General features: G+C 39.2%; 1 protein-coding gene across 1 annotated transcript; it reads right to left on the reverse strand.

Moving 5' to 3' along the window:
• Positions 1 to 44093: 44093 nt before the first annotated feature.
• ADAMTS5 (ADAM metallopeptidase with thrombospondin type 1 motif 5) lies at positions 44094 to 87860 on the reverse strand (the record flags this gene model as incomplete). The annotated part of the gene is made up of 8 exons (XM_084231833.1): positions 44094 to 44661; positions 50229 to 50404; positions 51959 to 52134; positions 52487 to 52670; positions 55066 to 55349; positions 63558 to 63725; positions 75504 to 75636; positions 86751 to 87860. 8 exons carry the CDS (start codon positions 87858 to 87860, stop codon positions 44094 to 44096), a joined length of 2799 nt encoding a protein of 932 aa, XP_084087959.1.
• Between the last annotated feature and the right edge of the window lie 56319 nt (positions 87861 to 144179).

Genomic DNA, 144179 nt, shown 5'->3' on the forward strand with positions numbered 1-144179 from the left:
TGACTGAAATACACTGCTGAGGGGAGCAGCGGGTGAGTCAGGAGAGGTCTGCTGTGCCATGCGGGTAGCTCCCTGGCTGCCTGGGGATTGAATTTTTGTGCTGCAGAGGCTGCGAATAGCTTCACAGTGCTGTGCTTAACCCCTTGCGCCACCAGGGAGGCCTGCTTGCATGAATTTATATATAAACACATGTCTTTCTATGTGTCCTGAGCAGGTTTAGGAGCAATGATAGTTCAGTAGCAGTGACCACACAGGGGACACAGATCTTGATTTCTAAACACTCTTCGCAATCAGAGCTACTGGGGCTCCTTGGTAAAGAGGTTGCTGAGCAGGGAAAATATAAGATGTGCCTGGAAAAGCTTGTGCTAGCAGAAAATATGGTAGTTATCCCCATGAATTAACATGGGTTAATTATATAAATATAATTTTGAGCAAACAAAAGTGCATCACAGGATTTGTGCAGTATCATTCTATATAATTAGATGAAGTTAAGAAAATTTCAGAAGTTGACATATTGTTAAAAGATGGAAATGCATGGGGTAATAATCTAAGGAAAATTAAGGATGCACTAAACATACAAGTCCACATGCTGTTTTTCTTATTTGCTAAAAACAAAAACACTGTTGAACTTTCAACAGCTTAATAGCCTCCACCATCAGGAAGACTTTTTCCTTTCTTTATCTCAGTACATCTTTCTATTGCTACAATTCATTCCATCTGTTTGGGTTCAGTTGTTCTAGTGATTGCATTCTTTGGGAAGTAGCCAAGATTAAAATTGAAGAATGATTTTGGCCTTCTTTGATAGAGTAAATAACTCCATGTCCTAAATATCATGTCTCTAATTATTTAACCATATTTGCATTATTACTCTGGTTTTCTCTCAGTTTTCCTTATCTTGTGACTTGCAAGCCTTGTTCACTATAATGCTGAGGAATTAACTACTCCTGAATTTGAGTTGATGACCTTTTAATTCTTGCATGCTCTGCCCTCTGTGGTATCAGTTAGCAAACCCAAATACATTTGTTCCAAATTCAGTTGCAAAAAAATCTCTAAAATAGCTGGCACTGTCACACACTCTCCCTTTCCACCACATGCAGTTTTTTAAAAAAACTCTAAGTTAACTCCACATTGTTCAGAAATAACATAACCTTACATAGTTAAAGTTTCTCTTGCCTTCATTTCTCTGTCTCTGTCTCCTTTTAGGTTTTCAGATATTTCAAAGTCTCATCTCTATCATTGTAGATAGCCCTTATTTCTAGCCCAGATAGTTTACAGTCAGTGAAACATATCGTTTTATAAGCTATGCAAATAATAATAAAAATTCCACTTATTTAGAGCATTTGTAAATTCATTATTTCAGTATTTTTCATCTAATTTATGCTTGCATAATAAGTTAAATGTAAATAAATACTGAGAGCAAAATAAAAATTAATATGCTAGTTGCTAAAATTATTGAAATGAAAGATATTTTAGATTTTAAGTTTTATAGAAACTCTTGGCAAGTAAGTATATTACATTTCTATTTATATTACATTTTTTTCACAACAATTCATATACTTATTGTATAACTGATATTTACTTATTAATATAAATGTAGAAATGTTCTTATTAAAATGATATAACAAGTATTTTATGCATTCATTTCTTATATTCAAACATTTAATTCATTCTGAGTGAATTGTGTGTGGAATTAAATATGGACCTAGTTTCACTCTTTTACATGTGCCATTTACTAAAGATAAGTTCCTTTCTTCATTGTATGGTTGTGGCTTCTTTGTCATAGTCTACTATTCATATTTGTATGGGTTTCTTTCTGGGCTTTCTATTCTATCAGTCTGTGTTTCTATTTTCCTTCCAGTACCATACTGTTTTGATTTCTGTTGCTGTGTAGTATAGTTGGAAGTCTTGAGGTGTGATACCTCCACCTCTTTTCTATAAAAATTGTTTTGGCTATTTGTGACCTTTTGGGCATCCATGAATATTTTATAATTATTGGTTCTATTTCCTTGGGAAAAATCATTTTAATAGGTATTGGGTTGAATCTGTAAATCGTTTTAGGTAATGTGCCATTTTAACATCTATTCTTCCAATTTATGAACATGGGATAGCTTTCCATTTCCTTATTTCTTCATTTCCTTTAACAAAATCTTGTGGTTTTCAAGGTCATTTGTGTTAGTTAGAAAAGTCATATAATATAAGGGGAACAATTTGGTATGAAAACAAAATAGAACAGAGACCAACAGCAAAGTCCAGAAAGAGTAAATGTAATCAGGGACCTGAAATGATCTAATTACCATAATTGGATACTGAATGTGATTTGTCTGGAAGGAAAGATTTGTAGGCTAAACTTGTTTTTATAGTCATAATAAGTTAAGTGATACAAATTCACTGTGTGACACTTTTTTTTTTTTCAGACATTTGGTGTCAAAGTACTTGTATAAGGAATATTGAATTTTAGTGGTAAACTATTATATTTTTACCAAAAAAACTTTGAATTGTGTTTAAAGAGATGATATTTTTACATAATGTTTTTACTGATCAATGGGCTGAAAATTACACATATGTGAAATATTTTTTATGTGAACAAAGTGTATGTTTTTTTCTTGTTTTTCAATGTTCTAAGTAGTTCTAGCAATAGGACTTTGTAAATCTGAATTGATGGATGGGTTATATGCCACCTAAACTCTTTAATCAATGGCTTATATAAGTTGATGTTAGATGCTGTGTCATAGTCAACAATGCTTTTCATGTCTAACCTAAAGCAAAGATATCCTTGTTTGGGGCCCAACGCAGAACTGTAATTTAAAGAAGGCCAGATGTGAGTTTGCTTTGGGGGACAAGGATATAACAGGTGGAATGGACAGGGGTTAAATCCTGTTTCAAAAAACTCTATGAAGTATACTTCACAGTTCTAGTTTTATTATCGAACATGTGAACATTTAGTAAGTCATGTATCTGTTTAGCCAGTAAACTAAATATAAAAGTTAATCTAAGAGTTAAAAATATGAAATTAATATTGCAGTGTTCAATTAAAATAAACACACACACGTGCACACACCGGCTTTCCAGTTTTTCCATTTTGATGTTATGTAATAATAAGACCACCCAAAAGGTGGCACTAAAAAACAGTCATTTTGGGACTTTAAATTAAATGTACTCTAATAATAAAAAAAGACATGGTAGGCCAGTTTCAGTCTTATTTTATGTTTAAATGTGTAAGTTGTTTTCTTAGCAATGTGTTGATATTCAGCATATAAGTGCTGAGTGAAAAACACCTTATATTTCCAGTCCAGCTTCAATCATTTGAAAGTGATTTGTATGTATCTGTGTATGTCTGTTTAATAACATCTTGCATCAGCTAGTAAAATCAGTTGCTTTTTTTGTCATCAAAAGACACTGGCATTTGTACACTAATTTGGTTTTCTCTGCAGTCATGCTTCTACCATAAACTTTGAATAAGCAAATGCTCTTATCTGAATCAATTTTGTATGTTATTGCTTGTCTATGGGTTATAGAAAATGCTAGTAGGAAATATGTTAAAGTTGATTTTTATTTTTTGCCTTTTGAGTTGTTTTGTCTCTGTAAATAACCAAGTCATGGTATAAGTAAATTAAGAATATAATGCATATTAACACATTCATCTCAAACAACTAATAGAAGTGTCTATGAAATAATTAGTGGGAGCTGCACATTCTTATAACTGACAAAATGTATTAGCACCTGAATATTAAAGTAGCAGGTGTCATAAAGGAACAGAAGAAAAAAGATCTATCATACATAATGATAACAAATAAGTAAATAATATATAATATGTTGCTTCAAGGTTTAGAGGAGACAATAAATTCTATTCCACTTACCCACTCAGATTCCTTATTAAATAAAAAATACAATAAATGTTCAACATATGGAGAACAAAAAATTATCACCCTATTACAGTTAAAACTGAAATCACAGAATATGTCATGTTGCTTTGCATCCAGGGTTATATGAGCTCCTGTACATTCAACCTGAGATTTTGACAGCCTAACTTACTTTGTCACTGAAGTGGGTGATGGGGCAGGTTCTGCCTACAAAAACTGAAGTAAAGCAGAACATGTGGGCAGCTGTTTCTCAAGAGAAAAAGTGAAGGATGTTGCTGCCTCCACATCTCAGGTCCTCTGTCCAACTCTCCAATTAGATAAGGTGCTCCCAAGAGAAACTGTGTGGGAGGACAAGAGGGTGAGGGAAGCCAGGAGTATTACAGTAGTGAGTGCTCCCCGCATAGAAGGAAATGCCAGAGGAAAGAAGTCTTCTTATACATGATACACAAATGGTCTTTCTAATGAAGAGTTTCTCTGCTATGAAACAGCCTTGAGTATTTCCTGCTACTAGGATGCTGGAGCACAGGGGATATTTGTCTTGTACAATGCACATTATCATAGAATTCTAATTATGGAGAACAAAGATACTTAAGGCAGTGAAATCACAAAACAAGACAAGCAGCAGCTCCTATCTTTCAGTAGTTTTCTGGAGGCTCAAGGTTACTTCGTTCTATCACATTAGTTTCATTCTAGGCTGTCTTTATTGTTAGTCTAGCTGGGTATCAAAGGGCAGCCTTTCATTCATGCCCCTAATATGTCTGGGTTCTTGGCCTTAAGAGTCTAAGATCATTCTCCCATCCCTGCGGCTTTGCATCTGGTCTCTGTTGTCACGAGACCTAAAAGTGGGTCCACAGGGAAAGACAGTCATAGTTCTCAGTATTTTTTCTGCAGGTAGTAATATTCCAACTCTGAAACAATGCAGTACATGGGCTTGAGAAATTCTTCATCTATATAATCTAAGCTGAAATAATTAATGGAAATATTTTGTGATGGAAATAGTGAAGTTCACTAATTGTTCTATTGTTCTCTGTATTTTATGCAGTTAGGTGAGACCACATGAGCGGAACAGAATTGTGTCACTTCTGATCAGAGGCAATGCAAATTCCCTGCACAATTCTCTAATTTCTGTCTTCCCCTGCCATTGCAAATGAGGGTATGCAGTACCATATATTAGAACATCTGTTTGGTGGGCTACCTGAGTGACTGTTCACTGCCTGATGACCCACTTGAGGCATATAGTATAAGTGAAAAATAAAATTTTGTTAAGTCACTGGAATTCAGGGATTATTTGTTAGTACAACATAAATTAGCCATCTTGACTAATACAGATACCCACAGCTTTTTTATGTTAAAAAAAAAATCCAAGTTAGCTTGCCTGTTCCAATGGAGGTACTACTAGTAGAAGGAATTTCATGGTGTAGTTGTACAAATGTCCAAAAATGTAAGACAGAACAAAGTTTTTGAAGGTGGTTCAAGTTTAAAGTAAGTTGAGCCATGAAGGCTTATTGAACAGGGGTCCCTGGGCAAGGGTGTGGGAAGGTAAAGGCATTGGTGTGGTGCAACTGGCTTGACTAGAACAGAGAGTTTACGTTTCAGAGTTATACAGAGTGAGAATGAGAAAATGGTCTGTGAATCCTGATGATGTCATAGAGGAAGATGGGGAGAGGTGGTGTCAAGATAGAAGCAACTGGCAGTAAGTAGGTCAGGGAGCACTGATGCTCATAGCAGGAGATAAGATGGTACCCACCTAATTAGCTAGTCTCAGAAAAATGTGGCATGTGATTGGTATTTTATAACTGCTGATTTCCTGGAGCATTCAATGATGGCAGAGAGACAGAGAGGGAGTGAGCACAGGAGGGAGAGGATATAGGAAGAGAATGAGAGAAAGACTAAACACAAAGCTAGGAGCTAAGGATGATATGATAATAGAAGATTAGCAGTATCTTTGCAAAAAGAAATGATGAAAGGTTAACTAATATTAAGATGAAGATAATTGTTCACTGTTGAATAAATTTTGGTTGAGATAAGGGCAAGCTCACTTGACAGGTGTATGTTGGGAGCCTACTGTCCTAAGGGGAGCTGGATATTTGGAGAGCACCTGTTTACTCTCCATGCGGATTTCCAGGTCATTAGAAGTTCTGCAAACAGAACTTCTTCCCAGAATTGATTCTTGTTTTCTGAAGATGTGCTAACTTGTGCGCATGTTCCCTACTAACTAGAAGAACTTGTTTTCAGCAGTAACTAATTAATCTGCATAAGCATAAACACAATAGCATGCTATTTTCTTGTTCCTTTGTTCGTATCTTTAATAAAAGCTTGGGCTGGGAGAGTGAAAGGTAAGGCTGCTCTCGATGGCACTCTCCCCAGCCTCTCCCCACTGCAAATTCATTGGAACTCTGAGTTTTCATTAATAGCAGAGAACTTCATCGGCCATACTGACTGCAGCAGTTGTCTATAAGAACTTAACTAGAAGTGAGGCAATATAGGTTTGAGATTAATGCTCAAGGTAACTTGGTTCGATCACATTAGAATCATTCTAGGCTGTCTTTATTGTTAGTCTAGCTAGGTATCAAAGGGCAGCCTTTCATTCATGCCCCTAATATGTCTGGGTTCTTGGTCTTAAGAGTCTGAGATCATGCTCCCAATCCCTGTGGCTTTGCAAGTAGTGGTGATTAATGTCCTATTATTATAAGAAGAAAGAATCATCCTGTAGTGGTACAATGTATATGGAGGGATGGGGAAAGTGATGATGACTGAGATCTGATGTTTTAGGAGCAGGAAGCCAAGTTGCTTAAGTATTGTTTCAAGTGTCTACCAGACTTTTCACTCATGTTGTCTTTCTGTTGTTACAAATGATAATGAAACTATGTTTGTATGTTGGCAACTTATATTCCACTTGAGTCTATCCAATCACATTGAGTTGGCCTGTGCTTCAAAGTATGCTGTATACATCAACCTGTGAAATGTGGTCCCACAAAATCCAGATCTCCATGGACATCTGTAGTTTTCTTGATGTTTCTATGACAGAGTGTACCTCAATTGAATCCCTACAAATTTTTCATAAATCTGTTGTAACATATTTGTTAGAATTCTGGTTTGGCATTTTTTAAGCATTCTGAAGCCCTGCCATGTCTAGGTATTAAGATGTTTCCCGTGTTTGCAAACAGAATTAAAATGTATTCTATCCAGATCTTTGTTACTTAGGTGTGTAGAAAAGATTGTAGGCATTATTTCTGAGAACATTTTCTGTGTATCTAGCTAGTCAGTAAATATTTATTGAATGATTTTCTGCACTGGCTGTTACTTCACATTGGAAATACAAAGATGAATCAGACAGTTTTCAGACTTAAAGAACAGAAGCTGCCTTCTAGCAAGGAAGCATACAAAGGGATAGAAAATTATGTTATGGGATGGTAAACTTTGTGTAGGAGGTCAGCACAATTTCACTACTGTGTGATGCCAGGGAGGAAGACCTCTCTTCGGCCTCAGGGCGAGACAGGAGGAGGTAGTCAGGTGAAATGAGGGCAGGGAACAGGAAGGGCATTCCAGACAGGAGCAGCTGGTGCTCTGGACAGGCAGTGAAAAGATGGTGCAGGGAGAATCTCTAAGTAGCTCTATATTCTTGTAGCACAGAGTGGTGAGTGATGGCATTGGAGAGATAAGCAAGAGCCAGATGGAAACAGACCTTCCCTTCACAATTGTTTGTTTAGTTACTTTGTTCCAGAAGCATTTTCAAGTGCCTTGAAGGGCTGTGAGTACCTCACTAAGACATTTGGAGCTCCCCCTAAGATGTTGGCAAGCCTCAAGAGAAAAGCAAGACAATCGGACTTTTAGGAAGCAAATTCTGTCTTTATAGAGGAGAACAGAGAAGTCAGTAATTTGCTGTAATTAGGCAAGAAATGCATCATGAGGAACTTTGTTAAGGAAGAGGCTTTGGTGATGGAGCGAAGTAAGAGGTATAAATGAGGACAATCAACACATTATGCTAATAAATATTTTCTCAATGAATAAATTGTGACTAATTAGATGTGTGGGGTGAGAAAGAGGGAAAAGTCAAAGATGAGTTACAGGTTCAGGCTTGGGGAAATAGGTGGGTGACAAGAAGTCATTGCTTGGACAGTGAATGCCTTCCTTGTGAGATCTTTGTGTGCCTGGGAATGGTAATTGTGTGTGGTTAATCTAAACTATGTGATAAACCATGACTTCCTTTCTTCTTACAAGTTCTTCAGCACCAACAATATAGTGATTATACAGAATGTGACCCATTACCTTGATTGAATTGGTTATAATTCAATGAATACAGATTATGGTGTTATCCATGTAAGTATGGCTGACAGATCTTAAAGATTTATTTATTTATACATACAAGAACCGGGGTACAGGCCAGAATTTTTTATGGGGTGTGAGAGGATTCGCCAGAGACAGAGTGGGGAACAGAACAGGCAGACTGACTGAGATACACTGCTGAGGGGAGCAGTGGGCGAGTCAGGAGAGGTCTGCTGTGCCATGTGGGCCACCTCCCTGGCCAGACACCGAACTTGTCTTGTAGTGGCTGTGGTGAGCTTCATAGGTTGAGTCTTAACCCCTTGTGCCACCAGGAAGGCCCTGAGGCTGACAGATCTTTCTGGAATATTGGTTGGTATATGTGCTGCCGAAGCGAGCACTCTGGAATATTGGTTGGGATGCTTCAGTTGAGTGCAACATAATGTGACTGTCATATGAACCAAAGAAAATTATAGAGAGTTGTTGGAAGTTTTCAGACTTGACTTTCTCCACATGTCTGGAGAAAGACATGTGGAAATAGGTAAGAAAGCAAGAAGGAAGGATCTAGTCAATAAGCTCCCTGTGAAAATAGCTACATCACAACTTTCAGTCCCTTTGTCCCGCTGCTGAAGATTCAAGTTCTGATTGCAACTGTTACTGTTTTCTGTTTAGAACAAATAAAATTCTTGCAAACAAAATAAAGCTCTACAAGGTCGGGCATGAGAAATTCATTTTCTGGCTAAAAGGATCTTGGATCACCTTCAATTTAGCTACTCTCTTGGACAATGAATTCCATCTATTATTTAGCTTCTAGAAAGTAAAATGGATGTTTTAAAAATAGTAGGACATAAGCATTAAACTAATGAGACACAAAAGGAAATTCTAGAGTTGGAAGAAAATATACCAATGTTGCAGGAGAAACTTGAATAGTTGGGGGTGGGTGGGAAAAAAAAAAACATGTGAAAAAAGGGAGGAACACACAGAAGAAAAATGCAGCCTTATTTGGATAAGCTTCAGCACAACATTCAAGCCAGATCCCTAACTCTTGAGTGCCTGGAAGGAACAACCGCCACTAATTACAGGACTAAGATACAGAGGAAGCCACTTCAGGGCTGTGAGTCCAAATCAGTCATCCTGATGGTGGCTTTTAAAATGTGGCTGTGGTTGTTTGTTTGATGGTAGAAGAGAGTTTAAATTTACTTCCACTGGCCTTGGTTGATGTTGATATTTCTTCCATGTCTAATCTCACTCCAGAGCTGGGGAGATACCTGTGCCAACCATAGCTTTGTTTGGTATGCCAGAAAGTTCTGGTGCTGCAAAGTCAAATCCCCATGAAGGATGTTTACATAAATGTGGGAAGCAGGACATAGAGAGCACTGTGAAGATGTCACTTTCTCTCTTTTGAGAAAATAAGTTAAAAGAGCTCCTTGTAGGATTGATGCTGAAAGCTGTGGAAGAGCTTTAAGTGTCTCTTGAAACCACAATTTTGATGGTGTTCCTATTTTCTTTCATTTCTAATAATTTTTTTTAAAGATAACAGTTTTAGGCCTCCCTGGTGGCACAAGGGGTTAAGATGCAACCTATGAAGCAATCCGCAGCCACCTCAGCACAAGTTCGATCCCCTGCCAGCCAGGGAGCAATCCACATGGCACAGCAGACCTCTCCTGACTCACCCGCTGCTCCCCTCAGCAGTGTACTTCGGTCCGTCTGCCTGTTCTGCTCCCCACTCTGTCTCTGGTGAATCCTCTCACCCCCCGCACCTCTGGCCTGTACCCCAGCTTTTGTATGCATAAATAAAGAAATCTTAAAAAAATAAAGATAACAGTTTCTCTTTTTCTGCAAATAAGGATGAACTCAACCTTAAGAAAGCCTGCACTATTCTGTAGGGTAAAGCAGAGATGGATTATTAGACGTGATTAAAAAAACAACTTTTGAAAAACAAACTAGCACTATGACAAATGTATTTCTGTAACTTGGGATATTAGACACATTTATAGACTGGCTGAGTAAATCTGAACAGTGGATGCTATACCTTGCTCTTTCTTTTTGGTTTTTCTTTTCCCAAACTAGAGAAATATTCTAGAAAGTAAACAGTGAATTATAGATCATTCATTCACATTATTATACTTCTTCAAGGTGTGATTTTTTTTTCACTATGTAGAACGATGATTATGGAAGAGCAGATGAGAAGGGGTAATTCTTCAAAATTTGGAAATCAGATGACAGAGCTGCCTTTAAGCTATTTTTTAACTTGCCACACAGAATTAAATGTATTCCTTCTGTTTCAGAAATGTTTTGTGCTACTACTAGGAGACTTGGTACACTGTCAGGAATATTGAACCCATTAAACATCTATTTGTGTGTTGAACTAGATAACATAATAAATTCTTCCAAAAATATCTATGTTGCTGTTTTTGGTCAAGAATGTGCACCAGACTGCATGAATTTGAGTGCTACCTCTTAACTATATAATAAGCTACCATCCAGAAATTGCAAACAGGTGGCCTTTTGCAGAACTACAACTTTATATACTAGTTGATACAGCAAAGCCTTGAAATTTCACTTTATTAGTTGTTCTTTATGTGGTTTTGCATGTGTGTGTGCATATATGTTTACATGCATAAATATATAATGGTAATTTGATGCATATACATAGGTATATATGGAAATATGGGTGTACTTGATGTATTGTATGTATGTATGTATGCATCACTACCAAAGTGATGATAAATCTAATGAAGATTGATTTATGGTTTTGATACTACCAAGCTATCCTAAGAGGAAACATTTGCTTGATTATCATAATGCAACTATTTCAACCCATTTCACATGGAGTGCAGATATATCAGGGTTAAACCACATCTTGCTGGCTTCTTTATCAACTACAGTCTATATTTTTTGTAGTACAGATGACATGAGTAAGGTGGATGTTGAATGGAATCCAAGATAGATTCTTATGTGTTTTATAAGCCCTATTTCAATCTGAGAGGAAGGGCATGATTTGAGATTTTGCCTCAAAGATGATAATCATGATAACTTCTCATATGGGATATACGGTAGTGGAGAAAACAGTAGTTTGGTGCAATTTTTACAATGATCTATTATAGAATTTTTGTTTTACTCATCTCTACCTTCATGTCATACTGTCATTAGTTGAGGCTGATGAAATATATGTGACTGATTAGAGAAATTCCTTAAATTAATTCAGATTACTAATAGCAAAAAAAAATTGCATGGTCTTCTGTGTGTTGGGGGCATTATTTCTAGAGAGGTTTAAAATGGAGGTACTGGACATGAAACCATTTTGAATTACCTACAAAACTACAACAACAACAACAACAAAAACCAAAAACACCTTACTTCCTTAGAAGGTATGTACAAAATTCCATTGCCCTGGTGACTATATTTCCTGATTTTCATGGAGAGTGTATGCATTTGATCTTATAGTAGAAGAATATATTCCCAATTCCAAAAAAAAAGTCATCAATCCATCTTTACTCCTGTATAAGTTGACTTTACATAATGATATTCAGGGATGGATGGAGTGAGGCAGAAGGAATTGTTAAATTATGCCATAAAAGAGTTTAAAATAATGGCTCATTTTAGAATTTATGGTTCTTATGTTGCTGTGTCATCATTTGGGATAATACCAATGACATTTACTTGCTGTCTGACAAGTTCACTTGAATTTTCACTTTGGTACATGTATCAAAACTGCTGACTGTGCTCTAAATTCTTCTTATGGGTTTATCTTGCCTTCATGCCGCATGAGAACACCATCATTTTTAACAGTTTTATTTGCAAATTCAAGACTCAGGACTCTCAGCGATGAATTGGGGATGATCAGTCCCCCTGATGAATTGTTAGTTGTTTCTCTTAGGACTGAGACGAGGAATGTCCTCTATGATGATCTTTGTGATATCACCTCAAATTTTTAAATAAAAGCAGCTTACCTCAGAATACTCTTCATTAAGCGATCATTGCTTTGAGCTTTATCTTCTCTAATATCCTAATTGAGGAGCTGCCATTACAAATATACAAAAGGTAAATTTTTCTAAAATTTCTCTTTCCGAAAGAGAACAATATCGTTGACTAAATGTTAGATATAGAGGGGGGTGGAGCAACATGGCGGCGAGGAGACGCTGCAAGTAAGATCTCCCATTAAAAAAAGTTAATAGGGAGGAAAAGCGGCAGGTCCCAGTGAGAACTGGGACACGGAAGATAAATGGACGACTCCAGCAAACCGCCCGAAGAAGAAAGTTGCCATAAAAGAGGACCAGAAGGGAGGAAAGCGCAGAACCCTGCTCCCCTCCCCAGGCCACAAAGTTGGCACTCTCCGACCGGCAGAGAGGAGGGAAACAACAAACCAAAACGGCCAACAAGAACAAAGGACGCAGCAAGCGGGACTGTGAGTGGAAAGGAACTAGTGCAGCCACCACACCCCGTGAACGGGAGCTGTGGAGAACCCTGCAGGATCCGCCCCAGAGGTGAGCTCCAGGCGCCATTAAAGAGAGCCCCGCCCCCCAGGAGGAGACCAGCACCAGCACACAGCCCCGGCCGCCCGGTAAGCTTGCGCGGAAAGTGGCGCGCTGGAAAAGCAGACGCAGATCGGGATTGCGCGGAAAAGCGGCGCGGATTGCGCTGAAAAGCAGTGCGGTTGAAAAGCAAACGCGGATCCGGATCAGATCGCAGCTGCCCAGGTCCCTGCGCCTGCGACCTAGGCTTGCGGGGAGACACGCGGAGGCCCTCCCTGAGTGAGCAGGAACAAGGCGCCCAGGCAGGGGAGCGGGATTCAAAAGGTGCCATTCCCGCGCCACTGATCTGGGCTACAGCCAGCGTCCTGGAACTGAGGGCTTTGGAACTGAGACCCGGGGCACGAAATTAGGGGCGTGGGTTCCCCACGACGGTGGGGCACAAGGCAGACACAGCACCCCAAAGCCGTTGAGGTGTACCCTACCATCCCCGCTCTGCTCCCTGTCCCACGGGGTGGAAAATCAGCTCCCCAAGGGCTCTAGGAGAGATCTCTGGCGCCACCTAGCAACTTGAAGCCAGCAGAGGCTCCTAAAGGAGCTAGTGGCCAGCTAGGGAGTTAGCCCACACCGGGCCCCTTCCGAACAAGTAGTCTGAGCCCACAGGGAGAGCGAGCACCCACAGCCGGGGCAGACCAGGCACGCAGAAGAGTGTGCCTGAGACCGGACGCGCAGGGAGTGTGTCCCACATCACCATTATAGAATAGGGACATTTATTCAGTAAAGACTACCTGCAGAAGGCTTCCTCAGGAGCCAGAGGGGAGCGGGGGAAGTTCACCCACGCCAGACCCCCTCTGGCCTGCAGTCCAAGCCCAGAGGGGGAGCAGGAACCCACCGCCAGGGCAGACCAGGCACACAGGGGAGTGTGTCCCCACATTGGCATTTTAGAACAGGGACCTTTCTCCAGTAAAGACTGCTTGAAACTGACAGATGACTCCTGGAGGAACCAGAGGGGAGCAGAGATGCCCACCCAAGATGCTGGCCAGTCCCAACAACACAGTGTCCCAACGCATACGGCAAATTAGAAAACAGACAGTAGGGAGGAGAAGAACCACATGCAACCTAGCAACTCTCCAGAGAAAAAGCACACCACAAAAAGAAAACCAGCCCCCAGATTGCAACGACAGTAACTTGGAAGAACTTCTGAGCCTTCCAGAAAGAGAATTTAAAATTGCCATGATTAAAAAACTGACAGAAGTCATAAAGGAAAACAATGATAAGGGAAAAATAATCAACGATCAGAAGAATGAAATTGAGTCCCTAAAGAAGGAAGTAAAAGAAATGCAGGAGATCAAAGAATTAATGGAAGAACTAAAGAATTCTGGGAAAAGCAATGAAAGCAGAATTGATGAAATGGAAGAACGAATAAGTACTCTTGAAGACACAGAAATAAAAAGAACCAAAACAGAAAAGGAAAGAGAAGTACAAAGGAAAAAGAATGAAGAAAGACTTCGGGAACTATCTGACTCCATGAGGAAAGGAAATATAAGAGTTATAGGAATACCAGAAGGAGAGGAGAGAGAAGTAGGAACAGAGAAAATATTCAAAGAGATAATTGAAGAGAACTTCCCAAATGTGAAGAAGGAGCTGAAAATTGATATACAAGAAGCAAGAAGAACACCAAACTTCCACGATGAAAGGAAAATTACAGCAAGACACATAATAGTAAAGCTCCCAAGAATCCAGGACAAGGAAAAAATAATGAAGCTGGCAAGAGAGAAGAAACAGATAACATTCAAAGGAAAGCCAATCAGGCTGACATCAGACTTCTCCGAAGGAACACTACGGGCAAGGAGAGAGTGGAGGGACATAGTCAACAGACTCCAAGAAAACAGATGCCAACCAAGAATACTCTATCCCGCAAAGCTCTCCTTCCTCTTTGAAGAAAGAATATGGACCTTCCCAGACAAACAGAAACTCCGGAATTTCATTGCAACTAAACCCCCACTCCAAAAAATACTACAAGGAGTCCTAAAGCCAGAACCTCAGAGGGACGAATAACAATGAAAGAAGGCCAAAAAAAAAAAAAAAGTTATTAAAAGAATAAATAAATAAAATCAAAGGAAAGACAAACACAATGGCAAATACAGATGTTAACATATCAATATTAACTCTAAATGTAAATGGACTAAACTCTTCAATAAAAAGACACAGAGTTGCAGCCTGGATTAAGAAACAAAACCCAACCTTTTGTTGTCTCCAGGAAACACATTTAGCTACAAAAGATAAAAATAGGCTCAAAGTTAAAGGATGGAAAACAATCCTACAAGCAAATGGACCAAAAAAGAAAGCAGGAACAGCTATACTTATATCAGATAAAACAGATTTCAAACTCAAAAAGATAAAAAGAGACCCCAATGGTCACTACATTATGATCAAGGGGACAATACTTCAAGAAGAAATAACACTCATTAACATATACTCACCAAACGAAGGAGCACCAAAATATATCAGACAACTGTTGTCCTCTCTGAAAACAGACATCAGAGAAAACACATACGTAGTGGGAGACTTCAACACACCACTATCAACAATGGATAGATCAACAAGACAAAAAATAAGTAAAGAAACCAAAGCTCTAAATAAGGACCTAGAGCAATTGGGCTTAACAGACATCTATAGAACACTAAACCCCAGAAAAACGGAGTACACATTTTTCTCAAGTGCACACGGATCATTCTCCAGGATCGATCACATACTGGGGCACAAGACAAACATCAACAGATACACCAAGATTGAAATCATATCAACCATCTTTTCTGACCATGAAGGCATCAAACTAGAAATAAACCATAAAAAGAAGGCAAGGAACTTTCCTACCTCATGGAGATTAAAAACCACACTACTGGAAGACCACTGGACTAATGAGGAGATCAAAGAAGAAATTAAAAAAAATTTTTGAATTGAATGACAAGGAGGACACCAATATCCTAAATGTATGGTATGCAGCAAAAGCAGTAATAAGAGGAAAATATATAGCAATAGAAGCTCACATCAAGAAACAAGAAAGAACTCAAAGAAACAACCTAATCTCAAAGCTCAAAGATCTAGAAAAAGAACAACAAAAAAAACCCAAAACCAGTAGAAGAAAAGAAATAATAAAAACCAAAGCAGAAATAAATGAAATTGAAACTAAAAAAACAATCCAAAAGATCAATGAAACCAAGAGCTGGTTCTTTGAAAAAATCAATAAAATAGACAAACCCCTAGCCAGGCTCACAAAGGAAAAAAGGGAGAAAGCACAAATAAACAGGATCATCAATGAAAGAGGAGAAATCACAACGGATACAGCAGAAATCAAAAGAATAATCAGTAACTACTATGAACAGTTATATGGAAACAAGTTTAACAATCTAGAGGAGATGGACAAATTCCTACAACTCTACAATCACCCAAAGCTAGATAAAGAAGAAATAGAACACCTAAACAGACCAATTACAATTAGCGAAATTGAAATGGTAATCAAAAACCTCCCCAAAAACAAAAGCCCAGGACCTGATGGATTTACAAATGAATTCTACCAAACATTCAGAGACGAATTAGTGCCTATCCTTCACAAACTCTTCCAAAAAATTGAGAAGGAAGGGACAATACCAAACACGTTCTATGAAGCCAACATTACACTAATACCAAAACCGAACAAGGACAACACAAAAAAGGAAAACTACAGGCCAATCTCCCTAATGAACACTGATGCAAAAATCCTCAATAAAATTTTAGCCATCAGAATCCAACAATGTATCCATAAGATAATACACCACGACCAAGTAGGATTCATTCCAGGGACACAAGGATGGTTTAACATCCGAAAATCAATCAACGTTATCCAACACATCAACAAAAAGAAATATAAAAACCATATGATAATATCAATAGATGCTGAGAAAGCTTTCGACAAAGTGCAACACCCATTCATGATAAAAGCCCTTGAAATTCTTGGGATACAAGGAACATACCTCAACATCATAAAGGCCATCTATGACAAGCCAACAGCCAGTATCATTCTCAATGGTGAAAAGCTGAAAGCAATTCCATTAAGATCTGGAACAAGACAAGGATGTCCACTCTCACCACTGCTTTTCAATATAATACTGGAAGTCCTAGCCAGGGCAATAAGACAAGAGGAAGACATCCAAGGAATCCAAATAGGAAAAGAAGAAGTCAAACTATCACTATTTGCAGACGATATGATATTATACATAGAGAACCCCAAAAACTCCACAGAAAAGCTAATTCAACTCATCAATCAGTTCAGTAAAGTGGCAGGATACAAAATCAACACGCAAAAGTCAGTAGCCTTCCTATACACAAACAATAAATCTGAAGAAGAAGAAATAAAAAAAAACATCCCTTTCGTTATTGAAACAAAAAAAATCAAATATTTGGGAATAAATCTAACAAAAGAGGTAAAGGACCTATACAAAGAAAACTATAAAACACTGTTAAAAGAAATAGAAGAAGACACAAAGAAATGGAGAGACATCCCCTGCTCATGGATTGGAAGAATAAACATTATTAAAATGGCCATCCTTCCAAAAGCAATATACAGATTCAATGCAATTCCAATAAAAATTTCAATGTCATTCTTCAAAGAAATAGAACAATTATTGATGAAATTCATATGGAATCACAAAAAACCCCGAATAGCCAAAGCTCTCCTGAAAAAAAAAGAAGGGAATGGAGGCATCAGACTCCCAGACTTCAAACTATACTACAAAGCCATAATCATCAAAACTGCATGGTACTGGAACAAGAACAGACATACAGACCAATGGAATCGAATAGAAAATCCAGAAATAAACCCACAGATTTATGGTCAACTAATCTTTGACAAAGGAGCAAAGACTATGCATTGGAGCAAAGAAAGTTTGTTCAATAAATGGTGCTGGGAAAACTGGGTCGCTACATGTAAAAGAATGAAGCTTGACCACTACCTCACACCATACACAAAAATCAACTCAAAATGGATTAAAGAACTAGACATAAGACCTGAAACCATAAAATATATAGAAGGAAATATAGGCGAAACACTACGTGATTTGCACATCAAAGACATCTTTACAGACACATCACCCAAAGCAGTGATAGTGAAGGCGAAGATAAACAGCTGGGACTACATCAAATTAAAGAGCTTCTGCACAGCAAAAGAGACAATAACAAAAACAAAGAGAAACCCCACCAACTGGGAGAACATTTTTGCACCCAACACTAATGATAAAGGACTGATCACAAAAATCTGCAAAGAGCTGATGAGACTCAACAACAACAAAGAAAATAATCCAGTCAAAAAATGGGCAGAAGAGCTAAAAAGAAACTTCTCTGAAGAGGAAATGCAAATGGCCAACAGGCATATGAAAAAATGTTCAACATCACTTGTCATCAGGGAAATGCAAATCAAAACTACCATGAGATACCATCTTACACCAGTGAGAATGGCACATATTAAAAAAACTAGCAACAACAAATGTTGGTGAGGGTGTGGAGAAAAAGGAACTCTTCTGCACTGTTGGTGGGAGTGCAAACTGTTCCAACCACTGTGGAAAGCTGTGTGGAGATTTCTGGACCTACTAAACATAGAGCTTCCATATGATCCAGCAATTCCACTCCTAGGTATTTACCCAAAGGACACAGAAACATCAATTCCAAAGAACACCTGCACCCCTATGTTTATAGCAGCACTGTTTACAATAGCTAAGCTTTGGAAACAACCCAAATGCCCCAAAATAGATGACTGGATCAAGAAGATGTGGTACATATATACCATGGAATATTACTCAGCATTCAAAAAAGATAAACACATGCAATTTGCAGCAACATGGATGGCGCTGGAAGGGATCATGCTCAGCGAAATAAGCCAAAAAGAAAAAGAAAAATACCGGATGGTCTCACTCATAGCAGGAATCTAGAAAACTTAAATAAGAGACCAGGAAAATGAATAACTATAAGAAAGTGAAAATCAAAATCAACAAAAAACTATGAACCAGAGACACTTTTGGGGGGGTGGGGGCGGGAGGGGAGGGATTGGGGTCAGAATGGGGGGGCTGCAATTGTATGGGGACTATAACAATAAAATTTATTATCTAATAAACCCACCCCCAAAAAATAAACAACTTTATTGAGAAAAAAAAATGTTAGATATAGTTATTCACTGAATTTAGAGTGTTTTGAGAAAATCTCCCATTGTCATTATTCTCTGGTTCTAATATTATGCTATTCCAAATGCAGCTATTGGCCTCAATGGCAAAAGAGGACTTTTAATTCAATTTAATACATTTAATTCAATTTAACTCATTTGAATTTAATACTGAATATAACCTGTTTACAGTTTTGTAGTGAATATATACTCAAGTGAAAAAATTTGGATATACTAGCCTAAATAAAGTATCTTAATAATAATTTATTTTTATACAAGAGCTGGTGTACAGGCCAGAGGTGTGGGGGCTGAGAGGAGTCACCAGAGACAGAGCGGGGAATAGAACAGGCAGACTGACTGAAATACTGCTGAGGGAAGGAGCGGGCACGACAGGATAGGTCTGCTGTGCCATGTAGGTATCTCCCTGGCGGACTGGGAATCGAACCCATGCTGCAGAGGCTGCGGACAGCTTCACAGTGCTGCGCTCAACCCACTGTGCCACCAGGCGGAGCTTAAGCCACCAGGCCCTGGCTTAAGTTTTTATTTCAATATGTGTCTGAGATTTGCTAATTCTATCTGCTTCAGTCCACCTAATATACATATTTCCCCAGATTTCTAATCTTGGCCTTAAGCCTCTGCTACCTCTTTTCTTGTCACATCCCAGGTGCATTTGTTGATCCTGATTTAATAGCTTCTGTAGTTTTCCTCGGAATACTACTTCCTCATTGAAGCTTCCCTATTCCACATTCTCAATCCTGGGAGACCCATCATGGGACAGAATGTGTGCAGAGACACTGCTGCTGTTTTCCACCATTCTGGGTACTAAAGTATGACATGTTTTCTGACCTTATGTGGCCCATAGTTGAATGGGAAAGACACAAAACAAACATCCATGTTTTTGCCAGGCTGCTGGAAACTGCCTTGCTTACAACTAGAGAGAAGGAAAGTGCCTCAGAATTTTGATCTCCCTTGAAACAGCACTCAGCCAACGCCTGTTGCAGGGGTAATACAAGCGTGCCCCAGAAATGGCGTGGGTTTTGTTCCAGACCACCACAATAAAACAAACATGTCAATAAAGCGAGTCACGCTTTTTTGTTGTTGTTGCTGTCTAGTGCATATAAAAATTATGTTTGTCTGATTCTTGCCTATTAAGTGTGCAATAACATTTTTTCTATCAAAACAACATACATGCCATCATTAAAACACTTTATTGCCAAAAAGTGCTAACCATTGTCTGAACCTGCAGGGAGTCTTAATCTTTTTGCTGATAGAGGGTTTTCTGGAAAACAGTATGTGCAAAGAACAATAAATCAAAATCAAATGAGGTATACCTTTTTAATACCCATCCCCAATCTAGACAACTTTGAAGTGAGGTTAAGTGTCAGCATGATGGCCTGAGTTATTCCCCTCCGAGGGAGCTAACCCACACTGTTCCCCTCAGCAGTGTATTTCAGTAGATCTGCCTGTTCTGCTCCCCACTCTGTCTCTGGTGATTCCTCTCACCCTCTGCACCTCTGGCCTACACCTCAGATCTCCTATGCAAAAAAAACCCAAAAAAAACAAAAAAAACAGAGTTGTGAGCTTAGGGGCTGTTTTGAGTCTACATCCTTCCATCACCATCCTTCCATCACTCTGTGGGGCTGTTTTGAGTCTACATCCTTCCATCACCTCCTTTTTCTGGTCCCAACTCCTCACTCCTCTACTTATATTCAAGAAATACATCAAATACGTCACTTTCTCAAACATCCTCATCTAAGGATTTCAACCATATGTCAGTAATCTTAAGTACTGAAATTGGTTTTAGGAAGTGGACCCTTAGCCTGAAATTCTGGAATTTGATCACTCAATGGCCAGATGGCAACAGAGATCCTGTTGTGTGTGTTAAATTAAGGGGTGATCCTTTAGTTTGCTATAGCATTCCAGTTATTCTTTTACCTATGGTGAATTGAGCTGAAATACAAGTGAAAATGGATGGACTAAATTCACAACATCTATAGAATGGGATATTATGGTTATTATAAGAAAGATGGAGTTATTTGATTGATGCTAACTGATGAACCACAGAAAGACAATACTGCGCTTTGGTTGGCCAGTCACCACTTCATAGTGAAGGAGATCAAGAGTCCTATCTCATAGATGTTTAGTTTGTATCCAAGAGAGGATTTAATGTGTCTACAGATGAGGTTCAAACTATGGGTATGAAATTCTACCCTTATATACATAGTATTTTACACAATTTATGTTAATCAGAGTTCTCAGTTACAAATAACAAAACATAACAGGGAACATTTCAAGAAGAAAAAACTATTGAGTGGATGTTGAGTAATTATTACCTAGTCTCAGAATGAGGCTCTGGAAATTCTTATAGACAAAGGAGGCTGATTGACAGCCAGTACTGCACAATTTTAACACCACGGATCCTATCCCAAGCGGACTCTGCTACTTAAGTATGACACAACGTGGTGTCTCAGCTTATACAACTTCCACACCCAGCTCTGATTGCTGGAGGCCACTGTAGTCATTCCTGCTACTGATGTCTGGGAAATGGATGTGGCTACAGTCAGCATTAGGAAGGATTCTCCCTGCTGTTTCCGCATCTCACAAGCTCCGAGTCTGAATATTGGTGCATTATTGTGACTGCACAAGACCACACTAGGTGACCATGTACCAGCTGCTAGTGAGACTATACCTTCTGAATCTTAGGACAATTAGACATTCAAACTTGTTGCTGTGGGTATCATGAAAGTTCATTCCTTTTTGTTGCTGAATAGTATTCCATTATGTGGCTATGCAACAAGTTATGTCTTAAAATACTCTTGCCATCATCAAGTTCTCAAAGGATTTTTCCTATTTTTCTTAATTTTTTGAGGAAGGTTTATAGCTTTGTCTGTTACAGTTAGGTTTATGATCCATTTGAGAAACATTTCTGTATGTATGAAGCAAGTGTTGAGTTTCCTTATTTTCCCCACAAAGATATCCAATTCTTCCTTCATCATTTTTGAACAAACTTCCTTCCCATTTATATTTTGTTAGCACATTTACTAAACATAAAATGACCATATATGTGATTTCTGTTATAAGTTTTATAGGTTTGAAAATATTAAACTGTCTTGATTACTCCAGCTTTTTGGTAAGTCTTGAACTCCAAATTATAAGAAACTCCAAGCTGATTTCCAAATTCAATCTATTTAAAATTTAATTTTAGTTATTCTGATAATTGAAATTTCAGTTTGTTGATTTTTATTAAAAAAAAGAACCCTATTGAAATTTTGTATGTGATTATCCATACATCAATTTGAGTAAACTGATATTTCATTATTGCCTCTAATCCACGACCACAGCTTGTCAGTCCATTTATCTTTTCTAATTATTCAGTAATGTTTTACAGTTCTTCCTATAGAAGCCTTACATGCCTATATATTTGTATCTATATCTAAGTATTTTTGCTTTTATGCTAGTGAAGATAGGATTTAAAGATTTATTATTTCACTGCTGCTAGTAAACAGAATTAAAGGTTTCTAAATATTGATTTTCAATTTTGTACCCTTTTACATCACATTATTATAAATTTATAAATGTTAATAGGTAATAATTTTGTAGATTTCTCAAGATTTTTTTTATATGTGGTATCATAATATCTTCAAGTAATATTGCTATATATTCATTGTTTAAGACCATTTATCTTGAATAGATGTTGAATTTTGTCAAATGCTTTTCCACGTTTATTAAGGCAATACACTATTTCTCTTTTTATTCTATTAATAGGATGAATCACATAGATTATTACTGAGTTATTAGCTAAACTTGCATTGCTGTGTTATATGCCCACCTAGTTATGGTGTGTTAGTTTTTTAATCATTGTACTTGATTTATGAAACTTTTGCATGGATTTGTTTATGTTTATAGATAAATTGGTAACTTTCTTTTCTTATAATATCTCTGTCTACATTTTGGTATGTGATCAAAACTGAGCTCACACGAAGAATTGGAAATTGTCCTCTCCTCTAATTTCTGAGTTTGTGTAAGATTATTTTTCCTTCTTTCAATGCTTAATGGAATTCAACAAGTGATAACATTTGAACAAATTACATTCTTTTTTCTTGGATGATCCTTTTTTTCACTGGCTTTCAAGAATGTGATTAAGATATGCTTTCTTGTGGTTTTCTTTGATTTTTTCCTGTTTTTTGAGTTTCTTGGTTCTATGGATACACAGAGGTGTTAGCCAACGAGTATAAAGTTTCAATTATGTAAGAGGAGTAAGTTTTTTATTGTACATCATCATGCCTTTAGTTAATAATACTGTAGTAGAGTCTTGAAAACTTGCTATTAAGGCAGATCTTAGGTGTTCCTATCACAAAAATAATAATAAATAACTAAGGTGGGAGAAATCTTTCCCAGGTAATGGATATGTTTATGGTATATTTTGTGGGATGGTTTCACGGTGCATACTTACTTTCAAAATCATCAGGTTGTATACATTAAATATGTACAAATCTTTGTTGGCCAATCATATCTCAAAGTAGTTTAAAATACTTTTTGAGAAATTTGGACTTTTTTTTTTAATCTGCCTTCTGTTTCTTTTTTTCTGTCCATCCACTTATTCCATAGGCAATAGTATACACTATTGGTTACTATCAACCTTTTTCCCCTTAATAACTTAATTTACATTTCCATTCCATAATGAAAAAAAAATCATTTATCTTTTATGGTGCAATTTCTGATCTGTTATTAAGTCCATTTAGTTCATTTTTCCTCCCAGATATTATATTTGTTGACTATATAAGTCACATTGAAAAGACTTCTATTTCCTTGTCATGTTCTTGTTTTCAGTTAAATCAGTGAGAATATTTATAATCTTGTTTTAATGAACTTGTCTGTTAATTCATGATCTCACTTTATTTCTCAGTTTATTTTCTCCCATTTTCCTGCTTACTACATTTTCCTGCTTCTTTTTATGTTCATTTACTTATATATGATTATAAATATTGTGAATGTTTTGGTGATGTGTATGGATTTTGTTGTTTTTATTTAAAGAATATATTTTGGCAGGAAATTTACCTGTGGATTAGTTTGAACTTGTCCTTCAACTTTTCTAGGGGGCATAGATTAGTTCTATGAGGAAGACCCTTCCAAGTTCTCTAGTGAGTGCCTCCAGCATTCAACAAGGTTTTTCAGCTTGACTGATAAATACAAAATAGTTTCTCAACTGTGGAGTCTTGGATTATTACACTTATAACTCCCTAGTTGTTTTTATTTTTTTTTATGCATTGCTGATTTTTTTCTCAGTTAAGGTCATATAAAGTCAGATGATCTTAAGAAGAATTAGTAATAGAAGTTTTATTTTGGAAATCCTTTGGTATACTGATTAAATCATAATGTGCCTTCAATTTTGATGACCTTAAGGAATAAAGTATCTTAAAAAACAAATACCCCAAAACAGCCTCAAAGCAACCAAACATGTTTTGTCTTAGTTGTTCATTTATAGTTTTCAGAGTAAAATTCATATTCCTTGGAATGAATTAGAACTGCTGAAAGTTCTTTATTCCTTAATTTTATTTTACATATTGGAATCATATTTTTTCATCAAAATCCAAACCAAAAAAACAGAAACGAGAAAATGTTAGAATATCAGCATGCAAACACCCACACACAATCTTGTATTGAATGTAAACATTTTTGCTATTTTTTTCTTGAATCATTTTGCTGGTTAAGTAACCACAAATAAAAGGGTGAACTAAACATTAGTGTCCCTGGCATATACTATATAAAGAGAGTATCAATATTGGATACTACAAGTAGTACTGCATCCCCAAATACAACTTTGAAGAGGTCCCTATCTGTTCATAGTCATAACCAATAATCAACAGAGATATATATATAACCAATGTGTCTAACATCATCTTCCTTTATTCATTTATCTGCTCTCACATCTTTTGTCCCATCTACTCTTCCCCTACACCAGACTGGCACATTCCAAAGGCAGCACAGAACTTTCTTGTAGATGAGACAATTCTAGTGAGAACTAGGAGTCTTTATGTCCTTGCAGATTTTCTGATGCTCAAAGAGGTGTTGATTTTGGACAGTGTTTGCAGTGGGAAAGAAGGCAGCAACAGAAGCTGGGCATGGCACCACACTTGCCACCGAAGACTATGCTGAAGCCACGTGGAAATGTGAAGTGTTGTGAGGGCACGGACATGGACTGGGTGCCTTTGAATCAACAGATGAAAGGCTGCTGTTTACAGCACTGGCAGGTAATTTGACTTCTAGTCATGAATTATTGATCCCTTCTCATAAAAATGGAACAGGGCAGGTGACCACACATTTCTAATTAGCTTTGGCATCATTGGCCTTTGGTCATCTCTGTGTGTATGTGTTTTCTTTCACAGGTAAATAAACTGACTCTAGTTCTTCTGTTGTGCCCAACTCTTCCAATAAGTTTGGCACTTAGCTCTGACTTGGCTTACTAAAAACCAAGCACTGTCTCTAACCTAGCATTTAGTGGCCCCAAGTCCATAATACTCATGGGAGTATCTCACATGCTTTCAATAAGTTTTTATCTAATTGAATAAGCATCAAGTCAGCAGCTAGAATGAATCAGTCAGACAAAATACCATGCAGTATTTGAAAACATTTGTTTAAAAAATACATGGTATGTGTTTATATGGAAGAAATGATTATCATTTATCTGCTAATGAGGCTTTAGGAGTATCTTAAGGTATTAGTTGATATCATTGTCCAAGCTCAGGGCATACACCTGAATCATCTTCTTAAGCCTTCCCAGACTCAATGAAATTCAGAAGAATTTAACGAAAGTCAATGAAATTAATGTAAGTGTTGGCAGGTTGAGCCAAGATGTGAAATTGGAGTTTAGAGGATGGAGAGGTGACCATTTTCCAGTTGTTCTACTTTGAAGACAGTATTTCTGTTTGGCTGTTTATTTTCCAATTGCTATGAAGTTATTCATCTTAGTTCAAAAATCTAACAGGTTGGTACATTTTGAAAAGTTCATAAGAAAGACACAGAGAAATTCAATTAAAAAAGGTTAAATGAAAGGACAGAGTGCAAGACCAGAGCTAAAGGAGTGAGTGTAGCTGAAGCTCAGGAATGTTTTAGAAGTAAGAAAGTCTCCACTCCATTTTGATTGATGTTTCGGGTAAGGTGGTGTCACAGTGTTGACACACCTGGATGTGTCTACTTAGAATTGAATTCAATTAATTGTAGTCGCATATTCATTTGTGACTTTTAGCACTTATATTAGCAAAACATCAATTTGAAGCCATCAGAGGGGTCAATAGTTATGGAATAGACATACATGGAAATAAAATAAGAGCTTAACTTCTTAAATTAATTACCATGGATTTTTTTACACATTCATATTAAATTCATGGAAAACAATATTTTTGATTTTTTTTCTCCCACAGTCATCACAGAAGTCAACAGTCACTCTTGCTCCCAGTTTCTCCTTCTCACATTCTTTCTGTTTTACTCCCTGTCTCTCTGGCTCTCTGCATTCTTACTTACAGCTTGATTTTGTTGGTATATTCAGTTTGTCATTCATTCATTAAATGTGACTGGAAATGAAGTTCCATTAGACGTTTAATACAAACATGACTGGTTTATTTCAGTGTAAGCCCATCAACCAGAAGTGGAAAAAATTCCAAAAACTTTCTATTTGCTGGAAAATTTGCTAATAAGTTTTTGGTTACTCAAAGGCTTGCTCACAATGTGGGGTTTAAGAGTGGGGGCCTGGGTGGGGAGAAGACAAAATAGAATAAACACAACAGAAACTCACTGGCATCAAACTGATTGGAGAGCATTAGGAAAACAAGTTATGAGAGAACTATGAAAACAGGCTTTGTAGTTTGGAGAGTAAAACATTTCAGACATGCTGATTATAAGATTGGAACTTATGGCAGTGCTCCCGAGGGGGCTGCTCTTTCAGGCCTGCGTGTATGCACATTTTGTTCTTCATTCATAAAGAAACTTTAGCTTGCAAACAGGTTATATACCAGACCTCTCAAGGATCTAAGAAATTCACCAACACAGAAAATTACTATAAATACATGGCCATCTTTTGAGTGAGAAAAGGTTAAACTAAAATGAAACCAGTGGTGTTCTGCTTATCTGAGTTTTTAAAATTAGAAAGACAAATGTATGAACGAGGATTTATATTTCTTATTACAAACATGTTTTAGAAGGTTTTCTTTTTTCAGGCATATTTATTTTCTTCCATTTGTTGACTCCACTGAATTTAAGTAAGTTCTTCGTGTGTTCTTGGTTTATTTGGCTTTTGATTTTAAAAAGCAAGAGATGCATTGTAATGTCTCAATTTGAAAGAATTGCTGTGAAGTGAGACCCTCCTAGCCCCCAGGAGGAAAGGACAATTAAATTGGACCTTAACAAAAGGACATAATTTCAATATCAAAAGCATGGAGCAGACACACTGCCCTCACAGAGGGTGTGGGCTCTTGAATCCTAGGATATGGGGAGAAAGCACTGTCATTCTCCACGTCTATGAGTGGCCTCCTGGTGTAAGGCACAGGCAAAGGGGCAGATAAATCAGGAAATGTCTTGAAATGTCAGAACAAGGAATAATATTTGAGGAATTGGCTCTTGGTAGACGTAGACAATTTAAAGCAGAGCTCCATGAAAAGAGAGTGGGTAAGTTAAAAAGGATAAATGAAGACCAAACATTTGCAGAGCTAGTCATTCTCCTGTGCTCTAGATTGTTGAATCTCAGTTCCCTCCATAAGCATCTCAAATTCCCTATTGTGCAAGTGGGGAGACAAGGACCCAGATGTTGAAAACTTGCTGAGGTCTACTGATAAATGTCTGTTCAGATTCAGGTTTGTTGAATGAAGAAAACCTCAGCTTCAAAAGTCACTAAGAGCTAGAGATGCTTCAAGAACAGTATCTGGTATATGGAATAAAACCTGGAGGCTAGGAGACTGGATGGAAACATCTACCTGAATCCAGGTTTAGCCTATAAAATTATCTACTTTTACAGAATGCAGGGAAACACCAGGATTGTAGTTTCAGGATCTTTTTCTGATGATAAAAGTTGATAGAATTCTGGACTAGCCTACTAGACATACTTAATAGTATACCTCATCTTAAGTTCCCACAATGATACTCAGGCACAGCAGAAACACCACTACAAAATTGACACAAGAAGGGATAAAGGTAGAGTTTCTCTAACTGCATCTCTGTTGTGGCAGATTTTTAAAGTATATTCTTGGACAACATGTTTTAGGCTCTAAGCTCTGTACTTGAACAAGAAGCCACCCAAGCAAGTAGGGAAACATGTTTACCTCTTCTTTACAGGTGCAGAATATTAGGTCCAAGATCAAAGATCAAAGGCGCTACTCTTTGAACACAGGCATTTACGTCTCAGTTGCGAGTACACTCAGATCCAAACTAACCAAATCCTGAGCCCAGTTCTTTTCCTCATTTCTTCTTCTTGCATCAGTTTCTCACTTAATATTCATTCAGAAATGACAAGCTTTGGTGTACAAAAGGGCAAGAAGTAGAGGGGTTAAAGGCAGCTAGAGACGGAGAAATCTTTCTAGTAGTACACTGAAGATCTTAAGAAGAGCTACAGGCTGCATCTGATGCCAGGGCTGTCAGGGAAACCTACTGTCAATGTCAAGAAGACCCGAACCCAAACAGTCCACCAGGAGCCACAAGACAGATCTTGGCCACAAGATGAGCAAGGGAAGATGTGCCTCCCCTAGGTTTTTAGGTTCACAGAAGAAAACTCCCCAATTCACATGGATCATGAGGGAGGCTAGTTATCTTCTTTATATGAAATCATGCATAGACTTCAAAGATGGATAACTAACAGACAAACCAAAGCAAAGCATATGGCGTATCAGAAGAAGATACAGAATAAATTGCAGAAATACTTTGTTCCCCTGGCTGCAAAATCAATGTCTTGAGTATATTTAAAAAAAAAACAAAAAACACCCACACCTGGGCCTCAAGTCCAGCACTTTTGATGTAACTGGCATGGTACCACGTTAGGCCTGGGTATTGTTTCAAGTGTCCCAGGTGACTCTAATACAGAAAGTTGGAGAACCACTGACAGAGCAAGAACGCCTCTCAACAAATATTTACCTCTTAGTCTTAGTTTCCTTATCTGATAGAAGAGAAGCTTTCATAAGGTGATGAATCACGCTGTTCTCCTACCTTCTTGGAAATGCTATTACTTTTTTATAATGTTTATATTATAAAATCTTCCCAGGAAATTCATATCTATATTAAAGCATGAGAGCCAAATAGCAAATGAGATAAACTGAAATAGCAAATGTGATAACTGCATGTGATCTTTGCTTGGAACTTGTCCTTCCAAGATTGATAGAGAACAGTAATAATAAAGACAGGGAGCCTGACTTGGGGCCAGTGCATGGGAAAGCCTATTAGATTCTCAGATGTTTCACCTCTAGAAAAGAAGAGGGCAGGTGGATGATATGATTAAAATTTCCTTCATTCTCAATCAACATATTATGCCATTATTATTCTTGTATTCTTATTATTGAATTCTATTATATACTAATGAGTCCTGTGATTTCATCAGCATTGAGGACAATAAATAAAACAAGTCTTTTTCCGCTCACTTCTCAGTGGTTACATTAGATGCCAGGGATATTCCAGCATCAGATGTTCAATGAGGTGAGTGAAGAATGTGCCTGTGGCATCAAATTCAAGGAGAATGCCATAAAAATCAATAAACAAGAAAAAGACTATCTAGTCCCTATCTTTAAAAATCAAAATTAGTGCAAAAAGTCCATGATGAATAAAACATCACCCATCTAAAGACATTGAACTGTGAGATTTGTATAGTATTATAATGTCTATGTTTTTCCAAGATAATAGGCAAAAACATGTTCATGCAATCAATCATACAATAAACTTGTAAGTGGTGCAAATATAAGTATCTGAACACATGGGCTTTGCCTTCAAAGAACCAGTGCTAGGTGTGGTGGCGTTGTGCAACCATCCCACACTTGGCAGCTTCATTGCTGATTAGGGTAAGAGGAAAGAGAATTTTGGAGACTTCAGTATCTCTCACATGCCTCTAATGCTGTATCAGGGGATGAGACTCACAGGCAGACCAGCAGTTGGGGAGACAGGCAGGCGGCAACTGAGCCCTAGCCCTCGTGCATCTCCCCTTTAGTCCCTGCTCCTCAGCCCAGGGTCTGTATTTACATAGGTGTAGGTCCCATGTGCTCTGGCTTCTCAACTCATAATCATAGGTGTTTGTGCCTGAGCTTCCGCTCCCAAGCGCTATTTGCAATAATAAATATTTTTATTTGTAATGAAACCTGGGTGGAAAGAAAAACCAAGATGGTGGCCTGATTACTGCATGTTCCTCACAGCTGGTGAGGTCAGTGAGGTGAGAAAAACTGACTTAGGCAAGTAGTTTTGAGAAGGCAAAAATAGAAGATTCTAATGAAATAGGTAATGATAATTGGACATTTAAAAGATGAGATAATTGATTTTGACTGAATGTGTGTGTGTGTGTAGTAAATCTACGCAATCATCAGGAAAAAATGTGGGAAGTTTTATTAGAAGGGATGATGGAAAGTCAACCCGTGATGAAGGAACAACGTGGAAAAGGCAGAGACCCTGACTCGTGGAGGAGAGTCAGGAAAGAAGCAGCTTTTGTGGCAGAGTATAGGGCCAGGACAGGACACAGTGCAGGGTTTCTAGGATCCCATGCAGACCGGGTAAAGGAGGAGTCAGAGTCCTCAGTGGCTTTTTGCAGGTCTTTTATTGGGATTTACCTGGAACACAGCAGGCAGGGGTGCTGGGGGGCCGGGAGGCTGGCAGCCCTCCCAGCCCCCAGCAAATCCTCACTCTATCTGGGCTCTCTGGTGTTCGTTCTGCTGCTTCTTGGTTTCTCTTTCGGCTTCTTTTGGCTTCTTTCTCGGCTTCTCTTTCGGCTTCTACTGGTGTCCCCGTGACGCCGCCCTTAGCCCAGGTGAATCCCATCTACCTGTGCCCACACCCTGCTCCAGGTGCCTGCCATCAGGCATGCATTCAGGACCGCAAGGATCCATCACCTATCCTGATGGCGGGAGGGCAGAAAAGCCTGACATTTTCCTTACCCTACACAGAGTCCAGACTCCACGGTCAGATATGACAGTTGAGTGTGTGGTTGGAGAAGGGAATAGGAATTTGAACGTTATGAGTAGCTATTATCAGCTGGACTGAATTCAGAGTTAGGCCCTATAGAGTAAGAGAAATAGTCAGGTTTTTACGCCACTAGCCTCTGTGGCTATCACCTGAGGCCTTGAATGCTTGGCTGCTTAGAGGCTTTTGGAAGTGGGGGCTCAGTGTGCGCATGTCCGATGGTGGGCACCTGGAGTGTGGTGCGGGCATGCGTCGGTGGGCACACCTGAGCCCAGAGACTGAGGCTATGAGGCAGCCTCACACAGGGGATGGTATGCGGTGGAGAATGGTGGGGAGAGAGTTACGAGAGGAAGAACCATGAGAGAAGGCCAGAGACCCCAGAGTAAAGATTTGCCAGGGGCTGGGAGGCCTGCCAGCCCCCCGGCCCCCTGCCTGCCTGCACCTGGTTGCCTCACTACAAGTGGTGTAGAAAGAGCATTAAAGGCCTGAAAAAGCCACTGAGGGCTCTGGACTCTCCTTTACGTGTCTGCCAGAATAGATAAAGAAACTGCCCCGTCCTTGCTGGTACAACAGGCCCTCTTGGGTGAAGTGGGGAGTTGTAAATACTCTTCCAATTGTGGAATCTCCACAAGTGAGAGCCAACGGTGTCTCTAAATGCAGCATGTCTTGGAAGTCTGTAGCTCTGCCCTAGTAAACATAGCCATGAAGATTTAGTTAAATATTCAGAAAAACACACTGTCTCCACAATTTAGCTTTGAGCTGACAAAAGGAATTATTCACTCCTCCATTTATTGCACATGCCATGAATCAGAACCAAAGGAGCACATTTTGCAGACATGGCACTCAGTTTGGATGAATTCTGTGTGCTAACATACCTGTCATTTTGTGTCAGGTTTGAACTGAGCCTAGGTTGACACTTATGATTTGAAAATCATTTCTGTGAGAGAAAACAAACACATCAAAGCGCAATCATTTTTCAAATTGTGCACTTGCTTCTGGAGATGTAATGTCCTCAGTCTTGACCTGAAAGCTGTGGTGTTGATCTTTGAGGAGGTGGAAGCCAATGGCTTTGGACAGCAGAAATAAACGAGGACCTCAGGCATCGTTCTGGTTTGACAAGATGGAATCCAGTGGTAAGTACATTGCATACACCTAAAAATAATGTAATAACACAATAACCTCTTGAAAATATAAGTGTGAAAATGTGGGCTCTGACCCTACTGGCTCTTAACCACAAACCTTATCTTCTCCTTAAATCTGTAAAATATTGTATATAATTTTAGTTTTGGACCAAATTTTCACCTATTGTGTGATTGGCCATTTAATTTCCACAGTAACCAATTGTCAAGAGAAAACCTCTTTTCCCTCTCTTTAGTCATTTAAAATGTCATTAGGACTATTTTAAATGGCCCAGTTTGAGAATCCATATTTTGGCATAAATGTATAACTTTATATTGCTGTTACTTAATAATTTTTTTAAATTGAGGCAATATTAAAATTCTCCCCATTAGTTATTCCCACCATAGTACCTTTCTACACCAAATGTAGAAAGCCCAGTCACCCATAGGCCTCCACAATAGTCCAGGATGCTCCCTCTGTTTTAACCCCTCCCCTGGCCCTCCCTCCTCTGGATGCCTCATTTCTGCAGTTTTCCAGGGTTTTTAAATTTGGCTTTTTCTAACGCTGAGCTTAATTTCTCTATATTCCACATATTTGTGATGCTACCTGGCATTAATCTTTCCCCTCGTGACTTATTCTTTAAGAAATTCTCATATAACAAAACAAAACAAATATCTATAGCTAATGACTCCCTGAAAACTGACTTGGGATTATCTGTTGTATCACATATGTCTGTATTTCCCAGGGTTGTGTTTCCTGAATTCCCTTGAAATTAAAAAATGCACATTTGTGCCAGTTACTATTTAAAAATATATGCTATTTGCACCTAAAATAAAATATTGTTTAAAAATGCCCTGGAAGGAACAAAACTTTCATTCTTCTGTTTTCTTTTCATTTGGTTATATGGAAAACATTCCAGTTAGCTCATTTAGAAAATGTGCAAACCTGGCTTTAGGCACAATCCTAATTTTCTGAAATGGATGGGCCAGAGCTGCTTTCCATAGATTTCTTGCAATCAGCTGCGTGTGTCTGGAAATAAGACTGAGCGTGATTTATAGTAATTGCCTGTCATCAGTCTATGTTGTGTTCACCTGCATAATCCATCAATTGTCCCCAAAATGCCCAGGGCTCCAAACCTACCTGAGGTTGTTTCTTGTGTGAGGAAATACACACCAAAGGCCAGTGTTCCAGAACCAACTCTGGCCCCCAGATCCCGAGGCTCTAAATTTCATAGGTGCAAGGAGAGAAAAGTCATGGGTGTGTTGACTCGCATCTAATTAAAAGGGAAAAAGTGGCCCCCCCGGGAGTTTATCAAACAGGGGTAGATCTTCCAGGGTTATGCTTCTGAAGCTCAACACTATGAATATTTTGGGTGGAGTAATTTTTCTGTGTTGGGCTATCCTGTGCACTGCAGGGTTGCTTGATTCTATGTACTAGATGCCAACACCATCCTTCCCACTGCATTATAACCATCAAAAGTATCTCCAAACATTGTGGAATATCCTGGGAGAAGGGAATTCCCCCTGAATGGAAAGCAGTGTTTCCAAAGAAAAGAAAACTAAGCTTTTGTAATTGGTCAGCTTTGCATACTGGATACATGAAGTATATAGAAGCCGCTTGTATGAAAGTTAATAAATAATAAGACAAACTTTTTAAGGATAACTAAAAGTAAAGTATATATACAGAAAACCAGTTGGCAATTTCAGAAAATTTTTCACATTTCTTTCTCACCTTGGATTTTGGAATTGCACTTTTGGAGTTTGTTTAGATTCTCGGAAATATAGAGAGTGGTATAGATCAAGGTCCTATCAACTTCACTCTTAATTTTATAGTTTTGAAGAAGACATTGGCTTCGATGTAATGGATAGCTTCATCTACAATATCTGTCTTTCCTCTCTCTAGAGGAGGCTCTTTAACTGACATCTGGCAACAATGCCATGTTCCCAGTCTGGTTTCAGGGTTCATGAGTGAAGAATGCTACAACCTGGTTTTAACTGGAAGGATGATCCAGTTTCCTTGCTGGCTCATCAACGGGATGAGTTGTCCTTGACATCTAGACAATGTCTTCATTCCTTGGCTTGAGACTCCTCTTCATCTTCAATGTGATTGAGCGTGAATGGTATCCTGATAGCCTGATACTTAGAAGTCTCTGACTTCCCCTCTGCCTTTCTGTTCTGTTTTTGAGTTCCTGTGATTGCCTTACCCCTGCCAATTAATTTAGTATGATCTTCCTATTTTAAGGTTTGTTGGTTTAGCATGAATTCCATCTACAAAATACTTTCCTATCATTACCCAGATTAATGTTTCAAAGAATAATCAAGGAATGGTAACTAGGGAGTGATATTTCTGCCCCCACAATATGGAATCCTAAGATTTAAAGACCTGCCTTATAATCAAGAAGATATTCTTGCTGTCACCCACTTATCGTTGCTCCTGTGCTTCCCTGGTCTTACCCTGGCCTCCCTCCTTTTCTAAAATATCAGTATTAACCTCTTGAAAATATTTTCTTGAACATGTTTTTCTCACTTACTGAGACACCATCAACCATTTCCTGGATTCTTAATGATGATTAACTGTCTGGATTGCCATTCATTCTTGCATTCATTCACTCAACAAGTACTTATTGATTACTATATGCTTGGCCCCTTCCTAGGAGCTGGTGACATGACTGAAAAAAAAAAAGATTGCACCTTCAAAATATGTGCATCTGTGCTTGTGTGTGTTGGGGGCGGGGTGGTGGAGGAGGTGTACCAGACTTAAACAAATGAGGATTAATGAAATATCAGGTGTTGATAAATGCCATTGAGTTGGGGCTATTGTTCATTCTTGCCTCAGTGAGGAAAGAATTCACTGAGGAGAGTCCAGTGAGGCAGCAAAGCATGAGATTTATTGACAGATAAGGAGGACAGGAAAGCTCTCTGAGCAAGGAGGGTCCCTGAGTGGGTGGCTTCTGAGGGTCCAAGAGTGTATGTGGGTACAGCAGGCAAGGAATGGGGGTTCAGTCATTGTGTGCCTCAGAGTTATGTCTCTTGCTGATTGGCTGGTCTCTGTGGGGTCTGTTAGGTTACCTGCCTGCCTTCCTGAAACTAGCTTTCGTCCATTGGTTTGGCATTGTATTATTGTGTGGAGGTCATGAACATTCCATTTTTAAATGGTTGGGGGGCACCCTCACTCCCATCAATTGTCTCCTATTACTTTGATAAATGGGTTTGAGATGTCTGGGTTTGCAAGGGGAGAGACACCTCCTGGTTCTCACTGATTGTTCCTTATTCACATTGATAAATGGGCAGCTTGATAAATGGGCTTGAGGCACCCTGTTCCTAACTGACTGCCTGGATCCCTTTTCTGACTTCTTCATTCACCATGAAGAAAAATTAAGAGGGCATGGGTATTTGGTTTAGAGATTTTGGGTGGTCAAGGATTAACATCCCTGAGAGATAGCATTAAAACAGAGACTTGAAGGGAGAGAAGACTCAATTGTCTAAGTAGGAAGAACATTCTAGGGCAAAGGGATCTGGACAGGGTTCATGTTTGCTATAGTGAAGAACAAGCAGGAAAATAAAGCAATTGATGCAGTAGACCAGGAGGATGGAGACAGAAGAGGAAGTCAGAGAGGAGGTGAGGCCAGATCCCGGGGCTTTGAAGGCTGTGGAGAGGACACTGATTTTTAACTTTGAGTAAAAGAAAACATCTTTGAAAAGCCAAAGAGATAGTGAAAGCACTGAAGAGTATAGATGCATCTAGGTGAATTCTGTAGACAAAGAATTAATTTCTTTTTCACTTAAAACTAACTCAGCTGCTGCTTTTGGAATGAGTCTACTTACAAGCACTTAAGAAATATATTCCTATGTTTCAGAGACTTTTAATAATAAATAATAGCAACAAAAAAAGATCTATCAGGGCCTCCCCTGGTGGCGCAGCAGTTGAGCACTGGGCTGCGAGGCTGCCCACAGCCTCGGCAGCGTTGGTTGTTCGATCCCCGGCCACTGGCGAGGGGCCCACAAAAAAAAAAAAAAAAGGATCTATCAAACTGCAATGAAAGTTGAACCAGGGAGACAAATTGCTATGGGCATCTAGAAGTGGAAAGGGAAATGCGTGAGCAAATGTGAAATCCCGTTCCAGGAAAGGACAGAGACTGCTTGTCTGCCTCCTTGCCTGGACCGGCCGCAGACGGCTAATCATTCTGGGATTTGATGTTCTTTACCCAAATCATATAGACATGGGCGGGCGGAGGTGGGGGTTGCTGCTTGTGTTTATATTACAGCATATGTCTTCATGGTTGGGGAATACATGAGTATAGCTGAACAGATAAAACAATATATCGAGAAAACCTCCATGTAATCTAGGAATTAGCGATGGTTTGGATTTTTCAAACATTGGTAGTTCCATTTCTGACCGTCTTTGTTCATTCTACTCCCCCCTCTAAAAGCTGCCCTGGGATCATTTTCACACCTTTGACCTTGTCTCAACCAGCTCATTATTAGCTGTGAAGGAGTTTGTAAGGTTAAATACCACAACTGTTTTTTTTTTTTTTTTAACTGCAGCAATTTACTAGTTTTCTGTCAAATTCTTTCTCTTCAGACAACACTCTTTTGTGACTGAGCGCTGGCCTTTGCTGCTGCTGCCTTTCTCACTATCCCTAATTTCCTTGTCATAGTCATTGGAATTTCAGGAGTTTTCTTGCTTTTACTCAAGGGGCACCCACATCCGGGCTTCTGAGCAGTCCCCCTATTTCACCCATCTCCCACAGTCTTCCATCCAGCCCACTACCCCTCCCTCAGAGTCACAGTGCATGAGGAGTTAAGAGTCAGAGCTTCAATGGCAGCAATGGTAACAGCTACCTGCGTGCTTGTCTTGTTATGGAGTCTGGCAGTGCTGATAACTAGAAGGCCGTGAACAGTTATGGTGACCTGACAGTCATTAGAATAATGGGCTCTTCCGATCAAGCCCACAAAGGTCACTTAAGGAAACATGGGTGATTGTTTGTGAGGTGTTTGCTACAGGGCCTGACCCAAGGAGGTGTTCAAAAATCTCTGCCATGTTATCATGGCCAAGTTTATATATGGACTTTTTATTTTTTTTAACATTTTATGCATACAAGAACTGGGGTACAGATCAGATGTGTGGGGGCTGAGAGGATTCACCAGAGACAGAGCGGGGAGCAGAACAGGTGGATTGACTGAAATCCACTGCTGAGGGGAGCAGCGGGTGAGACAGGAGAGGTCTGCTGTGCCTTGAGGGTCACCTCCCTTGCCAGGGATTGAACTTGTGCTGCAGTGGCTGCGGACAGCCTCACAGTGCTGTGCTTAACCTCTTGTGCCACCAGGGACGTCCCTATATTATCTTGTTAAACGTAAGGTGTTTTTACTGATTTCTTTAGAGGGTACAAACTGGGAGAGGGCGCCCGCTGAGGCATAAGGGGCTGTGGGTGTATTGGCGGTGGGTGAGGTGTGCTGGTGTATATTCTGAAGAACTGAGAACCTACTTCCCTAAGTCATATATCGTGTTTTAAGCCAATGTTACTTCAATTAAAAAAAAAAGTGTACACCCTGCTAAGAAAAAGTTGTAAGTACAATTTTAATATACTGTTTTATGACAAATTCAACAGGTTTAGAAGGAATTGCTAACCTTAGAAACCTTTATGCCATATATTTTGTTAGCAAATACATTGGCTTTTTTAGTGACTTTCAATTTTTTTAATTCCTACTCACTTTAATTTTATATCTAGAACACATTTGTCTTTAAAAAATAAAAAAATGAACCAGCAAGATAATGTAGCTGTTTCTAATTTAATAGCAGAATTTTTATTCTAGAAAGATTAGTAGGTGATAGTCTGGTAAGAAGTTGCAGCAATAAATCCATAATACATTAAGCTAGAGTATTAATCATCTTTGAGGAATAGGATGAAGGATAATGCAAATGAGAGAAGGCCTAGGGCTTCCACAAGACCCGCAGCCCTTCACTGTTATCAGAAAATTCAAAAGAAAAAGACAATATTTTCCAACTCTAAAACATATTATATGCAGTGCAAACTCTGACGGAGTTTGCAATTTACATTTATTATGCCCAATGAAACCACAAGACCAATGCTTCACTTTACAGTTTAAAGTCACACATCAGGAAATGCTTTACAAAAGAGGATACTGTTCCTCAGTGAAAACTATTACAGTCCTGCCCCCTAATTACTCAGTTCGAGAGGTGAACCTGGTTAACAGAGCTGCTGTAGGCTGCAGGCAACAAGACACGGCGACACTTTCAATGGTTGATTCAGGTTTGAAATTTGCCAAAGATGCGGAGACATTTTAAACAGGACCCATCTTAATTTTCCACAATTTTTGGTTTTCGACTACATTATACCTACTGAAAAATGTTATCCCTGTTGGAAAATGGAAGGTAATCAATAGCCTACATTTTACTACTTATATATAACATGCAAATCCTCGGTCTTCTACTTTACCTTGAAAACATTTCAATTTTACCTACTTCGGCTTATTACCTGACTTTAATTACAGATTAGTGCTGAACTCATTTGTTTGTGCTACTGCTTACGTTCAGTTGAACAAGTTTCTGCAATCTGTTTAGTTACCTGCAGTCTATTTACAAAGCATCAATATGATTTCCTCTGATGTATTAGTCATACTAAACTGTGAGCAGTATTTGTCAACTCTAGTTATGTCATGCCTGAGTGCATAATGCAAAAATAACCATCCAGAGACAATATATATATATTTATTCATCAAAAGTCTAGTCTCACAAACACACACACAATATGAGCTTCTAACTAAACATACTCAGAATGGGAAGCAGTGATTCTCATATGATGTGAATTGTTAACGACTGAGATACAGTTGCCAAATGCTTACTGTGGATATAAAATATTGCAAAGTTTAAAAAATGGCAGATCAAATATACACAGGAGTTTGTGTAGAGAAAAAAAAAAAGCTTGAGAGATATTTGAAAGAAATGGTGATGGCTTAGCAAGTGATGAACATGATTTCATATCCGTCTACTACTCCAGCCTGGTGTTCTTCAAGTTTTGATGTTGGATGTACAGAGAATTTAAATCATTATTCACTGCTGACCACAATGTCCATTAGATGCAATTTTCCAACTTGGAATATCAAGTTGTGCCCAGCCTTGACTAAATACTTAAGTTGTTGTTTTTTTTTTTGCAAGCTAAAAAATCATGTGGAATAAAATAGTCACTCAGAAACACCGCATTGACAGTTGGTCACTGAAGATGGTAGCACCTTGATGAAAATTACAATTGTTCATTGGATGTGCCAAAGGAAAATGAAGAAAAGGGAGAATGCCCTGTTTTATTTACAAATCACAGTTTTGCTCACAGTGTTAGACTTTGGGTCACTTGGAAGTGGCAGTGCCTTGTAGGATGATGGGCCAATATTTATTTTTTCAATTGACCCCTGGCAGTCTACATGGACTGACTGGTGGACAATGGGATTAAAAGGACCACAGAGAGCAAACATACTGCTAAAGTGCTATATAGTAAGCAAGTACAGTGAACTGGTTTAACTAATATGTATATTTCAGTCCTATTCTCTTTTAAAACCAATATCTTGTAACAACATAGTCCTTTATTTCTTCCACACAACCTGCACTGAGAATTATGATACATCTGCCAGATTGAATTCTTTGCCAATCAGAACACTAAGTATCAATATATTCCCATTTTTGACTGCCTAATGCATGGGTTCATCTTTTAACATGTGCCCATGCATTCATTGAACAGAACACAATTATCCATTGGACTTTAGTGTTTCATGATATAACTTGAGAATTCATTTCTGTAGTTCATGCTCACAGAAACTATAAGGAAGATACTTTTTTTCCAGTGAACTATAGAGTTAAATTGACCTACCTGTTTAACAGTCTAAAACTACATGTTATTGGCAAATGAGAAAAAAATAGAAAATATACAAGTTCTTTTTCTGTGTGTCTAAATGATAGATCACCCTGGCATGGCAACTGATTCTATTGTCGCTTTGAGTGACTGTTATTATACTAATGGTCACTTCGTTTATTTTGTAGAGTTGAATTGTTTGAAAATATAAGGCATTGTATGACCTCAAGTTAGACTAGTAATATTCACCAATCATGCCAATAAAATTTCACACTCAGTCATTAACTATTAGCAAGAATTGGTCATTATTAAATTCAACATTATGTTATAAACAGTGAACTCTAAGTCATAGTACAAGCCCCAGACTTGGAATCTGGTTGCTGTTCTCACTGAAACTATTACAATGACCTTGTTAACAACATAGTGGGAGAAATATCAAATCCAGAGATGGATCTGGTCAATTGCACATCCAAGCATGCTTTTCCCTATTGCTGTAACCAGACTGTGAAGTCTTAGTCAGAGGCAAGTTGATGCTATCAGAAGTGTCCTCACCTGTCCCAAGTCCTATTATCATTTGCGAGATTCACTAGTGGTGATATAAAGTCACACTCTATCTATCAACAGGAAAATCCCATGTTTGTAGAATTGGTTATGGTTTGAATCATTTAAAACCAATTGTTTACTCTTAATTATAACATCCTACAAACACTACAGACTAAATGATAATTTTAAGGAGTGTTTCTAAAGCAGCAAATAACAATATTTGGGTTTATTTACACTGATGCCATTAACAACATTATATGAACGTATGCAACTTTCATATAATACATCAACAGCTTCTTGTCCAAGTTTATCAGTAAGTGAATGGACCTGATTTTTTTTTACTGTGTTTTCACTTCTATGTGACGCGTCCAGACTATCCATGTACCCAATTTTAAAACTTGAACTTAATTTACTTGAATAAGTGTTTTCTTAGCTGTGACTCAAAGAAATGACTATTCATGGAACTGAAAAGACATAGGTACAGTAATGAACACTGCTAGTCATAGAAGATTAAATTTAAAAGCTTCCTTAGAAAGTAAAATGAGAGTATCAGAATAAAGATACATGAGGAATATATACATGTACACCTGTTTTACACAGAAAGCTTTCTGTAAAAAAAAAAAAATACAAAAGCAACCAGTGCTGTATATTATGTAAACTCACAAAGTGTACTTTATACACAAACATGAAGCATAAATTAAAAAGTTGGACAACAGCAAAACATTTTAAATATAGAAGAATTTGCACATATTTTTGTTAAATAAGAATAAATAATTTTATCACACAAATTCACATACCAGTTGCAAAAACAATAAATTACTTTTTTCTCAGTGCTGCAACTTTTTTTTATTGTGATTAATCCCTTAATTCTTAGTTAATGGGATAAAACTGTTTCCACAGGAAGGCAAAGGAAGTTGAAATTATTGAATAAATTCAACAATGACCATATGCCACTGAACAACAAAGTGGGGTTTAATTTGACTTTTCTGTTCTAAAAGAAAGAAACGCTATTCCCTACTGGGGTCCCTTTGCACTTAGTGATACTTAACTTGGAGTGCTTAGTTTTGTAAGTAAGATTAGATCCTTACTAATGTGAGCATTTGCAGACACATTCTTGAGGAAATAATCCCCAGCATCCTGACTCTTAGGGTCTTTTTATTCAAGATGCAACTGTGCAAAGATGAAAAGCAGAGACCCCCATTACACTGGGTGCATTCGATTGTATTATGGAGGAGTTTCCCTTCGCTCACATTCTTTATATCTAATGGGTGCTCCATTTATCTGATTTTCAGCTTCCAGTCTATGTCATTTTTCATAGGAATTCAGACATACATTCCTCAGTCAGTCTATTGATACTTAAACAACAAACTAAAGCACTTTCTCTTGAAAGCATGGAATAGTGGTTTATTTGTTCTAAACTGTCTAGGGTTGCTTCCATGAGAAATGTAAACTTCATTATTTGGGGGGAAGGGATAATGAATCATTGATAAATCATATTAATAATCGATGGATACAGTATAGGAAAGCAGAGTAAGAGACAATCATGTTGGCTTTTAATTATGTTTTAATGTTGCAGTCCATTATAACCACAAAAGATAAAAATAATTTGTGAGAGTTGAATTACTTGACTTGTTATTTTGACGATTGGGAAAAAGAATATTGGCCTTACCTATTTATTCTCTCTGCATAGTCAAATAGTGTGACTTTTCATATTTCTGCCTGATTGGAATAGCTTTGTTCTCTGCCTGTGATAGCTGGTGACCTCCATCAAAGGCAGGTTACCGGTGTGTTGGCTTTGTTTCTTTCATTGATAATTTATTAAGGAAAAATGACCCCATCTAAACTCAAGTCAGTCTATGACAATCCAAAGGATGATGATCACTTTTATAAAATAGTAATTATTTGTTTTATCAGATAAATTTGTAATACTTAAATCAGTGAGATATCCATTCTCCTGGCCTACTGAAATGACTGATAGAGCAAGATCAATTACATAATTCTTTTATATTAAAAAAAATCTTAAAAACAAACTCGTAGGAGCTTAAGGGAACTCGAACAATAGTCCCCTAACATCCTCATATGCAAATCTTTAACAATAGGCACATTTGGTATGATTATTATAAAACTTTATAAAGAACAATTGGTTTTGTGATGTTTCACAAAGGAAAACAAATTCCAATGAAAAGAACCATGTTAGATTTTCTGAGCTATGGGATAGACGGAAGCAGTCTACTGTCTAAAACCAGATTTGTGTGCCTGTGATTGCAAGAAATTTCCAAGTCTAACTATTAAAACTTAGAACCTACTTAGATTATGGAGATAAAAGCAATCAACTTCACAAAAATCACATTTCTTCACTCCAACACTTACTGGTACAGCTAAATCTTTCCAACTGGCAAAAATCTTAAGCACAGTATCAGTAAACTTGGGTTAAAAAAACAAGGCATAATTGCCTGTAGTGTGGAAACAGTCTTATTGGTATTAACCACTTTTTTTTTTTTTTTTACTAGCCACATGAATGTCACCACTCGAGATGTGGCTAACGACGAAGCAATCTTTAATAGTCCTATTAAACTAGGTCAACCAGAAGTACAGAACATTTAGGTCTTACAGAATGCTTGAACAAAACAAACAAACAAGCAAAACAAGTACATTTTAAAGGCTTGCTGGTAAGAGGTATACCAGTGTTGAGTGTGATAGAAATTGGCTGTGTGTTTACTATGTATTTTACTCATACCCCTTGAGAGGTATGAGATACCAGCCACAGGAAGGGAAAACAGTCATGAACATACAAATGGAAAACATGGTTTTTAAAATCCAACATAAGGAAACTAATTTTTAGACTCTTGAATAGTGATCACACACACATGCCAACTCTACTTCTACAGCCAAATAATGCATGGGTTTGGTTTCCTGCTTGAACAAATTCAGGCAGTCAAAGATTTAAAGAAATGGACCTGGCGTAGGTATTGAAAGGATGAAATACACTGAGATCCTTCTTGTTTTCAGAATTTCTCAGAAGATGCTTGTGGTCAAAATGGTTTCTGACTAAAGTGTCATCTCCTGTAGTCTGAAAGTGTACTAAATCTTATTAAAACAGCAGCGAGTTCTTAATTTCCAGTAAAACATCCACAGCTCTTTCTGGAAACTGGAAGGAGTTGAAATAGCTGCAGACCTACTTTGGTCAAACATTTTTTTTATAGAAATATATATATATATTTAATAGAACCAAGTGATATAAAGTGACATACCAAGGGACAATGTATTTACAAACAGTAAAAATAAGCTACTGTGTATTATGGGTGAAAATGATTACAATGCCTTTGAAGGCATTCTATAAGAGGTAGATGACAAGGAGAGACTGTACTGCCATCTTCAAATGTCCCCGGCTTCTACATTCCTCATGGTTTTTTGATTCTTGTGGGCTGGGGGATGTTCAATGGCTCCCAAGTCCTTCTGTACTCCAAGGTCACCACTGTCACATGAAGCAGCTCATCTTCATTTGGTCAGAGGGAGAAGATTCTGCCCAGAATTGGACTCCTGTTGACAATGACACCGAAGTGTGACTTTCTTTGCTCTGGGTGGACCTCTCTTTCACCACTATGGTGACGAATCCTCCAGTTATCTCTGCATCCGCTCATAACTACGGGCTAACATTTCTTCAGCAAACATTGCTTAAATGCTGAAGGCCTCTGAGAGAGAAGACAACCCTTGGCTAACTTCCGGTTTCCGTCCTGACACTGCACTGTCCTGGTGTGCCAGCCCGTGTCACAGGTCCTGGAGCAGGCCAGCCAGGGGCCTGTCACCCACTGCAGCTGTGCAGGGTGGGAACCCACCTTATTGCTGCCGTGGCCAGTGATGGAGTTGACTTTTTGAGTGTACTTATTGGGAACAAAAAAACTATAACGGACATCTAATGCCTTTGTCGGATCTGTCGCAAGAATCTGCACGATTAGGATTTCCTTCGTGGCCGAGTAGCCCATGCCATGCAAGAAGTCATCCCGGTGGCTCCAGCCGCTGTAGTTCATGACCGTCCCATTGATGTCCACGATTGTTTCTGAGGTGGAGATCATATACTTTCCATTGATCAGGTACTCACCGTTTTTCTTCTTCAGGGCCAAGTAGGCAGTGAATCGTGTCTGGTCTTTGGCTTTGAACTGTCGGACTTTTATGTGGGTTGCCCCTTCGGGAATCTTTACGACGTCAGTGTAACCCTTGCTAGAGGCAGGAATATCCATAGGGGTGTGGAAGGAAGGAGAGAGGAAAAGAGAAGGGGGTATGGGGCAGAGGGGAGTCAGAGGTAGAGGTAGAAGCAAGAAGAAAGAAAAGGAGGAGGAGAGAAGAGGAAATAAGTAAACATTTAAATAGAGAAACACACAGAAGTCCTCTAAAAGTCTTATTGCAACACAGTTATTATTTCAGAGATTCATTTAAAATTGACTTTGGAAGTTGATTTTCTCAACGTAATAAAGTTGAGTGGTTACACTGTCATTCCACACATTTTTATTAGGATATTCAAAATGAGTGTGATATTAGCCACCTGTCTTTGATTGAAAAATGGATATAACTTTAATGATTTATACAAACACTGCCATCCTTATTAAATCCTGCCATCATTACAAAGTGACTTTATGTTCTTTCTGGCAGAAAAATGGGATACGAAACATAAACACAAATGAACAAAAGTTTGCACTCAATCTTACAGAAATCTTTAAATTGTTTCTCAAGCGTTTTTACCTACTACAATCACACAGAGGGATTTAAAACATCAAAATCCCCGATTTCAGGCCAATTAAATCCCCATCTTTCAAGATGGGACCTAGACAGCTATACTTGTTTGTTTGTTTTTTTTTTAAAGATTTATCTATTTATTTATACAAGCACTGGGTACAGTCAGAAGCGCGGGAGGGTGAGAGAATTCACCAGAGCCAGAGCAGGTAGCAGAGCAGGCAGAAGGACCGAAGTACACTGCTGAGGGGAGCAGCGGGCGGCAGGAGAGGTCTGCGTGCCATGCGGGACCCTCCTCCGGTTGATGCTCCCCATGTTGTTCCAATCTGAAGACTACTGTCACACTGAATTAAATGTGGAGAGACTCAGATTTAACTACTATACTTGAGAGAGAGGCTCTGTTCTAATGTCTACGAGAATTTTGAATTTCCTGGGCATAGCACAAAATGGAACACAAATTCTATATTCAGGGAACCATAGCTTACAACCCATATCTTTTTTTTCATTTTCAAAAGATTTAAAAAATGTGTCTTTAATGCTGTAGCAAAATTCCCTGAGTGCTTAATATCTATGAAACATTAAGATGGATAGAGTGAGGATTGGTGGTAAATAACAAGTACGATAGGTCTAGTGATTATCTCTTCAGTAAAATGGGCAGAGACAAATATTCACAGCTTTCTGAAAATGCTAAGACAGAAATGCTAATTAAGCCCCAAGGGTCTAAACCAGAGAGTTTAGGAGTTATTTTAGCCAAAACTTTTGCCTCTATAAGAAATTTCCTAATAAGGTCCCCAATATGTATTACTTTTCTGGCTATTTAAATAGAAATAATTTGTCTGTACAGCTTGACTGATGTGAGTCAATTTTTATTATCTAATCTCAAAATTTTACTCAGGTTTGGAATTTATATGGCCACTGATTTGTACACTGAAAATCCAAGAGTGTTTCACTTGTGCAAGCATTTCCTCTGCATCCGAGAGGGAGCTGCTCCCCAAGGAAGCCCCTTGTCTGTGGGATACCCTTTGTTCAGTGACTGCTGGATAACCTTAGCGCTTCCTACTGGACTGAAATCAAATGATGCCACCCTCACCACGTGGCCTATGCATTCAATTGAATTAATTATACTTTTGTACTACATCTAGAATTAGATTCTGTTACAGGACCCTTTAGTTTGAAAAGTGAGGGGTCAAGGTTCCAGGCAGGAGAGTCTTTTCAACTTTTTAGTCCTTAATGCCTTACCCATATTCATGAGAATCTGGGCGTTTGCACATAGTCAGCAGATCTTCAAACTGAGGATTAGGGCATGGCTTTCTTAGTGCCTTTGTAAAATATGATTCCTTTTGTACTCCTTATCCATTTTTTTTTACACATTTCTTGGTATCATTTAAACTGTACATCAACTGGGCCTCCCCGGTGGCGCAGCGGTTGAGCGCTGGGTTGCGAAGCTGCCCGCGGCATCTGCGGCGCGGGTTCGATCCCCGGCTGCTCCCCGGCCCCAGAGGAGGATCCCACATGGTGCGCAGACCTCTCCTGCCGCCCGCTGCTCCCCTCAGCAGTGTACTTCGGTCCTTCTGCCTGCTCTGCTCCCCGCTCTGGCTCTGGTGAATTCTCTCACCCTCCCGCGCTTCTGACTGTACCCAGTGCATGTATAAACAAAAAACAAACAAACAAATATAATAAATAAATAAGTAAAAACATGCCTCTATAAAAAAAAAAAAAAAAAAAAACTATAAAAAAAAAAATAAACTGTACATCAACCAGTTTCCCTGGCTGTCATGATGCAGGGAGGGAGGGAGCCTCATATTCATTTCATGTGCTGCTCTCCTGGGAGGTGACACTGGACAGGGATCTACAGGAATTCTAGAGAGAGCATTGCTTATGATTTGGTGAGACGAGGGCACATACGCTACACTCCTATTTGCCGTGTTTGAAGAGCCTTGAGGAGTGGGGTGTGTGTGGAGCAGAGTGATAAGGGACAGTGGGGAAGGCCTGCAAAGCAGGGACAGGCCAAATCTCTGAACATGTTACAAGACAGCCTTAGACATGGACTCTGAGCAAGACAGAGGCTTTGCAGGGAGTTGAGTCAGGGAATGCCACCTTCTGACCTAGGTAATAAGATGACTGTCTGGCTTGGGTAAAAGAGCGTTGGCTCCTTGTTTTATGAAGAAAACACTGAGTGGGGCAAGGGACTTGGGTGGCCAGTGGAACGGTGGCTGGGCTGGTCCACTCAGGAGGTGACAACATGTGTGTGTGGGAGTGAAAGCGATTGTGGTGTTGAGGGACAACCAGATTCTGCCTGTATCTTGGCAGCAGGTCTGACAGGCTTTGCTGGAAGGTGGATGTGTGAGAAAATGGGAGTGGAAGATGACTGCAGTTTGGGTCTAAGCTGAAAAAGGATTGAGCTGCTACTACTGGCATGAGGGACATGGAGGGAGTGATGACAAAGGCAGGGTCATAAAACTTGAAATTTTTTTTTTGACTTGAACACTTAGTTTTATTTTTCAATGCAATGTGATGTGTGTTTTTTTTAATTTTTATTTTTTAATTATTTTTTTAATTTTATATATTTTTTACCTAATTTTTCATTTTTGCATAATATATGCATTTTCATCTTGGTTATAGTCCCCATACAATTCCCACCCCATTCTTGTTTTGATCCTACTCCTTCCTCAATCCCCTGTAGGGTGTCTCTGGTTTATAATTGCCTGTTGATTTTGAGTTTTACTTTATTATAATTAGTCTTTTTCTTGGTCCCTTATTTAGGTTTTCTAAATTCCTGCTATGAGTGAGACCATCTGGTATTTTTCTTTTTCTTTCTGGCTTATTTTGCTGAGCATGATCCCCTCCAGCGCCATCCATGTTGCTGCAAACTGCATGAGTTTATCTTTTTTGATTGCTGAGTAATATTCCATTGTGTATATGTACCACATCTTCTTGTGGTCATCTATTTTTGGGTGTTTGGGTTGTTTCCATAGTTTAGCTATTGTAAATAGTGCTGCTATAAACATAGGGGTGCAGGTGCCCTTTTGAATTAATGTTTCTGTGTCCTCTGGGTAAATACCTAGGAGTAGAATTGCTGGATTATATGGAAGCTCTTGATGAAATATTTTAATATGTATTATCTCCTTTGATCCTAACACCAGGATTAATTTGCAAGAGTTACAATTATTTCCATTCTACTCTGAAGAGTGCTGAGAGGAAAGATATAGTGACTCTTCAACAATAACGTGGCTAGTGAATTACTGAGTCAGAATTTGCTGGAGAATATTTCAGCTCTAAGATCATGTGTTTTTTATAAATCTTACCAGGCCATGGTAATGTATTTGAAATAGTTAAACAGGTCATTTGTACCACATTATCAAATCTTGGTCAGATCAATCTGTAAGTGGTTATGCTGCTCCCCACTTGCTGAAATCATATATTTCTTCATCTTTTCATGTGAGATCTAGTAAGCAGATATTTGGATCTCAACACAAAAACTTAAAATCTAAATAGAATTTTAAAAAAGTAACTGATAAGCTCATATAGGAAGTATACATAGCCTGTAAACATAAGGTATCAGGTTTAGAAAAAATTATTTTTCATTGGACTCCTAAATTATTTCTTTCCTTCCTTTTTATTTTTCCCCTTCTTTTAATTATCTATTTATCCTCTGGCCTCAGTTAGAGTCTTTGTTTTGGCACTCAGTCACTAGCTGTGTACAATTCAATGAAGTACTAAATTTTCGGACTCCTTTTGCAAACAAATACCGGGCCCTGATATACCTTTGGAACATACATAAGTGCTGAAATAATTACACATAAAGATTTTCGATGTATATGTTCCTATACAGTTCACATCACTAGCAAAAAAGCTTAGTAATACATTTTCTAACTCAAAATAAATTCTGCAGCCATATCATTTTGTTTATCATATCAAAGAAAATTTCCAGTTTTTCACATTATCATGGCATGCAATCATTTTCTTTCTTATTTTTTTCTTTAAATATTTTTATTAGAAGAACTGGGGTGTAGGCCAGAGGTGTGGTAGGTGAGAGGATTCACCAGAGACAGAGTGGGGAGCAGAACAGCAGACTGACTGAAATACACTGCTGAGGGGAGCAGCGGGCAGACAGGAGAGGTCTGCTGTGCCAGGTGGGTCAGCTTCCTGGCTGGGGATCCAACTCAGGCTGCAGTGGTGACAGCGCTGAGACTTAACCCGTAGGGCACAGGGAGGGCCACAAGTGTTTTCATTATTAACTTAGTAGTGCTAAGTTTGATAATGTTATTTTACAGTTAAATACAACACAGTACTGTATATATATCAAGAATACAGGTGCCCGGGACCAAAACTTCTCAGCCTGAGTAGTCTGGTAAAGAAGAAAAGCAACCTTACTTCCAACCACACTCGTCAGTAAGCTCAGTCATCATGGCTGACAGTAGAGTATTTTACGCCAGAAACTGGTACTTTATAGACTTATATATTTAAAGCAAAAGTGTAATCAAGGAATAGGAGAGGAAGCAGGAAGCAGACATTACTGCATATATTTCTTTATAGAGTAAATGTAAAACAGGAGTGTTCACCTCAAAATGGATTGTGGTCTACACCCACTGCAATTAACTTACTTTTGCAAAGAGAAATGTTTTCTTAAGAAAAATACAGCCTAATGAGAATTCATTTGTGAAAAAACAAAAAGCAAAAAAAAAAAAAAAAAAAGAAGAAGAAGTTAGGAGGATGGAAATCAGCCATCATTTTCTAAAGTACTTTTCAGGAATAATGGATCTGCAGAGCACCATTCAAAGGAATGTCACAGGCTTTGTCTTTTCAGTTGCTGCACTTTGCAAGGTCTGGACCCTTAGCCATTGAAGTTTATCTGCTTCTAGAAGTTCCACTGCACAGTCAGAACTTTTTACTCTCCTGCCCTCCCCTTATCATATTCGTAATGTGTCACTAGAGTCCTGCTAGACCTCCTCCAGCAGATCCTTACAATGTAACACGAGACTCCCTTTATCAATTCTGTGAGAGTTTGAAGCTTTGTTCAATTCATGTAAGGGTGAATGTTCTATCTATCACATTACCTTTTTTTATTGAAGGTTCCAACAACCTTTGTACAACTGGAGTTGTCTCCTCCACAGATTCCACACTTGTCATACTGCAGCTTGGAGCCAATGATACCATCACAGCCGGTGCGCACACACCTCCCCCGGACACAGACCGAATTACTGTAGGGTCTACACTCGGTTCCATCAGTCACCTGTATGAGGAGAAACTCATTAGCAGTGTGAAATGCTTGTGCTTAGCTACTTGGTTTCTTTGGTTAAAAAAAAAAGCAAGTTCCAATTTGTAGTTTTGAGTTTGATTGGAATAACTAGTACATTGAAAAATAATCAACCAATTATAGTTTCCAGGCATAGCTAACTAAAGCATAACCTCGACACATGGACAGGAAGATCTGGGATAAATGTGGGTAAGGCGCTTTCTCGATTAAGCATAATTCCAAACATGCTAGGACACCCATGGTCCTCATCTGTGTCACCATACGTGTAATACGTGCCTGTGGTAGGTATAGTTCCACCTTTTTCCTTTAATGGAAAAGATCTTTCCACTTAATGTGTGAGACTTGTGTGGAGAGCAGGCTCAAGAACAGAGATCCTTCTTTGTTGCTTAAATGCTATTACAGAAATAAATTAGAAAATCTAAACCTGACATTCCAAACCTTGCAAAGGTTGGAAAGCATTCTCTATTGTGCATCAGACTGTCAGATGCTGAAATAGCCATGAATTAGGAATCTGCAAAAGTAATCTGGGAGAGTCAGACAAATGTACTTCCTGGAAGAGACTGAATATATTTTGAGCAAAGGAACTAGTATATATTTAAAAATCTAATTTTAAAATAGTATATATTGGACTGTTTGTAGTTTGTGCAGGTGAATATATATATAAATCATATGAACAGTCAGATATATGCAAACTTTTCATATATGTGTGTATGGGAGTGTATGCATGTGTGTAAACTGAGCTAAGATATACTTCAACATATAACAACTCTTCAGATGCTTATATTTCCAAATGCCCTTTTTGTTTTTATTTCTCTGTACATTTAAAGAATGAAAAAGTTATTTTACTATAAAGTATTTAAAAATATTATAAGTCAAACATTAACTTGTTTTTCAACAATGTATCATAAATATCTGAAGGCTAGTTCCAGAGGTGGTTTTGCAAATTTGCAGACTGAATTGACATATGCAAATTAGATGACAAGCCTTTTAAACAGCAGTATAACGTTCATTGTGAGAAATAAAAGTTTATGGTAGAAAATGCCCTTCTGTGATAAACAAGGAATAATTTCATATGCATGTTTTATAATGCAAATAACTTATGAGACGTTGAGTCATATTAAAGGTGCATTTATCAAAGGTGATTATCTTGAAAACTATCTTCATGAATCACCAAAGGAATTCTTAAATAAATGACAGAAAAGTGGAAAACTGTCCTGCTTTGCAAATATGCCTAGGAAATACAAGCTGTTTTAAGAGTTATTTTGAAGCAAAGGTCATACCCCACCTCTCATGACAGAGTTAGACTTTTCAAAAATAGCTTTTAAAACATTTACTTGTGTTTACAAGATAATTTTCACATTGAATAGTTTCAAAATATAGAAATTAGAGTGATGAAACTCAAAACCCTCCAAAATCTAACCACCCCCCAAATAATGTCTGTTTACAGTTGGTATCTGCAGGCTCCATTCTCCCAAACACTCCCCACCAAGGACTCCTACTGCTTCTGGATCTCAGTAGGCAGTTAGTTACCTTTGGAGAAAACACCACATAGTAGCCGGTGCCCTTAGCTCGGCAGGTCAGTTTGCACACATCCCCCGGCAGAACGCCTGCATATTTAGGAACCCATTCCACAAATGTTTTGACTCCTTTTGTATCAGACTGATATCCATTTTTAGCCTCACATTGCTCATGACGAAAAGATTTGCCTAGAAAACAAGTTATTTTACATTATTTCATCTGTTCTGAAATTTAGATATATTGTGCATTATAATTAATTTTTGGAAGATGGTTTTTATTGACCATCTCTTTCCACACAAGTGTTGAGGAATTTTATTATCAGTGTTGAAAGCAGTCATTACTTTCTTCCGACTCCCCAACTACTCAATTGCTATGTATTATAATTTAAATATCACTCATGTATTTATTATTGATTTGCACATTGGTTTAACTGTGAAGCACAAGAGGAATGGGCTACTTCTCTAGTCTCCCCTATTTATTGCTGCTGGAATACAAATCACACATGCAACACAATGTTGCTGACACTTGGGAGCAGCATACCGTTGGGCGGGCAGGGCACGACACTACAGGAGCGGTAGATTGCTCTCTTCCCTGTGCAGTAGCGGCCATTGTTTCTGGGTGCCGGGTTATTGCAGTGACGATAGGCGAACTGGACTCCTCCCCCACATGAGCGAGAACACTGCCCCCAAGACCCCCAGGACCCCCAGTTGCCGTGACTTGATGTCTGAAATAGAAAACAGAAGTGATTTTTAACACAGAAGGAAGGAGAATTTTCAAAAGGTACAATTAGAAATCACAGTGGAAAGTTCATTATGGACAGTTAAATTTTCACTGAATTTGTGAATTAGAATGTGCTTCCAGTTCTAAGAAATTCATCTCTCCACCCCCTGACTACAGGCAGCACTATAAGAATTGACCCCCCTGCTTTCCTTGGACCTTCTGATATTGTACATTTCAGTGAATAAGCACTGAACCGTGGCAACATCTTTGTTCAAACTGACCTTCTGATGTTAACTAAATGTATGGGGTAAAAAGGCTTGCACGTTATGCTTGCAACTTTTTCTCCCCGCTTTGCACTCACGTTGTGCCGGCCATTTGATGACATCACATACCATGTGTGCACTAGCCCCCTCGGCCACATGCAGAGATGTACTTGACCTGGGAGTCACTTCATGCCTCATCAAGCTAGAGTCTCACTCAGTAGATAGGAAGAGTGACAAATACTGAGGTGTGCCTTCCCACCACAGGGAATGAAGAGCCCCATTACATATAATAGCCTCAGTCTGTTATTTGAAAACTACATAGCAGGGAGTTGAGAGACTCCAACAGGAAGAGCATCATAAACTCCTTTGCAGAGGGAGTGTGTGGAGAACTTCCTCTGGCGGTGATGACAGGGTATCTGAGAAGCATGGTGCTGAAGACAGTTAATGTGCACGTGGCAACGCTCTTCTAGGGACTTTCAAACTCTCCCACATGAATGAAAAATACGTCTCTGGGTCTTGAAAATTAAGGTGTCAGCTGTTGGTGGGAGTGCAAACTGGTCCAACCACTATGGAGAGCTGTGTGGAGATTTCTGGACCTACTAAACACAGAGCTTCCATATGATCCAGCAATTCCACTGCTAGGTATTTACCCAAAGGACACAGAAACATCAATTCCTAAGAGCACCTGCACCCCCATATTTATAGCAGCACTGTTTACAACAGCTAAGCTTTGGAAACAACCCAAATGCCCAAAAATAGATGACTGGATCAAGAAGATGTGGTACATATACACCATGGAATATTACTCAGCATTCAAAAAAGATAAACACATGCCATTTGCAGCAATATGGATGGTGCTGGAAGGGATCATGCTCAGCGAAATAAGCCAGAAAGAAAAAGAAAAATACCGGATGGTCTCACTCATAGCAGGAATCTAGAAAACTTAAATAAGGGACCAGGAAAAAGAATAACTATAAGAAAGTAAAAATCAAAATCAACAAACAACTATGAACCAGAGACACTCTATGGGGGGTGATGGAAGGGGAGGGGAGGGACTGGGGTCAAAATAAGGGGGTTGCAATATATGGGGAATATAAAAATAAAATTTATAAAAAAAAATTAACGTGTCAGTTGCCAATATGAAGGTGGCCTGGGTATATGCCAAGGGAGGAAGTGTTTCCTGGGAGTGGATGTGGGTGACTTCATTAACTTGGTCTGAGGAAGGAAACCTCCATTTTGGAGATCAGCTACAAGAGGGCCATGTGTCAACTTTACTGTTACTATCCTACTGAATTTAAATCAGTATATTCTCACAGTGGAAAATTACTCAGCAATCAAACAAAGATAAACTCATGTCATTCACAGCAACATGGATGGAGCTGGAAGGGATTATGCTCAGTGAAATAAGCCAGAAAGAAAAAGAAAAATATCGGATGGTTTCACTTATAGGAGGAATGTAGAGTAACCAAATAAGGGATCAGGGAAAAAAAGCATAATAAATTAATAAATCAACATCAATAGGTGACTGTAAATCTTAGATATTCTGCAGGGGAGGAGTAGAGAGAAAGATCAAAATGGGAGGGAAGAGCACAAGGGACTATGGTGATGGCACAGGTGTGAATGGGTGGTGAGAATTTCACTGGGACGACACCTGAGAGGAGAAAGCATTACAATGTACAAAAATGAAGAATGATGTAAAAAATATATATATATAAAATAAAAAATAAATCAATGTATTCTGATAATTGAACTTAGAGAAATTAGAAAGTAAATACTGAAGCATGATGGGGGCAGGAGGGCAGCTTGGAGGCTCAAGGAAACAGGTCTGGTTTACACACTTATTTGTGAAAGCACTTGTACCACTGGGTGGGCCGGCCCGGCGCCGTGGTCCTTCGGAAGTGTCAGACCTGCCCGCCCAGTGCTAGCTGCTTCCAAATGTAGCGTGATCTGCATTTCCCCCAGTATGTGATGACTGAGAATCACCTTCCAGGATAAAGGAGGAAGCTGTAAATAGATCTTTAAAGGAAAACCATTTTATCTAAAAAAAGTCTCCCAGTGAGAGTCTCCGTCCTGGTCACAAGCAGGTATTTCAGATCTTGGGACTGCAGGCGTCTTAATGATAAAAGTATCACTTACTGAATAATACTTTTTCTTCGTTTTGTCCACACACTTGCCCTGCAGGCAGATCCTCCCTTTTCCACACGGGGTCCCCTCAACGGCGGGCAGCTTCTTGGTCAGACACACCATCTGGCCCTGGCGCACCACGGCGCACCACAGGCGCGCGCACACGTCCATGCCGGGGCACACCGAGTACTCAGGCCCGAACGTCAGGTTGCACTGCTGGGTGGCGTCGTAGGTCTGTCCCGGCAGCTCTTCAGGGCCCAGAATCTGCTTTCGTGGTAGATCCAGCAAACAGTTCCCTAGAAAGATAACCATGATTGACCACTGAGCTATGTTTAGGTTTCAAATCAAGGATCTAAAAGTGCACTGCTGCAGCTGGTGCTAAGTTACAGCGCACCCCAAGTCTGCGGTGTGAGGTTCTGGAGAAGGGGCTTCAGGGGAGGTGAGGCTGGGCCCCTCTTCTCACTCAACAGTGCCCTTCTGGATGGACAGTGGGAAATGCATTGCTCTGGGGTGTCTAGAATGCTGGAGGTGTGGCTGGCAGGGATCTAATTCATTACAATTATTGTATTTTGTAAAATTTAGTTGTGAAAATAGCCATGTGTCAAGGCACCGAAAGAAATCAGGATGGACCTAGAGGAAATCAGATAATGGAAAAGAAACAAAAATGACAATAAGCATTTACAACTTTAAGAAATAGTTTGCCCTTGGCACTCTGTTTATACTGCACTCTATACCTCCAACTTACCTCTTCCTCAAATGCCTATCCACGTCCCCTTTCCACTAATTCCATCAGGAGTAAATAAGGTGATACCTTATTCATTCTCACATTCATCAATAAGCACTTGCTTAGCACTTGCAATGTCTTTTTTTTTTATTTAAAGATTTTTATTTATTTATACAAGCACTGGGTACAGTCAGAGGCGCGGGAGGGTGAAAGAATTCACCAGAGCCAGAGCGGAGAGTAGAACAGGCAGAGTGACAAAGTACACTGCTGAGGGGAGCAGCAGGCGCAGCAGGAGAGGTCTGCGTGCCATGTGGGACCCTCGCCTGGCGGCCGGGGATCGAACCGGCACTGCAGAGGCTGCGGGCAGCTTCGCAACCCAGTGCTCAACCGCAGTGCCACTGGGGGGGCCCTGCAATGTCATAGCAAGTAAACCTGCTAGGGGGAAATACAGAAAAATTGTCCAGAGCATCCCCCAGAGCCTTCCAATTTAGTGAAAGAAGTACAGTAAGTATTTCTTATAGACTGTAAGAATTATAACAATAAGTTTTCAAGAATAAAAGCTAAAGAAACAGCAGGAGAAAAGAAATAATTGTTCATAGTTGGGACCAGGGCCATCTTTTCACTCTTCTGCTTTTTCTACCCTTTGTACCAGTTATTTCATGCAACCGATATTTGCGAGGGGTTGGAATCGAGTCTACCACAAAAAAGTTTCTACTGACACTGCTTTGTAATATGAGGAATAAACTGGGTGGGGACCAATAGCAGTTGGTACAAGGACGATGCAAATTCAGAAGCTGAAACACATGTTCCTCCCGCCCCCCAAAATTCCCTAATAATCCCTGCACAGTGAGTTCACACTATTATTTTTCTCCATATGTGGCATGCATAATGCCCATTGGTTTCTGTATTTTTCTGTTTATTTTATTTATTTGATTTGATTTGAATAATAGGTATTTGTTGGATACTTATACCAGTCTCAGTTCTATGTTTATTTAATCCCCAGAAGAACTTTATGAGATCATCTTTAATTTTTTCTTAAATATATTCATAAGAAAGCTAAGGCACATAAGGATAAATCTTTTACCCAGGTTACTGAGGGTTATATGATCATAACCTGTCCTTCTCATCATATACCATCCTTTCTCAGCTTACAAACGATAGATTCCTGCTTTATTGCTAAAGGGCAAGAGTGAACAGGGATCCTTTAAATGGTGGATACGGTACCTCGTGGTAGAATCACCCAGTTGAAAATCTAATTCTGGCAAAACACTAAATGGTTGAGTATTCGTGGCCAAGTTAGCTGACCTCTCCCAAATTTATTTTCAAGATCTGTGAAACGTTCCTCTTCACTGTGACACTGTGAGGGTAAAATGAGCTCACACAACTATAAGGAACAACCAGAAAATTATGAAACAATGAGACCGGCACTATACCCAACATCTTTGGCGCGATCTTTTAGATGTATTTGAGTTCTTCTTTCTATTCAAGAGAGGAAAATCATATTTACATCCTTTCCACCGAAATAGTGAATATTCAGCATGTTTTAAATATCTGTAAATGTTTTTACAACTACACTCAAGCTTTTTCAAAGTGAATACCTTGGAATTTGTCAATCTGTGATGGAGGCATTATATTAAAATGAATAAGGAGCAAAGTTCCTATTTAACTTCTGAGCCAGAACGTTTGAAGAGGTAAAGCTTCTTAAGGCAAGCCAGAGAAAGCATTAAAAATACGTCCCCAGCCAAAGAGAACTTTGGGAGAAAAACATCAAGTTAAAAGAAAAACATCAACATCAAGTCAATGGGAAAGAATGATAGTAAAACCTCACTAAGCTTTGTTTAGAAGACAGAGCTGAGATTGGGCACTCAGACTCCTGGGGAGTGCTATCTACACGCCACATAAAAAGCAGCATTGTGCAACCCGGTGAGTGAGCAGATGCTGATGTTCGAACACAGTCAACAAATCTCTGAGACAGCAAGAATGCTTTCCAATTCTCCAAAAGTGCTGTTTTAAGAAAATTTATTTTACTGAAAAGCACTGAGCATAAGACGAGGTCACTGAATAAATCGTGCCTGAGAAGTATTTAACATGGGGTGGGGGACACATGTATCATGTGTCTCCTGTGTTCACCTTGAGCCCAAATAACTTGCCACATCTCTCTGAACACTCAGCCACCGACATCCTTTCTACCTCACTCAGTAACAGATCAGCGAAAAGAACTGTATAATGCAAGCAATTTGAAATCAGCTCCCAACACGGAGACTCGGAGGTGTGACATCTCTTTACAAAGCTCAGTGCCATATTGCATTTCAAAAATGAGGAACACATTTGCTTCCGTATTAAAAACTATATCTCAGCTCAATGGTTTTCCATTGGAGGTCATCCTAGGTTATCCCTTTCTTGCTTAATACAACGTAACTCAGAATCACCATTAATTTATTACCCCAGTGTTCTCAGTATTAGGATTTGTGGTGGCATTAGTTTCTGTTTTCCCTGAAAGGTACAGTCTATTGATTTCATCTATCCGTTGAATTATCTCATTTGGCCAAAAAAGACATATATAGATATCTATCAAATAGCAGTCTGCATCCAAGGAACAATAAAGAAATCAATATATAGCCTGATTCTCCATCTCACAGTATAAAATATTTAAAATCGAAGTCGTAGTGGATTGACTCTACATTTCCCCACATTAAGAACTGTGTAGAGTTTGGATGAGGGGTAAAAGAGGAAACTGATTGATCTTTTCTTATCATTTATCCTGACCTCTAATAGCACCCATTCAATGGCTGCTTTTCTTAATCAGTTTTACTGTCATACCAACTGCTCTTCACCTCCACTGCATCTATCTTCTAATTTACCCTGTTGTGAAATTCCATCTGGGCTTTGCTGCCGACATTTTGTCTTTTCTGTTCCATATATTGCCAAATCGCTTTCCTTTCTTCCCCTCTCTCTCCTTCCCTTCTTTTTACTATTTTGTGTACATAAATGGTTAGTTTCCAAAAGAGAGACAATTGACAAGTGAACAAATTATATACTTGTTTTTACCACCCATGTTAAGCTAAATGCTTAGAATCAGGTGAAAATTGACGGAGTAAAACGCAACGATTTGTGATGGACAAAGAAAAGAACGTGCTCCCCTCTCCATGTCCACAAGTACGGGAGGAGTAAGGGTGGTGGATGGAACAGAAGTATATTCCATTTTTTATATATGACGTACAACACTGTCTTCCATGGTAATGATTAATGGAATTAATGAATTAAGGTTGGTTGTTCTTTATTCTTTGCATCTTTCTCCCATTTCTAGTGCTGTTCTTATTTCCATCTTCTTTCCTTTTCAGTATTGAAAAGCCATGAAATGAAGCATTAGACCCACTATCCATGGCCTTGGAGAATCCATCAACACTCCTAGTAAAACTCATCCCGAGAAGTCTAACACAGCAATCTCTCCCCTTTTATGTCCCATCATCATCATCATTCTGGCCCCACAACTCTTCTCTTAGGTCATTGTTTGAATATCTAAAATTCAAAGAGAAACTAGTGCATTTGCCTGCTCTTGATGACTCACTATGGGCCCAGTGATTGAGGAAGTTACAAGAGCACAACAATGGCGCATGAAATTATTGCTGATCTAAAGTAATCAAGGGGCCTTTTTGTGAAGCCATCAGAGGCACTAGGGACATTGTTTAGCAAATGTAATGCCAAGGAAATTATGCCAAAGAAGAGGTTTTTTTTTTTTTTTTTTTAAGGTATGTGCATTGCCACAGTCTTAAAATGTATGTCTGATCTGCAGACTCTCTTAAAGAATCTATTTATTGTAAAAATCAAAATGACAACCATAAAGGGCTTTGCATTTTATGACTATGACCTTCAAAATAGAATGTTAAGATCACATTGTCAGCTATAGAGTCTGTATTTACAAAGGATTCAGACTGTTTCTATTATCTGCTTCGTTCTAGGTTCTGAAGCAGTTATACCTGTTGCCCTTTAAATATGCTACATGTTAGTTTTTCAAAGCTGTCTATAGATCTTCCTTAGCAGCTGCGTTGAGCTGTCTCTAGTTAGATGGTGGCCTTCCTCACCCCTTGGCTTTGCGGACTTAGGGATACAGCAGACACAGCTATCTCTTTTGACTTCAAGGTTATTAAACACTTGAGAGAGGTAATTCAATAACTTGCTTTCACTGCACAATTTCTCTGCCAATGCTTACCTTTATTTTCAAGGATCACACTCTTCGCCAGCTTGCCTAGAGCTAACTTGTATAAACACTGCAGAATGTCTACAAGTATCTTGGCCAGGCCTGCAGTAGGGAAAGTTGGCGGGGTGGGTGGGGGTGGTCCCTACAAGACATGGCTTCTCCCTTTCTGAATCACAAGTCTGCAGGCATAGTAATTTTAGATTGACCTTTCAACCATAACCTAATTCTTCCATATTTCTTGTTGGAACTAAATCAGGAAACACTCAGTACTAATGAATTTAAATTTGGCAGTGGTTGAGTGCTACAAATGTTCAGCTACTTATGGCTACTAATTTTAAAAACAAATCAACTGATTTGAATTTACTTGTGCTTCTAAACCCTCATTTCTCCAGTATTGCTGGGGCTGAGAGAGAGACAATTTGAGATCTGAATGAGGAATGGAATTTTCAGATAACACATTTTAGGGTCCACCTAAAAATTATTAGATTTAAAAATATCAATTATTTTGCTGCTTTTATATTTGTGTCACTATGTGTCACCTAAATAACTAAACATCGAGAATCACTGTGATTTTAATATTTTAGGGCTACATTTAAGCATTTTTACTATCTCCTTCATTGCCTAATGATGTCACTTCTTGATCTCAGTTCACCTATCTGAAGGCCCCCTGCACCCTAATCATGACTCCTTTAATGCTTACTATTACTGGTGATCTACAAATTTACCATGGGGCCTCCTTGGTGGCACAAGGGGTTAAGACACAGCCTATGAAGTTATCCACAGCCACTGAAGCATGAGTTCGATCCCCAACCAGGGAGCTACCCACATTATGTAGCAGACCTCTCCCGTCTCGCCCTCTGCTCTCCTCAGCAGTGCATTTCAGTCAGTCTGCCTGTTCTGTTCCCCACTCTGTCTCTGGTGAATCCTCTAACCCCCCCCCCACACCTCTGGCCTGTACCCCAGTTCTTGTATGTATAAATAAATCTTTTAAAAAATAGAAATTTACCATGGAAAAACAGAAGAATTCTAAAATATGACTAAGCGGTCTGTAAATGGAGGTCTGAGAAGCTCTCTAGCAGCAGTGAAAATGGTATACCTTGGTTCCATCCTATCAGTTTTGTCTTCCAACAAAGATGAGCTATTTCTGTTAATGTGCTCATTTTCCCATCATCTTGGATTTGGACTTGCCTCTTGGTCGGAATTGTCAGTATCTCAAACATCTCTAGCTCCTATGGACACACTTTCACTGAAACTGATTTAAGTCAGTATTTTTGGCCCCAATTTAAAAGCAATTAAATTATTTGAACTCATATATAAATGACAGTGTAATAGAGAGTAATCTGTCTCCACCCCATATCTGTGCACACTATTTTGAAATGAATGTAACTGAGCTATGTCTTTATATCACAGAACCATTGTTTCATTCTTATTCTCTTGAATTTACTTTATATACCCATAGGCTACTGATTAAGTTTGCTATATTGTTTTTTTAGAAATCTGAGTATGGACTTTACTGAATCTAGAAATAATATTTTAAAAAAGGAAGACAATACTGAAAGACTGTTTACTATACAGAAAGTAGGATCACGAATTCCACAAACATGCGGTGAATCATTCCAAAATTATGGCAATGAGGAAAAAAAAATTGCACAGCATTGTAATTAGCTGACCTAATACTTGCACAGGAAAAAATCTGGTCCCATTTTAGCCCTAAGTATTTGCTGCCTTAGCAACTAACTCTGTTCAGTTAGTGATTCAAAGTTTAGCTCAACATTTTGGAATGTGTAACATGTGATTTTGAAATAAAATATTACTATTATTTCATTTTCAGACAACCTGAAAAAAAATATTATTAATAATGGGAACTAAGATTCCACCAGAGGGGCTCCTTTCTAGACACTGTCTTGATCAATGGAGAAATTCAGATAATTAGGTAAACATTCATTTCAGGAACTTTACTGGCATTTAATCAGCATTGTAAACTGAGCTAACCAGAAAATTGCCACTTTATTATTAACATAAAGGAAAAACCTAAAACACTGATTTTTAGCATGGTTTTTAAATCTTAATAAATTGGGATGTTCTTTCAACTAACAAAAAACATTCATTTTTGTATTGAGGGAAATTTTATTTTTTACTTATATTTTTTAGTGAGTTATTGTTGGTTTACAAAACATGTATGATTTTGGTTTACAAAACATGTATGATTTTGGGGTCTAGATTGACACCTTGTCAGATGTATGCCCCACACCATACCTACTAGGTATAGGCTGTTTACATGAATAGGAATTTTAAGTAGTTACGAATAGCTAAAATATTACTGATTCATCATTATTAGCAAACATGAATTAATGAAACAGAACTGGTTATAAGATACAAGGAACCATGCAATGGAATTTATTTTCATCTGAAAAGAATTGAATTTATCAATTATTTCTGACAACCTTTTGCCACAGTTTAATGGCCCACTCACTAAGAAATTACAGAAATATCACACCAGGATCTTTATGGAAGTAGGAAAAAATATTTATCACAGATTTTCTTTATTGGACTTTGAGATACCTTATGGATAAGTATTATAATTAAGAATCTCTGTCACAATCAATTCAAACACCAATCTTAGCAAGAGGTAATATTCACAGGGCAAAAAGGGAATTTCTGGAATACGAAGAACTTGAACTACTTGATCTGATCATCTCTTTCAGTTGAAATGAGTTTGATGAGTCTATTCTCCTGTGTTTAAAGTTCAGGAGTATCAGGAATGCTAGTATTTAAAAGGAATTTAAGGAGCACCTCAGCTTCACCTTGAAAGGCCCAAGAGTGTGCCTCCATTTTTCTTTTCACACAGCGTGGCAAGGCATGTAATTTTGAAATAACTTGTTTCAAAGATTACTTAAGGGTGAGAATTTATTATTTCTAAAAACTGTGACTTCCTTTGTAGTTTTACAATTTACAGCACTAACCCTGGGCTTATAGAACTTAAATACACTCTCCTCCTGAATTGTATCTAAAGGATATGCCAAAGATTTTCCTTTGAAGTTCTTGCAGTGTTTTCTCACCATTCAAATGCTGTTCTATTTCTGTTCTGCAGTTTTGACTCCACTTTCAGCAGGAGAACCTGCTGTCTGGATGAAACCAAATTCATCCAGGGAATGCACACCCTTTCCTGCCTTTATGTTGCCATAAAGGGAATCTGACAGAACTGTCACCTCTGTGCTAACCACACCCCTATAATAAGCATGAAACAAATAATTCTGAGAGTCATATTAATAGCAGGGAAACAAGATGTCTGCCAGTTTCTCACAGGAAGCTAGTGGTGAAAAAGGGAATAAGAGCCAGACTTCCAGGGCACTGACTACACATTCTGTGTGGTCTCCCACACTGCTTCTCTTATGAACTTTTCAATTCAAAAGCAAAAATACCATGGCTATAATGCCACCAAGGACGCTGGCAATACACACCCACTGCCGGGCTAAACAACCATTGTCATGCAGGGCAAGGGGCACACCACAAGGATATAATAAAGCAGAAAAACAATAAACCCAAGTTGTGTTTCCGACTAATGTCCTCGCTGATACCTACCATGGCCATCATCCAGGAATTCTGTGATGGTGGCTGAGGTGCATTTAGACCAGGGCTTAGATGCATCGATGCTGGTTAGGATGGAAGACATTAAACGTTTATCTTCAGTGGAACCGAAGTTCTCTTCACAGAATTTGGAGTCATCATGGGAGAGACCAAGTAGATGTCCTAAGAGAGAGAATATAGGAAATGCATATAATGAGTGATTTGGTATTTCTACTCTTCCATGACAATTACGCTAGCTCTTGATTTCCAACCCACCACCCCACCCCCCTGCCCCGGACTCAAGATTATTTTCACTGCCTTCTCATGCAGTGACTGGCCTCTAGAGAAATTAAAGCTGCATGTGGTTAGAGCAGTCACTCCTGGTCAATAGAAAAAAACTGAAAATTACCCAAGGCATTGGATGCTCCCCTAATCCATCTGGATCACACATGCTCACTGATACGTAGAAAAAAAGCCTTTTTTTAGAATCTAGAATGTGCAGGGCAATTGTGGGATTATGTCACAGCCCTCCCTCCATATTATTTTGATAACTTGTCTAATTTTCATTTCTCTGATCAGCCATGAGTCCCAACAAATCATAGATCCTCTCTCCTCACCCCCTTCCACTGTCGAAAACTCTGTATTATAATCAATGTTCTGCAAGTTGCAAACACTTAATACATGGTTTTTGAATGTCAGTGATTTCTAATTTCTTGGACAAGTAAGTAGGTAGCTATCCAAGAGATGACTAGGGGAGAAAAAGAATAAGTGAAGCTATGCAAATGTAAACTTGCTTCACTCCTACATGTCTTTTATTTAGTGACTTAGGACCCTTCCCTAGACTCACAATGGGTATCATTTTCATGTAAGAAATGTCTGAAATAGCAAGATGCTCTCATGGAGTGTTAGAGCTTGAAGAGTAAACAAATACTGAGAAGGTAAATAATTGTACAAAACCACTCAGCTTGGTGGGTGGGGCTTGTGCTTAAGTCATCAACCATGTTCCTCGTAACTTACACATCCATTCTGCAAGCTAGGAATTATTTCACAGAGTGCAAAACCACATTCTTATCATCGGACTAAATTGTTTTTACTATATAAGATTCATTTTCCTGTAGTCTAAGGTTCAAATGATATTCCCCAGTAAATCTAAAATGCTGCTTTAAAAAATCTAGCAGTGTAAAAATACTAAAGAGTCGGCAAGTCATCCTAGTAGTGTGCTCTGTAAAACTTTATAGAATAGAATACAAACCACCAAAAAGGAATGTAGCAAATTCAATAGAAAAGTGGTAGCTGTAGTCTCTGGAGGGTTGAGAACCAGAGGCAGGAATGCTGGCCACATTGCCCAGGCTCTGTGTGCACGAGCAATCTTTTTCACGATGCATTCCAACTACTTTTGGTCAACTTATTAAATCACTGACACCTCATAACAAAATTGTCCACTGAGCTGTTGTTTGCTGTTGTGGCTGAAATTAAGTGGCTAGGACTCAGGGGCCTTCCAATGTTCCACACTTTTAGCCTAGTTTTGCAGATATTTATTCCAACAGTCTTTACTAGGCTAACAGGTCGTCTATGGGACACCCTCGCATGCTCCAATTGGTCAGTAGCTAGAACATACACAAAGTATGTCCCAAATGACATGCAAAAGAAAGTGGGCAGAAGCCTGTCCATTTTGGGGTGGTATGTTTTGATCCTTTTGCAGAACCCACAGCTCACAGAAAAGCAGACCCTCTTTTGAAGTCCGATTTGAAAATACCTAAATTCATTTTGTGCAAATGCTTGTTGAGAATGCACTCTGTGCTTCGTGAATTTTCCTATGGAAGACTCTTTATCAGCTAACACCATGGGATTTGTGACTTGTGCTACTTCAGTAACGTGCTAGTCATTGGAATCCAGGTCCTATGTTTTTAAAAACTGGATTTTTACATTCTAGTCCATAAGATATCCATCCATTTAACAGAGTAACAGTCTTTCCCTCCACATTGATATAAAGAAATATCACTATCCATGTGCCAATGTGTGATTGCGTCAAGAGATTTTCACTGCATTTGCAGGAGTGCACTTAGATTCTTGATTTAAAATACAAGCTAAGTGGGCCGCCCGTGGTGGCGCAGCGGTTGAGTGCTGGGTTGAGAAGCTGCCCGCAGCCTCTGCAGCGCCAGTTCGATCCCCGGCCACCAGCAAGGGTCCCACATGGTGCACAGACCTCTCCTGCAGCGCCCACTGCTCCCCTCAGCAGTGTACTTCGTCAGTCTGTCTGTTCTGTTCCCCGCGCTGGCTCTGGTGAATTCTCTCACCCTCCTGCGCTTCTGACTGTACCCAGTGCTTGTATAAATAAATAAATATTAAAAACAAAACAAAACAAAAAACAAGCCAAGTGGCAAACACCAAATTTTCTGAGGGACCTGGAACGGTGCCTCCATTTTTTCGTAACTTCAGAGTGGCAAGGCATGTAATTTTAAAAGATTTCAAATATGTCAACCAAGCAGTTTACTTTAAAACATGTTGTATGCTTTTAAGACTCTCAGCATGTTAGTTGGCATAGCACTGAATTTTATGCTCCCCAAATTTACTAATTTATTAGTGTAACTTAATTATGGCTGAAGACACATACGAAACATTCTTACATGGTAATAAAAAATGATTGCCATTCTTAGCATGAGTGAATTATAGTTGCACTTCAGCAAGAGCTAAAAAGTGATGTGAATTCTGTAAGATTTCCATGAGTCAGTCAGAAATGGATGGCCTGAGAGTCACTGAAAGAGACGGGCTTTTAGGAGGAGAGAGGAGTATTCTGTCCTGGAAGGAATTCCTGGCTGTAGAAGCAGGTGCTCTCAAGAGCGATGAGATTGTGAGCAATGTGAAGGGCACTAAGGTGCCCACAGACCAGACAGCCAGCTCCACAGCAGCAGGGTGCAGTGACAGACCCATGTGACTTCTCTTCAGGAGTTGGACAGGAATTGAAATGGAAGAGCAATGTGAGGAGTGCTGGATGCTCTTCAAGAAAGATGTGACAGACATACTAAAGACTGTGACCAGCACAAGGAATGGTATTTTCAAATGTGGGTGCCTAATCATTCTTGTAAAGACATCCCAGGTCAGTCTCAAATTTGCCCATATTGTTTTTTTTTTTAATTTGCTTCTTTCCACTTCTTTTTTTGTTTATTTTAATATTTTATTTTATATAATTCTTACATCATTTTTCATTTTTGCACAATGTATGCATTTTCATTTTGGTTATATTCGCCATACAGTTGCACCCCCCCTTATTTTGACCCTAGTCCCTCCTCTCCCCGCAGCCCCTCCCATGCCCATATTGTTGGGTCCCTAATGGCAAGATATGATCACAGCATAAGGCATTTTAAAGGGGCACTCATAGCAGATGATACTATGATACTAAAAGTTAACTAATAGAGAAAAATTCAGACTCCAGGAAATTAAAATAGAATTTCACAGCTGACAGCAATGTATTTCAAGTAGATGCTGTGAAGGGGAATCAGAATTTATCATCTCATCATTGATTACCTACTACAAGCCTATGCTTTTCTACCAGTCACCTTTTCCAGTGAAAGTTTGTTCGTTCATAAATCACCCACAAAGATAGTTAAGTTTATAGATGTGGCTTGGGGGTTAAGCTTTTCTCTAAAATGCAGCCTTTTGCAGGATTAGCACAACTTGGATTTACAAATATGTGCTTCAGAGAGTAAGGTAACAAACAATATTAAAAAAAAAATGTAGACTATGTTTACCGAGTCCTAGACTTGGTGATCTCTTTCTGTTTTCATCAAAAGGTGTTTTTAGATGAGTTTTTAGACCAAAGCAGAGTTTGTTAAGGAGTGAAATTTTGGAGGAGGCAAGGGATGGAATCAAGAAACCCACAGAGAAAGGTAATTCTTACCCTTGGAAGGACAGAAAGCCCATTTCTATATCAAGTCAAAGTATAAGAAAAGAAGGATGCAGAGGAGTCAAAGGAATTTGGAAAGTAACTGAAGAGATCTGAAGAAGCTCAAACAATTCCTTTTGTGAAACAGCCTGAAAACTTACAGTGAGGATTTGGGGTAACCATTTACTGTCAGGGTTTAAGTAAGAAGCCCTGGAGTCTCAAGTAAAAGAAGAATTAATGCTTGTATTTTGAACCATTTGCAATCAGTAAACATGCAAAAGAATGGAGTGCAGTTTGTTTGCTTTAATTTAGTTAAAATATCTTGTTTATAATACTAGAATTGTTAGTGAATCTTAAATGATTGTTGTCAGTGGACACTTCTCACCTAAAATCCAGAGGCAATTAAGGAACAAAACATACCTGTGTTGTGGGTGCACATATTAATAGATTTTGTATTTATAAACTCAATAAACAGACAAGGGAAAACACATAAGTCAGAGTGAAATTTTGAGGATAACCCAACTGTCTATTATTTTCCCAAACCATGCAGATTACAGAGCTGCATTTTGATGTTTGAAATCATAAAAATCAAGGTTCAAAAACTGTATTTTTTGTATAAAATACTGATCTGTTCTTAATAGATATTAAATCCTGTTGTAAATATAATTGTCCTGCTAATGTAACATCAGGAAGAAGTTGATGTGAATTATGCTAAGGAAAGAGTTTCTTGATCAAATTATGTCCAAGTAAAACCCATTGACTTGGAGTCTTAACTATATTTTAGGTCAAATGTTATTGCAGAAATAGCAATCATCTGATAATTTTTCTAGTATTATAATCTTCTAAAATGACAAATGGATGATATTTCATGAAATAAATTTCTGACATTCATAATATAGTTTAAAAAGCATCTTATCTCTTTAAATTCACAAGGGAACTTTGGGGAAGATATGTTGGTTTAAAGGAAAATGTTGATTGAGCTTCTCGTTCAACTCAGGTATTACTGTACAACTAGGATTGAGTTATAATATTAACCTCAGGAAGGGAAGTGTCTGTTTTTCTAAACTTAGGTCGGCAAAATTTTCAAGCTCCTGTCTCCCGACTCCAAACTGACCACTGTAGAAGGGGACACAGACTACATTCTAAAAAAATGTCACCAGAAGCTTTGTAATATGTTTATTCAAGAAGCACAGCTCAGATGAAGCATGTTTCTTAATGAGGTCATGTTTATATTTTACCTAATTTTCCAGCTGGGATTATTGAGGTACAAGAAGGTCTGGCCAGGGGTTGACTAGTGAGTCAAGAGTTCTTAAGGGATCAGAATCTAGAATCCAGGAAGAAGGAGATCCAAGAATTGCATCATAGATGTCTACACCAGTGCAAATCCTTATGTAGAAGTGATAAAATTCTTAAACTACCTTTTCAAAACATTCAATGTAAATCATAAATGTTGTAGCAACTATGTAATTTGAAGGAAGGAAGAAAAACATTTTAATTGAACTATCTGCATTATAACAAAACTCTCAGGTATGCAGCATTGAAAATCAATATGTGTTTAGTCATAGTATATTCACTGCTGAAAGTGCAAATCTATTCTTCACCCAGGAAAATAACTTTTTTTTCACTTTGCATTAGCTGTTTCAATGTCCTTTACAATCAAATCAGGATTATCTCCTTCAAAAGAAGAGTAACCATTATCAAAATCCTGAGTTTGCAATCAGTTGATGAAGTTTGAATTTCACCCTGGTAGAATACTAGTTGTTGACCTTAGAAAGGTTTAGAAACTTCTCTATGTGCTAGTCTCTTCCTCTCTTGAGTGACCTATCGATAGTTATTGTCTCATGACATTTAATGAGGATTAAATGATATAAAAGTTGCAAAGTTCTTGGAATATACACTTGACAAATATCAAATGCCCAGGAGCTGTAAATCAAACTTATTATTCTCATGACTATTCTGGATTTGTTATACTTTACTTACAGGCATCCTAATCTCTAGCAGTTTTAATACATTTTGATATTACTACATACCTGATTAGGGAGAGAAAGGGAGATTGTCTAATCTTAAGAGGAAAAACAATCACATTCAGTGTGTGATATATTTATTTTCTTCTGCCACCTTCCACTTATTGGACTTTCATACCTGTGCAGACAATCTATAGGCCTCTGCTAAAGAATTAGTATTTGATCTAAACAACAAACCCCCTAACACTAAATACTAAGCCTCTTAGTGTCACTGGGTGATGAGCAAAGCTCTATTCACACCTTTCATCTGGGGGCCAGGAAAGAAAGTGTGACATTGCTTCACACTGGACTGCAAAAATGCTCCCTTCATGTTGATTAAAGCTATGGGTTTGGGAGTAAATACCAAGTTTAATCCTAGCTTCCTTTTGCTTCACATCTCATGGCCGGTCCTGACATCTGATTCCCTGCACTTGGCTTTGGTCTATGGTGTTTCAAGGGCCTCTGCAGCTTTTCAAAACATAGCCTGTTTAATCTAATCATCTATGGGAGCAGAGTCACACGCACATCAGCATAACCAGAGAACTCCCTTAACCACAGCAAAACACGGCAGCCATGCTGTTGTGTCTCAACCGCTTCCTAAGCCTCCAGCTGAATGTTTGGCTTTGACTTTGTAAGTTGCCTGACTTTAGCTTAGGAAGCATTTTGGAGTCTTTCATGGTAGAGAGGTTCACTTAACACATTTTATAATTAACTACCATAAAGCAAAGCTTCAGCATGTTTGCAAATTATGGATTTCATTAGTCTAAATAAAATCAGATTGTGCCCCCTAGCATATTAGAAGCTGGCTCAACATCAATAAAATTATTATGTCGAAGAACCATGTGTGCAGCAGGTGATGTCTTTATTATTGCAAGCTGATAATAAAAATTTGACAAGTTCAAAATATAAACTCAAAATGTAAACTTACATTCACTTGAAACTTTCTACAATTCACATTTGGGTTGTAAATGGCTATAACCACATTTTTGCCTCCACTCAAGGCACAGGAATGGGGACTGTGTTCTTGACAGTTTAAAGCAACTTTCTTAAATATCCTAACAATTTAGTCAGTGTTTACACGTACATAACATAGCAAGGAGGAAGGCAATTTACTACTCTCTATGCAGGGTCTATGCTCATCAAAATCTATTTTCCAGAAACCTTTCTTGGCATCAGTTGACTATTTACCTCTAAAATCTAGCCATCTTATGGGAAGGAGTTAGCAGGAAAAAAAAAAGTGTTGTAATTAACATCTGGCACATGAAAAGAGTGCCTTTTCAGAATTATTCATTTAACCCACTTCCTTTGGAATTTTATGCCATGGATAGAAAAGGTATGAGAGAGTGGGCCTCCCTGGTGGCTCAAGGGGTTAAGTCTCAGCACTACAAAGCTATCCACAGCCACTGAAACATGAGTTCCATCCCTGGCCAGGGAGCTGACCCACACGGCACAGCAGACCTCTACTGGCTTGCCCACTGTTCTCCTTAGCAGTGTATTTCAGTAGATCTGCTTGTTCTTCCCACTCTGTCTCTGGTGAATCCTCTTACCTCCCTGTACCTCTGGCCCAGCTCTTGTATGCATACATTAAAAAAAATCTTTTAAAAATATATAGTAATTACTAAAAAATAAAAAAAGAAAAGGTATGAGATAGCAACTTCAGGTTTGCCTCCATGTATTTTACATGTTAATTCTCAATGTAGGCATTTTTTCAGCTGGAAGGGATAAAAGAACAAGGGAAATTTTGACTCAAAGTACACTTTATATTTTTCATCAGAATGTATAGAAAGAGATAAGGGTGGGACGTTTCATTCAGTCATCCACTGGAAGGCTATTCTTAACCACAGGTATCCTTTTATAGCTTCGAGAATAAATAAAGTAGAAAAACTATGGGAATGAACTGGAAATTTTCTCCATACTTATGTTTTGAGCACAGTGACAAATTTACACTGAGCATGAAGCAAGCTGCACATTTTGAAATGGGCTTAAGCAAATTGAAAACACTCCAGTAAACCTGAAGTTTCACGGCATGATTTTTATCATCATAGAAAGCCTGTAGCGATAATCTCCAAATCTGAGAGTAGTAAATGTACAATAAAAGAGAAAGGAAAATATTACATAAGAGTGGAGTGGAATTAGAATCCAAAGCATGGTTAGAGCAGACTGATGACTTAATGCAATAATCTAAAAATAAAGAATTGGAAAGAGATCAGCGAACTACATTACCCAAGATCACACGGGCTGCAGAGGCAAAAGACTCCATAATCATATACAGATGATATGGGAATATTTTGTAAGATTATCTTCTCTAAATTTCTAATGGCTCATACTTTATAACACATGTTCACAACATTCAGACAAAAAATGAAATTAAAGAATAATAAAGCAATTAGAAATAAAGTAAATGAAATCCAGATCCCTTTATAAAAAGGGAATTAAACCCATATTCCCCTATCCTCAGATCTTAAATTTCTCAGATTAAGCCAGATGTAATACAAAAAGGGAAATTAAGTAGGCAGTAAGTGATATGAGACCTAATTATAGAGAATTTTGAAGAAGTAAATAGTGATGACTTGCCCAGGAAATTAAAGGGGACCCCAGACTATGGTCATATACCAAAGATTCAGGTGTGATTTTTCCCATAGATGCCTACATTTCTCCTACATTTTTCTCTTAGTGCTTCTATTATTAAGAATGGCTCTTACTGTACAATCTAGTTTTAAAAATTTTTATCAGTATCTGGCTTCTTCCTTCTCACTGCTGAGTGTACCTGTGTGACCCCAAACCCTTGGTTTAGCAGTTCTGGAGGACCAGGAAAGGTAAGGCTGGAAGGTTCCTTATTTCAGCCAAGTTGACTTCAGAAGCAATGAAACCCCAAAGAAGCTTCATTTCTTCCCACAGTGGTTCTCACTGGGAAACCCCCCAGATGCCAGCTGTGTGAGAAAGGGTCACCTCAGCGCTGAAGGAAGTCTAAGGCGCCACAACTGGTCCAGGGATGCACAAGCTTGCTTTCCCCTCTGGCTCCAGGCCACATCTGTGCAGTTCTTGTGCCCCAGAGGAATTCAGGGGGAACTTTCTGGGTCTGTGCCAAGAGTTAGGTCCCAGGTGCTGCCCACTCACTTCTGTTTAGTTGACAGCCTAATGGCTGCAATGTGGTGAGGCATGAAGCACCTACCTCCAAAGCACACCTATGTGCACGTGTTCCCCTTGCGTCTGGAAGCAGCTCTGTGAAGGCCATTCAGGCTACGAGTCTCTCAGGGAAGCTCTACTTCAAGTCCGCCTGACTAACTGCCTCAACCCTCCTTTTGGCTGGCTTTCCCTCCAGATACAACTCTCCACAGAATACGTGTGCTTGCAGTGGTGGGGAAGGGTGCTGACCCTTTCCACTGTAAAGAAGAAAGCTCTGGAATAGCCTCTTTCTGCCCGTATAACAGGCCTCAAGTCCCGTAAAAAGAATTGAAGCAGGGCAGCCCATCATCACAAATGGCTACCACAATAGCTGTTACCTCATTTTTTTTTTTTTTTTTTTTTTTTTGTGGGACCCTCGCCGGTGGCTGGGGATCGAACTGGTGCTGCAGAGGCTGCAGGCAGCCTTGCAACCCAGCGCTCGACTGCTGTGCCACCAGGGGAGGCCCAGCTGTTACCTTATTTTTAAACTGGAAAACTCAACAGGCAGAATCAGAGAGGATGGATGACAAGCCCAAAGTCATAGACTAGGAAACCACAGATGGATTTAATCCAGAACCCAGAACCGCCTCTGGAAAGCCACCTTTGCCTCCTTTCTTAAAAAAATGGGGGTGGGGAGGTTGAGGGGAAGGAGGGGGTGTAAAGTGAAGAAGAAATAGTACTTCTTTTAAGGAATTTTTAATCTCACCTTTAGGAGTTAGGGTCTATAATCTTTTGAATGGATGATGCCGACATTCAGCTCTGTTGCTTATTCCTCACTAATTTTTCAGCCTCAAATGAACCAGCTTCTGGCTGCCCAGGGATTTAGAATCTTTCCTAAGACTTCTCTCCATCTGAATAATGGTGATTAGTTTTTGATGTACTTTCTAAATCTCCCCTGCTTAACTACAATCCTCTCAAGTATTTGGACTAATTCCCCTTAGCTTCCACTGCAAAATCAGAAAGTTGCCTCGGGCAGCTCTCGTGTATACACTAGTGCACACAGATTTGTAATAAATATTGCCTATTTTATAAGGATCTCTTTTGGCTGCACTTAGTTTAATAGTTTAATAGGCAGGAATAAGAGATCTGAAGTTCAAGTGGCCTATGTATTTTTTTTTTTTTTTTAGATTTATTTATTTATTTATACAAGCACTGGGTACAGTCAGAAGCGCGGGAGGGTGAGAGAATTCACCAGAGCCAGAGCGGGGAAAAGAACAGGCAGAAGGACCAAAGTACACTGCTGAGGGGAGCAGCGAGCGCGGCAGGAGAGGTCTGCGTGGAGTGGCCTATGTATTTTAAAAACACTTTCCACTCTCCTAGTACAGATGCCAGAGATCCATGCCTCATTATTAGTTCTCCTGATAGGGAAGAGATAGAGACTCAGAGAGGGCAAGTCACTCTCCTAAGATAAAACGGAGAACACAGACACACAGTTGCGACCCTATCTCAGATGTTGGCTACACATGCCTAGTTCATGGGGTATTCAACTGGACTGCTGTTGGATGGTATTTATATTAAGTATTAATGTTTGTGTTATTTTGCTTAGATGTAAGAAGAGTGTCAGTTAAGAAAATTCAAGTCATGACTAACACTCAAGATTTAATATTTAATGACTGATTTCTATTTTATTGTTGCAATACGCTGATATGCAATTATATCTATGAAGTTATTCGAACTTCCCAGAGAAAAATGGCAGTTAGAAATGGACACCTTGGGAATGGTTCTCTGCTTTCTAAGGTGAAAAAGGAGTTTTCACTGTTATGTAAAAAATATGTTTTTTTCTTTGAAAACCTAAATCTGTTAAATAAAGGACAGGGAAAATGTAAAATAATAATAAAACCGTACTTTGACCCCCAAAAGATGATGCTAAAGGTGATACATACATAGTAAAATAAATGAATAGCTAAAAAGCAAAACAGAAAGAGGTTGGTATCCATAACCTGTTGAATTTGGACCCTACGCTGACTCCACGAATAGCCGTTCTTCTTCTTACGTGTCTGATATGAAAGCAATCTTAGAGAGTTCGGGGAAGACAGGTCGAAAGTTCTTTAGTAAGAACTGAGCCCAGATTATCTAATTCTAATCTCTAAACCTGAGTACAAACTAACTTCTCAGCATCCTAGTAGCCAAGATCAGTGATTGGGAAACACAAATTCCCAATTGCTAGGGTAGTTTTCAACAATTAACTCCGCTCTACATTTCTAGCTGGAGGAGACAGCTGTGTTTCTGACGACAAGCAAATTGAGCCTGAGGCGTGTGCAAACACAGCCGCTGGCCTTTGCTGGGGTTTCATTGCCTTGGTTTTTAGAAACTTGGCAGGTTGGTGGGTATGGTGTGACAGCAGATATCTCACAAGGCGGGACCCTGTATTTCTGAATCCTATGCAGTATTTAGATCAATGTTACCTTAATAAAATAATTGTTAAAAAAAAAGAAAGAATGTTCTAAAGCAAGGCATGGATGTTTACCATAAGCACCACGATTACCTCTGACAGGAAGCGGTGGGGATCACTCACAAGCGAATAAAACATGACAAATTTCTGTGAAAACTGATTAGCCCTGGATGCGTCAATACTGTTTTGAAGAACATCGAAGAGGAACATCTCCACATTCCAGAGCCCACTGTGACCAATTTCGTCTAATTCATGGACGCTTTAAGGGACAGTAGCAGTAGCGGATTTCTCTTAAATGTTTCAAGGCCACCATCAGGCAGGAAACATCTACTGTGTGACTGACTTTGCCTTCCCTCTCCTTTATGAGTTAACCCTAAAAGTGCAAATATAAACAAATTTAATCCCCCAGGGAACATCTGAACCAGGAGAAATCTGGAATTAATTGCCAAGTATGTTGGTTCCTGTTGCAGCTGTTACAAGTGTTTGATTTGGCGAGGGAAAAGAAAGGCACTGCATACCAATTTCGTGAGCCACGGTGAAAGCTGCATGCAGGCCATCATCTTCAATAACAGCACAGCTGCGCTCCGGAGAACATATGGTCCCCACGTCTGCCATTCCCAAGGTGTCACATGAATGATGCCCGCATAAATCCTGCCCAGGAGAAAGAAAGAAATCATTCAAATCAATTTACATCCAGAAGGAGCCACCTTGTCGAGCCACTTGCTTGCTCCAAATGGCAAGAACGGGGTATCTTTATGGTGTCACCTGTTTGGCTCTGGAAATGTTCCAAAGACAAGAATGGCATCGACTCGCTAAGCTGGTCTGGCCCCCAGAAGCACAGAAGGCTGATGGGACTCATTACGTTTAAAGAGATGTAGGATCAGAGCGTGTCTGTTACAATTGCTGGGGCCCTCACCAGGCTGGATGCAGCGATGCAGGCCCATCCCACATGGATCCCTTTCACATATGGTCATGCTTAGGAAAGCCCTAAGTCTGACATAAATTCATGCTAAATTTATCAGAAGCCTGGCCTCCTAATTCATTTTCCATCACAAAGGCAACTGTACCCACATATTTGTGGCAGAATACAAATTTCTCAGTATTTTGGATTGGAAATGATATTTTAATCCATAAGTCTAATTACTTGGAAGACGGTCTCTTCATTTTCAAATAGAATTAGAAATTCATAGGTTGTGTCTTTGGAAATATGTGCACTTTTTTATTCATAGCATTTAATATTGGGTTTCTCAACCTGATTAGTCCTCAGGAGATATATGTCATCTGTTGCATTTCTGTATGATTGTATGTATCTTTCTGGGAAGAAGTTGCATAACTTTTGAGAGATTCTCAAACTGGATTGTGATCACACTCTGGTAAAAATGATCCATCTAGATGAAAGAGACATCAACAAGAATTTAAAGATAAGAAGCATGAAATTCTTTCTCCTTGTCTCAAAAGTCAAAATTATTAACATACAATTGCAATGATATACTTTTACCTGAATGCTATTTGAATATTAGCAGACATTAGAATTTCTTGTTCCTGCATGCTGTCTTCAGTGAAAATGAACAGTGTACACATTTATTGTGAAGTAAGACGGAGAAGAAATTTATTTTTAATTTTTAAAAAAAGTAATTATTTTATATTGAGGTACCTTGGTTCACACTGTTGTTTGTATTTGGAAGTATAAGACCACCCCCCCCACACACACCCCCCCTCATGTTACCATAGAGCTTCCACCAACAAAGTACCCAGAGTCCATTGTGCTTCCTCCCCAGGTTGTCTCACCTTCTCATTCCCCTCCCCCTCTGGATGTCTCACTAGAATTCTATAGTCTACTTTCAAGGGCTACTTTTGAGTCAGGCTTTATCTAACCCTTTGTCTTGTTTCTCTAGATTCCACACATAAGTGACACCATCTAGTACATTTATATTCCCCAAAACAGGAGAGTATTTTAGTAAACCATAACCAAATAACTGTAGAATGAAATGATTTTTAAAAAATATTTATTACTATAAAAGGAGACTATTTACTAGATGAAATAATGAATCATTTCTACTATAGCTACCATTTTTGTAGCTGCAACAAACACATTGTCTGGCTTATGACAGCAACACAACAAACATTTTTACTTATGGTGAAGTTTGACAGATAGGTGGTCGGACATAATGTAGACCTCATATGGCTTTAACACGCTGTGTGCAAACAGGACCTCAATAGACTCCAGGAAGCCAGGCAAGATGTTACTTGATCATAACCAGTACTATCCATGCCATGCCATTATACTTTTCAATATACACAATGTCAGTGTCATTTTATTTTGCTGTATAAAAATTCAACTAAGGTGAAGAATATTTAAAAGATAAACCCCATGATCTTCTCTCTAGTACATTTTCAGATCCTTATTGTATTCCATTTTATGAGATCCCAGCTGTGATGAACTGCATTGTGGCCACCATGTTATTATAAATTCACACAGTGGAAATCTGGGCCCAGCAGCCCTAGTGAATGAAGTCATCAGACCAACAATATCCTCCCAAAGCTTCCTGTGTATCCTCATGTGTCATGCCGTGGGATCTTAAATTACAGTTGCTGAAAACAAACTAGTAGTTTTTAAAATTGAAACTGGAACACACTTTTGCATAATAGACTTTCAGATAATAATATAGTACAAAACATTTTTAATCCGTTTTTCCTCCAATCATTTTAGTAACTTAAGACCAAACTAGGAGTTCACTCCTAGTTTGAGAGAACTGCTAGAGACTGAAGGTTATTTTTGCACACTTATTTTTTTTAACCAAGAATTATGTCTATCCTCGCAATTTGAGATTCATTATCTTCAAATAATAAAATCCAAAAAATTGTTTTTCTTTCTTACCCCTTCCTTCATTAATAAGCTTGAAGAACCACAGCAAATGGAAATGGCCCTGCAGATGAGAAGGGAGTGGAAATTGGATTCTTAATCTCTCTCTGCTTACTGGTAATCAATTGCTCATTAGAGACCATCCATCTTCCTTGTCATCCTTGAATTGCATTAAATGCATCTGGCCCATTGCCATGGAAATGTGTGCAGTGTGAATGTCACAAAATTATGAACAGAAGCACTTGTTATATATTTTTAACCACACTGATTAAAACCCAGGGCTACACAGCCTCTCTCTATAAATTTCTTTAACTACAATTATGTAAACTGACAACTTTTTCCTTTTCATTCACGCCTTTTCAAACCTTTGCAACCCAGTTATAGTTTCATCTTCAAGATTTACAATGAACACATGAATTTCTTTGTGACCTGATGTTTATTCCCATCTATTAACACTCAAATTGTGCATCAAATTATTAAGAACACAGCAAATCGTGTTCATGTTTATTTTCTGGGGGAAATTTATAACATTTATAGGTATAAACATTATTTGAAGTTTATAGTATTTCTTTTTAATTCAGCTCAGGAAGAAGAATACTATTGATTAAGAATACTACAGAATCTAACTTTCTACCTAAGTATCTATCTTATCTACCTACCATTTATCCATCCATCCATCCATCCATCCATCCATCCATCCATACATACATACATCTATCAAATTCCAGGTCTGGAGACAAGGGATGTGAATCACCCAGAGTTCATAGGCCAGATAAATTAAAAATATTGACAAGAGTTTTCTGCTTGATCAGTGGGAAGGGAAGTTCTATATCTGTTTTATTAAAGATGATTCTTTTCACACAGGATCATTATCTTATCACCATGCCATAAACAGCAATGCAAAGGATTATTTAGTAAAACTTTAGGCTTTTAAGATTATACAGAGACTGAATTGGTGGAGTTGTGGGTATTGGCCAGGAGACATGACTGGACATTGTATTTCATTCAAAAATAGAGCCAAAATGGTCAGCAAGACCGATGGCAAGTCACTGACAGGGTGATGCTTCAGTGTGGCCATTTAGCAAATTATGAATATGGCAAAATATAATTTATCATGGAATTTAGAATGATCAGTAGTGCTCATTCCATTCCAGTGTATTAACACTCCAATTGTGCATCAAATAATTGAGAATACAGCATATCACATTCATGTCTGGTAGTAATTTATAACACAGCCCTAGTCTTGTTGGATGGAGTTGGGGGCTAAGGATAAAAGGCCAGCAAAGTATGTTACCCTGAGAAGTAAATGCCTGGAACGTAGTATAACTTGGAAATCCCAGTGACAGTCTCTAGTGGGTGGGGAAACAAACCAAACAGACATGAATGTATGAAGTGGAACAAATAACAGGAGCTGCGGGATTTCTCCGCTTGACTGGGAGACTGGTCTCATATAGCATAATTGTGCTGAGGGTAGGAACTAACAGAAACACAAATGCTGATAAGGGCAGATAGCATCACCACTGCAGCAATAGCAGCCAACAGTAGGAAGAATGCACTGTAGAGCAGAATCTGGAGTTAAATAATAGCATCATTTATTTCTATTAATATTATCACCTGGTAAGGGCAAGAATGGAGCTCATGAGAAGGACACAGAGAGGATTTAAGTAGTCTCGGATGCCTGTGTATTCAATTCCAAAGAGGAGGGATACTTGATAGAAGGATTAATCTGCTGTGGCACATATTTTAGTTGTAAGCATTCCACAAACATCTATTTATACACAATAACGCATCTGTCTTGCAGCTCCGATTCTTGGCTATCCATATGATAATCCTCAATCAACGATTCTTGATTGGGATCTCAGCAGAGACTATATTAAGTGGGTGTATTAGGCCAATGATTGCAATGGCCATGTTAAACAATCCCTATGCAAGATTCTGGAAACAAGTAGGGGGTGTCCAATGTTCAGTGCCCAGCCAAGTCTAGGGGCTAAGGGATTCCAGGGGCATTCATTCTTAAACAATTAGTGTGTGTCCACAATCTGCCATTAGACACTTGCTAAGTGAGGACACTGTAGTAATTAAATAAAATAAGACGTAATATTAACAGTTATACATCTAAGATCTGGAGGACAAAGCAGATATATCAAGAGTGGAGAAGACTGGGATACACTATCATGAACAGACTAGGGAGGAAGGGCAGAAGTGGAATTGATGAGCTCTCCAGGGGGAATCAATAAAGGTGTCTCAGAGGAGGTGACTGGATCTTGAAGGATTCATGGGATCCTGACAGTCTTAGAGGAAAGGGATCCTAACAAGGAAAGACTCGTGCGGCTCTCAGGTGATGGGAAATGTGAATGGCAAGAAGTTCATTGTGGCTGTATTGAATAGACTACAGGATTTGCTGGGTAGAGGGTAGCTGGGGAACAAGAAAGATAGGCTGGGCTCAGAGTTCCAAGACAGGGAATTTTCTCTGATGAATGTAAAGTAAAATCGTCCAGTAGAAGCGATGGAGAAAGTTGAAATGGAGGGGAGTAGGTGCTCAGAAGAGAATGGGGATGGAAGCTGATTAGACATAGTGAAGGGAGGGTAGATTTCCTTTTAATTTTGCCTCTATTAGTAAGACTCATTGCTTCATTATATATGATTTTAGGCAAATTCCTTTAGCATTAACATAAGGACTTTGGACCAGGTGATCTAAAGGGCTTATTCAAGCTGTATAGTAGTATTAAATGAAGACATTTCAGCTGATAGATGGAGAAATAAAAGGACAGTGTCATTGTGCCTGAAGCTGCAAGCTTCACACTTGTCAAACTGAAATTCACACCTATGCCTGAACAGTCGCCCTGCTGCATTTAATTCACCATGTCTTACTACGTCATCACATATGTTAATCTTGATGTTATTCTTATCCTTTTCATTCATAATCTGTACTTGGTCAAGCAAATTCCTTTTCTGCAACAAATAATGCAGTATGGTCTTTATGGTCTGCACAGTAAAACTTCATAATTTAGAGGCATACTGAATATACAAAATACACTGAAGAGGTTATTCCAGCCAAGAAAATGGAAGTGCTGGGTAAGAAACTTGCAAACTTCATTAACATGCCCCTTTTTCTCTATGGTATCACAACTGATGCGTCACTGTGTCCCACAGCAGTCCTCAAATTCATTCCTTCTTTAATCCCTTCCTGCCTGAATTATTGCCTGAGACTTTGAACTGGTTCCTTTGTCTCCTGGACTTCCCAGTCTACATACTGTAATTAGGTACCGTCCTACACCCCAGATCTTAAAAGATTTTCCTCCATTCCTCCAAAATTTAAAAGTCACACTGTGGTCAACCTTGGCCTGGCATTCAAAACCTTGCATAAAGCAATCCAGGCTTCCTCTCCATCTCTACTCCACCTTCAGGTTCCATTATCTGCTATTCCTACACATCTCATCAACAGGTGGGTCCCTTGCACTGGAAAGGATTAATGAACTCGTATCCACTTCATTTGAACAATTCTTGATTCAATCCCTGCCTCTCAATAGCTAATGCCACTGCTTTAGTTTAGACCATCTCAAGTCTCCTCTTGAAAATTACTGAAATATCCTGCAAAGTTTCCCTGGATACAGTCCAACTATTTAGGCTAGCAGACTCATTCCAGAACACACCTGCTATTTTCTTTCATTAGATTCACACTGAATTTATTTTATAATTGAAGCTCTTCAGCGCAGTGTCTATTGACTGAATTCTCCCCAACCTCCCACCCTCTGCCCCCCATTCATATGTTGAAGCCTTAATTCCCAGTGTATATTGGGAGACAAGGCCCAAGGTGGGGCAATTAAGGTTAAAAGAGATTTTAACAGTGAAATGAGAGGATTAGTGTCCTTGAAAGAGAGACCGGGAGCTCTCCTTTCTCCACTGTCCCTTCCCCAGAATTCACAGAGCAAAGGTCATATGAGCACAGAGCAAAAAGGACAGCAACCTACAAGCCAGCAAGAGAGATCCACCAGAAATCAAAAAGGCCTCAACCCTAATATTGAAATTTCCAGTCTGGAAAATTGTGAGAAAATATATTCCTGTTTTTAAAGCACGCAGTCTATGGTGTTATGGTGGCCCAAGCTGAAACACACAAGGCATCCAATTTCTTTTATAATCTGGTTGTTATTTTCTCTACAAAAATATATCATCCTCTCACTCTTATTTACATTATAATTTCTAACCACCTATCACCATGCTCCCTCTGGGCCTTTGCACATGATGGTTTGGTGTGTCTACAACGCCTATCTCATTCTTTCAGATCTGACGAATCCTGCTTTTTCTTCCAAATTGAGCTTGCTGTATAATTCCATGATATCTAATAATTGCATCTCCCATAAATCATCAAAGTATCCATTTCCTTGTCTGTTTCTTGGGCTAGATTCTTAGGAAAGGGGTAGCTTTTCAAACCTCTGCATCCCTTTCTGTCAGCAACACTCAGAGAGGACTAACTTCTTTCTACTATTTCTCAGCTGCTCCTCTGAGAGTACCTTTGTTTCTCTTTCCATGAAAGTTTTATCTGTCAAATTATAATATCACTTTGGCTACAGATTATTGAATGGAACAATTGTAAAATGGTTTATGACTATGTGCAATGCATTAAACATGCTCACTAAAAGCTGCATGAATCCAAATTAAATCTATCTTTGGTCTTTAAGGACCAGTTAAATTATACATTTATAATAAATCATATATAAAGATTATAGGCAGAACCAATTGATTCCTTCCCTATTCTTTCCCAACTTTTGTTTATAATTCAACTAAGGCATTTATCAGAATTTTCCTAACATTAGAATGATTTACGTAAATATCAACTTCCTCTCCCCTGGTGATAAGCCCAAGTGGGCAGGGACCAGGGATTTCTTCCAAGCTGCTGTCTTCACCTGCCTACATGAGAGTCTCACACACAGCGGGCACGGGCACTCACAGACACATGCGGAATCTAAGAAATACAGCAATGAGACAGTCCGGGTGATGTTCTACATCTTCTCTAGCAGACCTTGCCTTTCTAAACTCTTCCTTACAATTCATTTTTATTTTTTTAAAGATTTATTTATTTATGCATACAAAAGCTGGGGTACAGGCCAGAGATGCAGGAGGTGAGAGAATTCACCAGAGACAGAGTGGGGAACAGAACAGGCAGATTGACTGAAACACACTGCTGAGGGCAGCAGCGGCGAGACAGGAGAGGTCTGCTGCGCCATGCAAGTCACCTTCCTGGCCAGGGATCGAACTCGTGCTGCAGAGGCTTCGGATTGCTTCATAGTGCGGTGCTTAACCCCTTGCGCCACCAGGGAGGCCCTACAATTTATTTTTAAAATGTCAACTAGAGTTGCCTGATTTGCTCCCAATCTGCCCATTTCTGAGTTATTTAACCTTTAACTGATAAGGAATGACCTAGCTATGATGCCTTGATATGGGTCACTTTTGCCTTTAAATGGGATTTGAACTTAAAAATGTGATAGAATTCCTTAACCTAGTCAGCAAGGAAATAATAAGAGCACATCCTCTTCCCTCTTCCTAGCTTTTCTTCTTCCTCTAAGGCCTCTATTGACAGAACCTAACAGGAGTCAAATAGTAAAGGTGAAATGCTGTCTGTGGAGTCTGCCCGCCACCCCCCCCAACTCGGCCCCCAGCATTAAGGGCAGAACACAGAAGTGGGGTTTTGCAGCGAATCAATTGCTTACTAATAAGCACATTGATCTTAGTGAAGGTGCATGAACATTTTATATTGCATAGACTCTGAGCTGGCTCAGTTTCAAACCAATGCTTTCAATCCATAAAAGAATCAAATTTTCATTGGTGTTGAGCAGTGGGGAGGGGGCGTTAATTTCCAGTTTTGCCATTCAGTGGGTAGGGCTTTTGTTTATAAAGAAGAGTGCTCTGGTGTCCAAAATGAATTGAAGAGTTTGTCTTTAAACAACCTCTTTTAAAATAAGAGAGGAAGCCAGGAACAAGGATAGGATTCTGGAAAGCCAAATGAAATCCCCAGGAGATCGGATTTCTACTGTTTGATGGAAAAAGTGGTGTGAATTCCAGCGTAAGTGCCATTTCACAAGGCAAAGCTCTCCTAAGCCAGAAAATCGGCTGTTGCTAAGTTTCTCCAATTCCACCAGCACTGAGTGCTGAGGCACAGTCCTGACAGGTAGTGTGCTGGTTTGAGAAATATATTACTAGCACTATTTTGCTGACTTTCAGACACAATGGCTTCAGTCAGTAAACAGGGTTGGAAAACATACCTTCACACATTTGCTTCATGCCTGAAAAACAAGTACATTTAGGAGAATACATCTGGACACACAAAAATTGAATAGTCAGTACTGGGAGCCCATCAAAGCATGGATTTGATGGCTTGGCGTCTGGTTTCTAAGCAACGTACTTCTTCCATTCAAAACAGAGTTGTAAAAGTAAAATCCTGAGTCCAAATCTGGTTATTTCTCACTGAGAAAAAAAAAAAAAAGGCTACCCATGCAAGTCTGATTTCCATAGATAGGAGAGCTCAGATTACTTTTCTTCAGCCCTCTTGTTTTCCACATTCTGAAGTATTAGGCAGAGATAAGCATTGCATCTTGAGGTACCCTCAAATGAATACTGCATCAGGGTCTTGGAAATTTTTTCTCAGGCCCTAAATTAATAGCACTCTTTAAAATGAGGTGCATGTATTTGTAATGCACATGCTTTTCAAATATTTCGTTCTCACCAAGTTAGATATATATACCAGAGGGTCAACCGCACACTAAATGAGCTTTGCTTTACTAAAAGTATGCTTCTGCTTGGCAAGAAGACTAGGGAGTCCTGCCTAAAATATTTGCCATGTGCAAACTGGTATGAAAAAAATTATCATAATACTTATTAAAGTCAAGATATACTGTTCATTTACTCTACCCTTGCTTTTATCTATTTAATTGTGCTGATATGTTTCACAGTTTGGAAAATAGTAATTATTAAGCTACCCAATTCAAAACAAAATCCAGAAAGAGTAATAACTTTTTTTTTTTTCCTGAGAAGCAATTAGGAAAATTATGGTGCAAGAGGTAGAGAGTAATGGAGTTTTCTATTAATTTTTATTTATTTGAGAAATTATGGAATGTCTATTTGTCTTCAAAATATGAAAGCGGACTATTAAAATGACCTACTCTTTGGAGGAGTATGGCTATAAAAGTATTTTTTCCTCTGTCTTTAGCGAACTTCCTTCCATAAACTCTCTGAAGCCTCTTTCTTGGCAGTCTCCAGTGATGGAGCAAAGCAAGAAATACAGACTTGGAAAGTTACTTACCAAAAAAAAAAAAAAAAAAAAAAAGTCTTGGAAGCCAGTAAGAAAGGGATAGTTTTACAGGAGAACTTCACTTCATAGGGAAGGCTACAGAACCAATGTTCTTCCATTTCAAAGATGAATGTTGTGCGGAAAAATTAAAGGATGGTTTCCAGAAGATCACTTAACCAGGAGAGATTTTCCATGCACAGATCTGTGCGTTGCCTGGTTCTGAAACTGCTGCCCTCCCCAGTTTTTGTTTACATGTGGTTTACATTTATGTCCACCCCATGAGCCACAAGTGTTTCTCTGCTCCAAATGTATCAACGCTTTTCCTTCCTACCCAGAGTGCCTTAGTAAAAATAGGAGAATTAGGTGGTAGGGCTGTGTGATTCTGCAAACTTCTGCAAACCATCATTTCCTGTCCTAGCCTCGTCCTGTTGGCTCGATGCGTACCATAATTTTGCATAATATTGCAAAGCTTCTAGGTCTTCAACTCTCCTGGATGGGTCTCAAGCACTTAAAGAATGAGCTTTAAAAGTCGATTCTTACCAGACATCTGAGAGGCATGACTTAAAACTGCCAATCAGAGCAGAGCTGTGAAATGAAAATGAGATCCGTCCGTCCGGGCAAGCCAGGCTCAAGTCCAACTCAGCTCTGTGTCTGAATGTCACACTTACGTGGTGGTCTAATGACTGCAAATAGATACCGTGTTCCTCCCAGAACCTCTGGTCCTACAAAGATCCATTTCTTCCCCTTCCTGTCCCATCTTCCTTAAAAGAAAGAAATTCTGGGAAAACATTCCATTCTCATGTTTTGATTCTTTGCCCGGATCTTTCTGCACTGGGGTTTCGGAAACATTCATCCCAAATCCAAACATGCAAGTTGGATGTGACCTTCAGTGGCATCTGAAGAGGAGGAGCCGGCGGGCACGGCTGGCAATGCCCTGGTTGACTAGGCAAAGAAGTTGCTAAGGAACTCCACAAGGTTGGGATCCTATATTCTCCTTACACTCCCACATACCTTCCTTCCCAGGAACTGGGATTCTACCAAAGTGGACGTGTAAAAGCCTCACTAGGAAACCAGATTGGAAAAGGAATTCTTCCTCTGCAAAGGCTTCCTTCTGCTCACATTGAGGAATGATTCAGGGATTGAGTGAGAAGGTATGGATGTCAATAAAGGAAAGTCCTGGATAAAAAATGACTACAAAGGATGAACCAATAAGCCCTTTCAAGAGGTGGGACAAAATTTTAAATTTGGTTCACTAAAAAGGTGAAGCTCCCTGATTGTGAAGACAATCTTGCTTTCCCCCTTTACGCATTTAGCTGTGTGCATTTCCCCAAGCATTTGACTCCCTTCTCATATGGCTGCACCCATGACACAGTATCTCAGATGGGAGACATCCTGATTGATTATCTAGGAAGTTGGGTCCATTTAAGTTGGGAATTGCTGTTGGGTCTACCTGAACACAGGGGCAGAGTTGCATGCTGACTAGGTTTCCTGCAAAAGGCAGTTAAGCAAATCAACAGTGGCAGGCAGTTTGGGGGGAAGCAAGGCCTCCAGGAATGCTGTCCCTTCCACTTACCTCCTTCAACCATTGCTTGGACCACCCTCCCAGGCTGCACCTACCTCCCGAGTAAACAGGATGGCTGCATCGTAGTGTTCCTCATGGTCGTCTCCCAGCTGGTTATGCTGATGCTGCCACTTACAAAAGTTCTTGAGTGTTGTGGCCGCGTTCTTGTTTACCTCCAGGCTCTTATCCTTGTCCCCTAGCACCACCACCTTGACCACGGTGAGGCGGATGTGGTTCTCTATGCTGGCATGGCTGTACAGCCGGTTGGCGATGGAGGCCAGGGTCAGCAGGTAATGCTGCAGGCCCCGGCCATACATGCGTGCCATGGACGCATCGGCCACCAGGAGCAGCTCCACCTGGCGGGCCCGGGAGATGGAGCGGCGCCGTCGTCTCCACCACGTCTGTGGTCCCTGGACCCCATCCGAGGAGGGAGCCCTCTGGTCCTGGAAGTACTGGGCCAGCGCCCAGCGTCGATCCGGGCTGCTGCGTGCTGGGGCGCGCTCAGGCGGCCCCGGCGGAGAAGCCGGGGTCTCGCAGCTGGTGCGCGGCGGTAGGGCCTCAAAGCTGAAGCCTTCGCGGGTGTAGACGTGCAGGACCGGCGCGGATCCATCCCCGTACACACGTCCGGTCTCCACCTCCGCCCAGGGTCCGCGCAGCAGCGGCTTTAGGGTGTAGCGTGCATGCTTGACCGCGAAGAAGCCGTCGAGACCCCCACACAGATCGAACACCGCCAGGGAGCGGGGACTGCCGTCCACCGTGCCCCGGTAGAAGCAGTGCCCCTGGTGGCGCCGGCTCGCGCTCAGCCTGCCTTTTGCGGGAACCAAGCCAGCAGCGCCCACCGAATCATCCCGTTCCAAGTCTAGGAGGAACCTCCGGCCGCCCGCGTAGACGAGGTAGCCCACTTTGCCGCCGCCGGAGTAGATTTGGTCGATGTTCTGCACGAGCCCGCGGCTCCTGCGCTGCAGTGCCCAGGGGTGCGGGTGCTGGGGAGGCTCGGCCGGTTCCTGCGCCTCCTCCCCCTGCGGCCGGCGGGGCTGGGCGGCCGCTGCAGCAGCAGCAGCCCGAGGCTGCCCGGCTTTATCCTGGGCAGGTGCCGCGGCGGGACTGGCCGCGACCAGGGGCAGGCGGAGCGCGCACAGCAGCAGGGACGCCCACCCGAGCAGCATAATGCGCTGCCCGCGGGGAGGGGCTGCGCGACGGGGACTTTATGGGTATTTGTTATTCGCTCTGGAAGTTACCGGGGCGAGAGGGGGGGGGCACACATACACTTGCTTGCAAGGTTGAGTCAAGTGTCGGAGGGAGGGGGACCCGGCCAACTGCGCCAGCCTGTCCCGGCCAAGGTGCCAGCGTGCGAACTTTTCTTTGTTGCTTTGGAAAATGTTTGGATTCGTGGTCCGGAAAGACGAAAAAGAAAAATTAAAAAGCCAAAAAAATTAAAAAATAAAAAGCCGGGTCGTGGAGATTCAGCAAATAGAGGAAAAGGTAAAAAAACAAACAAACGCACCCAAAAACAAAAGCGAACCGGCCCCCACGGCCACCGCGATCTCTGGCACCGAGAAAAGTAAGAAAGTGCCGCGCACCCGGCGGGCACCTGGCGCGCCCGCCTCCCGCCCCCTGGCCGCTGGGCACCCGCGCGCAGCCGGGGTTCCAGGCGCCGGAGCCCACTTCGGTTCTTATTTTGTGGATTCCCTCGACTCTACTGGAACCAGGAGGAAGAGAAGGAAGAGAGGGAAAAAGCCATAAAAATGAAAACAAAAATGCCAGGGCCGGCCCGCGGCGAGCCAGGGAAGGCGCGTCCGTGGCCCCCGGCTGCAGCGTCCCGCGGCCCGCGGTCACCCCCAGTCGGCCGCTGCGAGCGCGGAGAGCGGCGCGCGCGCTGTGAAGATGCGAGGAGGTGGAACAATGAATTTATAGCGGCATGCCATCCTGCAATGGCAATTTCAACAATTCGTCACTGCAAACTGCCTCTTAAAGGGAGAGCTTCCCCCACCACTCCCACCCTGGCGGGTCCGCGCCTAATCGGGCAGCCGGGGGTGGGTGGGAGGCGGCGTGGGGAGGGGTGGGGACAGGAGCGATCGAGGAACGGGAACCCGGGGTGGGGGTAGGAGGGAGGTGGGAGGGCGCAAGGGCAAAGGCTGGGGGGGGGGGTGGGATTTTTGGGCAAGAAACCCAGAAGATTTCCTTGGCCTCATTTAAAGCCACAGCGGCTCCGGGTTGGTCTGATATTTCACAACCAAATGGGGGTTGGCTCACCCCCGCTTACCTCATCTCCTGAAGGGGTGTTTTGCTGTGTTTTGAAGTTACTGGGACATTTCAGATCTCTCCTGGCCTTCTTCTCTGCAGCTTTTCTTTCCTTCGGGGGGAAATTCGTCGCTGCAAGTGTTTTTTCCGTGCACGTCGGTGCGCGCTGGCCGCGCAGACCTGGGAGCTCCGCGCGCCCGCGAAGGGCGTCCAGCTTCCCCGGCGGCCCGGTTCCCCGCGCCCCTTTTGCCTCCTCGCAGCCGTCCCGGTACCCGGGTTTCTCCTTGCAGACTTCCCCAGCCTCTTCGCACTCGGACGTTCGCGAGGGTGACTAACTTCTCACAGCCACCAGCAGAGGGGCCGGCCAGCCTGAGAGCCGCGGGCGCTTCCTGACGCCTCCCGGCGCCCCAAGTGCTGCGGTGGCCCCTGGCAGGGCCTCCAGCGGCCTGGGAATTCCGCGCCTTGGTGTGCGAACCCCCTACCCCCCACTTTTCAAGCGCTGTGAGGCTGCTGCTGTATCTGTCACTTAGTCCCAGATGACTAGAACTTCCTCTGCTTTTTTTTTTTTTAAGATTTATTTATGCATACAAGAACTGGGGTACAGGCCAGAGGTGTGGGAGGTGAGAGGATTCACCAGAGACAGAGTGGGGAACAGAACAGGCAGCTTGACCGAAGTACACTGCTGAGGGGAGCAGTGGGCGAGACAGGAGCGGTCTGCTGCGCCATGTGGGTATCTCCCTGGCCGGGGCTCGAACTCGTGCTGCAGAGGCTGCGGACAGCTTCATAGGTTGTGTCTTAACCCCTTGCGTCACCAGGGAGGGTCCAGCTTCCTCTGCTTAAAGAGAGCAGGGCAGGCAAGAGTTAACTATTGGAGGAAATTGAGCTCATTAAAAAAATAATAATTAAAAATTCGTGTGCACATTTTTCTTATGCTAAAAGAATTAAATAACCACACATACATTTGTATTTATTTCTCCTAAAACAACCCCCAACCCCATGCCCTAATGACCTTATGACCTTTCATTGTCAGAAATTTCTTAGAAGAAAAGGACTTTGGGGAGGGGCGTGGGCGCACAGGTTGATATTTATTGTTACTTGTGCCCGACATTGTCACTGCTATTCGGGTTCTCCTTTGCTTCCTCTACTGATCAACTCAAATTAAGAAGGAAACTCTGACAGCTTTCTAACCACTACAATTCTTGCAATGTTTAGAAGGTTTACTGCAGAAGCCAGAGCGACCCTCTCTCCCATCCTACTTCTGGCGGATTCATGAATACGCCAGTGACAAAGTTAGTCCAGTACCATGAACACGTTTCTGTTTTCCCATGCCTAACTTACAGGACTGCGCACACAGGGGCGCCTCAGTGGCTCCTAATTTGCCCATGGTTTGCTCCTGGGGAAGTGATCTGACAGCTCCTGCTCTTTGCTGCAGGGACCCAGGTGGGTCCTGGACTGCTTTGAGGTTCTCAGAGTGCCTGACCCTAGGCAGGAATCCCAGAATTGCTCAGCAGGAGGCCCATTGCCCCGGGGCACCCCTGGGAGTTCCTTTGGGAGGCAGAGCACAGCCTGTCCTGAGAGCAGTTGTCTTTTACAAAGGAAGTGATTATTGGGTCTCCTGAATACCCTGAAATAACTCAAGAGATGGGAGAAAATTGCTATTGCTGAAGGTGCATTGCCTTTTAATCCCACAGCCACTCTCAGGGGTCAGCTGCTAAGGCCATGCTATTTTTTTTTTTAAGGAAATAAAGATGTTCAAAAGTTCTGACTATGAAGGAGAAGAATCAGGGTACAGGTATCCTTCTACCCTCCAGCCTCCTGCCAGCCTTGTGCCAGCCATTCTAACTCCAGGCACCATTGCCTGTGCCTAGAAATAGCAAAATCTATTTTAATTTTTTAAAATCCATTTCAGTAAAACGTCTCTAAACCCCATCTCTAAAACCACTGTGATTCAATCATTTTAACCATTTCATCATTGTTAACCTCAAAAGATCATTTTGATAAGTAGGTACAGTGGCTTAAATTTACTAATTAGAATTATTTGCATTCATACACAGGGCATTTCTTAGCATTTAAGGAAATTTCAACTGAATTCTCTTCTCAATAAGTTTTTTTCCTCTTTCAATCTCTCATCAATCATACTTCTAAATTGTATGCCTTTAAGTGTAATTACATAATGACATTTGTGCTCAGATTATTCAGTGTTTAGAAAAATGTTGAAGAATAGAATGGAAACAGATAAACTCCAAAAGTGAATATAAAGTACTAAATATTTACTTGAATCACATATTCATAGGAAAATGAATTAATATAGCTTATGAGTATAATGAGTACATTCTCAAATATTCAGAAAATTTCTACTTGGATATCATTTCTTTTTCTGTGAGAATAACTTTGACACTTTAGAAATTCATTCGCTATTACTTCTTAAATATTACCTTAGTGGATTAGGATGAACTCTTATGTTCTAGATAAAATATGGTCTGTCAGCCCAAGAACACAACTTGCTTTGGATGAAAGTAGCTACGGTTTTATTTATTTTTTCAGAAAGATAAAATATATGAGAAATCGCTTCTAGATAGATTAATTGCTATTTCATGCTTTTTATTATTCCAAATAACTATTTTATTTGTGCATATTTAACAATTTCCACTGCATTTATAGAACATGTGATTGCAAATATACCTATAATTTTGCATTCCCCAAAAGGAGAAGAGACCTGCACCTCCAAAATGTTATAATTGGAATCTATCGTGAGGATGATTTAAGACAACTTCTTCCACTTCAATTAGAAACTGAGAGTAGAGATTAAGGATATTTGGCCTGTGGTTAAAAAGTCCACGTCAGCCCTCCTGAAACCTCGATCTCTTTACTCATTTAATGCTCCATCTGTAACACCTTTTAAAATCTATCCAGTTTACCAAATATCTGTCAAGGATGCACTGCAAAGTGTTCAGTAAGGTTCTTTGGAGACCTATACAGATAAATAAGCCATGATTACAGAGGCAGAGCCAATTGTACCAAAAGCTACTAGAGATACAAACTGGAAAATACAATTAAAAAAAAAAACAAAAACACACAAATTGTGGAAGGGAAGTAAGAGAAAACTCCTGTCTGTACACAGAGCTGTGTATTTCCATAGCATGGTATCTCCTTGTCAATGGTGTTGGCTCAAAATTCCATTTGGTAGTGTGTCTTTCTTCCTCCTCTCACATAGATGATTTAAGAAGAGTGAAGAAGAGACAATAAAATGTCCCCCTCCAACCAATCATCTGCTCCTTAGCCCCCTTCTTGGAGAAGTCTCTGGGCTCTGTGTCCTGCTTTCCATTTGCTACATCATGATTCCTACCCTACCTGGCTGTATTTTGAGCTCCTTTAGTATCCCCTTCCTCAGAGATGGCAGGATGGTGGATGCCGAAATAAAGTCATTCCTTGCTGCCAGAGGCGGTTCAAGAAAGCCTTGAAGACTTTGGGCTAGTCTTTTTTTTTTTTGAGTGTCTCTTTGATTTTGCAAGTCCTAGTCTCAGAAGACTTGCTTCAAAGTCCAAGATTATTTCAGATCCTTCATCTGAGTGCAACACCAGAGTATTTTTTCTTCTGTCACTGGCTTCTTCCCCTTAGCCTGATGTCCTCCAGGCTCACCCATATTGCTGCAGGAAAAATAGTTAAACTCATAGAAGCTTAGCAGAGAATGGTGGTCGCTAGGGGCTGGGGCAGAAGGGAACTTGAGTGGTTTTTCAAGGAGATAATGTTGCAGGAATGTGAGGGGAATATATTCTAGACATCTGTTATATAACATCACCCCGTATAACCATCCTTTATGACACACTTAAAATTTATCGAGGACAGGTCTCATGTTAAATATTCTTTGCTCAATGTGAAGTCAAACCAAACATTACACTTTGAGAAGAGGGAATGGACTATATTCACTGGACTAGCTTTGATAAGATCCTTAATTTTTAGGTCAGACTATTGCCTGTATACCCCCTTTTTTCTTTTCAGATCCTTTACCCACCTCCCTTGTCTCCTCCTGTATCCCACCATGTTCTAATAGGTGTCTTGAGACATCAATCTCCATGCTTAATCTTTCATGTATAAAATACACAACACACCACTAACTCAGTTTCACCTTTAGGTAGCTCTAACAAGTGCTAGAAAACCCTGGTATGAACTGGGATAACAGGGCCTCCCTTGGTGGTACAGGTGGTTGAGCGCAGCACTGTGAAGCTGTCCGCAGCCTCTGCAGCGCCAGTTCGATCCTAGATGGCCTGTGAGGGTCCCACATTGCGCCGCAGACCTCTCCTGTCACATATGCTGCTCCCCTCAGCAGTGTATTTCAGTCAGTCTGCCTGTTCTGTTCCCCGCTCTGTCCCTGGTGAATCCTCTCACCCTCCCACGAATTGGGCCTGTACCCTGGTTCTTGTATAAATAAATAAATTAAAAAAAAACAGAACTGGGGTAACAGGATATGGATTATACTAATTCTGCCTTGCGGCTCAAAAAGGAAACTTTCTTTAGATCTGCATTGTAGAGATTCTTTTTTTTTTTTTTTTAAAGATTTATTTATTTATTTGTTTGTTTGTTTGTTTATTTATACAAGCACTGGGTACAGTCAGAAGCACAGGAGGGTGAGAGAATTCACCAGAGTCAGAGTGGGGAGCAGAGCAGCCAGAAGGACCGAAGTACACTGCTGAGGGGAGCAGCGGGCGGCAGGAGAGGTCTGCGCGCCATGTGGGACCCTCGTTGGTGGCCTGGGAGCAGCCGGGGATCAAACCGGTGCTGCAGAGGCTGCAGCAGCTTCGCAACCCAGCACTCAACCGCTGCGCCACCGGGGAGGCCCTGTAGAGATTTTTTTTTTTTTTTCAGGGACGTTTATTGCATACCTGATAAAACTCTAAACCAATTTCTCTGCTTCATGCCTAAAATATAGCCCAGCGTCGTCTATCTGTTGTGATGGATAACATATGCTTCAGAATCAGTTTGACTTTATATTATAAAAGATAAAGTTTGGGAAACCCAGATTTTCATTTTTTCTTATACACAGAAATCTTATACTGTATAAAAGTCTTCAAATGAATAATGTACAAGTGTATTATTTAAGACATACAGGTGCCATCTGTAAAGTAAAACCCACAAGTCAGCTTTTATGCTGACCAGCTGTGAAATGTTGTTTTAGCTTTTCTCACACAATTATGCGCATATTACTTGCTTTTATGAATTACTCCAGTTCTTTTTTATCCCCCCTTTATTTTCCGGAAATCATCTCAAAATCAAACCTTACTGGAAACACATGGAAAATCAGGAATTTCCAGGCTACAGTAATTTGAAACATTTGAAGGGTTTTTCTTTTCCTGTGTGATGGCAAATTTAAGCAAAGATTTCAAATTACTTAGTGAGCAGTAATTATACAAGGTGGTCGGTAGGAGTTGTTTCATAGTCCTACAATTAATATTCTTTAATTAAGGTTACACTGGAATATCACAATATTCCTTGAAATTCTTCAGTTTTCCACATTAAATAGCTTTGCTTTTTTCTGGTCAGTAAGGTAAGAAGAGACATTAGTCCAGATAAAGAAGATAACCATCAATCGCTAGGCCGTGCTCACCCTGAGCCAGTAAGGAAATTCTGACCTAATCCACACATTTATCTCCCACCCATGATGCTCGGCTTGTAACAAACTGCTCAGGTGATTAAAGAGAGAGATACTTTATGACTGCTCCTGCACAGAGACACACCTCTCCAGAACACTTTCCTGCTCAGGGCCCAACTGTGGCAGGCTGTTACCTGGGTTATGACCCATCATCTGCCTGTGATTTGAGCCGATGACTCCCATGAGCACCAGGTTTTACTTTCCTCCTTGTAGTTAGGATATGTCATTCCCTTCACCGCTCTTCCTGATCCCCATGCATGTTGGAAACACAACAGGACAATGCCACCATCACTTACTAAATGAAGATGAGATTTTGAGTCCCACGAGGGAATTTCCTGTATAACTACCACCAACTCCCTCCTGTCCCCATCAGTTGGCCAGAGCTAGGCCTGCGGATGCTCCCTTTTCACCAACAGTATTGCCACCTCTGATCTTGGAAAGTATGAACACTTGTCCCCTTCCACAGGTTGTGACTCTTGATATTAACTCTGACAAGGGAGAATGCCCATACATCTAGTCAGAGCCATCAATTCCAGAAAGAGCGCTCGTCACAGGAATCCCACTTTGGACATTTACCCAACTCACAAGTTCTTCTCCATGAGCAGGATATATATGTAAAAGGAAAGACAATATTTAAAAGGAAAATCTATCTGCTATGATACATAACTATAAGTGCTCTACATTTTCCCATGAAATTTATTCTATTATAATAAATACCTTCAAATTATCAATAATTTTTCACACATGTTATTCTTTGCTCATAGCTCATTGTAGGTTGATGGTAATGGGGTGCTGCCCATGCAGTCATTTTGAAATTGATCTTACCTCATCTCCTACCTGTTCCACCAAGGCTGACTTAGAAGGGGGAGGGAGAGAGCATTGAGAAGGCAAACTTGCTAGTTGCCTTTGCCTCTAGTCCACTGGCAGAACCAGCCACCTGCTCCCACCTGGCCCTAAGGTGAAGGCAAGGAGCCAGGGAATACAGAACAGCTGTGAGTGCAAGCAGAAAAGGGCAGAAAAATCATCTACTCAATTTCTGTTGATTTGTAACCGTGTAATCTAGGAAGGGGAGGTTCCATTGTTCCCTGCCCCAACCGATGAAGGGTGGAGCTGAGGATCCAGCAGATACTCCTGAAGACAAAGAGAAGACCCGGAGGAGGACGATGGAGCAGAGACATGTGAAGAAGCCTCACTTACTTCTCGGTCTTGCATTTGAACCAGGGACTTGGGGGACATGGGTCCCCTGAAAGAGACGTGGGTGAAGACCTGTGGGGAAGCTGACAATGGCAGTCTTTATTTTGACTTGTACTTTTATTTGCTCTTTTCCTTCCAGACTTGCCTACTCCTGCTGCCCTTTTCCTGCAGTTCACCACCAAAAGGTGCCTTAGACCTGTAGCAAGCTTTTAGGCCTCAGTGGTTCCGCTTTGGGCCAACCTTGATTGACTGGGCTTTTAGCCATGAGGGGATGGGTAACTTTGGCTGTTTCATTAGGAAGCTCTATACTTTCTTTTGTCTTTTCTCTGTTACACACTAATTCTATTAAAGTTCTTTTCTACTGATGTTCTTACACACTAAGGGTATGTTTTGCCTTTATGTGGCGGATGGTAGAACCCATTTAGAGCATGCAAGTTTTGGGAATTTTAGGGTGTCCCTCATTCTGCCCACTAACAGTTTGTCACTTATCTTAGAGATGCCACCAAAAGGGAAAAAACTATGAATGAAACCAAGCAGCGGAGGAAGAAAGTGAAGAAGAATAAAAGAAGAACGGAGACAAAACCTTTTAATCTAGCAATGTAGATAAAATCCTTAGATACCTAATTCACAAATTTCATAATTTGATATATCATCAGCCTATGAAGCTTACTGGGATTTGTTTAGTTTTGAATATTCATCACATGACAAGCTGCTAGTGTAGAACACTTTTAAAGCAAAAACTAGAATCACAACTCTGTGTTTCTTTATTTTTATTTATTTCTTTATTTTTTAAATAATAAATTTTATTTTTATATTTCCCATACAATTGCAACCCCCCCATTCTGACCCCAATCCCTCCCCCTCCCGCCCCCCACCCCCCAAAAAGTGTCTCTGGTTCATAGTTTTTTGTTGATTTTGATTTTCACTTTCTTATAGTTATTCATTTTCCTGGTCCCTTATTTAAGTTTTCTAGATCTCTTTGTTTCTTTAAAAGGGGCATTTCTTCTGGGGCCTCCCTGGTGGTGCAAGGGGTTGAGTTTCAGCACTATGGAGCTGTGGGCAGCCACTGCAGCATGAGTTCAATCCCCGCCCACAGCTGCCCTTAGCAGTGTATTTCAGTAGATTCACCTGTTCTGTTCCCCACTCTGTCTCTGGTGCATCTTCTCATCCCCCCAGCACCTCTGGCCTACACCCCAGTTCTTGTAGGCATACATAAATAGAGTAAATCTTTAAAAAAAAGGGGGGGATATTTCTTCTAAGGAAGTTACCTATTGTTGGTTGGATAGAACTTAAATAAATGCAAGACAGTTATATTTTAAAACAAGATATAAAATGGACACATATTTTCAAAAAAGGAATCAGTAACTGCTCAGCTCCACCATGTAAACAATTTCACTTTTCCCATCAGGAGGTACATAGAAAGGGGGGGTAGATGGGCAGGTGTCTCCAAATGGGACAATCAATGCAGCATTTACTCATCAAGAAGCTAAATGATTGGGAAAAGTTGCAAAATGGAGAAATGGGTTGTTTTATGAAAAGAGTTCACAGTTGTGAGTCTCCAATACAGGGAGAGAAAGTGGGAGAGAAATGTGGGAGAGATGTGGGAGAGAAAGTCCACGGTGCAAACAGTTCTACAAACTGGGTGGTGAAAGGCAAGATGAAGGTCATTGAACAAAGCACACCTGGAGTAAATATTAGTATGGAACTTCCAGAACTTTCATAAATTATTATTTTACCACTTGTGAAGTCAACAAATGCATTATTTGACCCGTGGCCTCCGAGTGTTCTCATGAAAGGAAGAAGCTCATAGAGGAGAAATAACATGTTCAATGAAGAAAATACCTTCCGAAATATTCATCCATGAGATCGGTAAGAAAACATGAGGATTTCAGGAGGCCAAGGGTAAGCTGACTCATCTACCCTTGTGGTAATGTAGCATATTTTGGGATTAAGGCTCACTTGTTTTCCTGTTCTGTCTGTCATTTCCCAACATTAAGGGGCTTGAATAAGAACTCCTTGAATGTTTATTGACATTCCATTAAAGAGACTATATGACATGGCCAAATTATTTTTTTCCTTCAAAAATGTCCACAAATACTTTGTGCTAAGGTGGTAATTTAAAATGTGTGTGTTCTTTGTGTTTTCTTGACGTACGTATAGAGTAGGATACTTTCTTTTTTGTTATGTTTCTGCTGAAACAAGGAAATATGAACTATGTCCTCTAGAAGCCAGTGAATCTCAAATACTTGGGGGTCCCTTTATCCCTTTAAAATTATTGAAAAGCCCCAAAAATCTTTGCTTGATGTCGGCCCTCAATATGTGATTACATGTAGCGATAGCTCCTACAACAGAAATTTAAACTGAAAAAATATCTGTTGACTCATTTAGTAACAACAATAATAAACCAATTATATCCTATTTTAGGCAATGTATTTTGTTAAAAAAATAATTTATAATCTCCCAAATGAGAAACACCTTGTGACTATTTCCTGTTTTGACAAATCTCCGTAGAGACGGTAGCTGGATTCTCATATCTTTTTTTTTAAGATTTTTATTTATTTATGCATACAAGAACTGGGGTACAGGCCAGAGGTATGTGGGGGGGGGTGGTTAGATGATTCACCAGAGACAGAGTGAGGAACAGAACAGGCAGACTGAGTGAAGTACACTGCTGAGGGGAGCAGCGGGTGAGGCAAGAGAGGTCTGCTGTGCCATGTGTGTCACCTCCCTGCCTGGGGATCAAACTTGTGCTGCAGTGGCTGTGGATAGCTTCATAGGTTGCGTCTTAACCCCTTGTGCCACCAGGGAGGCCCCTAGATTCTCATATCTACTTCTGCTTTCGGACACGGTGTCTTCTGGAAAAAGTCCATTGCAGGTCTCTGTATTATTGAAAAACAATTTAGATTTGGGGCTCTGCTGAAAAGATTTCAACATGAAACTAATAACTCCCTTTTTTAAAATTAAATAATAACAATAAGCCACAAAGTTGTAAAGAAGACAACATCTACGTTTAGGGTCACTGTTAGGTACCCCAAAGTCCAGATCCCTGTTCTCTGTCAAAGAGAAACTTAGCAGAGGGGCTTTGATCAGATACAGATACAAGAGGGAGTTCCTAGAAAGTACTGCAAGTCAGAGCTGAGGACTATGTATTTTGCATAGGAGAGAACAATCTTTCCCTGGGTTTTCTCATGCTCTAATAAATTCAATGAAGCACTTGTTTTAACTACAGGTGGTGCCTCACTTACAGCAATTTGACTTATAATGAGTCACATGCTGAGGGGTCTGCCAATTACTCACAGCCTTGGCAGAAGGCCACTCTGCATCAGTGGCACTGTCTGCATTCTGTGTGCACCGGATTCTATGGCCTGGGTCTTCGACCTTAGATGGACTTCTGATGGCCAATAGAACTCATTCTGCTTGGATTCTCTTTGGCTTTCATCTTAAATACTTCTTGTTAATAATCCATAATAAACAGAGAGCTGCATTACATGAAGCATTGCTATTTACTCTTGTGTATATGTCCTTTGATTTCATACCAACTTCCTGATAAACAAATATTTACTGAGCACTTATTATATGACAGTCATTACAATGGTCTTGTTGGCTAGTTGAATATACTTCATTCTTTAATAATCTGTTCAAGGACGTGGTATATATAGTATTTTGGGGCCTCCCTGGTGGTGCAAGGGGTTAAGACACAATTTATGAAGCTATCTGCAGCCACTGCAGCACGAGTTTGAGCCCCACCCAGGGAGCTACCCACATGGCACAGCGGACCTCTCCTGACTTGCCTGATGCATTTCGGTCATTCTGCCTGTCCTGTTCCCTTCTCTGGTGAATCCTCTCACCCCCACCCCCACACCTCTGGCCTGTACCCCAGTTCTTGTATGCATAAATAAATAAATCTCTTGTGCACAGATACATTAACAGTTAAAAGTGATGTATGACTTGGTGTAAAGCTGAGAGTGGTAATAGATGTGGAGCTGGGACCAGTTCAAGTTTTAGTGCTGACAACTTGTGATACATACAACTCATGCTGACTCTGAATCTTGTTCCCAATTTCACAATATTGTCCCTCTCAGGGGACACTTAGTTGTTCACTTTTATTTATTCACAAAATATCTTTACCAGTCATATCTTCAACAAGTTAAGTATTTTTGAGATTCTGCTTACTGTATGGTTCAAGTCTATTAGTTTCTTTATGCTGTTAAAACTTTTCAGTTTGCAATATTTAAGCTTATGACTTAATGAAGAAACTGTGCATCAGGCTATTGATCAGTGTTTCCCTTACTGAACACTGATTGCATCTTGTGGGCAAACCAAAGTGAACTGGACCCATTTCATGTACAAGCCCAAGTGATTAATTATAAAATGAATGACTGCCTGACAGTAGCTGAGGAAAAGGGTGGTTGGGAATATCTTTGAAAGAGAACATTCATCTTCAGTTTTGGTTCTTGGATATAGACAATGTAAATTTAACCTAAAATCAGAGTTTCAGAAATCTAGCCAATCCTTTGCCTCTTGAGGTTGTCAGGGGCAACATTTGCTGGGAACCTCATGGTTATCAGTCAGAGCTGTGAATGGAGTAACGTCTTCTGAGATCATCTTCCTCTCTGCAACAAACTCAGAGGGCCTCCCTGGTGGCACAGGCTGTTGAGCAACGCAACATGAAGCTGTCCCCAGCCTGGGCAGCATGTGTTTGATCCAGACCGGCAGGTGAGAATCCCACATGGCAGCAGCAGACCTCTCCTGTCTCACCCGCTGCTCCCCTCAGCAGTGTATTTCAGTAGATCCACCTGTTCTGCTCCCCACTCTGTCTCTGGTGAATCCTCTCACCCTCCCACGCATCTGGCCTATACCCCGGTTCTTGTATAAAAAATAAATCATAAAAAAAAAAACTGCAGAGATTCTGCTTATCGTGGCGAATTTGTGTGGTCTAAGATCTATCACAGACTTTGCAGATAAGTAACGGCCTTTCATCTCCGCAGCTCACCCAATTTTTAGTGCTGACAACTCTTGATACACACTATCTTTGTCGTATTCAGTTTATTGATAAGGTGGGCACTTCCTTTAGTCCTAGAAATTGTCTCTGTCCTCTTTCATCACATACTGAGTTCAATAATAACATCTTAAAGTAAAACAATGATTACTTTTGTGTATCTTAATCCAATCTTTAAGTTTATATATGTATTTGCATGTATTATATGCATTATATAAACAGCTTATGGTGAAATTAGAATATTACCATAAGGCTCCAGGCCCACAAGATTTGCTCTTCAGGAGAAGATATTTCAAATGTTTTCCTTTTCCTTTAGACTTTTGCTCCTATATATTATATTAAATAGGTGGCATGTTAATAATGGTCTTCCTTTTTTAAAAAAAGATTTTATTTATTTATGTATACAAGAACTGGGGCGCAGGCCAGAGGTGCAGAGGGTGAGAGGATTCACCAGAGACAGAGTGGGGAACAGAACAGGTAGATGGACTGAAATACACTGCTGAAGGGAGCAGCGGGAGAGACAGGAGAGGTCTGCTGCATCATGTGGGTAGCTCTCTGGCTGGGGATCGAACTCAGTGCTGCAGAGATTTCTGAGAGCTTCACAGTGTTGTGCTTAACCCCTTGCGCCACCAGGGAGGCCCTATTATTTCTGATTTACTTATATCAATCATCACCATGTTACTTCTCACAGTAGTTAAAGATTCTTATCTTATATAACCTCCCATCCACTTCTTCCCCTTTTATGCATCAGAGTTAAGCAAAATTTTAATAAAATCCATAGTTTGTAAAGTACTATCTTCTGATTATATGGGAAGTTAAGTTGTTGACAGAGTGAAGAAAGGGAAGGAGATGTTAGAGGTTTAGGAGAGAAGAAAATATGATACAAGGTTGGTCCAAGAGACTAGTAGAATAAATTGGTCAATCACCTCATTTCATTGAGTTCTTGAGAAGTTAAGGGGAAGGATGTAACAGCCTGTGGTGTGCTTCAAAGAACAACAAAAAAAATTTATGAAAGAAAAAAATTTACCTACAATGCATATGACTCATTATGCTATGAGTTTTTATTTATTTTAAATATTATGGTGAAGTAGTTACTTTGGTTATAAGTGGATGAACACATTCTGAATTCCAGAGATGTAGCCTCTTTAGTTGAAGAAACATCTTCTCTTTTTATCTCCTTTAAATCAACTAAAGCAACCTTCACAAATATACTAATGTTTAACTAGTCCCAGAGGACTAAATCTTGGTCAGTCCTCACCAAAAGACTTTAGATTCTTTAGGAATCTTAAGCAGTGTGTTTATGAGGTAGCTGGGTGTGCTAGGAATAGCAAGGCTTTGGGTTGAAGAGTCATATGTTTGGCTTGAATTTTAACTTTCCCAGTTAAATTTCATGTATTAAAATGTCCAAAATAATATTTTCCTCATCTACTAAAATGAGAAAATTACCAGTTTCCATATCTATTACAATAACATTTCCCTTTTAGCAGTGTTGGATAGAAGTCATTTTTATATAGTACCAGGTACTTCAGAAAACTGTAAAAGTTATAAATTGCTTTAGGGCAGAATTACAGGACAGCAGTGCTGTGCAGGAGTCAGTGTGTGTTGGGGGGACGTGGAATCCATGTGGTATGTCATTTCTATGTAAACCCAAAGCATTTCAAAGTTTGTTAGTAACTGAAAAACGGTCAAATATCATGTGTATGCAACATGATGTAACATCTGTATTGGCAGCTGATTTACCCTGCGTGAACAACTCTTCAAATTCCTCACCCTCCCCTGTCTAAGACAGCCTTTCACCTATTATTTCTCCTTTCCACACTGAGACCCTCTGCCAACCCACTCAAAAAACAAAACAAAGTCAAACCAACACAGGGAATTAATACTCCCCGAGTAACATGTTTCTTTCCTCACCCTGCTTGCACTGCTTGACCTTTTCAAGGTCCTGGAGTCACCCTGAGCTGAACATCACTAGCCCAGAGCTGGACAAAGGAGGTGGACAGCAAATATTTATTAGGTGAAATAATAAATTGTGTAAACAGCCCACGAGATTCCCCTATCATTCTTTTTTCAGTTAATGGCATTGGCATCCATTCATCTGTGGCAGTAAAAAGTCTTGGATTCCTTCTCATTCCTGAATTTTATTTGGTCAGCAAGTTCTGGCAGCTTAACCTCAAAAATAATTCTAAATCCATCCTCTTTTCTGTTCCATTTGTCACATTATCTCATCTGGGGAGCCGCCATTGGTTTCCCACTGATTTCATCTCTTACTTTTCTACATAGCTTCTTAGGGTGAATATTTTAAAATTAAAAAAAGTCATATCTCATAAATCCCTGTGGGCCCTGCATTAAATATTTTTAGAGTTCCCCATTTCTTTCAGAAATAAGCCCAAAATTGGTCATAATAGACCATCAATAATAAGACACCAGATTATGCTTATGCTTCATTCCTGGTCTCTCCAGTTTTCATCACATATCTATTAAAATAACTTTCCATGACACTTTTTGGGGGGTGGGGGGTAGGAGGGGAGGGACTGGGGTCAGAATGGGGGGGTTGAAATTGTATGGGGAATATAAAAATAAAATTTATTATTAATTAAAAAAATAAAATAAAATAACTTTCCATTTTAAAATACTCTTTACTCTTTCATTGCCCCAGCCCCTTTTTGAGTCTTGTCCCTTCTAGTTTAATCACCTTTTATCTTTTATTTATCTCAGTAATACTCAGTTAACCTGCAGTTACAGCTGAAAAATTTTGCAGGTGCACCTAAGTCAAGGAGAAATCCATCTTTCCTTTTCATGCACACCCATTGCTATTTCAAGGGGGTGTAATTACTCTTGACATGCCTCTGACCCCTCTGAAACTGTGATCATCTTGGAGGAAGGATCCTTGTCCTATTCTGTGTAGCTGTATTGGTTTCCTGTGACTTCTTTAACAAATAATCACAACAATGGTGGATTAGAACAATAGGACTTTGTTTGTCCGTAGTTCTGGAGGCCAGATAGTCATGATTAGCACCACAAGGCCAAAATCAAAATGTCAGCAAGGTTGTGCTCTCTTTGGAAGCTTCAGGGGAGAGCCATTTCCTATCTCTTCCAGCCTCTGCTGGCTGTCTCCCCAATCTTTGCCTCTGGGTCACCCCTGACTGATTCTCTTTTTTGTTTGATAAAATCACTTTCTGTCTGCCTTTAATGAGGATACATATGATGAGATGCAGGGTCCTGCCAGGATAACCTCCTCATATCAAATCCTTAATCATGTTTGTAATGCCTTTATTTCCCCTAGATATGATAGCATTTATTTATAGTTTATAAGAATTAGGAGCTGATATCTTTGGGGACCACCATTCATGTCACCTTCTATTCTGGTCCCCAAGGTTTCATGTTCATCCCACAGAAAAAGTATATCCACACTACTCCATCATTCCCAAAAGTCTCAATACATTTCACTGTCCACTCAAGTCCAAAATTGCTTTTAAATATCAGCTTAAAAGTTCCAAATTACATCACCTTTATCATCTTGGTTAGGATGAGACTCTGGGTATGATCAATCACGTGACAAAAATACCTTCTCATCTTTGACCTATGAAACTAGAAAACAAGTTTTCTGTTCACAAAATGAGACAGTCATAGCCTATTGATGATAGAAATTCCCACCCTGAAAGGAGAAAATTTAAGGAAAAAAGGGAACACTGGTTTCACTCTTTTTTGAAATCCAGCAGGGCAAATTTCAATAGATTTCTACACCTGGGAACCTTCCTCTGCCAATTAGAGGTTTTGGCCTCTGTATCTGTAGCTCTACCCACTGGGCCTGTGTTTCCAGTCCTTATTCTTATTGTTCTGCATCCATGGTTCTAGCCTCTGATTTCCAAGGCTCTGCTCTTGGAAATACATATATTTCTTGAATGGTAGTACGTCTTTGCAGTTGAATAGTTTTCTCAGCCTGTTTCCTACTTCTAGAATTTAGGGGAGTTTGACAGCCCTCTTTCATTTTGTCATGTCTCTTTCATTTTCAGTGAAAGCTGAGTTTTTGCCAATATATCATTCTTCAAAAATATGGCTTTCCTATGTATATCCTCAAGATAAAAGTATCCTTCAAAGATCTTTCCTGCTTAATGCCATCTCTATTATGAGATTAAGAGATTCATGTTTGTGGCTGAGGGGTCCGTGCTTAACCTCTTCAGCCTAGCAAAAGGTTGTCTAGCCACACTTTTGAATTTCTTTGCAAAGCACACTGTCCTAAGAGTGAATTTCCTAAACTTAGTAGCTTTTGCACTCCAGTTGGGCTGAGAATTTTCCTAATCATCAATTGCTGGTTTCCCTTTTTCTTCATAATTCTCTCCTCAATTTATATTAGCAGAAAGAAGAAACCAAATTGCATCTTCAATATTTACCTTTAAATATTCTCTGTTTTCTATAGAGTTATAGGGCACAATTCAGCTAAATTTACTACTACTATAGAACAAAAGTTGTCAATCCTCCAGTTACCAATAACACATTGCTCATTTCCTTCTGAGTTTTACCAGAGGATCTTTAATGTCCATATTTCTACCAGCAGTCTGTTCAAGGCAATTCAGACTTTTTCTATCATGTGTTTCAAAATCCTTCCAGCTTAAGTTCAAAGTCAATTTCAACTCAATTTCAAGCTGCTTTTTACATATTTACTTATTTGTTATAACAGTATACCATATCCTGCTACCAAAAATCTGTATAATTGAACTTTCCACCAAAGTAAAAGATGAATAAGATATCTGTCTATCTATACATTTATACAGATATATAGATATTTGCTGCATGAGATTATCTTTTGCAGTTGCGGGGGATATCTATGTAGCTATGTCCATCTAAAATTCATAGGGCAGGATATTAGGAAGGCAGACTGAAACTCTAATGTACCAGCTGAAGTTTAATCCACAGGCAGAATATATTCTTCTTTAGGAATGCCTTAGTTCTACTCATAAATCTTCTCATATTGTTGAATCAAACCTATCCAGATTATCTATAATAATAACAATCCCTTTATTGAACATCATCTACAAAATACATTCACAATGATACCTAAATCATTGAATGAATACATGTGGACTAGAATCCAATCCAGTGGTTACCTAAAACTGATCATCAGAGGCGGGATATTATATCTCCAAATCACATACAGAGTTGGAAACCTGTTACCTTACTAAAATAAATAAAAATCATCACAATACCCTAGTTGTTAGCATAGTTTCTAATACACACAAAGACATCATTTTATTTATGCTGAATAAAGAAATTAATGGTGTCATATTCTATGAACTATATACTGTACTGATTCTCTGTACATTTTCAATTTTAGGGGGTTTCCAAAGTAAAATCATCACTAATATGGTTCAGCCTCTTTGCTCTGCCATTTTCCAACTTATGTCAGTCATATCACATACTTTTCCCACCCCCAATCTTGCTATCTGACAGTGATACCTTGAGCAGGGGTATAGAAAATCATGGTTAGCAAAGAAATGAATAATGTTGAGTCTCAAGTGTTGAACAAGTTTGAGACATAAACTTTTCAAAATGATTCATTGTTTTTGTTCTTTAAAATGTATTTATTTGAATAATCCTATTTTGGTTAGAAATTAAATTATTCTTACTAATTTATATTGCACATGTTTCTGTTTTGTTAATTCCCTCCCAGAATCATGAGTCTTAGAAATTATCTAGTGATACTCACAGTGTTTTCCAGACAGTCCTAAAAAATTCAATAAATCAAACTGAAGTTAAGAACTTATATTACCCAAGATATAAACTACCCTTAATATTCTAAAGGATTGCAAGTACTTCACAGTGGCTTACTGCACCATCAATGTACAAATTCTCATTAAGTACTATCACTCACTTTGAAAATGAAAATAAAATATTATTCTCTTTTAGTTCTATTTTCCATGAATTGTCAAATATTACCCATAAGAACTTGGCTTGTTCCCTGCAATTTTGCTCAGGTCTCTAGAGTTTAATTCAGCAGACCTAGACTGCTAAATCTTGACAAGTTAATGTCCTTTGCTGTTAATGTACTCTGGGGCCTGAATTATAATTAAATGAATTCACTTGAGTTTGAAAATGATCCTCTTTGATAATGAAAAGAAAGATAGGAGTTCTGCTCTTTGAATCCAAACTCTTAAATTTATACAAATCAACTATGTATCTCATCTGTTTGCTTCTTACTCATAGTATACAGAGCTGTTGTATGAGTAAGTTTTTGTTGTTTTTCAAAATTTCTCAGAAACCTGCTTTATAACAGTTTCTTCATTTGTTATTTGTCTGTAGTAGCCACAGATCCTGTCTTTTGCTTCTGCTTTGCAAGTATTCATGTACCTACGAGCTCTTAACCCAAATGAGTAACTTGTGTCAAGTACATCAAAATTTTCTTCTCTGTGGACATAATTTTTAATTACTGACTTAGAATCTAACTTCTAATATACCACCTTCCCTCTTCACATCTCCTCTCTTGCAGAGTTCTTTATCCTGAGGTCATTTGTAGCCATCTTTTTCAACTTCACCAACTCTTGGTTATTAAATCTAGAATTTATGTTTTATGGGTACGACACCAGGCCATGTGGACATAGTGAGCTGCTAAGACTCATCATTTCAAATTGGGTCAACTACCCAGAATATTCTTGATCTTGTTTGGTGTGAAAATCTGAGTCAGGTACACTCTGTGGAATATTTTAATCTGAGTTTCCATTAAATTGACCGGAAAAAAGCCAAAGCATGTGTTGTTCCTGATTTGTTTCTCCCCCCTACCTCCTCCACTGTTACCCACATTCATCTGACCGTAAAAGGCCTTCTAACTAGGACAAGCCCATCCATGTTTGGGTTCCTCAAATGTTTCAAGCGATTTTTCCAACTGTTAGGGTTTGGCAAACTCTTGTCAGCTTTTTGCCAAGGTGGTTATTTTTTTTTCTTTTTAATTTTCAGACCAAGTGTATTTCCAGGGATATGCAGCCCATATGTTTCTTATTTATTTTTGCATAACTCATATAAATGGTTTCTATTAATTAATTTATATTCATAATATCTGTATGCTATTCCATGCCTGTGCCTTGGTCTTTCCAGAAATGTTTCTCCTTTTGTATTTTAATTTACATGAAACCTTTTGAACCAGACTTGAGACTCAGATGGGCCAGAAAATGGAAAGGTTGGCATAATGTATTTTTCACTTCTTTCATTACCTTTAACAGAAATGAACAGGCCCCCTTTTGCCTAATTCAACAAAAAGTTAGTTCTGTTCAAATAACTAACAAGTAACACAAGCAAATAGTATATTAGATTCAATGGGGAACAAGTCCTTTAGATTGTGTCCTCAATCACTAGGCCCATTTATTTTGGAATTCACCTCTTTTTCCACTACCCGAGAGAGACAGTTTCCAGAAACTAACACAATATTAGTCCTCAAGTAGAATTCATTGGCATTCTTTTCATTTTTTACATAAACTAAACATTTTCACTTGTACTTAAATCTTGATGTCTAAAGTCACTAGAGTTTAGACCATTTTAACTTTGTTTTTGCTCTTTCACCTTAATATAGCCTATTGCCATTCAACTTAACTTCTGTCCAAAGCTGAGGCTGCCCTTATTGTCACCACACTGTGCTGCTACTGTCCTCACCATCACTCAGCAGGATACTCTGAACATAATTCTTTGTGTCCATGTCCCATGGCGCCTGCCCACCACCAGCCTCCACACTGCTACCCAATACCCTGGAAAATTGTGTTGGGTGTCTATTTAATTTGTAATCCCAAAGACTGAGATAGAAATTTAAATCTTCTCAAGGTTAGGAATATAACTGGTATCCAGGGATCACTGCTTAATTTTAGCTTGCATACATGTTCAAATTTCTTTTTGATTGACACAACATTGGTTTACAACCTAATGAGATATAGGATTGCATCAGTTCAGATGTTACCATGCCACACCCACCACCACAGTCTATCGTTAACCCTCTACTCTCTCTGCTTCCCCTCTCACTCCCCCGTCCAATCTTGTAGTCTCAAGTCTACAGTCAGGTTTCTAGGATTTGTTATTGGTTTGGTTTTATCTGATCTTTTGTTTGGTTTCTCTATAGTCCACATTTAAGTGTCACCACCTGGTATTTGTCTTTCTTCTTCTGGCATATTTTGTTTCACATCATCTCCTCCAGCTCCATCTATGTTGCTAATTTATGTGTGCCCAAATTTTCTGAGAACACGGTACAGCAATAAGATAGTGTAGTTCATTTAAGATGGAAATACAATCTCTAAGTTATGTAGCATAGCTTCATTTTCTAATGTTTGACACTGCCATAAATTTTAACTTGCCAAACACACACAGTAATTAGTACTACTTTTTCTAATTATGAATTCTAGTGAATGTATGAATATTATTTAATCAAACTTTCCCTTGCTAGAATATAAACTATTTGCTAACTAGATCTGTGTCCACTGAGAATCATGTTGTTCAATAGGCACAAAAGGGATAAATGTATATCATGAGTTGACTGGTTGAGCCTTTTGAACCATAATTTCATCCTTCTCTTCCAAAAGAAATTCTGTATTCCCACTTTGGTGCCAAGGGTGTATAGTTTCTAATCTATTTTATCCATATATTTCCTCAATTCTGATGTTGGTTCTCCATCTACCACTTCAGGCCATCATGTTTCTTTGTGGAGAGTGTGGGGTGTCTGGCACCATAGTATTTATTTGTTCAAGATTTATTAAGACCCAGAAATTTTTTAAAGGATTTATTTTTTTATTTATTTATGCATACAACAACTGGGGTATAGGCCAGACGTGCAGGGGGTGAGAGGATTCATCAAAGAAGGAGTGGGGAGCAGAACAGGCAGATCTACTGAAATACACTGCTGAGGGGAGCAGCGGGCGAAATAGGAGAGGTCTGCTGTGCCATGTAGGAAGCTCTCTGATCTGGGATCAAACTCATACCGCAGTAGTTGGTGATAGCTTCATAGCTCTGAGACATTAACCCCTGTGTGCGCCACCAGGGATGCCCCTTTTCCTTGTCACTGGATATAAAATGATGAAAATAATTTTAGGTTTTATACTCAATTATTATATTTCAGTGGCTAACATCCTTCTCTTCCTCTAGTCTTTTAGATACTTGTTGTCATCATCACTACCTTTTTCTTCTTTCTTCCTTTATCTCTAACTTGCCCTTCAAGATATCTAGCCTTAAATTTTATTTTTTTAATTACCTAAGACTATTTTCTTTGAGAGAAAAATGAATCTGGGTTTCCTGGGCGAGTAATGTGTCCGTGGAATGGTCTCCAGAAAATATTTTTAGGCAATGAGGAAACCAGGATGGGCCAGGGGAGAAGCTACTCAGAGATGTTCAGAAGATACATCTGATCCCTCAGGAAATAGAAGCAAGAATCATACCACAGAGATATTGTGCTGCCCAGAAGGCTTTAATCCCTTGTTCAGTTAGTAACTGACAAAGAAGCAAACGTACTGATGGGGGAGTTTAACCTTTCACACACCCACAGGTGAGTCAGCTCCCATCTTCCAAGGATAGTCTCTGGAAAAGGGTGCTGGTATGGGCTGAGAGCAGCCTTCACCTACTGAGCAGTGAATACAATGGATCAGAAAATGAATCTAGATACAGAAACAAAGAGTTGCATTACAAATATTTGGGTAATATTGACATGGGTAATATTTACCCATGTCTAAACTCACCATTTGCAAATACGATATTTGAAAAGGATTGGTAATTAGCACAAGATAAAATATATATGTTATATATGAGAACACTTGTAATTTGGCTCCCAGATAAATCTATCATAGGAAAAACATCATCTCCCTAAGATGTACTAGTGGGCCAAGTTCAGTTTCCTTCTGTAAACTTTGTTACCTATATGACATAGGCCAAAATAATGACATTTACTCTTATATAGCATGGAGATTGATTTATGTGTCCAGAGCTGTTACTCTGACTATCCAACTCCTGCTCTACCATTCTCTATCCTGCAGCTAACATTAGTGTGTAATCACAGGTTTTCCCACAACAGGTCCTATTGCAGAATCACACTGCTCTGCCATCAGCTGTCAGTAATGAGAAGTCTCTGTGGCAAGATGAAGTCTCTGTGGCAAGTCACACACTGTTACAATTTCTGAATGAACACAAGTGCTAAAATTAAAGAGGGACTTTGCTATCTTCCCATATTCTAAATACAAGTCTGCATGTGCACACATAGTAGGCACTGAGAAATTTTAGTAACTGGTAAGTTTCGCCTGACTCCATAGGCTTTATTGAACTACCTGAGACTTCCTAAATTTACCATCCATTAAAATCTAATTACCAACACGAGGCCTCATAGAGCAATGCTGAGTCTTGACCTGGGGTTCAGGATCCCAGTAGACATCATAGATGGAAAATGGTTGTGAAGTGCAGTAAACCCTGACAAGACTGCTAATGTTCCTCTGCAGGCCCCCGCCATCACCAAAATAACTCAGTTATTCCCAAATCTTACTTATTGGTCCACATCAAAAAATGTAAAAGCTATGATATCTGGAATATCAGAACATGCTCTAGTTAGAGTCTCACAAACTTCTACTCTTCCTGGACTGACTAGCTAAAACTTTGTCAAGGTTAAATTTCAAGAAAACAAATTGTTATTAGATCCCCAAAACTGCCCAGACACCACCAACTCTTGCCTCCAGGAGAGCATGCTCCAGGGATTAGCCATGTTGCCCAAGATGTGTCATTTTGGGCCAAGATCCACTACTGCAACCAGGTGCCCCTGAGCCCAAACCACTTTACCATGTCATTATTAGGCCAAACAGGCCACAGACAGAAGTCAGAGTCCTCACTGGTTGCTAAACAACAGCACTAGACCTCAATGAATATATAAAGGAAAGTAAGTTCTGACCACCATGCCCAACCCACATGCCCTCAGACTTAACCGAACAGTAATCCGCTCACAGACTTTCCCTCAAACGAGGTTCCGGTTAAGGTTTGGCAGGTAACCCAATGCCTTTGATCAATTTCTTCTTGCCAATTCCATGCCCAAAGAGACTTTCTTACTCTCCCCCTGAACAGTCTAGGCCCTAGAATCCTAGTTTCTAATGATAGTGATTTTTATGTAAGGACTTAACTTTAGATTTACTGTTTCCATAAACTATGATTATCACAAGTCCCGGATAAGAGGAAAATCACTCCCACCATGGGTGAAACCGGCTTCATCAGGGCTAACTGGATAGCTGACTCCTTTGGTGGCCATTGTGTATAAACTACTTGCAAAGACATTCTTGTGGTTCAGAGTTTAGCTTTCTGGATGTGAGTGGAAGACCCAGTTTGGTTGCTTACACTATGAAGAAGCAAATAGACAAACAATGTCTAATAATTGTTATAATCAAGCACCTATTGTCAGCCAGACACTTCATATGAACTACTACAGTCAGTTTTACAATATCTTTAAGAAGTAAATATTCTTATGTCATACATTTAACTGAATTGATGATCACAAAGTTTTCATCATTTATGCAAGGTCATACTTGCAGTCAATAACAGAATTGGCTAGTTGGAAATCGATTCTTTCTGATATTGAAATGGGGGTTTCCCTCCACGCCCCTTCTCCCCCTAGCTCAGTGATGGAGTTAAGCAGAGGACTGTTTTCAGAATGTGGTTTCTGGGAAGGTTCCTCTCCAAATATTCTTTCACCAATGATTATGATGCTTGAAATTTCTCCAAAGAATATTTGTTTCTGTGAACTTTAAGGGATTTCAATATATTTATAATCTCATACTAAAATCCATCTGTGCTTTAGTTTAAAATGAAGTTTATTAACCAACATTGTAACAATTATTGGTGAGTGACTGGCCAGAGCATTTGCAAAGTGGGAGAAAGAATTATGCTGAATGAGCAAATAAAAGCAATAATGAAAACTTGTTCCTTTTGCCACTTAGAAATTTTGCCTTTTTGGTTGTTGTTTCTCCCTCGCTGTGCACTTTTTAAATCTTGGAAGTGGAAGAACAAAATATTTTTCTAAAATGGAATGATTTGTAGCCTTTACAATTTAGAAGAACAGTTGGATACATTTTGATGGAGTCTCTTAAAAGTGGTGGGAAATGTTCAGTGGTGAACAGATGGCACTGTCTTGTCTAAACCACAGGACCCGGAAATCTGATCACTCTCCACCTTAGACCAGAGTAGTGGTCTGGTGTGCAAAGGCCGCTCCTTTTCTGAATGGAGTAGCCTTTTTACAACAATAGTGGTTATGATTATGTATGTGCATGTACGAATATCAGTGTATGTTTGGATTCTGAAAACAATGGTTTGGTATGACAGATTTTCTGGATACACTAACAAAAGGACAGGAACTCCAATTAATTGAATGATTTTAGTTAAGATGGCACTTTTTGTTTAGACACAGTTATTTCAAAGTAAAGAGGTACTTGCCTTAATCCCAACACTTACCATACTTTACTCAATTATTTGTTTGTCAAAGGAAATATTAGCCCCTGTGATGGGTGGTAATGCGATTTTTTTTTTTTTACCAGAAACAAGACATGATAATCAGACTTTAAAACCAAATATCTTTAATAATAATGATCTTTTAGTTTAGAGTGAAAGGATTTTCCATGGACAGACTTTAATGAAAACATTCACAGATATGATTGCTTAAAAATATCTAGATTTGGTTAAAATTAGAAGAATCATTTTTGTTTTGAAATCCTTTAAACTTAGTGACAAGTTGCAATTATAGACAAAAGATTTTTTTTTAACTTTTCATCATTTTCCAGTAAATCATTATTTGATGACTCCTCACCTCTGCATACTTTAATATTTAAATTTAACAATGAAATGACTCCACGTGGTGATCACATGTTATTCATCACCATTAGGAAATTAACACTAATATACAACTACTAGCTAATCCTTAGCCTCATTCGGGATTCCCCAGTTAATCCAATAAACTTTATAGCAAAAAGAACCATTTCAGGATCAAACATTACATTGAAGTGTCACATGCCCTTAATATCCTTGCATCTGGAAGAGTATTTCCGTTTTTCCTTGACTTTTATGACCTTGGCAAGTTTAAAGATTATAGAACAGAACTTTTGTGTTGAGAATGCTTGCATTCCCCAATTTAATATTAGTATTTCTCAAGTCAAGGAAATTCTCATCATAGAAACAGAGTTGAATAATGATTTCAACTTTAGGGACCAGGAGGATGCAGTCATATTATTACAATGGTATTCTCAACACCTAGTACCTGCTGACCTAACAGGGTAGACATGATGAAGGATTAGCCATGGAGTGCAGTTAAAGAGATGGCAGATGGTTGTGCCATGATTTAAACCTTGATCATTGTGAGATGCTCATGACTTATTCTGATAGGACCTTCCTTTTGTCAGAATGAATATATCACAATGAATTATAGATTCCTATAATTATAGATTATATAATTATATAATTATAGATTATAGATTCCTATAATTCCTATTCCTATACAATAATGCATGAACTGAAAAATTTTATTGAGTATAGAAAATGAGTTTTGGAGTTGACTAGTTTCCTGACCTGTGCTATAAACTCCAGGATGCAGGGAAACCCACCCTACACCCGCCCTACACACACCGCCTACCTTCTGAAAACAACCTATTTATTCAATATATTCTTCTAGCTGTCAAGCTTTATGGGGCATCTTTCTGTATCTGACTCATTTGTAAGAATCACTGGGAAAGATTCCTTGTTCTTTTTCAATGTTATCTCACGGCTCAATTGGGAGCAATTTCTGAGGAACAAATACCCAGAAACTAATGATCATGTACAGGCATCATACAAAACTTCTGTGAGGTTGTATATTCAGGCTGGCTGGATAGTGCCCCATGCTTCACTTAGAAAAATAGTGCTCCCAAAGATGACATGTTGGGAAGAATAATAAGCATTCCTGCACTCAACTTGTATATTTGGCTATTATAGTTTTATTTGATTCTGAGACAGTTACCTTGATTTTCTATCTTGTAGAATTCTACATCTGGAACACATTTTTGGGTGATGAAATAAGATGCTCTACATATCTTTATTACACACACACACACACACACACACACACGAAAAAGTCATCACCAGTGATATAATTATCTGGTCCTCTGCTTCAGAGGCCCAGTATGGGATAGACTTTTATATATGAACAAATAAACATTACTTTTCCTTAAGGGACATTTTTTAAAAGTATATTCATTTTTTGGAGTGTTTCATGAAAAAAAGTTGTTTTTTTTTTTTAAAGATTTATTTACTTTTTTATACAAGTAAATAAATCTTACAGGCCAGATGTGCCTGAGAGGGTGAGAAGATTCACCTGAGATAGAACGGGGATCAGAACAGGCAGACCAACTGAAATACACTGCTGAGGGGAGCACTGGGCGAGACAGGGGAGGTCTGCCCCCGCCACGTGGGTATCTCCGTGGCTGGCGGGGATCGAACCAGCACTGCAGAGGCTGTGGACAGCTTCACAGCACTGCGCTCAAACACTTGTGCCACCAGCGAGGCCCCCCCCAAAAGTTTTTTTTTTTTTTTAATGAGAATAGTTTGTGTCTTCTTTTATCAACTTGTAAATAATAGATCTTGGGTGGGGCGGGGGGGGAATTTCAGAAACTACTGTTAACCCAAAAGGAAAAATACAGGAGGAGATCAACCAAAATGGGTTTAACATGGGCTATTTTGCAAAAGATTGACAATGGACCCAGAACAGAATATCAAGTCACATACACAGACTGATATTCTGCCTCACTAGCCTATTTATTTTAAGAAAGAGCAGTGATTGGTTGTACCTGACATTAGAGGGGAAAAGAAGTTTCCACAAACACTGTAGCTTGTCATTGTGTTTATATAAAAAAGTAAAATACCAAGGTTTGATATGGGATATTTTAGGACAGAGTGTGGCAGGTCAAAGCTTTGCAATACTATTCTTTTTTTTTTTGGGGGGGGGTAATGTGAGGAAATAATTATGAAGTCCACTAACAGCTTGGAAAATGCTTCCTGTTTGTTATGACATTTCAGCCATGAAATAATTCAACATTTGGATTTCACATCTTACCTATTTATTTCTTTCACTTTGTGAAAACAAAACACTTTCATTATTGATTTTTTTCCACAAAGAAAAATCAAGACAGATTATGAGAAATTTATATAAAAGTCTCAATGTCCTAGTGACTTGTCTTCCTGAAAATAATTACCAAAGACCAAAGCAGACTCTGGAATTGTGGGAAATTTTCTGAACCTCTGTATATTTTAGTATTTACATATGTAAGATAGGAATATTGATAATAGCCACTTTGTACGGTTTTGGTGAAGAATTTAATGGGTCCCTTTGTTAATTAAGCTTGAGTGCTACTTTAAGGTCCTCTATTTCTTGTTCTATTAAATAGATAATGCAATAATGACCTACACTTGCCTGGGAGTAGTTACTGTTGGCAAACCACAAGCTCCCCAACGCCCTTGCCTCCCCTGTTCACACCATGGGCTTCGAGACTGCTGGCTGCAGCATCTATGGCTGCAAGTCTGATGCTGGAGATCCTTTATTACCCACTGAAGACCAGGAATGCAACTCTCAACCATAAGTTTTGCTTGTAAATACTCCAGCTCCCATATCCCACAAGCATGACAGTCATAAAACTTGTGTTTTGCATTGAATCACAGAGCTCTTCAAATGGAGTTCAGCCCTGGTTCCAATAATGGTAGCTACTTTCTGTTAGTTGCCATCCCTTTTGTCTTACTTCCCAACTTCCCTACCAGATCTCTTCCAAAAGCAAATAACTTGCACATGAAACCTTGTCTCAGGATCTGCTTCTGAGAAATTCAACCCAAACACTCCATTCTTAGGACATTATATCTTTATTGTTCCCTAACATGGACCCTAAGATTCATATGCTTTTGCTGTTGAGTTAATTTGTTTAAACCAGCATAAAGGTGTAACAAGAAATACTACTTGAACAATGATACAAATATTTGCATTCATCTGCATACCTCCTAATTCTTGTGGGTGGCCACTGTCAATCACTATGCAAAAAATCCATAGGTAGGAGAGATGCCCTTGTCAAATGAGATTTTCCTAAGGGGAAATGTTTAACAATTTGAGTTGATGATACCATTGCAGGTATATGAGAAATTGGTATACTAAATATCTGTTCTATGAATCAATGGTGAGAGGGTAAATTGCTAAACATATGGAAAAAGTCCTTCTCTGAAAACATTTATTATTATTATTATTATTCATTAGAGAACTAAGTCTGAAAACCAAAAAAAATATGAAGTTATGCAAACAAAAAGTAAGTTTATCTTCATGATCTAGAGACAGGAAAACGTTTCTTAAGCAAAATATCAGCTACAAACTTAATGAAAATTTGTTGCTATAAAAATTTAGGATTTATTTTCAGAAAAGGAAATAGACACAGTTAAAAGCTAGTTTCTTGAATGGAAAAAATATACTTGCAGTACCTAAAAGTGAAAAGGGATTAACAGAAAAGTTAAGCAAACAAACAAACAAAAATAATGAAAATCAATGGTATAAAGATAGTAATAGAAAATGGGTAATTTTATGAATAGTAAAGTTAAAAAAATGTGTTATAATTATATGACACATTACACAGACTATTTGGAATTAAAGAAAAACTGGTAATTTTTAAAACATAGAACAATAATGGAATATAAATTTATATATATATATGACTAAAATATTACAAATCCAGCTACTGTCAGATATTGGAGTGGTCATGGAGTCTGTCTGGGTTAGTATAAGTTATGGAAATAAATCACACCAAAATCTTAATGGTCTGAAAATATCCATTTTATTTATTGTCTATGCTACATGTCTATTGTAGTGTCAACAGTGGCCCTCTGTTCTGGACCCAAGCTAACAGAGCAAAACTAACTAAACATTTTCATTGCCCTGCCAAAGGGTAAAGGAAAGTGCTCTGGGCAGAGAATGGGGGTGGATCTGGGGTGATGGGACTTTGTATTGGCAACTAAATGACATATATCATTTCTGCCCAAAATCCATTAGCCAGAAATATTCACATGACCCCATCTCACCTGAAATAAAGGAAGCCTTATGCATTTCTGCTGGTAAGAGGTCTGCTGTACTCATGGTGCAGAGCAATGTGCCAACACTTAGCCAAGTTCAATAGTGCCAAGTACTATGGTCCTAGTCTCTTTCCAACAGAGATGACTTTTTTGATATTTCTTTCCTTAAATACAAACATCTCTTAACTGCTCCCCGTCCAAATTTCTCCGAAATTTGGTTTTGTGTCCTTGTAGACCCTTCACGGCTTTATTTTATTTTTTTAAAGACTTATTTATTTATGCATACAAGAACTGGGGTATATGCCAGAGGTGGGGGGAGGGTTGAGAAGACTCACCAGAGATAGAGTGGGATGCAGAACAGGCAGGTCTACTGAAATACACTGCTGAGGGGAGCAGCAGATGAGTCAGGAAAGGTCTGCTGTGCCATGTGGGTCAGCTCCTTGGCCGGGGATTTAACTCATGCCACAATAGCTGGTGATAGCTTGCTAGTGCTGAGGTTTTAATCCCTGAGCCACCAGGGAGACCCACCCTTCATTGCTTTAGACCCTCTTAAAAACTTGAGGATATCCTTACAGTAGGACTATCAACGCTACTGAAGTGAGATACTTTACCGGAGGAAGCCTTTCTAGATCGTTCTTAAAGAATGAAACTTATTTCCTTCATTGAAGTTAAAACATGCCATACTTTATTTTATTGTAAATAATATCAAAATTCAAAATAGGTACAGCGGTCACATAGATATTTCCCAATAACACACAGCATGCACCTGCTCTTGGTTGAAGAATAGAGTCTTCCTGCTCACGTGGGGCTTCAGTCGCCTTGAAGCCAGAGAATCCCTTCTTCCCTAGCTTCTCTCAGTTCTGACTCTTGTTGCTAATTTTGGTACTTTTTAGATTCCTCTCCCCCCTCCTCATTTGCACATACACTCTATGGTCTTCCAGTTGAATCTCATCCTAGCGCTTCTTGAAGAATGGTTGACTTAAATAGCATATGGCGATCAACAAGCATAAAAGCAGGCATTACTACTAGAGTGAAAGTTCTTTTTTTTTTTTTTTTATAATAGGTCAGCCACAAGTTGTATCCGAAATGTTTATTTATTCATTCATTTATTTATTTTCTTTTTAAATTTTATTTTTATATTCCCCATACAATTGCAACCCCCTTATTTTGACCCCAATCCCTCCCCTCCCTGCCCCCCACCCCCCATAGAGTGTCTCTGGTTCATAGTTTTTTGTTGATTTTGATTTTCACTTTCTTATAGTTATTCATTTTCCTGGTCCCTTATTTAAGTTTTCTAGATTCCTGCTATGAGTGAGACCATCCGGTATTTTTCTTTTTCTTTCTGGCTTATTTCTCTGAGCATGATCCCTTCCAGCACCATCCATGTTGCTGCAAACTACTAAACATAGAGCTTCCATATGATCCAGCAATTCCACTCCTAGGTATTTACCCAAAGGACACAGAAACATCATTTCCAAAGAGCACCTGCACACCTATGTTTATAGCAGCTCTATTTACAATAGCTAAGCTTTGGAAACAACCCAAATGCCCCAAAATAATGACTGGATCAAGAAGATGTGGTACATATACACCATGGAATATTACTCAGCATTCAAAAAAGAAAAAAAAAAAACAAAACCGAACCTGTCTGTGGTTGCTGAGGCACGTGCGTGGTGAGCCCTCAAAATGCACTTAGTAGAGCCTGTTTCCTCTTGCTAGGAACTTACTCCTTTGAGTGTCCGATTGTTCCCAAGACCAGTAATTCTACATAAAAATTTAGGCTTTGAGAAAGACGTGAAAATAAGAGTAAGCATATTCTTGCTTTCTTCTTTACTAGTCTATAACTACTTTATTTCCTTTAATATGTGAAACTTCTTGAACATAAATTTCTTTTTTTATTATTTTTTCTTTCAATTTGACTGCAAGTCTATCAGAACAGGAGACAATTCATGCTTGTTTTATACTGTGTCCCTTTGCACATAATATATGCTTAATAAATGTTTATTGAATGGAAAAAAAGACACTCTGGTCTCAAAATAAGATGAAAATGCATCTAAGTTCTCTGTATTCAAAACATAAATAAGTAACAGGAATGGAGAAATTGCATTTGGAAAACATGAAGCAGTATCTAATGATGAATAAAGGAGTTATTACCTCCAAGGATCTATTGATCAATTTAATGGATTAAATTTTGTCCTCCCAATATTTATATATTGCGGTTCTAACCATTTATATCTGGAATATGATTTTATTTGGAAATAGTGTTATTGCAGATCTAATTATTTTGGGCAGTACTATACTGCAGCAGTGTAACACAAGTCCAACATGATTTATAATCTTTTTGGAAAAGGGAGAAATTTGGACACAGAAAAATACAAAGGGGAAAATGCGAAGATTGTGAAAATTGGAGATACATTGGCATAAGTTAAAGAAAGTCAAAGTTTGCCTGCAAATTTCTAGAAGCCAAGGGAGAGGCATGGAGCTTCCTTACAACCCTCAATTGGGAAAAAGGACATTCATCATCTTGACTTGGGCTTCTAACTTCTAGAAAGACAATAGATTTCTGTTGTTTAAGCACTCAGTGTGTGGTGTTTGTGATGGCAGCCCTGGAAACCAATGCAGTCAGAACAATGGTCCTATTTTTTAAAGTTAATAGAAAGGCTTAGATAAAAGTCAGATGTTCAGACAACATTTCTTCTGAACTTGAAAAGATTCAGCTCATTCAAGAAGAGATTCTCTTTTGACATTTGCTATTAGAAAAATCTGAGCAGAGGCTGGAGAATTTCTTACTGAAATACAAGAAGTGTAGGGTGTGTGTGTGCGTGTGTGTGTGTGTGTGTGTGTGTGTGTAGGGAGAAGGTATAGAAAGGAATGTGCTCCTAACTGAGAAAGCCGTGAGTTTATGGATTCTTTAAATTTGGGAGTCTTTGTCAGACTCTAATAGGTTCTTCTCAAAAGTTTCACAGAGTTGAGTTATGGGTAACAAGAAATATGTTTCCAGTGCCTTATGCACTTCCTTCCCTAATTTTATTTTATTTTATTTTTTTTCTTTTATAGAGGCATGTGTTTTTTTTTTTTTTTTATTTACTTGTTTGTTCGTTTTTCGTTTATACATGCACTGGGTACAGTCGGAAGTGCGGGAGGGTGAGAGAATTCACCAGAGCCAGAGCGGGGAGCAGAGCAGGCAGAAGGACCGAAGTACACTGCTGAGGGGAGCAGCGGGCGGCAGGAGAGGTCTGCGCGCCATGTGGGACCCTCCTCTGGTGGCCGGGGAGCAGCCGGGAATCGAACCAGCGCTGCAGAGGCTGCGGGCAGCTTCGCAACCCAGCGCTCAACCACTGCGCCACCGGGGAGGCCCCCTTCCCTAATTTTAAATGAAGAATCTTAACTTTATAAATGCAATAGAGACCCAGAGACTTTCATACCTAACTTAAGACTGGCGGTCAGAAAACCTTAAACAAATGAGGAAAACTTGAGCTGGCAAATCTTACCTAAAAGACAGACCCTCCATGCTGTTGGAAATACATCTTTATCCTTTTCTATGGGGAGACAATCTAAGCTAGAGGTGGGAAGTTTACTACTGAGAATCCATCAGGAGAAATCCAGGAGAAATCCAGCAGAAAATCCACCCCACACATAGGTGAAGTGTAAGAGTGAAATGTTGCTACAATGGCTTCCATAACGAATTTCTAGAACAAAATTTACTTCCTATGATATAGATCTCTCTTTGATGATATATATGTATGTATGATATACACAGATATCTATGTACAATATGCATAAAACATTGAAGCACATGCCAAATTAGAAGTGGTGGGGAGGTAATTTTTCCTTAATTCTTTGAAAAGAATCCCACTAGGATGTGAATTTTCCTTCTTTTCATCAAAGATTGGAAAAGAAGCTGTGACCCAAAGCTGGGTGTTTGAAATGAGGTGAAGTGGAAGCTGTTTTCAGGCGCTTTTTTTTTTCTGGTACTGTTGCTTTCCCACATCCCACTTGGATTCTTTTTAAACATCATGTTGACCATTTAGAGGAAGGGAACATTTTTTTAGGTCCGTGTTAGCCTGTTATCGAGACAGCTGCCCTAGCATTTGGGGCTTATGTGGGAAGAAATGCCTTTCCCAGAGCAATTGCTGTTGGCATTCATGCTAAGAGAGCATCTAAGAAAATCATTCTACTCTTCAAAGTGTAACAAGACACGTATTATAAAAAGAGTGAACTCATTTAATGAATACTTTGAAATAACCCTCCACTTCACTAATTAGGGCAAAGAATTTGTGCCTTGGAATGCACTAGGAAGATACATGCATTCGTGACCCATCTATGTTCATGTCACTTTTTATTGAAAGAGATGTTAGATCACCACCCTAATCTTGTAACTAGGTGCTGGCAGGACAATTCTTAAGTTACTGAGCAAAGTCTGCAGGGAAAGCAAAGACCAGAAATATATAAAACATGTGGATTCCCTGGAAATAACAATGGCAAGGAGAAGCCTTAGGGAGGGCTTCCCTGGTGGTGCAAGGGGTTAAGTCTCAGCACTGTGAAGTGATCAGTAGCCACTGCAGCCCGAGTTCCATCCCATGCCAGGGGGTTATCCACACGGCACAGCAGACCTCTCCTGTCTCACCCACTGCTAACCTCAGCAGCAATGTATTTCAGTCAATCTGCCTGTTCTGCTCCCAACTCTGGTGAATCCTCTCACCACCTCTCCCACCTGCATGTCTTGCCTGAGCCCCAGCTCTTGTTTGCATAGGTGAATAAAATAATTCTTTTAAAAAAGAAACCATGGGGAGACCCAGACACACTCATTTCAGACACAGATGGGAGACGAGACCTATATCCAAAGGAGCAGATACTTTCATTCTCCTGTGAAGGTCTGGGAGCTCCATTTTGCTTTATTAAACTCATGTAATTAGGAATTCTTTTGTCCCCTTAAGAGATAAAAATAGAGATAAATGTCTGTTATTCCGAATGGTATAATGAGTGAGTGAATAACCATATCTTTACTCAGACAGAACTTTATTTTTGTCACTCTGTCTAAATAAATGAAAAAACAGAAGTATCCAAACTGAATTTTTTCCTTTGCTGTTAGTAGACATCTAAATATTTGCATTTTTGTGAAGCTAGGGTTTCATTCTAAAAGCTTTCAATATGCTAAGGTAAGCAACTGAAGCTATTAAAGTTCTTTAATTAAAAATTAGTTCATCATACTATGGTATATACTAGTTAAAAATTATTTTGAATGTGCATTAATTAAGATTTTTTCTGCCATTAGTACTACATTTAATAAAAATTTCAGGTAGATAATAATGTTGCCCATAGTTAAAAAGAAATCTTGTTTTGTTAGATTTTAAAAAAACAGGAATTTTAAAGATTCATTATAATATAATACAAAATAAAATAGACTTTCAATAATTGAAAGTATATACTTCTACATTATGATAACATATAATGTTTTCCTATGTAACTTTTTAAAAAGATTTTTTTAATGCATACAAGAGCTGGGGTGCAGGCCAGAGATGCAGGGGGTGAGAGCATTCACCAGAGATAGAATGGGGAGCAGAACAGGCAGACTGACCCAGGTACACTGCTGAGGGGAGCAACAGGCAAGGCAGGAGAGGTCTGTTATGCCCTGTGGGTTGCTCCCTGGCTGGCCTGGGATCCAACTCGTGCTCCAGAGGGTGCAGATAGATTCACAGTGCTGTGCTTAACCCCTTGCACCACCAGGGAGGCCCTCCCGTGTAACTTTTACCAAGGGTCTTGAATATACATTCAGACATTTATTTTTCCAGAAAATGTTTGGCTTTAAACATAATGGAGGGCCTCCCTGGTGGCACAAAGGGTGAAGCTCCACAATATGAGCAATCCGTAGCCTCTGCAGCACGAGTTTGATCCCCGACTGGCCAGGGAGAAGCCCACATGGCGAAGCCGACCTCTCCTGTCTTGCCCACTGCTCCCCTCAGCAGTGTATTTTAGTCAGTCTGCCTGTTCTGTTCCCCACTCTGTCTCTGGTGAATCCTCTCACCCCCACATCTCTGGCCTGTACCCCAGCTCTTGTATGTATACACAAATAAATCTTAAAAAAAAAGAAAAAAAGAAACATAATGGAAATATTTCAAATAAATAAAATTTAATTTTTAAATTAAAATTTACCTGAATAGACACCAATTCTGACTCTATTAACAATAAGTTTTATCCTAATGTGTGAATTGGTAAGAGTTACAGAAAATACACAAGTTTGAAAATGTGAATCAATGAATGTATTGCGGAGGGAGGGAAGGCATCTATTAGTGGACAGAGAGGACATGAGCCTTCTCTGCAGGACTGCCTGGCTCTCACCCTGCACATCTCTTTCCTGAAAACACCCACCTCCCCGTAGGAAAGTGTGGACCCTCATTGTTTATGTTGAGACTAAAAGACATTGTCTCATCACAGCTTTGATCTCTAAGCAGTCTGTCCTCTCATCCTATGTCTAATCTCCCTATAGAGCCTACATGATAATTCTGGTTCCATTTCCTGCTCCCTGCTTTGATGCCTCCCACTTAGCACTATTTTCATCCTTCTCCCGGTTTTGAAACAGTCAAATCACCTCTACCTTCTGCCTTTCTATGAAATTAATTTTTACCTTCCTGCTCTGAAACCTGGCTCACTGGTGATGGCATCATTTCTCTTCTGGCATCACGTGACAGTTACATGGCACCAACAAACTCGCTGTCCTGTGCGCTAAGAAGACATAGGGGTGCTCTTTGCTTCTTTCACTTCTGTGAGGCTTTGAGGCAATTCTTACTTCTACCTCTTTAAGTCTGCCCAATTTCAAACATCAAATCTTCTGATCATACCCTCAGACAAGTGTCTGCTGATCCCAGGACAGATCCCCTTTTATTCCCTGCAGACATTAGGCCCGAGTGAATATCACTGTCTCCAAAGTACCCCCCTCATATTGTTGTGAATTACATTTGTATAGACCTTCCCATAATGGCCTCTCCTTGTTGGCTTCCTTTCCCCAACTTCAGTCACTCACTCATAGTCTGAAAGTTGTTAGCAGCAACTGCAACCCTTCCAGACCATCAGTTTCAAGTGTTTAGCAAGTCAATTAATTTGATTAATTCCATGATTGAGTTTCTCCTGAAGACCTCTCTTCTCTCTCTCTCTTTCACTTCTTTTATTTAGAATATTAAAATATAGCTTCTTTTTGAATAGATGTTTTTCTGCAATTTTGTATTAATTGAAAAACTATAACACTTTTTGAAAGCATATACAACCTGATACTGCTGTAGTGAGGAAAGTGATTTCTAACTCATTTTCCTACTAACCAGCTGGGGAATCTTACATAAATTATATGACTTCTCTGATGCTCAGTTTTGCTGTCATTGGAATGGAGAAAATACTAAATTTTACTTTATTTTTCTTTTATTATTTGAGGATCAAATGCAAATGTATGTATACTGTCTATCATAAAAACTGGTAATGATTATGTTAATAATAAATGTATTGTTGTTGACTTTTTAAAGTTGAATTCAGCCTATATTTCAAGTTTCATCGCATCCCTGCATCATTTCTGTGGATTTACTACATGATGATAATAGATACATCGAAAGTGGATAGAAAAATGGAAGTTTAGAAAATTTTGAATTTCAATTTTATAACTTATGTTGAAATGCAAAATTTTGGTTGGTTTGATGTCAGAAAACACTGGAAGACAAGCATACAGTCCTGGCATGACTAATTTAAACACTTGTATTTCAAATAAAACACACTGAGTAGGAATCAGAATTCCAGGTGGGCATTTTAGAGTTCCCTCCTGGATAGTTCACATTACCTGAATTCTCTGTGAAGATGAGACCACAATTAAAATGATGAAAGATAGTTACTGAATCATCTTATGGTTTTGTAAACCCAGCTCCCAAAAGAAAGATAAAAACCTGGTTCGCTTTCGTAGTTCCGCTAGAATGCCTTAAATTTAAGAAAGTGATACTATCATTGCATCAAATCAAAAAAATAAGAGAGACTGATTTATAGTTTTATTTCCAGCAAAAATCTAATTAGGTCTGATTTGAATTTCTTTGAAATAAGACTCATAAAGGAGAAAGAATTTTAGAAGGCCACTAAATTCTTCTGCAAGGAAAAATAAGCATTAAAGAGTTTTAAAATATTCACCATTCTGTAAATATAGTCAAAAATAAGATTTCCCCTCAAATTGTAGGCTAAAATCTTTCTGTACATGAATATGTCAAATTACACATAAAACTATGTTTTACACATATAAAGTAACTTGTATTTTAAACGTAACCCTCTAATTGTCGTTTGTTGAGGTTTGGGAATGAATGAATACACACGCGCCTGTACACACGAGATTCGTGATGGACCATGTTTAGAGGAAAACATTCTTGCTGATGAAAAGCATTTTTAAGAGGAAGTCAGTTGCCTTATCTCTGCAAACATCTATTCCACTGCACCTAATTACTCCTCAATATAGCCTGGAATTGGAAACAGCTTCCCACTCCCAGCATCTAAATACCAGCACACTGTAAACCCACCCTTCCGCCAGAACTGATTGTTGCAAGGAATAATTTGAACCAGAAATACTTAAGTAGAGAGAATGTACACCAATCTGGCCTTCTTTGTGAATTGCTGAAAACAACAGATTCTTGGCAGACTCACCTACAAAAGTCGCTCTTTACAGCAAGGATCAGTATCAGCCAATATTTCTTCTCCATTTCTCCAGGGCACCCAAAGGGTGGAAGCATTATGAAGATAGGTCAACACCCTTCTTAGAGGCTTCAAATTGCCGACTGTGACTATTTTGTGAAATGTCTGCTTTTAATTATCTGCATCCACATTGGCCAGTGAGCAGGTGAAATTGCTTAACTCCTCAAGGAATACAAGTGAACTCAAATCAGCAATTTTCATTAATAATCTCTCCTTAGAGGAAACTTTCATATCAAGTGAACCCTCCCAGCTGCCCCCCTCTTACAAACAAAATTAATTGTTATCATTCCTCATGAGCAGTTGAAAGGCTACAACAGGGAAACCATGTAAAACACAGTGACAGCTCTTAGACATGTTGGAGGCAGATCCCGACTAGTATATGAAGATTGCCTGCTCAGAGATTTTTTTCCCCCGAAAGATACAGACTTTTTCATCCCCTGGGTCATGAGTAGCACCAGGTTGAAAGGGCTTGGGAAGCAAAGTCTCTCAAGAAATGTCTACAGAGTAAAGGAGCAGGCAGCCGTGATCACCAGTTCGGACTCGGTGAGGAGCGAAACCCCCCCAAAACTCAGAGACTTTAAAAGGAGAAATTCTGAAACTGAGGCAGTCTTACTCTTATTTGGCTACTTATTTAGCTTGCTACTTATTTAGCTTCCTCTTATTTGGGCTTGAAACCTGGTGTCAAGGGAGAGCCCCTCTAAGGTCCTGGTGATGGCACATGTAAAGCCCAGTCCCCTGCCATAACTCCTATGCTTGAAGTTCCAGATTTTCAGCAATTAGAAAGTCACTTGAGCTAGAGATAAACCCTTCTTTAAAATTAATAGGCCTGATCTGGGGACGATTTCACCAAACTATTAGCTATGTAGGCTCATTTGCATTTATTTAAGGGGACTGCTTTATTTCTGATATCTTACTCATAGAAATAGGAAAAGAAATTTTATTTTTTAAAAGATTTATTTTTATTTATTTATGCACTTAAGAATGGGGGTATAGACCAGCCGTGCGGGTGGGGGGGTGGCGGGGTGAGAGGATTCGCCGGAGACAGAGTGGGTAACAGAACAGGCAGACTGACTGAAATACATTGCTGAGGGGAGCAGTGGGTGAGACAGCAGAGGACTGCTGCACCATGTGGGTTAACTCTCTGGCCGGGGTATTGAACTCATGGTGCAGAGGCTGGCGGTTGCTTGATAGTGCTGAGACTTTAACCACAGTGATACCAGGGAGGCCCAGAAAATAAATTTTATTATTTTATTATTTTTTAAAGATTTATTTATGCATATAAGAACTGGGGTACAGGCCAGATGTGTGGGGGGTGAGAGGATTCATCAGAGTCAGAGTGGGGAGCAGAACAGGCAGATCTAGTGAAATACACTGCTGAGGGGAGTAGCAGGCGAGACAGGAGAGGTTGGCTGCCCCATGTGGGTAGCTCATGGGATCAAACATGTGCTTCAGTGGCTGCAGATAGCTTCATAGTGCTGCGTCTTAATCCCTTGCACAGAAACAAAATTTTAATAAAGAGGTTGTTTCCAACCATGCCGGCTTGCAGAAGGATAACTTTGACAACTCTTTCCAACTTTGGGGCTTGTAAATATAAAAATAGAAAGCAAAATAATGGATTTTGGACCTTGCAAGTTTGAGTACCAAAGTATAAAGGGGTGTGGGAGGTATCAGGGTTCTCCTTGGGGCTTGTGGGCTAGCAGTTGCTAAAGACATCCATTCTTCCCTAATTTATATCTTGGTACTTATGAGAAAAATGTGTCAAGTAGCTCAGTTTATGAAGGAAATGGTTATTTGTGAAATAATAGAATTTAATAAAAACATTACATTTGTCTAGATTTGCCAGTGCCTATTTTGAAATCAGCATCATTTATGCTGTTTCAGGACTTTTAAAATCCCCTCCCCAACACACAAATACTCCCACTTGATCCAATTAGGGATCTAGGAAACAGATTATGATGATTCTGTCATTCTCAGCTGCTAAAATGCAGATGCATGAATTCTCTAGAGGGGATATCAGGATGCTTAGGGTAAAAAAAAAAAAAAATCATCTGACCATACTGTATTAGCAGTCTTTAATTTTTTTTATTGCCGTACAAACCATTTTTACATTAAATGGGATATGTGTTTATTTTACGTAGGCTGAAAAATTCTAGCTATTTTCAAGATATTTTCTGTTTCTTGTGAATCACTGTATTTACATATGTGGACCTTTAGTGTATACAGTTTTCTCTGTTTTAAGTGTATTTCTCTGGGGACACTTTTAATTTAAAGAATGCCATTATTTCAGGACTCGTTTTGCCACTAACAAGTTTTGTAAACCTAACACAAAAACTCTTCACTTTTCTAAATCTATTTCTTTATCTAAGATTTTAAGGGAATTGCAATAATATTCCCTCAGTTCCCCTGTGGGAACACGACTGTAGTGTTAGATGACAACTTCACATCACCACTTTTGACTGAAACAGTTCAAGCTCTTAGAGTCCCATTTTATGACTCTGTTTCATGAGATCTTTGCTAACAGATGTGGGAGGGATAGCTTGTGGAATTCCTTGAGGTAATGTTATATTATACCAAAAATATCTACAAGGATTTTACAGAAATGCCAGGCATTTCAGTAGAGCTTTGGAATTCTTTTAGAAATGTTTTACATGAGAGCTGTCATTTCTCTAGTGTGAATTTTGTTGTGATTTCATCAGGGAACACTTTTATCCTTTCAAATATATTTTTAAGAATCAGGCTTGAGAGGCAAGTGTTTTATCTGTAAGAGAAAAGAGTCTCATGATAAAGTGTGGAAATTATCTTCCTTTCAATAGAAGAGTAATTTTTAAGGTTTAAATTTATATAGAGAGAATATATAATAGAGTATATAGTATATATGCACTTGTACATATATGAAATGCTTTCAACTTTGAGGCAGGTAAATTATAAAAGGAAATTTATTTAAGTATTTTACTCTATAAGATGCTTAATGCATTCCTAATTGAAAACAGCCAAGATAAGTTTAGTATGATGTACTGATACCACAATGTTGCATTTTTGCAAATATTTTGATTAATCAGATCATTGAAAACAAATCTGTAGAGTTTGTTTTTCAGATAAACCCAAACATTTCCCTGAGGTTACATGAAGACTTGGGGGCGGGGGGGGGGGTCAGGGCAGACCGGAATTGTAGCAATCAATATAATGTTTAATCTAGACACTCTATGATTCTTCTTTTTTTAAGATTTATTTATTTATGTGTACAAGAACTGGGGTACAAGCCAGAGGTGCGGTGGGGGAGGTTTGAGGAGATTCACCAGAGACAGAGTGGGGAGCAGAACAGGCAGACTGACTGAAATGCACTGCTGAGGGAGCAGTGGGTGAGTCAGGAGAGGTCTGCTGTGCCATGTGGGTCAGCTCCCTGGCCGGGGATCGAACTCTCACTGCAGTGGCTACTGATAACTTCATAGTGCTGTGACTTAAGCTGTTGAGCCACCAGAGAGGCCCCAGCAAAACTAATCTTAATAAATGCATTTAAGGGCTTATTTTACCAGCAATTATTTTTTATTTATTAGTCGTATTGCCAAAAACACAGCAATTTTGATTAAAAAACTGTCATTATCATAATCAGATAATGAGCCGAGTTGGACCCCAGAAAGTGCCCATAATGACATATACATATAAATAATGACATTTATAACAGAAATGTCACTGAAATGTGGTGAATAAAGGGTTGATGTTTTCAGTATATGAAATTGAATAAATTGGGTATCTCCTTGGGGGGAAATTGTGAACCTGTAAGTTTTTAATATATGATGTTGAATCAGTGGGATATCCATCTAGATGAAAAATTGAATTAAACTATTTCTCACATCTCAAGCTATACACAAATATTAATTCCAGATGGAATGAAGAAGCCAGATACATTAAAGATGTATATGTCAAAGGTAAATTAATAAAGCTCTGCAAAATTTGACTCTGTTTTCATGACTAGGACATGAATGAATTGCTTTACAAATTTGATTGTGAGAAGTCAGTCATGACAGAGTCTATTCTATACTCTATGATTCCATATACAGAGTTAAAAATAAGAGTAAAATTAACCAGTGATCCTGGAAGTCAGCTTGACAGGATAATTACTGTGGATTTATATCAGGAATTGTCTAGAACGCTGGTTATGTTTATGATAGAATTAAAACAATATTAAAGGTCATCAGATGTTTATAAATAAATCAAATTAAAGATGTGAACAGCCCTTATACCTATAATTACAACAAAGCAATTATTGAAAGGGAAAATGAATGAATACATAAGGGACATACATTTTCATGAGCTTGAAGACTTATTATTGTAAATGTGCCATCTGCACCCTCAAAATAATAAGTGCAAAACAATCATAATCAAGGTATATATTGTTATATTTCAATATAAATCTTATGCCTATCATACTTTAATAAAATTTTGACACCAAAGAAAATAAAAATATGAAATGAATTACAAAATCATACTCTAATAAAAATTTGACAAAGAAAATAAAAATATAAAATGAATTGCAATCACCTAAAATAAGGAAAACGGAAAGAAATATGTCTCAGCTATATTTTATTGTAGGCCTTCCACATTTAGAAGATGGGGCTCTTTGACTAGATCTAGATGTAGTGCTAATACATTCCATTCCCCCTGTCAAATTTCTCACCTTCTCAAATTGCAGAAGCGCAGACGTTTTGGATCTTTATACCTATGACATTCTGGGAAATGGCCTTACCATTCCTCGGTAGTATTTTACAAGTGAACTTGGTGTGGAAAGGATCACGAGTCTGAAATATATCTGCTTGAGAGTAGAGCTGTTAACAGTCTTCTACTGATGATCAAGCCAGGTGATATGTGTGTGTCTCGACATCTTGGGGTCCAATAGAACATACTTTGCTATCACAGGAGATGAGGCATAAAGGGATGATGTACTGAGATGCTCTGGTTTATTTTTTACTGTTTTATTTATAAGCAAAATTCATCACTGAGCATAACATGTAGCTGGTTGATATGTGAAAAATTTATGGCGGGTGTGATATGGTAACATCTGAAAAGGTACATAATTAATACATCAATGATAATAAAAGTTGATGAATTGAAAAAAGAAATAAAATTAGCTATAAAAAGAAGTTATGATGTGAGATTACATAAGTAAAAGAATTCCATCTATGAAATAATTCAGCAATTTTATTAGAATTCTGCATAATATTTTATGGAATTATTGAATAGAGTTTTGAGTATCTAAAAATACATTAATCCAGTTTCTACTTAACATAGATTTTTCTAGCATGGTTTTTAAAATGCTCTTTTAACACCTTTAGAGAATAAAAGTTCATTACTTTGTGGGGAAGTTTATTATACTTTTACATGTCTATATTATATTGCTGGAAGATTCATGTGCTAATTTAAAAACTATTCCCCATCATTTACATTTATTTTATAAATTCTCTCACATGGGGCCTCCCTGGTGGCACAAGGGGTTAAGCACCGCCCTATGAAGCAACCCGCAGCTTCTGCAGCACGAGTTCAATCCCTGGCCGCCAGGGAGAAACCCATATGATGCAGCAGACCTCTCCTGTCTCGCCTGCTGCTCCCCTCAGCAGTGTATTTCAGTAGATCTGCCTCTTCTATTCCCCACTCTGTCTCTGGTGAATCCTTTCACCCCCCACACCGCTGGCCTACACCCCAGCTCTTGTATGCATAAATAAAATAAATCTTAAAAAAAGTAATGTTACTTTGAGCTTAGGTTACCAAAGATTATGACTTCTGTCTTATCTGCTCTTTCTCTCTCTCTCTAATGAAGCAAGCCGCCATGCTGTGAGAAGTCCAGGGGGCAAGAGTGTGAGGGTGGCCTCTTGCCAACAACCAGTAAGGATCTAAAATCTTTACTTCAATAGTCCACACAAAAGTAAATCCTGCCAACAACCTCCTAAGTGGACACAGAAATGGATCTTTTTCCAGTCAAGTCTTGAGCTCTCTATATTCTTAGCCAATACCTTGCAGCCTCCAGAGAACACCTGACTCAGAGGTCTGAAGTAAATTGCATTTGAATCCTGAACTATAGAAACTGAGATGATAAATGTTATCTTGTGCCTCTAAGCTTTGGGGTGATTGTTAAACACAAATAAATAACAAATACACCTTTTCCATTCCTTAACACCTTTCAATCACTTTCAATATAAAAATCTTTCTGCTAACAATGCAATTGACAGTTTACTGCCTATGGCTTTAGTCTCCCCTCTTGCTTCTCTGTTGGACAGTGTTCTGCTTCCAATTCCTGGCGCAAGTGATATTTGTGTCCTTTGAGACTTTTTTCATGCTGCCCTCTCTGTTGGTTGGTGTGTTCCAGTGTTCTTTTTTCATGGCTGACCCCTTATCATCCTTTTTGTCTTCTCTCAAACTCTTCCCAATAATGCTCTCCCCTAACTCTTTTTTAGATGTCTTAAACCTATGTTATGTTCAGTACATTTTTCTAACTTGACATCATTTCATCTACTGAGCTGCTTCTGGCTTTAACCTACTACTTTCTGAGAGTTGGTTAAACCAGAACTCCAACCTGAGGTTGGATGACTGATCCCTGACAGCACCATTTTCCAACAGCATTATACTGTGCTAGTTGGTAACATTCTATAAGCTAATGTGGTTTTTTAAAAAAGATTCATTCATTTCTGCAAACAAGAGCTGGGGTGTAGGCCAGAGGTGTGGGGGTAAGGGATTCACCAGAAACAGATTGCGGAGCAGAACAGGCAGATCCACTGAAATACACTGCTGAGAGGAGCAGCGGGCAAGACAGGAGAGGTCTGCTGCACCATGTGGGTCAGCAACTTGTACGGAGATTGACTTTGCGCTACAGTGGCTGCTGATAGCTTGATAGTGCTGAGATTTAACCCCCAGCACCACCAGGGAGGCCCCAAGATAATGCATTTGTTATCAATATTTCCCTGTAGTTTTAGAGAGCACCAGCTGATTGGAAAAGTTCAAGTGGAATTTAGAATAAATAGTATGAAGAGTTACAACAAAGAGCAAGTTAAAATCGAAGTCAAGTGCTAGCCTTGAATTTTCTTGATATAATTTTATTTGTTAATTTGCTAGAGTTTTCTTTTTTATCTTACTAGATGACATCGAAAAGAAAGAACTTAAGAAATGACAACTTTTGTCATATGAAATATACAGTACAGTTAAAAATTTGAAAGCCTTCAAAAATTGAATGGAATACTTAACTGATAAAAAAAAAAACACAGAATGTTTTTCACACTCACTGGTAACTGTGTCCAGTCTGAAGGACACCTGGAGTTATTTACAATACAGTGGTGTGCACAGTTTTGTTTTAATATCTTCGTAGTCAGATATTAAGGAGGGGGCCATCTGGGATAAATGGATGTTGAGAGGAAGCAAGATCAAGGAGTTTTCGTATTTCAGGATTATATTATCATGTTTTCTTTAACAGTTGTGAAGACTCCACAGCCTGAGTAATCTCATAAAAAAAAAACAAAACATTAAAAACCTGAGTGGCTTTAACAGGAACCTACAGAAATCATTGAAAACAAGCACTGGTACCTATTTCAATGAAACTTAATCACATTCAAGATAAGAATCTATCATTTCGTTTTTCCCATCTAACCATCTAACCCAAGAGCCCATTACCACGTCCAACATGATTTATGAGTGTGGTTCAAACTATACAATGATTTAATTCTCAGTTGGGCAATTTTATCTGCCAGATTTACTGGCTGATTCCCCAAACTACCAGGAAGGATAGTCAGTCCCTTCTTTCCTTTGAAAATATCCTCACTCCCCTTTTCCTTCCCTTCTGCTGCTGCCTTGGGGGACATTTCAAGCCTAAAAGCTCTGGATTGATTTCTGTGCCCTGGTGTGCTTCCATTTACATCTGTTGGTTGAAGTATTTATATACATATATTTATTTATTTATTTATTTATTTATTTTCCACCTTTTTTTTTTTCCTCAAGATTTATTTATTCGTTTATACACACAAGCACTGGGTATGGTCAGAAGCGCTGGAGGGCGAGAGAATCCACCAGAGCCAGAGTGGGGAGCAAGCAGGTAGAAGGACCGAAGTACACTGCTGAGGGGAGCAGCAGGCGGCAGGAGAGGTCTGCGCACCATGTGGGACCCTCCTCTGGTGGCCGGGGAGCAGCCGGGGATTGAACCAGTGCTGCAGAGGCTGCGGGCAGCCTCGCAATCCAGTGCTCAACCGCTGCGCCACCGGGGAGGCCCTATTTATTTATTTATTTTTTAAAGATTTATTTATCTATGCATACAAGAGTTGGGGTACAGGCCAGAAGTGTGGGGGATGAGAGGATTCACCAGAGACAGGGTGGGGAACAGAACAGGCAGACTAACTAAAATACACTGCAGAGGGGAGCAGAGGGTGAGTCAGGAGAGGTCTGCTGCACCATGTGGGTAGCTCCCTGGATGGCCAGGGATCGAACTTGTGCTGTAGTGACTGCAGATAGCTTCATTGGTTTCGTCTTAACCCCTTGCACCACCAGCGAGGCCCAATATTTATATATTTAGAAACACAGGAAAGAGACAGTATGAAATTGGGGAAGTTTGAAAAGAGAGAATACAGCAGCCATCCAATTCTTTGAATAAATGGTTACTTATCCATAATATGTGGAGAGTTGTAATAAGATATTACAAGTCCCAAGACTATTGAATAACTAGATATAAAGGCACTGGAGCAAAGCGGCAAATGGGTTCTGACAACATTGGTTACAAGATCATGTAAAGATTGTTATGTGCAATGTATACTGGGATCTTGGAAAGTAGAAATTATAAACAACTTTACTCATAATCTTCAAATATTGTTAACTGCCAAAATGTTTATTACTGGTGGAAGGAAAGTGTAGGCATTAAACTTGAGGGGAAAATGGTTACCCTTTCAGCCTCCTGATGAGTTTATTGCTGCTTTGAGAGCAAGGGAAAGTATTTAATGAGTTACAAACACACAGATGTTATGGAAAGGTGATGAGATTATTTGGTTAAAGTGCTGCATTCTAATTGTGTAAATGCTTTTGTATTTCATAAATTATGCCAGTAAATACTTTTGAAAGAAACTTGAGAAACAAGCATCTTAGAATCTAATTTGTAGACTCTTTTATTCTCTACCTTATTCTCTGAGATTTGAACACACACACACACACACACACACACACACACACACTTGAACATCCAATGAAAAGCATTACTCATGTGTTTATGTGTCTGGATTTCTTGGCATCCTCTCTCCTTTCTCCTCCCCTCACTGCTTCCTATGTTTTGCCTTATTTTCCTCACTTCCCTCAGGTTCTCCTGTGACTCTCTGCACCCCCTATGGTGGAGCCTGGCCAACGTCAACCACTGTTCCCATGATGTTTTCTACCTCAATTAAGTCAGGCTGCAACTGGACTGTGCTTCCAAGGTTTCTCTTCTCACAGCAATAACTGCTCCCACAAAAAATACATTAGCCTAATATGTCAACATCTGGAAAATCTGTGGTGGTTGCAGCTTATGACCTGGAGGCAAAGCCCTGATATCAGCAAACACAGGAGGCCACTATGAGGAAGGAACTCAAGACATCAAAACAATACACAGGGGAGTGTTTGGTCAACCCACCTCTGCATCCCCTAAAGGAATCAGCAAAGGAGTTTTCTTTTTTTTAAATTTTTATTTATCTATGCATATAAGAATTTGGGTATAGGTCAGAGGTGGGGGTGGTGGTGAAAGGATACACCAGAGACAGAGTGGGGAGCAGAACAAACAGATCTACTGAAATACACTGCTGAGGGAGCAGCGGGAGACAGGAGAGGTCTGCTGTGCCATGTGGGTCAGCAACCTGGCTGGGAATCAAACTCATGGCACTCTGGTTAGCGATAGCTTGATAGCACTGAGACTTTAACCCCTGTGCCATCAGGGAGGCCCCCAGAAGAGTTTTCTTTTGTTGAGGATCCGTTTTCAGAAGAGAAATGTCACAATAGAATTAAGAGATTGAAAGCCAAAGGGAATTTCAGAGGGTGCATTGTTTATATGCCCAAAACCCTAGTTTAGAGATGAGAACCCAGATAGTAAGGACCAGAAGAAACAAAGTTGATGATTTGTAATTACCTGGAATCTTTATAGAGAAACCGTTTAAGACTTGAGTTTGATTAGTCTTTTTCTCACTATTGTATTCACAGCCTGGAGGAATTGTGGAATGACTGTGTTTAAGAGTATGTTTAAGAGTATGTGTGCGAATATTTATGCTACTATCTATCTTGAAAGTCTTTTTTTTTAAATCTATATTTCAGCAAGATTAAGATCATTTGATTTTTGTTTTTATACTAATATAAATTGTCCTATAATTCATTTAATAAAATTTGCACACATTGTAAAAGTCATGTTGTAACCATAGTTGACATAAATTAGTGGTGTATAATACTTTATGATGTATTTATAGATTTTGGTTTTCTCAGATATTTTCAAACCTATAAATATCCCTCATTTAAGATCTCAAATAATGTTACATATTCTTGGAAAACTAGGAAGCTTCAGATGTTATGGCTATATTGTCTTCTAAATAAAATTGTCCTGAATTGATGGATTGGAAAGAGATCTGAATAAGAAAATGAAATGGGATTATTTCAAGTCACTTTTCCTATCTGAGCCTCATCTGAAATTGATGGTATTAGACCCTTCATCTTTTGTGTTAGCTCCAGTTCTATGAGATTCAAAAACTGTTTTGAAAACAAGGTACCAACATTTAATTCAAGGAAAGGAAGTGAAACATTAGGCAAGCAATAACCATTTTTGGGGCAAAAGCAGAGTTAATGAGGTCATCAAAATTTGCAGGTTATATTCACCCCTCAAAAATGTTATTGCTACCTTCTGTCAAAAATGTTCTCCATGGGGCAGATGTAGAAAAAAAACTGTTTATTTAAGTCGCTCTCTCTCTTTTTTCATGAATGTGCTTACTTGGTGAACTTACTCTAAATGTAATATTGAATCTGAAGAGAAATTAGGTTCTTGTGGCTTCAGCTTGTTGGTTTGTGATTTTAAGGTCCACAAAAAAACTCAGAAACTCTCCTAAAGAATAGCTAGCTTTGGGCCTCCCTGGTGGCACAAGGGGTTAAGACGCAACCTATGAATCTAACCACAGCCTCTGCAGCACAAGTTCAATCCCCAGCCAGTGAGCAACCCACATGGCATGGCAGACCTCTCCTGACTCGCCCACTGCTCCCCTCAGCAGTGTGTTTCAATCAGTCTGCCTGTTCTGTTCCCCACTCTGTCTCTGATAAATCCTCTCACCACCCCACACATCTGGCCTGTACCCCAGCTCTTGTATGCATAAAAATAAAATAAATCTTAAAAAAAAGAATATCTAGCTTTCATTTATTTTTGAGATTTTCTAAGATAGATTAGTAAATATCTTGATTGGTTAAAACATTTTAAAAGATACACTTTTGTTTTTGAGAACTTAGGTCTCATTATTGTTCATGCAAACTCCCTAAAACCTTAACATTCCCTTCAAGACACAGTAAGCCCTGGGCCAGATTGGTGCCTCCAGCCTTCACCCCTCACTTTTCTCACTTCCAACCTCCACTCCCAATGGGCTTCTCTTAATCCTGGGGTGATTCCATTTTCTACCCCACTTCAGGGCTTTAAAGCATATTTATACTCTTAATCTAAAAAAAAAAAAAGAGTCAAATAAAAAGGTGCATTGTGTCAAAAGTCAAATGGCTCTCCACTGCTTATGCCAAAAATAAGTTCTGACAGTTATGAAGAAATGAATTCCGCTGTTGTAAACCTGATTGCCATTCCCCAAAGTAGCAACTTCCACATCATTCAGATGTTTCTTCTAAGATTGTGCTCCATATTTCTATGTGACATGCTTATACTGCTAATCCTTAAGTCTTTCAGTTGTAAGACAAGTTCTGGGAATCTCATGTACCCATGGTGATAGAGTTAACAATACTTTATTCCATATTTGAAATTTAAGACAGTAGAGTTTAAGTGTTCTTATTCCACACATACTCATAACAAACACACACAAAAGTTGACGATATGAAGTGATGGATATGTTAAAGAAGTTTGATTGTGTTAGTACTTTTTAAATGTGTATTTGTACTGAATCATCACATTGTCTACCCTAAACATATATAATTTTTATTTGTCAGTTACTGTATATTTCTAAGCTGAAAAAAATCAAAAAGGTCTATAAATTATCAATGAGGTTGCCATTCTCTCTCAGGAGATCTGTACTATCTGGATCATTGTTGATTGCAGTAGAAAAAAAAGCAAAAGTTAGATACACCTTCTCCAATAAGCCACCCATACCCATGGAGCCCTACTAGTTATGTGACCCCTCTAGAAATAGAGGGGTCAACTAGAAATAGATTGAACTTGCCATCACTCCTGGTGGGCTGGTTGGTGTCACCAACCACAGCTTAGAACAGACTTCCCTGTGTCAGGCAGACACTTCTTGTGCCTACTGGCCTCATAGTCAGTCTATGCCAATACTCCCCCAAATACTAGCCCAGACAATTCACCATGAGTGCCTGTCATTGTCAGACAGAAACCAGGATCCACACTCAGAAGGGGATTCTGAGGAGTATGGTTGCAGGTCTTTTCAGTGCGGAACACTGGAGAGACAGAAACAGTTGTGGGTAATGCTACCTCGTTATCTACAGACAACCGACAATACTCAGGAAGGTGAAGTAACTTAACTTGTCTCTTTTCAAACAACTACATGGCCAACTAGTCCTTTGTGAGACTAATGTATCATGATTCCAAGTTCAATAGCATTGTCATTATGCTGGTGTGTCTGAGACTTTATGCAATTATAATGAGTACCACTACCTTTGAACAACTGTACTGATATCTACATTTTTCTTTAAATGGCCTTGTTTATTACCTAGGCACATTTATTTATTTATTTGTTTGTTTGTTTGTTTGTTTATTTAAATAAATTTTATTTTTATATTCCCCACACAATTGCAACCCCCTTATTTTGACCCCAATCCCTCCCCTCCCCACCCCTCCACCCCCCATAGAGTGTCTCTGGTTCATAGTTTTTTGTTGATTTTGATTTTCACTTTCTTATAGTTATTCATTTTCCTGGTCCCTTATTTAGGTTTTCTAGATTCCTGCTATGAGTGAGACCATCCGGTATTTTTCTTTTTCTTTCTGGCTTATTTCTCTGAGCATGATCCCTTCCAGTGCCATCCATGTTGCTGCAAATTGCATGTGTTTATCTTTTTTGATTGCTGAGTAATATTCTATGGCGTATATGTACCACATCTTCTTGATCCAGTCATCTATTTTTGGGCATTTGGGTTGTTTCCAAAGCTTAGCTATTGTAAACAGTGCTGCTATAAACATAGGGGTGCAGGCGCTTTTCAAAGACAGAGTAAGTTGAGGAAGGACCAGGAAGAAGGACAGAAAAGGCTGTTCTCAGAGTTAAAGCAGACTGCCATTGATGAGGCAAGCAGTTCAGAAAGTTAGGTCCTGTATCCTGAGGGACTGAGAAAATCAGCAAGCTGACTAGAGAGTGAGTGGGTAAAGAGAATACTGAATATGGAGTTTCTTAATTTTGCAAGAAAGGAGAGAGCTTGAAGGAATGAGAGAACATTCTACCAGGGATGAGGATGGAATTGGATTGAAGTTTGATATTGAGGGTGTGAGACAGTAATGGGCATGTGAGAGAAAGACTGGGTCTGAAGTGAGAATAGATAGATTCTGAGGAAGGGAAGGGAGATGGGTTTATGAGAAAGGGTTGGCTAGGGAGGCAAGTCGTTAGAAATTGAAATCCCCATGAGCAGTGGTTTAAGGAGTCATGCTCAAGGAGGAATGCGGAGTGTGTGTAGATGGGTCTTAGGATATATTGGTGGAGTGGGGGAGGCAAAGAGTCTGTGCTGAGGTGAGGGCAAAGGGATGATTTTGTGACTGGCATGGGACAGCAGGAAATATGGGAAGTGAAGGTGCTGACATAGGCTGGAGCACAAGGGTCATGCATTGTATGGAAGCTTCATGAACTGGAGACCCCATCGAATCAGGCATCTTTGCTTTCCTGAGCCAGAGCCTTGGATGAGCAACTTTTGTTGAATTGGGCAAAGAAAATTGGCAGGAATCCCATGCGTCTTATTTTATTTTTCCTTAGAACACCATGATTCTCTTTCATATCAACTCCAGGCAAGACCCTGAACAGTACAGAGGGAATGTCTTTTGATATGTATTAATTTAACATCATGTGCTTCCTGACACTGAGGGAAATATCCTTTCACATTTCTGTGGTTGCAATAAAAACATGGGAAAAGTATCAGGAGGTTCTAAATTGGCCATAGTTTTCACTTTTGTGTTTAGATTTTGCAACTAATTTAAGCTGATGAAAATATCAAGAGTATAATCAACGGTATGTGAATATAATGGTTATCCAATTTATCTGAAATACACTCAAAATATCTTTAGATTTTGAAAAAAAAAAGAAACATGATAAAGAGCTCCTTGCATATTGAACTAGGGAACTCTAGTATTAATATCAGTTGTTTTTTTTTTTTTTTTTGAGGGAGTGGGTTCCTTCTCTATTCTCTGTACCTTTAGGAATAAAGTCTGAAATTAGTGTTTTATTCCATAGTAAGACAGTTTCCAAGTTTGCTTAACTTTGTGAAGTTTGCAAATATCTAGGTCTTGGAACCTAATATGTTAGTGCATCTTGTTTTACCTTAAAAGGCATGTCCTTTGTTAGAAGCTCTCCTTTAAACAAAGGAAAGTCACTAGCTGGTAATCTAATCTTTGAAAAAAAGGAGTGTGTATTTTCTGACCACATGAAAAAGAGAAAAGCAGTATTGAAAAATACATAGACCAGTTAACTCAAAACTTGAGAAGGAGGGGAAAACACTTTAAAAAAAAAATTACTCAGGTAGTGTCATGTGTTCAAATGCCGGGTACTGGGTGAAGCGGCTTGGCTGATGTGGACTCCTATGTGGGAAGAAACTCACAAAAAATAATTTTTGCCTTGAAGGATATTCTTTTTTACTGATGAAAGAATAACCTACCCCCTCTCCAGATGGCTCTATTTTTAGAAAAACAACCCGACATGACGATTAAGATCTGATTAGATTGTTGTTTTCATTATTGTCACTGAGTGTCTTTTTGGCAACCTTGAAAGGCCAGATGTGTGAGGAAGTGACAGGGAAAAGAACTATGCAAAACAAACATGCACAGCTGACTGGTAGATATTTCCCAATTTTTTTTTCAGTATTTTGTATGTTCCAGTCTAATACGTATTAAATGATATTTTTCTGTAGTTACTCTGAAGGACTACATTAGCCTGTTTGGGCTGCTATAACAAAAAGCACAGACTGGGTGGCTTAAACATAGAGATTTCTTTGCGATTGGCTACAGGAGGGCTAGAGGACAAAGATCACGACTTGGTCAACTTGGTTTGTGTTGAAAGCAGATGGTTGCCATTTTGCTGTGTACTCACATGACTTAATTGGGTATTCACTGAGCACATGAGGGGACAAAGGAGAGACAGAGAGAGACCCCTTTCTTTTAAGTTTATCTGGCAAGGACTGTACCTTTAGGAATGAATAAATCTTAATTACCTCCTAAAAGCCTCATCTTCAAATACAGTCACTATTGAAATTTCGGGATCTAACATGAATTTTGGGTGGTGCACAATTCTGTGCATAGCCTTTCCTTAAATTTGTCTTATACGATATCATTAATATGTTACAGATTCTTGCAACCGTGGAACATCAAAGGTGATCTCTTTCTTGATAACAATGCATTATGATAACTATCAGAAAGTGACTCTCAGAGGAGCATTTGAATTTGCCATTCTTTGTCTTTGTTAAGTTTAAAATAAGCAACAGCATACCTTTGGGTATATATATATATATATATATATATATATATATATATATTTTAACTTACTTCCAGGTCAAATATTTTGTGTGATCCTGACAACACACTTGTAACAGGAAACCTGTCATTTAGACTTTGGCTGAGAAAACTGGGTCATAGCATCGTGGAGAGAGCAGTAAGTACACTGTGAAATTACAGAATCAGGAGAGAAGCTTCAGCAATTGCACTGTGGGCAGCTGAATTAGTGGTTTAGGAGAAGGTGCTCTTTCTGAAGTGAGATGGTGATTTGGATGGTACTACATTTCTCCTTGGTTTGAAAAGTCTATGTTTCTGTAAAGGAAGTGAAGAGACTTGCTGTCAGGCACACCATGAAGGACTAAAAGCAGTGGGTTTCGAACCCTGTTTTCCTGACTTGCAGTCAATGGAACTTTCCAGAAATATTAAAAGTCTAGTGTGGAATCACTCATCCTAACTAATTCCCTTGTTGGAATGTTATGTTTTACTTACTTCAGTGGTAAAAACACAGAAAGAACATATCCCTTTAAGGTTAAATAGGAGAAAATACCTGCTTTATGTCTTCCAGAGAGAGTTGTGCTTTTTCTGAGAAAAAAGAGAAAAAAATGATGACTCCTGCTGTTTAAGAGGGTGGCCATAAATTCAGGGAGCTATAAACAAGAATTGTGATGGGAATAAAACCCAATGCCCTTATAGGGAAACCCAGACAGCCAAGATTTGTACATACGCCTCCCGTTAGGGTTTGGTTTTTTAAAAGAAACTTGTGGTCGTGCTAAGAGTTTGCCTGTAAAATGAGACATGAATGATGTCTGGCAAATCTGAAGCACAAAGAAGGATCTGAGAACTCTTGTGTTTACACTTGCGCAACGACGGTGGTAAGTAGATCTTCCTAAACAAGACAGAGTAATTTAGAAGGATTAGGAGGACCTGAACTTAGCTGAGTATGTGCCACAATGGTCTCCCTCTCTAAGCTTCCTGAAATGAAGCTCTTCATGCTGATAAACCTAGAACAAAGACATTTTGAAAGTTCCTTTCAAAGAAATTGCTCTTATGGGATCTTGTTGCTTGTCACTTGAATTTATAATGTTGCTTCTTTTGTTTCGCAGGCTAATCCATTTTGGTGATTTTCCATGTAGTAGCAAACTGTTTCATGAGGTCGCTCCCCAAGGCTAGGTTAGGGAGGCATATAGATTTTCAGTCTCTTTGTTTACGTATATTTGGGACATAATGCAAAATGTCCTTCAGTTCGTAAGTCATCCTTGTTTTGTCTCCATTCCAAGATAAATTTTGTTTGGGGGAAATTGCAGTACAATGCTCAGTCACTTTTGATTTATGTTAGAATAAAAGAAAAACTTGAACATGGGAGACTTTCTCCAAGCTGTCCTGGGAGTTTAAGACTGCCTTGCAGGTGAAATCACATCATAATTAGTCCTCTGGCTACTGCATGAAACTAAGACTCAAATGCTCACATTTACCTTGCTGAGAGCAGAAATTTCAGCTTTCTGGGAAGAGCCCATGTGTTTGGATACATGGAAATAGAAATAATCCAGCGACTAGTATAAATTCATGACTAAGTTATAGATGCAGATGGTTAATTCTCTGAGTATTTCACATTAAGAATGTTACTTAAGGGCCTCCCTGGTGGCACAAGGGGTTAATCACCACACTATGAAGTTATTGGGCTCCTCTGCAAGCACCAGTTTGATCCCCGGCTGGCTGGGGAGTTACCCACATGGTGCAGCAAACCTTTGCTGACTTGCCCGTTGCTCCCCTCAGCA

This window comes from Talpa europaea (assembly GCF_964194135.1).
Source record: "Talpa europaea genome assembly, chromosome: 4".
Lineage (NCBI taxonomy): Eukaryota > Metazoa > Chordata > Mammalia > Eulipotyphla > Talpidae > Talpa > Talpa europaea.